This window comes from Crassostrea angulata, chromosome 2 (genome assembly GCF_025612915.1).
Source record: "Crassostrea angulata isolate pt1a10 chromosome 2, ASM2561291v2, whole genome shotgun sequence".
In the NCBI taxonomy this organism is placed as follows: Eukaryota; Metazoa; Mollusca; class Bivalvia; order Ostreida; family Ostreidae; genus Magallana; species Magallana angulata.
Window position 1 is genome coordinate 32,207,334 of NC_069112.1, and position 144,179 is coordinate 32,351,512.

The 144,179-nt window shown below is 33.2% G+C and overlaps 6 protein-coding genes, 2 long non-coding RNA genes and 1 pseudogene across 9 annotated transcripts; 7 read left to right on the top strand and 2 right to left on the bottom strand.

Annotated features, from left to right (window-relative positions):
• The first annotated feature begins 5,503 nt into the window (after positions 1-5,503).
• LOC128174203 (uncharacterized) lies at positions 5,504-6,778 on the top strand. Its single transcript, XM_052839814.1, has 2 exons — positions 5,504-5,582; positions 6,363-6,778. The coding sequence occupies exons 1-2, from the start codon at positions 5,504-5,506 to the stop codon at positions 6,776-6,778; spliced, it is 495 nt and encodes a 164-aa protein (XP_052695774.1).
• A 3,873-nt stretch (positions 6,779-10,651) lies between these two features.
• Positions 10,652-43,941, top strand: LOC128173246 (uncharacterized). Its single transcript, XM_052838965.1, has 4 exons — positions 10,652-10,715; positions 11,174-11,245; positions 11,780-11,881; positions 43,732-43,941. Exons 1-4 carry the CDS (start codon positions 10,701-10,703, stop codon positions 43,939-43,941), a joined length of 399 nt encoding a protein of 132 aa, XP_052694925.1. The 5' UTR covers positions 10,652-10,700.
• Positions 32,265-40,410, bottom strand: LOC128173247 (uncharacterized). Its single transcript, XR_008242455.1, has 3 exons — positions 40,104-40,410; positions 37,380-37,533; positions 32,265-32,701 (listed from the first exon to the last, which is right to left on the bottom strand). It is a non-coding gene; the product is annotated as an uncharacterized LOC128173247 (long non-coding RNA).
• Positions 43,942-45,176: 1,235 nt separating the features above from the next.
• LOC128173766 (uncharacterized) lies at positions 45,177-47,097 on the top strand. Its single transcript, XM_052839434.1, has 3 exons — positions 45,177-45,307; positions 45,544-45,740; positions 45,929-47,097. Exons 2-3 carry the CDS (start codon positions 45,716-45,718, stop codon positions 46,981-46,983), a joined length of 1,080 nt encoding a protein of 359 aa, XP_052695394.1. The 5' UTR covers positions 45,177-45,307; positions 45,544-45,715; the 3' UTR covers positions 46,984-47,097.
• Positions 47,098-49,032: 1,935 nt separating this feature from the next.
• On the top strand, positions 49,033-94,330 carry LOC128170406 (uncharacterized). The gene is made up of 4 exons (XM_052836181.1): positions 49,033-49,113; positions 68,654-68,843; positions 93,142-93,258; positions 94,269-94,330. The coding sequence occupies exons 1-4, from the start codon at positions 49,033-49,035 to the stop codon at positions 94,328-94,330; spliced, it is 450 nt and encodes a 149-aa protein (XP_052692141.1).
• On the bottom strand, positions 51,940-58,216 carry LOC128170401 (uncharacterized; annotated as a pseudogene).
• Positions 79,554-82,486, top strand: LOC128170402 (uncharacterized). The gene is made up of 3 exons (XM_052836175.1): positions 79,554-80,440; positions 80,666-81,217; positions 81,350-82,486. The coding sequence occupies exons 1-3, from the start codon at positions 79,661-79,663 to the stop codon at positions 82,058-82,060; spliced, it is 2,043 nt and encodes a 680-aa protein (XP_052692135.1). The 5' UTR covers positions 79,554-79,660; the 3' UTR covers positions 82,061-82,486.
• Positions 94,331-115,508: 21,178 nt separating the features above from the next.
• Positions 115,509-117,324, top strand: LOC128170407 (uncharacterized). 2 transcript variants are annotated; one of them, XR_008241827.1, is made up of 4 exons: positions 115,509-116,275; positions 116,521-116,595; positions 116,868-117,002; positions 117,123-117,324. It is a non-coding gene; the product is annotated as an uncharacterized LOC128170407 (long non-coding RNA). The 2 variants fall into 2 exon arrangements; XR_008241826.1 differs by lacking the exon at positions 115,509-116,275 and having other exon boundaries at positions 116,282-116,595; positions 117,123-117,317.
• Positions 117,325-127,266: 9,942 nt separating this feature from the next.
• On the top strand, positions 127,267-139,223 carry LOC128174204 (uncharacterized). Its single transcript, XM_052839815.1, has 3 exons — positions 127,267-127,270; positions 127,598-130,158; positions 139,038-139,223. Exons 1-3 carry the CDS (start codon positions 127,267-127,269, stop codon positions 139,221-139,223), a joined length of 2,751 nt encoding a protein of 916 aa, XP_052695775.1.
• The last annotated feature ends 4,956 nt before the right edge of the window (positions 139,224-144,179 follow it).

Sequence of the window (144,179 nt, forward strand, 5' to 3'; positions counted from 1 at the left end):
ATATATTAACCTTTGTAACCTTTTATGCCATGTATGAATAAACGTATTATGAGTAAGTGATGCCTCATACTAGGTGGGGGACTCCGAGACCCAGGACTCGGAGACTCAAATCCTGCGTCCAGACTCATTTACGGTTTTGTTACTTTATTTAGGAATAAAATATTAATCTTAATTTTGAACACTATATATTCACTCATGATCGTCGTAAATGGGCCGAACTAGTAAGAACTGTCCATCATAAGTAAAATGTTATATATACCCATGTAATATGATGTTGAACAGATTCTGAGACTCTTTGCTTTGGACAGCTTTTAATTGTTGTAATTTTAACTATACGATCACGATTGTTAATAAACTATTGGTGAAAGAAGTACTGGACTTCGTAGTTTGAGTAGCATCTCCAGGAGATAACAAAGTCTGAAGGCTTACATGAACTTTCTCGGTGCCGTAACCAGGATTGAGCGAAGTTCAAAACAGAATAAGGTAAGAACCATTTCTATATGTCTCTTATAGCTATCTCGAAGTAAACAACTTTGTCTAAGCAACCAAAATGGCGACAGGTGACGGGTTTGACAAAAAAGAATTTAAAAATCAAATGGAGCAATTAGAAAAACAAAGCGGGGTGGGGTCAGAACAAAGAAAATAAAGGGCAAGAAACAGGTCAAAAGTCCCGAGAAAAAGAACAGATTAAACAAAATACTTTTGAAACATATGATGCTAGGTCGTATGAAATTCGTGAACCTCGACACCGAGTTCCAAATCAGGATGATGATAAAGATTTTTTGATTGGTCAAGTTAAAGCTATAACAGCCGTACTCTCAGTGCCCCTATCTTCTGTGATAACTCCTTTTGAAGGAGATGCTCAAAAATTTAAACAGTGGATAAAAGAAGTTTAAAAGTTCAGTGTTCTGTATGGGAAACAAGGTCATGAGATCCCCATGCTTGCATACATAACGAGTAAGGGTTTAGTTGGGGATTATTTTAAAGGTATTTAGATGAAACGGATGCGTCTGAAGAAATCCCATCTTGGAACGATCTTAAGGAATCCCTTAAAAATAGATTTGCTGAAATAACAGATCCCCAACATGCGTTAGCAGTAATGCGTAGGACTCAACACAACAAATTTCAAATGAAAGTGTTCAGTTGTTCGCCGAGAGACTACTGCAAATCGCAGAAGACGCCTACAGTAATGACAGACTAAAAGATTCTTTGGTACAACAACAGTTAGTAGATATCTTTTGTGACGGGTTGACATTCGACTACCTCAGGATGAAAATTTTGCGACAAAACCCTAAAGATTTAGAATCCACAATTCAAATAGCAATGCGAGAACAAAACCTGAGACAGAGGCTAGCGATAGGAGGGTCAAACATGACAGAATTTGTACAAAGTAATGACAACAGACGAACTCTTTCAAATGTTGATACTACTCGTCCCTTATTAAAGGATAGAGCATATAATCTTACCTCTGTAGTAACAGGGCATGTAGAACCAATGGAAATTGACCATGCGCGTAATAGTAGGTAATTTAAATGCAAACAGACGGGTCATAGGGCTCGATTTTGTACTCAAAATGAACCCCAAGTCAGGTCCCGTCCTCAAATGAATAAACGACCCAGTCAAAACAAACCCGTCCATAATATAGAGCAGAAACCCCGTTCGCCTGTGAAATGTTGGAATTGTGGTAAAGTAGGTCATGTGCGTGCAGATTGTTGGAACTCACATATATATCAAAGAGCGCAGCAAAATCGGGACAGATCATCAAATCGTCAAGGCCGAACATATGAATCTAGCGACCAAGTAAATCGGGGATCGTCTCAAAATTTCAAATCTCGCTCTTATTTTGACAAACAAAAACAGGAAAACTAAGACGTTCTTCCTTCGTTGAAGCCCGAAGAAAGAACTTTAAACAAAGACCTAAATATGAAATTAATTTTACTAACAACCCCAGTAGCTGTTTATAAAAAGTAGGAAAAAGTAAATTTAGAGCTTTGGTAGATACAGGTGCAGCCGTATCTCTAATTAGTAAGAACATGTATGATAATCTATTTCCCCGCCCAAAGTTGTTTAATTATGACATCCCCTCCTTACAAGCAGCAAATGGCAATTCTTTAATTGCGATAGGGTATGTAAATATTTCCTTTAAGATTTCAGGATTAACTTTAGACCACAAACTTTATGTGACAAAGGGGCTCAACCGAAACATGATTCTCGGTCGTGATTGGCTCAGGAAAAACAATGTTCGTTTATACTTTGATCTTGGACTCATGCGTATTGATGGTAAAGTATACGCGGAACTTAAAGAAGATTTACACATCTCAACTATTGTAAGAACACCTAAGAAACGTATTATGAGACCAAGCATGGTGACTGTATTCTATGGAAAAATAAATAACAATTTTCCTCTGGAAAAAAGTGACTTGGTTGAAGTGAACAGCATTGACAATAACTGCATTATGGAAGACCCAGGACTATATTTAAAAGACTCCGTTTGTATAGTTCGAAAAGATAAGAAAGTTCCAATGATCTTTGTTAACCAAACTAACAAAAATTATAAAATTCCAAGAGGCTACATAGTAGGACGAACTACTGCATTAAAACAGAAGGAAATCTCAGAAATACAGACTACCCAAGAGACAAAAGAAGAAATTGATGTACCTAAAAGATTTGAACACTCAATCAAAGACAGTGATCTTAGAGTGTCTGATACTGTTAAAATGAAGATAGAAACTGGAGATCACCACCCAATAAAGAACAGACCCTGCCGTGTACCTCTAAATAAAAGACAGATAATTGACAACGCCATACTGGAAATGATGGACGCAAAAATTATTGAGAGATCACAATCGCCTTGGTCATTTCCCTTAGTAGTGGTGAGAAAAAGGACGGATCAGACCGGATGTGCGTTGACTGTAGAAGTTTGAATAAGATAGTGAAACCAGTATCATTCCCGCTACCGTTGATTGATTACATCCTATGTTTACTAGGTAAGGCAAAATATTTCACTAAACTAGACTTAAAGAGTGGATATTGGCAAGTGGAATTAGAAGATTCAAGTAAAGAAAAAACGGCCTTTGCATGTCACAAATGACTATTCCAATTCAACCGGATGCCATTTGGGTTGAGTAATGCACCGGCAGTCTTTCAAGAGCTGATGAACATAGTTCTTCAAGGACAAGAGGAGTTTGCCATCGCATACCTGGATGACATTCTTGTATTCTCAGAGACACCAGAAGATCATCTTCGTCATATTCAAGACGTTTTCAATCGCCTAAGAAAGCATGGACTAAAAATGAAGCTAAAGAAATGTAGTTTCTTCAAGGAACAGACTGAATATCTTGGTTTCATCATTGATGAACATGGCGTTACACCTGATTCAAAGAAAGTCGAAGCTATAAGAAAGTTACCAGCGCCAACTACAGTCCGAGAAGTTCGTGGCTTTATAGGTATGTGTAGTTATTACAGGAGATTCATACCGAACTTCTCTAAGATTGCAGAACCATTGATTGACTTAACCAGAAAATATGCAAGGTTCAAATGGACACCATGTTGCCAAAAAGCGTTTGACTTTATTAAAGAAAGTTTAACGGCAGTGCCTTTTCTAGCATATCCAGATACTAATAAGCCGTACATCCTGTACACCGATGCCAGCGACAATTGTATTGGAGCGTGCCTTACTCAAAAGACAGAGGAGGAAGAAGATAAGCCAATATATTACATATCCCACAAGCTGAGTAAAACTCAAGAAAAGTGGTCAACCATAGAAAGGAGGCATTTGCAATCCATTACGCCCTTCAGAAGTTAGACCATTATTTACACGGTGCTCAGTTTACTATAAGAACAGACCATAAACCGCTCAAGTATATCTTAGAATCTCCAATGCCAAATAAGAAAATTCGACTATGGGCGTTAAGTATTGCATGATATAACTTTAAGGTAGAGTACATAGAAGGAAAATTTAACTGCTGTGCAGATCTCTTACCCAGATTACCGACAGTCAACCTCGAGTGTGAAGAGGAAGAACAATCAGAGCATGATGAACCAGATGTTAAAGACAATTTCTTTGAAGTGAACGTACTTAACTCCAATGCCTTTTCGCATAAGAGATTGGCCAGATGGGAAGTTAAGCAACACAACGAATTGGTCAAACCCTTTATTGATCTACCAGAAGAAATCAACATCAAAGAAAGTCAACAACACGATGGGCAGATCAAGAACTGAAGAATCGGTTAAATAAAAGGACAGCAACGGCAACCGAAGAAAAGAAGTTTCTGGAAATTGATGGTTTAATGTACTATCTTTCAGATGGAGACTCAGAAGGCCCAAGACTTCGCCTGTATGTACCACGTGAGTTAGAACTTTTTATGAAATTAATGAAACCACAGTATGCCAAACGAAGAGCAAATAAGAAAAATCAACTTCCACTTCAAGAGACAGATATACCACCTTTTCCAATAGCTAAAGTAGGGCTTGATCTATCAGGACCATATCCAACATCCTTGTCGGAAAACAAGTACATAGTTTCTTTTATTGATATTTACTCTGGTTGGCCAGAAGCTTTCCCGTTCCTGATAAGTCAGCTGACAACATAGTACATCTTATCTTAGAAGAAATATATCCAAGATATGGGTGTCCTCTTCAAATCCTCACAGACAACGGAACAGAAAATGTGAACAAGAAAGTGGAAGAAACCTTGAAAGAATTGAATATCAACCATATCAAAACATCTTTTTACAGCCCTCAAGGTAATGGTAAAGTAGAAAGATTTCATAGAACTCTACATGACGTGATGGCTAAGAAAACAACAGACAACGCTCAAACATGGGATATTCATCTTAATCAGACGTTGGCAGCCATTCATTTCCATCCTAACGATTCGTCAAAGTTTTCTCCATATTACCTTATGTACAACAGAGATGTAGTATTACCTCTTGATACGTTGATGAAACCTCGAAGGAGATATGCGGGAGAAGATCGCCACAAGATCGCCCTTCAAGAACAACATAAAGCTTTCCTGCTAGTACATCGTAATATGAAGGAAGCCAAGAAGAAACAGAAAGCTCAGGCCAATAAGAAAAGCAAAGATGAAAATTTTCAGGTAGGTGACCCTGTCTACCTTAAGAACAACAGAAGACAAAATAAGTTAGATAAAAAGTGGCTAATATATTATCGAATCATTGAACAGAAAGGGCCATTTAGTTTCGTGGTGAGAGATCAATTGACTGGATAACCGGTAACCACCAAATGCCACGCACGACAATTAAGACTGGCAGACATTTCGCACTGGCCCCTTTCATCAACTGCTAAAGATGGTGGAAGAACTCTAAGAAAAACTAACTATGTAGTGCCACCAGAAGATGAATCGTCGTCAGAAAATGAAGACATGCAACCAGAACCATTGGAAAGAGCAATACAGTCCAAACAAAGGGAAAGAGAAGGATCTTCAGACGAAGAGGATATTCCCCTAGCAGAACTTTAAAGACGTATAAGAGCTAAGAAGATCATGGATGGTCAGCAGTATAAACACGAGAATGATCAGACCGTAGATTCAGAATCGGATGAGACCCATGAGTCAAAACAATGTAATGAAAATAGTGGTCAAGACTATGAAATACCCTTAGATAACCCAAATGTACCTTTAGATGAAAATATGGAAATAGATGAAATAGTCCCTAAAGTAGGTCGAGGCTTCAAACCAAGTCCTTAACCGCGTAAACTAATCCCTAAGCAAACAAAGGCATACTGAGGAGTGTTTGGCTATTATGAAGCAATTACTCAATTTAGTAAGATAAATAAGTTAAATTTATCGTATATTGTAGATGTAAATAATCTTGAATAAGCTTAGCTTTGTAAATATTGCACGCTTTTAAAAAGGTAGGACAGGATGACCCCCTGTGACATAAAAACATGTATTGAGATACGCCGACTAGCAAACGCAGACTCAGCACCTCGGTTATTTGTTTGTATATACGGAGTTGGAGAGATTTAACATATACTCAAAATAAATGTCACAGCGAAGTAAGAAACTATTTTTTGAACGTGTGATTTTTGTAAGTGATTTACGATTTATGATAAAAACAATCAAATTTTGCAAACGACATCTGGAGTATGGGACAAGGTTGCTCAGGTTTTCATGGTTTAATGTCTTAAGACTAAAGATATCTAAATTTCACCTATGAATGCACTAATGGCGGAATTGCCAGTAATTAATTTGCAACCTATGAAATCTTTGTCTTGGCAGGGAAGCCCCTGGTTTTATGTGTGTTTAACTTTGGCAGTAACAATAACGATAGTACTTTGTATTAAGAAATGCAAAACTATTAAAAAGTTGGGTGGTATATGCTGTGTTGGTTGCTGGACAGGTTGTCGAAATAGGGGTAGTGACGGAGAAAATAAAGGTTTTTCCAAAGACACTGTATTTTGTTCAGTGAATCCAGAGAAATGGACCTCTAGTGACATTATTGAACTTGAACCAATCCCGAAAGACACTAGGATCCAAGAGAAACCCCGACGGAGCGGAAGACTCGAAACTCGCAAATTGACTAGTAACACAGGGGCAATTTCGACCAAACTAGAACAACAATTACTTGAAGAGGAGAAAAATGAAGAATCTCCATGGACCAAATATTTCAGACCGGACCCAGAGCTGGCACGTAAATACCTGGAAGAGAAGGCTGCGATGTCTACGCAACAGAGGAACGCAGGAGACGCTCCGCGAGAAGTCGCCTCGCCATCCGCGCCGACCCTCTATCAACGGGTGCCGATGATGGATGAATAATTAAGCTACAGCCGCGAAGAAGTTGTGTATTCCTTATGAAAGGATTGTGAAAGTTAGTGAAAATTAAAAATGTGAATTGTGTAAAGGTAGAAATGTGCGTTATCTTGTGCTAATATAAATCTTGTATTTGGTGATTCACTCTGGAAATCTTCAGGAAGAAACAGTTGGACTCCTGAACCTATGACGCTAACCTCACCCCTAAGAAGGAAGAGATATTTTGTGAACTTACACGCATGCCTTGACTTTGTATATATATGTGACATTAAGCTTAACCATACTTAGTATTACTTTGATGATGAATTACGATTATATTTAACTACGGTCATTTCATCTTGGTCATTATTATTGTCATACTTTATTCATTATTGTTTTTCTTGATTGTAATGCGATATAATCAAGCTATATGATTTTATGTACATGTATACATCCTGGTAATATATTTGTTTTTGTAGATGAATGATGTGCCAAGCCGGATGTGGAAACATGTCACTTGTTATTATCTTTTAACATATATGTTCTGACTGGTATGTCACTAGGAAGTTCATCTGATCAAGGGTAGATCAAGGACGCTTTCCTATTCCGGGCGCCAGGCATGCGAAATCTCCATTCAGGATATTTTTTTCGTTTGGGGGACGTATGTAAACAGATAGCCATGCTATGACCTTGAATTGCTAGTATTACATAATGGTCACTATGATAATAATGTGTACCAAGGTACTGCGCACTGAATGGTGTTAATAATAATTAACAGAATGAACTCTGTGACTCTTGTAGCAATGCGTAGTATTCCTAAATGATGTTATGAAACCAGGAGCATAATACAGGCATAATAATATCCAAATTGAGAGTTTAACAACAAGTGACATATTTGGCGATTCTGTGTCTGCAACGATAGCTCTGGTACTCTATATTGAGTGATGTATTGTGTATTCTATATATTAACCTTTGTAACCTTTTATGCCGTGTATGAATAAACGTATTATGAGTAAGTGATGCCTCTTACTAGGTGGAGGACTCCGAGACCCAGGACTCGGAGACTCAAATCCTGCATCCTGACTCTTTGATTGGCAGTTTTGACGGGTTTTGTTACTTTATTCAGGAATGAAATATCAATCTTAATTTTGAACACTATATATTCACTCATAATCGTCGTAAATGGGCCGAACTAGTAAGAGCTGTCCATCATAAGTAAAATGTTATATATACCCATGTAAAATGATGTTGAACAGATTCTGAGACTCTTTGCTTTGGACAGCTTTTAATTGTTGTAATTTTAACTATACGATCACGATTGTTAATAAACTATTGGTGAAAGGAGTACTGGACTTCGTAGTTTGAGTAGCATCTCCAGGAGATAACAAAGTCTGAAGGCTTACAATTTGAACATTTCATTAAACGTAGCAATTTGAAAAGTGTATGACCTTTTTGTACTTAAACTAGATAAGTTCTATATTAATGTACCTCCCCAGATGACATGCCAGACAACATGCTTTTATCCCCTATAACTAGTTTTTATGCATGTGTTATCACTGTTAGTTGACAGGTCCTAAAATATGTGTAGATTTCATGATTTTTGTTCCCATTTTTGACTCCTTGTTCTATTTTTAGTAACATGCCTTTTATTCATGAACTATGCCAACCATGACAAAAACATATGTGGCAAATTTTATGGCATAATAATACTTTGTTTTCCCTTGGACTGAAATGTCACATTTTCATTGGTTTAAACATAGCACGTGATTGCCTCATATATCTCTATATTTGTTCTGTGAGAATTAATATTAGGCAATATGGCCGTCATTGGTCAACGCTTCGCTTACTCATTTCGACATTTCATAGTATTTAATACATAAACCGCATGCCGTAAGTTCTTAAAGTATTAGGAGTAGTCGCCCTTTGAAATTCTTTAAAATTAGAGTAGTTGCCCTTAGAATATTGACGTCACATTGTTTTGTCTGGAGCAGAACAAAATGGCAGCGTCGAAATTTGCTCAAATAGGGAGAAAACATTTAAAATTGAATAGCAACAAAACATTGTAGGTAAACATGGGTGAAGCAAAGATTTTTAAAGAGCATTGAAAGGTGAGATTGAAAATTTTGAAGAGTTTGATTTTAAATGAGTTAAATTGGACGAGATGTTAGGCATCTTGTACATGGCTGTGCCATGATCATCGCTTTTTGTGAATAAATATGTCACTTAATAGTCCTCGGGAAAACAAAACACTTATTAGGTTAGTTACTGACTCACTACGGAAACATATTGGGTTGATCAATCTCATAGACGGCTCGGCTTCGCCTCGCCATCTATGAGATTGATCAACCCAATATATTTCCGTAGTGAGTCAGTAACTAACCTTATAAGTAATAATGTTGCACACCAAAATTGATATCGATACATCAGGTATGCTTGTGGACTGTTTTGCATGACTTTCTCTGAGAGGCTCACTTAAAAGAGATGTACTTAAATATCTAACCTACTAATGAGCAGCCATCTTCCACAAATATTACATGTACAAATCAATAAATAAATCCTCCTATCTTCTTCAAATGCTAAACAAATAATGCTAGAACAGAAAAAACTTCCTTTCAACAGAATCACCTTACCAGAATTACTGCCCAATCACTACCCAAATACATGTATAAACTCAGGGCAAGTTTCAAAAGTTAAAAATACCATATTATACTGAAATTCAGAAGTAATGAAACAAACATATTTATTAACAAATTAATTGATTAAAACACATATATAACATTAATAAAATTTTGTAACACCTTCTAACTACATTAATCTAAAATGATCAAAATAATTGTTTATGAAATACTTTTATTTTCAATGATCTGCTTATTATGACGTCATATTGATTAGCATATATTTTAATAGGTGATAATTAAGAGTTGTACATGTTTAACTCACTTAAAACAGACGGACGTAAGGACATACAAGCAAAACTTGAGATACGAATTATAATATAGACTCTTAAGTACAGCTATTTGTAAGAACCAGGCAGAAACATAGATCACCGATTCATGATAGTTAATTTGTTTGTAAAAATTGGTACAAACACATTGACATACATCTATATGAATATTTTTTCTTAAATATAATTTGATTCTGTGCACTGGTTTAAAAAAAATGAACTCAACGAACACCATAGTTGCTGAATCAGTCTATAGTCTCTATTGTATATTGGTTACACATTTAAGGTTTGTTTCTAAAAATCCTACATTTTCCAGGTATATGGAAAACAAAATTTTGTTTAATTGATTATGCAGAATTTATATCAACTGAAAATTCCATGGGTTATTCAAACTATGAATATATATTACGATTAGAAATTATGCAATTTCATCAAAATCTAGTTATCTCCCTTTGTCGCTCTTCAGTGTTAGAGTTGAAAAGGGTACAGTTATGCTCTTCTGTGTGTAGAAGGTCATGGAAGGTGAGGATTATGCAGGAAAGAAAATGTAGTTTTATTTGAAATTAATTAATATATTGAACATGTAGATTAATATATTTCATATTAGGGGAATATTAGAATCCATGGAAAGTTGCATATATCATGTAAATGGATAGATTTTCCAAACATGTTAAAGGATAGATTTCAGAATTAACATAGACACTAAAACCGATCTTAATCAATGTATAAAATTTTTATTTTATAACATTTTATACATGTAGTAGGTTATATGGAGATAAAAAGAAAATTGTTATATTGATTTAAATAGGGAGCGCCTATGACTAAGTGCGAAATGCCACAATTAATATATCACTCATGTATCTTTATTGAATGCCTTTCAAAAAATTCTATTAAATTAACTCAAGACACAATAAAGAAAAATATTTTAGCTTCTGTCTTTTATGTATAATTTAAAATACATTTTTAGGCTTGTGCAGTAAATGTAGAAAAAATGTAACCCAGGAAATGAAATGGTGCGAGGTAAGAAATAATTTTTATGTTTTATTTTAAAACACATAAAATAATGAATTGAATGCTGTTAAATAACTGATACATGTATGATATACATGATTGAATAAGGGAATAGATGAGCACACACGCACACACATACAAACTTATTTCTGTATGCTATTTTAATTAAAGTACATACTACCTAGTATATAAAACTCTAAAAATAATTTAGCTGCATTTTTAGCAAAATGTATTTAACTGTTTGATCATGTCTATAGTCAATATAATTATGATATTGACCTTATCGGAATCGCACGCCATACACAAATTAAACTAAAACAATCGGGATCGCCAGTTGTAAAATAAAGAATTTATATCGCTGCATGGTCAAGTAAAAGTTCAGATGCATTTGTTTCTCATTTTAGTTATTATTTTGGAGTAACAAACTATTTTGTCAAGCTAAATTTTAATATATGACATAATTTCAGTGCTGTAAAGATGCATCTTTTGCTCAAATTTGCAAAATTACCTCGGATGATACCCCTGAAGCAACCTCACAGGTAATGTTATCATTTTGTCTCTCACTAGTCTTCAAACAGTTTTATTTTATGCACTAATTTCATGTGCTTATAAAATATGAAGCTAATTGTAATAAAATCCTCAAGATAGTTGTGTGTACAATTTGTCAGAAACCTTCTGAAGTTTGGTTTAATGATGCATAAAATTCAAAGTGCAGTAAATCGATCAACTCTCAAATTCGGACAAAGTCAGATGATTTTGTTTTCAAATGATTTTGTTTTGTTTATACATGTCCATGCCACATGCACATTGTACATATGTTTCTTCTTTTACCTGTTATAAACCTTTTTTTATTTTACTTTGAATATTTCTGAATTTATCTCTTTGAAAAGAGATGAATATTGCTTGGGTAATTTGACAAAATATTATAAATTGTTTGGAGAGTTGATTGGGATGAACAATTATTTACAGAAATACTGTAATGAGCAAAGAATTGGTCCAAATAGTTTTCAAAATTTTAAAATAAAACCTGCATGAGTTTGATCTTTTACTTATGAACATATATACATTTTCAGCAGTCCAGGAACCTCCAATCAAGGACAGAGAATTATGCTGAACAGTGCCATTCAGAGACAGAGAATTCCGCTAAACAGTGCCATTCAGAGATTTTGTCACAGGTATTTGCTTTGATACTTGATTCCCTAAAATTTTGTATATCCTCCTAGCCGGCACCCAATAGGGATCAGTCTGTCTGTCCATCCATTCATCTGTCTTTCTGGTATCACTTATCTGGGGCATATTTTCTCTCCCCTTGGCCCAATCTGGCAAATACTTCACAGACAAAGTGTCTTCTGGTAAAGGTTGACTTGTGTAGTGACCTTGAATCAAGTTTGTATATCAACCTTGAGTTACTAGCAGACCTTTATTTGTCAAAATCCTTGTCTTGTCTTTGCTCTCTCTCTCTCTCTCTTTCTCTCTCTCTCTCTCTCTCTCTCTTTTCTCTCTCTCTCTTTGACCCAATCAATCTCAGACTAGACAAGAAGACTGCCAGTAGGTATTGGCTGTGAGGTGAGCATGAATCAAGTGTATTCATTGCCCATAGAGTACTTGTTTAATTAAGGGATGTGCAATGATCTTGACCCAAATTTAGTAGAGGTTAAGGCCAAAGCAGAATCCCCTGTAACACTTTCGTAAAAACAGGGCATATCAATGATGTCTAGTCGTGTTTCATATGTAAAGTTGTCTTAAAACTGTCCTGTAAAAATTGAAGACTGGACACACACACACACACACACACACACACACACACACACACACACACACACACACACATGCATTACCGACCATTCGAGGACTATGACACCCCACCTTCCTCCGAGGACCATACTTTCTAATTGAGCTATTGTTTCAAGATTCGGTACTTTAATAGGATATGGCTCTAGTTACACTATGGGAGGTTGCAGCATGCAGTATTTAGGTAATTAAAGCATGGTATTTTCACTATGCTTTAGAGGACGTTCCGGTTTCGTGGGAGTACGTTGTGTTAACTTGAGAGGACGGTGTGTTAACTTGAGAGGACGCTGTGTTAGCCTTGAGAGGACGTTGTGTTAACTTGAGAGGACGATGTGTTAGCTTTGAGAGGACGGTGTGTTAGCCTTGAGAGGACGTTGTGTTAACTTGGGAGGACGGTGTGTTAGCCATGAGAGGACGGTGTGTTAGCCATGATCATGAGAGGACGGTGTGTGTTTTAACCATGAGAGGACGTTGTATTTATCTCCCACAAAGCAATCAAAGTTTTTACTTTTGATCAATCTTACTATGTACTGTAAAAACGTGCGACATGTGTTCGCAATGATTTATTATTTTTCATGCACAATCGGGAGGTGGTATCAAAATGCGTAGGTAATATCCTGAAGTAGAAGGCACTTTTATTATTTCCTGAGAATTTTTTTAATAAAGATTGAATATACCTTAAAATGAACTAAACATATGAATGTAACCAATTATGGAAAACATAAGCTATGAAGGACAACAGTTCTAGAAATAAACTTAATAAATTTCTAAACTTTAAACAGAAAATATTCTTAAAATTACTTGTTTTAGGGGTTATTTTCCTATCAAAAAACAGTGTCGACAACAGTCGTCAATTTCAATTTTTTTCATAAAATCTTTGCAATGCATGTAGTCTATATTGTTTGATAAGAAATTCCTCTGAAATTGGTGTTGGAACTGAGCTCATTACATCAAAATTAGCATTTAGGATGCATGTCATATGCTAAATGTCATATGCAAAAAAAGCTTACATCATGAGATTTAACAATTCAGTGTATTTGATTTTAGAAAAGGAAAACCTCCAGCATACTAGAAACCGATATGCTAAATGGAGTGGTGTTTTTTTTGTATGTTACTAGTACTTGTTGTATTCATGACTACATGCCAATGTATAATAGTGGATAGTAAATAGATATTCCCCTAAAAAAACTCGATAGAGAAGTATTTCTCTCTGAAAACTGGCCCCAAAAAAGTAATCCCCGGAATAAATTGCACAAGAATTGTATTTTCCTTAAGTAAATCCAAACAAATGATTTTTATTTTTAAACTTTCCAAAAAAAAAAAAGACAAAAGATATTCATATCCTATGAACAAAGAGGATGTTGCAGAAAATACTGCTAAATTAATCGAGAGTATGGGAGTATGGTGTTCCAATAGAGCCACTTTAAAACTTCGTTGTGTTAGCCGTGAGATGACAATTTGCAGTAACCTTTAGACGTTTTATCACATCCTTTATATTCTGCTTAAACGATAAAATAGCTACTATTTTCACAATACTTTTAGTACATCATTTTTAGACGCATGACGTTAAAATAAGAAAGTAAAATTGGTAAGTAAAATATGGTAATAACGAACGGTGTTCAAAATCAAATGTCCAAAGGAAAAAATACAAAACAGGAGCAGAGCAAACAAAAATCTCTTCAAAAATTAAAGAGAGGATCAGGTGGTGATAACGAACAGTGTTCAAATTCAGAAGTCCAAAGGAAAATTACAAAACAGGAGCAGAGCGAAAACGGGCCTCTATAAGAAATTAAGAGATATGATCAGTTGCCATGGAGGAGTGAGCATCCTCTGCTGACCGGTCACACCCGCCGTGTGCTCTTTGTGGTAATCGGGAAAACGAAAAAACCCGTAGACAATTCGGTGATTAATAATGGTCTTACAATACGTATTTTAAAAAACCCTCAGTCAGCATTCGAACTAGCGGAAGTATTTTATCAAATTGTTTGTAAGTAGCTAACCTCGTTTTAGAAATTGTTCATAAGTAGAGCATGCCCTTGCGTATTGAATCAAATGAGAGACAAAAATTCCATATGCTTTTTTTCTTTCTATCTCTCGTATATAACTCTTTTGCAAATTATCATATATTTTTTTTTGCACCAATACCATATATATGTGAAATTTAAAAAAGCTTCAATAAAATGTTTCAAAAAAGCAAGTAAGCAAACTCCATATGCAGGTGATAAAGGTATATTGCTACGTAACTAAGGTAAGTTAACGATAGAATAATTGATGCATCATGTTTCTCATAGAGAATTGTTGTTATGTTATTATTAACGTCTTTATCTGGTAAAATATTTAAATATGAAATAGATGACTCAGACTGAATCCGGCAAAGTATAAATTGATCTGACAACCTAGTGTCTGGCTAGAGAAAGAGAATAAAGAGACAGACGGACAAAAAGGTTTCATGCAAAGCAACTTGAAATCGTAATTCTTCCCCGTTATCTTTTCTCTGACGGCCCAGATACAATATATTCATCACGTACATTGTCGACTTACACTGCGACACAACAATGTTACTGTCACTGCCAAATTATTTCTTGATTCAACCTATTGATATGTTGTTAGCTTTTATTAATGATTGATGAATATAAATTCACAAGTACAAGATAAATTACTACAACTGAAATAAATGATGAGTGACAACAAATGAATATACATGCATGTATCTCTGATTCACAAAAAATGGGTGCATCTTATTCAAGATATTTAAATGATACGTATATAAGGTCAGATAATCAAAATAATACAAGAGAACGTGATAAAACGTATTAACTAGACCGCATATTTAGATGGGGATAGGAGTGGCATGAACCCCTTCCCCCGCTTTTTAAGAGAGAGAGAGAGAGAGAGAGAGAGAGAGAGAGAGAGAGAGAGAGAGAGAGAGAGAGAGAGACCTTTCGATGCAATATTTAGCTACAGTGGCCAATGTTTCATCTTTTATCTTTCATGGTTTTTTTGTCCTTAATTGAATTATAGCTTATAATAGATGAATATTAAAATAATAACTTTCCTCCCTAACTACTAGTTACAATAAAAAATGTTTAATTTTCAATAATAAAAACAACAAGAGCAAAGCTCGGTGCTCGTTGGTAATGGAAGACTCTAATAAGCGTGCGCTATTTAAGAATTTGAAAGAAAAAATGGGACTATTCGTATAGAATCAAAATAAAATCAATGTAATCTTATCAAATACATACAGTACCGATCAGACCCAACCTTACAAAAAGTAAACCCCATCTAAACCCTGGGTTTACTTTCTGGGTTTACTAGAGTGGAACCAGAGTAAACCCAGAGTAAACCCCAAGTAAACCCAGAGTGGACACAGAGAGTAAACCCCGATCAGAAGAATACCCCGAAAGCAGACGCTACATGTGTATTCGGAATATACAAGGGACAGGAATTACAGGCAGTAGGATGATAAGATAAAATACATGTCTGCTTCACACTTAAGTGCGTATAGTTGACTCCAAAAGCAATTTTCGAGTAAACCCAAAGTAAACCCCGAGTAAACCCAAATTTTCAAAAAGTAAACCCAAAGTACACCCAGAAAGTAAACCTGGGTTTAGTTGGGGTTTACTCTGGTGTTAGGTTGGGTCTGATCGGTACTGTATATAAGTCAGTGTAAAAAAGTACATGTACAATGTAGATGTATTCTAGTTCATTGTTGTATCAATTAAAAATGTTTTTACACCCAAGAATTCAGACACGTAGCAGAAGGGAAGGGGGGGGGGGGGGTATGGGGGACTGCCCCCCCCTCCCACTTTTTCTCGCAGCAGACACATTTCTTAAGTTACATATATAAAATTGAATTAAAGTGGTGTGCCCCCCACCCCCACTTTTTGGGGTAGCATATAGAAAAAAAAGAGAATATAAGGACATCAAGAGTGAAAATGAAGGTAAAGGAATACAAAGTACCGCCCCCCCCCCCCCCCCAAAAAAAAAAAAAAAAAAACTACGCAACCCCCCCCCCCTCCCTCCAACGAATTAAGATTATCAAGATTTTGAGATTCGAGAATTTGCTTCTTCTTTTTTTCTTGTCAAGGTTTTTTTGATGAGGAGAAATCTTAGTATAGATTATTCTTATGATAGCTTTGGTTTTTGCAAAGTTTGACATGATGGACTTAACTTTTTCCTAAGATATTTCTAAGCGTATAAACTTTCTTAAGAATAATCTTAGCCTGCCTGACGGTCTTTTTTACAATTGACGACTACATTTGCAATTTGTGTGCAATTCTTTTTCTGCGATCGTGGGGGCAATATAAGAGTGTGTCATCTTAGGCGTTTACTCAATATAAGGTATGAGAATATTTACAATTATTTTACGAAGAAGCTCTCGTAAACATTAAAGAAAGACAAGGATGATGTCCTGTGGACGATTGCTCGAACACCGTCAATTGTACATACGATGATCAATAACCAGTGGTATGGAAATCACAGGGCTTCCTAAACCTAAGGTGGTATGGGACATCTGTCGATATTAATGTGGATTAAAGTACATTATGATTGAAATACTTTCACCGGTTTAGAATTTTTATATTTTACAATACCTAACCAAAAATACCTTTAAAAATATTTTGAAAGGTAAAAATTGTAAAACCCACAGTTGGATTCGAACTCATGACTTATAGAATCATAGTAAATCCTCTAACTCACTGCGCTACGCACTTAGATGACAAAATTGGTAAAGAAACTACTTATATAACTGCACTAAATTTTATTGTTTATTTCGATAAACAATACGTCACAACATGGAAGTGTCCCATACCACCTTAATTGAAAATGCCAAAGTGTCTTTAACATTGTACTGTACTCTTCCGGCACGGTCATCGCAGACCGATAAGGTAAAAACAAAGAAATTATATTCACAGTACGAATAACGGCTTACGAATCTTATATTAGAATGTGTATTAATTACAGGTATAAATAAACAAATCTGTCGAATGTCGAATAGCCAGCACTAGTATTACATGCGCGGTTCCAGAGGGGGTGGGGGGGGGGGGTGGGGGGGGGTGGGGGGGGGGGGGTCGCCCACCCCCCCCCCCACCCCGAAAAAAAAATCTTGAACCGCACAGAGGCGAAGACTTCAGTGCGAAGTTGCGAAGGAGAAGACGCGATAGTAGTATTGCTCCTTTGCCTTTGCAACTTCGCACTCTCGCCTTCGCATCTTCTCGCTTCGCCGTCGCATCTTCGTACTTTCGCGCCTTCGCCTTCGTACTTTCTCTTTCGACTCTTCGCACTCTACCATTTCGTCCCAGAGGCAAAAGTGTAAGTTCGAAGTGGCCCCATCGGAACATCATTAAAAAAAACCACACCTATTTAAACAAGCCGATAAAAAAACGTACGGTGTCGTGAGAAAAAAGGAACCATTCAATTTACTAGTTAAGATTCCAATTGAATTTTAACTGTTTGACAAAACAAGCTTACTTGTCTTATAATACGGATGCGAAGTGTGAAGCTATAAAATAAAAGTCTACAAATTATAGTACGCATCCATTTAATATTTTTGAAACATATATTTCAACTTAAAAGCTTCACGTCGTCATTGATGGTCAATGGAGAAACTGGTCGCTAACCTCTTTATATTAATGTATTTAATAGAATGGTTTCGTTTTGTAAATGCAAAGGCGAAAATGCGAGGGTGCGAAGGCGAATAAACGAACTATTATAAGGGTATTATCGCTCTTTCGCATCTTCGCAATTTCGCCTTCGCCTTTCAAGTTTGTGGAGCCCTCAATCGTGCGGGTCCAGATTTTTTTTTCTAGAAGAGTGTTAGGGGGGGGGGGGGGGGCGAATGATTATTGTATTTGCCGCGGTTGGGAGGGGGGTCCGAGGCATATTCTTGGTAATTTTAATTTGCGAAATTAATAATATTGAAATTTCCAGAGAGAGGGAGGGGGGTCGGGATCCCTCTTATCCATAAAATTTCGTGCATGAGCAAGGAATTCGAATGTCGTATAATGAAGTTCAATGTTACTGTGTTTGAACCACAGTATTGATTTAAGGTAAGAAGACAGCTGATAAGTGATAGAAATCTTGAAATCACTACCTTTTATAAGGAGAATATAATGATTAGACGTAGCCAACACTGGTAAACAAAAAAAACCCGCATTACCCAGTAAAATATTAATGAACATCCATTGAAAGCACGTGTGCTTATTATGATAATATGCATGCGTACCAATAACAAATTCATCGGCAAGCCTCGGGTGAGTACGGTATCCATACCATCACTGATGGTCAATGGAAAAACTGGTTGTTAACCTTTTTATATTAATATATTGACTAGAATGGTTCGTTTTTGGGATTAACTAAAGACGGCTCAAGGAAATTTAATTGTAAATGTTCATATACTATATAAACACGTGTGCACACTGTAGTTCGTATACTACAGTTAACCTGTGGTTGTACTTGATATGTACACATGCAGTCAGAGGACCCTGTGTTTGTACTTGAGCTGTACACATGCAGTCCGAGGACCCTGTGTTTGTACTTGAGCTGTACACATGCAGTCCGAGGACCCTGTGTTTGTACTTGAGCTGTACACATGCAGTCCGAGGACCCTGTGTTTGTACTTGAGCTGTACACATGCAGTCCGAGGACCATGCATGTGTTTGTACTTGACCTTTATACATGCAGTTTGTGTTTGTACTTAAATTGTATACATGCAGTCAGAGGACCCTGTGTTTGTACTTGATCTGTATTCACATGCAACCAGAAAAGAACTCGATGTTGAATGTATATACCATATAGATAAGTATTCAAAACTAATATAATTTTATTTAAAATTGGTAAGTAGATAAAAACAACAATAAAAACGCGTTTTGGTACAAATTTATACATATTGCAGTAATAACACTACCAACTACCACCAACCACCAAAATATTTAAATAAATCTCATTTTATATAAATGCTGATTTCCTGGTGATCATGATAATTTGGTTAATTCCATATCAGGTTCTTTTTTCAAAGCCCCAAAAACGGTATTCGATGTGGCTACTTTGATCTTCGCATTTTCGCCTACAGGGCGTAGATCTATGCGAGAGTGCGAAGTTGTGAAGGCGAAAGTGCGAAGTTGCAAAGGCGAGGAGTGAAGGTACGAAAATGCGACGGCGAAGCGCGAAGATGCGAAGGCGAAAGTGCGAGCTTGCAAACGCGAAGAAGCGAACTACTTTCGCTCCTTCGCACTTTCAAGTTTGTGGAGCTCTCTAATCGCAGATCCAGATTTTGTTGTAGGAGAGGGTGGGGGGTCCCGAATGATTACTGTATTTGCCGCAGGGGGGCGGGGGGGGGGGGGTGTCCGAGGCATATTCTTGGTAATTTTACTTTGTGAAATTATTAATATTGAAATTTCCAGAGGGGTGTTGGGGGGGGGGGGGGGGGGGTCTTCCCCATCAAAATCCGTGCATGAACAAGGAATTCGAATGTCGTATACTAAAATTCAATGCTACTGTGTTTGAACCACTGTATTGATTTAAGGTAAGCAGACAGCTGATAAGTGACAGGAATCTGGAAGTGCATATGTACACATTATGGCGAGCATTACCTATTATGTAGAGTACATAATGATTAGACGTAGCCAACACTGGTAAACACAAAAAAAAATCCAATGCCCCAATAAAATATTAATCAACATCCATAGTAAGCACATGTGCTTACTATGATAATATGCATGCGTACCAATATCAAATGTATCGGCAAACCTCGGGCGAGTATGGTATCCACGCCGTCATTGATGGTCAATGGAGAAACTGGTCGCTAACCTCTTTATAAATGTATTTACTAGAATGCACACATCTGTAAACATGCAGTCAGAGGACCCTGTGTTTGTACTTGAGCTGTACACATGCAGTCCGAGGACCCTGTGTTTGTACTTGAGCTGTACACATGCAGTCCGAGGACCATGCATGTGTTTGTACTTGAGCTTTACACATGCAGTTTGTGTTTGTACTTGAATTGTATACATGCAGTCAGAGGACCCTGTGTTTGTACTTGAGCTGTCCACATGCAGTCCGAGGACCATGCATGTGTTTGTACTTGAGCTTTACACATGCAGTTTGTGTTTGTACTTGAATTGTATACATGCAGTCAGAGGACCCTGTGTTTGTACTTGAGCTGTATACACATGCAACCAGAAAAGAACTCGATGTTGAATGTATATACCATTTAGATGAGTATTCAAAACTAATATAATTTTATTTAAAATTGGTAAGTAGATAAAAACAACAATAAAAACGCGTTTTGGTACAAATTTATACATATTGCAGTAATAACACTACCAACTACCACCAACCACCAAAATATTTAAATAAATCTCATTTTATATAAATGCTGATTTCCTGGTGATCATGATAATTTGGTTAATTCCATATCAGGTTCTTTTTTCAAAGCCCCAAAAACGGTATTCGATGAGGCTACTTTGACCTTCGCATTTTCGCTTACAGGGCGTAGATCTATGCGAGAGTGCAAAGTTGTGAAGGCGAAAGTGCGAAGTTGCAAAGGCGAAGGAGTGAAGGTACGAAAATGCGACGGCGAAGCGCGAAGATGCGAAGGCGAAAGTGCGAGCTTGCAAACGCGAAGAAGCCAACTACTTTCGTTCCTTCGCACTTTCAAGTTTGTGGAGCTCTCTATCCTGCAGATCCAGATTTTGTTGTAGGAGAGGGTGGGGGGTCCCGAATGATTACTGTATTTGCCGCGGGGGGGGGGGGGGGGGGGGGTCCGAGGCATATTCTTGGTAATTTTACTTTGTGAAATTATTAATATTGAAATTTCCAGAGAAGTGTTGGGGGAGGGAGGGGGGTCTTCCCCATCAAAATCCGTGCATGAACAAGGAATTCGAATGTCGTATACTAAAATTGAATGTTACTGTGTTTGAACCACTGTATTGATTTAAGGTAAGCAGACAGCTGATAAGTGATAGAAATCTTGAAGTGCATATGTACACATTATGGCGAGCATTACCTATTATGTAGAGTACATAATGATTAGACGTAGCCAGCACTGGTAAACACAAAAAAAAATCCAATGCCCCAATAAAATATTAATGAACATCCATAGTAAGCACATGTGCTTACTATGATAATATGCATGTGTACCAATATCAAATGTATCGGCAAACCTCGGGCGAGTACGGTATCCACGCCGTCATTGATGGTCAATGGAGAAACTGGTCGCTAACCTCTTTATAAATGTATTTACTAGAATGCACACATCTGTAAACATGCAGTCAGAGGACCCTGTGTTTGTACTTGAGCTGTACACATGCAGTCCGAGGACCCTGTGTTTGTACTTGAGCTGTACACATGCAGTCCGAGGACCATGCATGTGTTTGTACTTGAGCTTTACACATGCAGTTTGTGTTTGTACTTGAATTGTACACATGCAGTCAGAGGACCCTGTGTTTGTACTTGAGCTGTATACACATGCAACCAGAAAAGAACTCGATGTTGAATGTATATACCATTTAGATGAGTATTCAAAATTAATCCAATTTTATTTAAAATTGGTAACAATAAAAACGCGTTTTGGTACAAATTTATACATATTGCAGTAATAACACTACCAACTACCACCAACCACCAAAATATTTAAATAAATCTCATTTTATATAAATGCTGATTTCCTGGTGATCATGATAATTTGGTTAATTCCATATCAGGTTCTTTTTTCAAAGCCCCAAAAACGGTATTCGATGTGGCTACTTTGACCTTCGCATTTTCGCTTACAGGGCGTAGATCTATGCGAGAGTGCAAAGTTGTGAAGGCGAAAGTGCGAAGTTGCAAAGGCGAAGGAGTGAAGGTACGAAAATGCGACGGCGAAGCGCGAAGATGCGAAGGCGAAAGTGCGAGCTTGCAAACGCGAAGAAGCGAACTACTTTCGCTCCTTCGCACTTTCAAGTTTGTGGAGCTCTCTATCCTGCAGATCCAGATTTTGTTGTAGGAGAGGGTGGGGGGTCCCGAATGATAACTGTTTTTGCCGCAGGGGGGGCGTGTCCGAGGCATATTCTTGGTAATTTTACTTTGTGAAATTATTAATATTGAAATTTCTAGAGGAGTGTTGGGGGAGGGAGGGGAGTCTTCCCCATCAAAATCCGTGCATGAACAAGGAATTCGAATGTCGTATACTAAAATTGAATGTTACTGTGTTTGAACCACTGTATTGATTTAAGGTAAGCAGACAGCTGATAAGTGACAGGAATCTGGAAGTGCATATGTACACATTATGGCGAGCATTACCTATTATGTAGAGTACATAATGATTAGACGTAGCCAGCACTGGTAAACACAAAAAAAAATCCAATGCCCCAATAAAATATTAATGAACATCCATAGTAAGCACATGTGCTTACTATGATAATATGTATGCGTACCAATATCAAATGTATCGGCAAACCTCGGGCGAGTACGGTATCCACGCCGTCATTGATGGTCAATGGAGAAACTGGTCGCTAACCTCTTTATAAATGTATTTACTAGAATGGTTTCATTGTTGGGCTTAACTAAACCCTGTCACACCAGGCTGCGTCCCCACGGCGTTGTTAAATTCATGGAATCGCCGTAGGATCGCAAGGATAATTCAGAAATAATGTACAGTTTTATTTGAAAATTTTACAACTGGAGAAGTCACGGCGTCCTGACGGCGACCTAGGCGGTCTTACGGAGCTCCCACGGCGTATAACTGCGTTTCACGGAGTTCTACTTGGCGATTAACTGCGCTCTCGCTGAGTCTCCGCCGAGCGCTCATGACGTGCTAGGAGTTTTTACCGCGCGTCCACGGCGTGCTCTGTGCGCTGACTGCGCTCACAAGACGTTCTTTACTTCTTGGTAGGTTAATATTAATTTGTACAATTGTATGGGAAACAAATAAGAATTTACAACTAGTATATAAATGATTTAAAAATTGTTGTGATTTTATGATAAGGTACATTGTAATTGAAACATAGTTACTTCTAAACAATTTGTGAAGGACTAGGATTAAACTCTTAGTAGTCAGGTCTACAAAAAAGATCCGTTATTAGTTGTTAGAAAACATTGAAAAGATGTGAAAACATCAAAACCAAATGGCGTGAATTCCATCTACGTCCATCGATTGGTCTTGGAATATTAGCAAATGCTGCTTTTTACATAGTCATCTACATCCAGTTTGATAATTATTACATCCCTTGCTATTGTACAACAACCATTTTTCGAGTTTTCGTGGTCCTGATGACAACGCACTGGAAACGCCGTGGGAGCCCAGTATAAACGCAGAAAAAACGTCACGAGAGCGCTATGAACCAGCAACAGCTCTTTGGGGTCGCTGAGTGAACGCAGCCAAATGGAAAACAACTTGTTCAAACGCTTTAGATGCGCAGTGAGAGCGCATTGAGAGCGCGATAGAGACGCAGTGAGATCCCAAAGGACTCCGTTAGGTCTCCGTGCAAGAGCAATTAACTTATCACTGCGTCTACACTGCGATTAGCTGCGTTCCTTGAGCGCACCGACGGAGCTCTCGTGGCGCTGTTGGAGATCTTACGGCGCTGTCACGGCGACCTCACTACGCTTTTACGGCATGTTTAGAACGCCGAGCCACGGCGCGTATTTTGTGCATGTTCAAAGTGCGCGCCGTCGCATGGCGTTCTTAAATGATCAAGGCGATCCCACCGCGACGGACGAAGATGTAGTTATGTTGTTACAGCGCTGAAGAAGACTCTACTGCGTTTACCTTGGCGTTTTACATTATTTAAGGACGCAGCGGGATCGCCGTGAGAACGCAGCTCCGGTGTGACAGGGGTTTGAAGACGGCTCAGGAAAATAAAATTGTAAATGTACATGTACTAAAAAAATACTTGTGCACAGTGTAGTTCGTATACTACAGTTAATCTGTGGTGATCAGTACACATGCAATCCGAGGACCTAGTGTTTGTACTTGATTTGTACACATGCAGTCCGAGGACTCTGTGTTTGTACTTGATCTGTACACATGCAGTCCGAGGACTCAGTGTTTGTACTTGATCTGTACACATGCAGTCCGAGGACTCTGTGTTTGTACTTGAATTGTATACATGCAGTCAGAGGACCCTGTGGTTGTATTTGATCTGTATATGTATATGCATTCAGAGACCCTGTATTTGTACAATTACAATTTTCAGACCTACTGTGGTTTCATCAATATTCGTTGAATACCAATTTTCGTGGATTTCGTTGTTAAGCTGCTCCACAAAATTAAATGTTCATTGAAGTGCAATTTCTATTAACATGTTGTATTGATAGGTTCATTGGCCACGAATTTACGTATCCTTGAAACTGTGATTTTTACTATATCCACGAAAATTGATACCCCTGAATATTAATGAAACCACAGCATATATTTACATTTTCCAGTGTCTTTGCTTGTGATAACACTACGTACCGATTTTGTACTATATAACCCATAATACAAATGACGCCAAATTGAGGCACCAGCGGGGTTTGCTTATTTATATTTTTACAATGTATATTTAATCGTACGATGGCATAAAACTATATAAATATAAGTAATAAGGAATCATTCTTTTAATATTATGAGGTGATAATTTCGGTTGGGGCGTGATCAAATCTATCATAAAGCCCTTCGGGCTTTATTGGATTTGATCACGCCCCGACCAAAATTATCACCTCATAATACTCAAAGAATGATTCCAAGTTTAATAATATTCCTTATATATTTTCGAGAAAAAAAACTCCTAACTATTCGTAAGAAAATCAAAGGTGGAATAACACATCATAACAAAATGGCTGACCTCTGAACGAAAGGATATTTCGTTTTATTAAAAGGATTTTATCGACGGCAACATGTAAGTTATCCAATAGCCGAATATATAAAATGTCGGACTTAAGATGAAGATAAGTGATAAATGTCCGTACATCACGAGTTCGAATCCTTCTGGGGCTTTTGTTGTTAACTTGCATGTACTTACTGAATTTTTTAGATATTCAATTTGTATCCCTAAACTGTAAATATTTCGCTTATTTGACATATGTACAGTTTATTCATCATTATATCTTTCATAATCAAATAATTCACTGTTTATTTGAATGACTTTTTCCATGTGGGTTATTCGACCTTATCTATGCTAAATTTTCTCATATTTGCAAGCGTAAATCGTCTTTTATCTTACATACTCGTTGAAAGTTTTCATTGCGTTCGTTAATGCTAAAATTCGTAGTAATCGCACAACCATTGTATATTTTGAAATATACATGCATGGTCTGGCAGATCGAGATTACAAATGAAAATTCGCTATAATACAAATACAATAATGAAATTACAGGCGTCGTTTAGATGAGTTATTGAATGGGCTTTCTTCTGCTATTACATGTACAGTATCATATTCCTACATGTACAGTACATGTACCTATTTCAACTCTACATTTAACTTCGGGTGTCCACGTTTTCTTTCGGGGGGTAGGGAGTAGGGGTACAACATACGTATGTTTAATATTCACAGGTTCACTGAATATTTAACACTGAGAAAACTTTAGATCAGCTTGTCCTTTGGTTGTAAATATATGTACATTTTCAGTAAGGGGGAACCTGTTGTTGTACTTAATATGTATACATTCAGTCAAAGGACTCTGTCTTTCTACTTGATCTGTAAACATACAGTCAGAGGACCCTGTTGTTGTACTTGACCAGTCTGTACATTTGCTGTCAGAGGACCCTGTGTTTGTACTTGAGCTGTACACATGCTATCAGAGGACCCTGTGTTTGTACTTGAGCTGTACACATGCTGTCATAGGACCCTGTGTTTGTACTTGAGCTGTACACATGCTGTCAGAGGACCCTGTGTTTGTACTTGAGTTATATAAATGCAGTCAAAGGACCCTGTGCTTGTACTTGATCTGTAAACACATGCAATCAGAAGAGTACTCGATGTTTGCATATACATGCCATTTAGATGAATATTCAAATTACAAGTTATAATTAAGAAGGCTTAATAGTCAGCAAATTACCAATCGCATATACATGTACCTTAAAAGTTGGATTAATTATATTAGACAGAAGCCATGATGACTTTACATTGTTTATACAGTACCGATCAGGCCCAACCTAACAGAAAGTAAACCCCAACTAAACCCTGGGTTTACGTACTAGAGTGGACCCAGAGTAAACCCAAGGAAACCCAGAGAGTAAACCCGGTCAGAGGTATACCTCTGAAAGCAGACGCTAAATGTGTATTCGAAATATACATAGGGCAGGAATAACAGACAGTAGGATAGTAAGATAAAAGACAGGTCTGCTTCACACTTCAGTGCGTAGTTGACCTCAAAAGCAATTTCCAAGTAAACCCAAAGTAACCCCAGAGTGGACCCAAGTTTTCAAAAAGAAAACCCAGAGTAAACCCCAAAAGTTAACCCGGTGTTAGGTTGGGTCTGATTGATACTATAGAGCTCCTTCTAAAGAAGATTAATAGAGTCCAAAAATGGCCATGACCATCGAACCCTCTTAAATGTTCTCCCACAATCCAACCCCTTAAGGCTATTTTTTATTAGTTGTTTTTCAAGACCTTTTTTTTTAATAGGTCTGTAGATCAAAAAACATAAACATTAAAGACACATTTTGATACAAATTTATACATATTGTAGTATTTTTTTAAATTTTGGTCAGTCGTTCTTGAAAAACAACTAATAAAAAAGTGGCCCAATATACAATGAAAATGAACCTTGTTATTAGATTACATGCTTTTATTCTCTGTAACAAATTCATTCTTAAACAAAATTTAAATGATTTCAAATAAATATATTTCAGACATGTTCATTTTTAGAAGCTAAATTAATTATGATAATTTCTATGTACATGTAGTACTGTGGAATCATTTTTATTTGTGGGGGTCAATGTCCGTTGGTTACCAAACTGTTCCTAGTTCATGGGGAGGTAATTTCTTCAGTAGCAAGTTCTATTTTATCAATAGATACTAAATATTTGCTTGTGTATACATTCAAGGGGATGTAAATTTGTGTGCAAGCCAGTTACTCACGAAAGCCATGAACATTGGTCCCCCACAACCACGATGATTCCACAATATAATATGTACTGACTACATACAAAAATAAACATTCACATGCAATTTTAAATTCAGCTTTGATAAAATTTCCCAAAATTAAATTAAGTTATATGTATGGACTGAAAACTTATCATTCCAATTTATCAAGCATGCAGTTATTATAAATTGCACGAAAGTGTTCAACTTCAAGTTGCATCTAGTATGGGCCATGGTGATTCTTTTCCATTTGTATTCCATTCATATCTTTGGTATTATGTCCAACTCTTTTCTTGAGATTTCCTAAAAAGAAATATTACAAACATTTAAACATAGTATTTTTACATCAACTTTAAAACAATAACTAGTAACAAATACATGTAACTATTAAAAAATAAAATTCTAGTTTTAGTCAATGTACAAATAAAAGGCCGTGTAGGGGTAAAAAAAAAAGAAGAGTATTTAACATTTGTACATGCAACTGAACTCAGGTTTTCAGTGTAATTTTGAGATTGGCTAAACATTGAGTATAATTGACACATTTTCTTACATGTAATTATATGTAAATACATGTAAGATCGATGTATGTATACATACATGTAGTTGTATCCCAAACAGCAGAATTGTAGATGGTGACATTATAAATTCTGGGATTCGGAAACTAACACAAAGTAGGAAACCTGACAGATGTTATCTTTTTAATCAATTTACTGTAGATTCCTACATGTAATTAAACACAAGGAATTGATATTCGCATAAAATGACACGAGAAGCACCCAAAGCGGATTTTAAAACCTCACTATTATTTTCTGAGAGTTTTGAACTATAAGAAATTAGGATAGAAGTTATTTTGCACTAGCTATTAAATACACAACTGCAATATCATGGAATTACATGTAAGTACTTGCATAAAATAAGAGGGGTTTGCACTAATAAGGAATCAACGGTATATATTTGAAAATACAACTAGATACAAGGTTTATTTTGAAATATTAACCGACTAAAAAAATTTTCCGATACAAGTTTTTACCAGTATACAAAATATCAGTTCTAGAATCAAATTAAGAACAATATAAAAGAAAGAATATAGAATGGTATTATATTGTACATGTATGTAATTGTATCATATTTGATACACAATACTAGCTTTATGTATAATTTGATACAATATTGTATGATATCATATGATATCATATCATGTGACATAGTAATTCATTATATATTGTTATACTTTCATGTTAAATACTGAAATCTGATTGGTTAAGACGCAGTTCATAATATTTTCTAGTACCCTCAGCGTTAGCAACGCACTTAGCAACGGGTAACATTAAAAATTGTTACATGCGCGAAAATTATGCGCGTACGGTTCGCTGTAGAATTCACGTTATTCCTATATGCAAGCAGTAAAATTTTCTTAAAAATTAAGACATTCAGTATAACAAAATAAATAGTGCCTGTTTGGGAGGATAACAGTTGAAATTGACACCCCTCAAAAACCATTGTCAACCTCCGCTTAGCGTCGGCTGACAATGGTTTTCTCGGGGTGTCAATTTCAACTGTTACCCTCCCAAACAGGCACTATTTATATAATACAATATCAAATTATAAAATACTGTATCATATCTGATACAATAGCGGGTTTCGAACTCTTGCCACTAAAAGCATTGTGTCTTGAAGCCCAAGGCGTTACTGTTATGCTACAGCATCCGATGATGCATCTGACGGTATTTATATATATAAAACGTAGAAACTTACGATTGACATCAAGCAATTGAAATTATTAATCTTTCCAAAAACATCTCATTATTGACGATAATTTTATAAGTTATACAAGTTTTGATAAACTTTTGAATAAATGGATTAAACAATTTCGAAAGAAATTCAACATGAGAATCACAAAAATGCTTTTTGGAATGACGCTTGATAAAGAATGTACAAGAACAAAATTCATTGAGATTTTGTCTGCTAAACATTTCGAGTTTTCACGGTAAGGTGAAACGTTTCTCGTTTCGTAATTAAAAAGAACATAATCCTTTGTTGATTTTTTTAAATTGTACAACAACTTGTTGATTAAATAATCGATGAATTTGAAATCAATTGATTAATTTGAAAGAACAAACGCTAGCTTTTCCGGTGATTATTTTTGGGACAGGACAACACTCAAACATCACAGCTACTTGTAGCAAAGCACGTCAGTATATACAACACTTGGCATAATAATTAATAACAATAGTGTTGTGTTGTGCATGTAACTATGTCTAATTATTATGCCTTCTGTCAGTTTGTCACTATGTATTCAATACTCATCTATTTTCGCATAGTATCAAAGGATTTATATAGCGTAAGCATACTATGCCGAAATAGAGCACGGCGAATATTTTCAACGAAAATCTGTCAAGCGCCGACAGCGGGATTCGAACTCACGACGCTAAAATCATTGAATCTAGCATGAAGCCCAACGCGTTACCGCTACGCTAAATTAGCCGTTATTTTGACTACCGGTATTTAGGTATATAAAACGTAGATATGTACGACTGACATCAAGCAATTAAAATTATTCATTTTTCCAAAAAAAACTTCATTATTGACGGTAATTTTAAAGTTAAAGTTTCCTATAAACTTTTGAACAAATTGATTGAACATTTTTCAAAGAAATTCTACATGAGAATCACAAAAACGCTTTTTTAAATGACGCTTGATAAAGAATGTTCAAGAAAAAAAATTCACTGAGATTTCGTCTGCTAAACATTTTGAGTTTTCTCGGTAAGGCCAAACGTCTCTATTTCTTGAAAAGAACATAAATCTTTGTTGACTTTTTATTGTACAACAACTTGTTGATTAAATAAACAATCAAATCAATTGATTACACGTAATTTGAAAAACAACAACAAACGCTTGCTTTTCCGGTGATTATTTTAAGGGACTTGTCAACACTCGAACGTCAGAGCTACTTATAGCAAAGCACGTCAGTATATTTAACAGTTGGCATAATAATAACAATAGTGTTGTGTTGTGCATGTACTATGCCTAAATAGTAGTCAGGGTTTGATACATAGTGCACTCGCCTCCGGCTCGTGCACCATGTATCAAACCCTGACTACTATTTAGGCATAGTACATGCACAACAAAACACTATTATATAAATAGTACCCTAGTCAGGGTTTGATACATAGTGCACTCGCCTCCGGCTCGTGCACTATGTAACAAACCCTGTCAGACTACTATTTAGGCATAGTACATGCACAACACAACACTATTATATAAATATTGTATCATATCATACAATACTATACATAACGATATCATGATACAATATCATATCATAATGTATTAACATTTGATACAATATCATATTGTATCATATTACTTTTTACAATATAATAAATAATATAATATTGTATCATATAAAAAAATAGTGTATCATATCATACAATACTATATCATAGGAATCATGCTATATCATTTAACAGAAAACACATCCATCAAGCAGTTTGAGTGAGGTAGGAGCTTTTTTAAGCATCTTTGATAATGGAGATCAGGCTCTGAAGTTACCTCTGTGATTCATTTATATTATAGCTAAATCAACTATGCAAGCTATAACATGTATCTATAACTAAAACATGTGACCTGTTCCAAAAACTAAACTTCATCTCACATCTAAAACCTATGGCTCAGATTCAGCATTCAAACCTGTCAGGTGAATCAGCATCATAAGACACATCATCGATACAATTTTGGTGAAGTTAGGACCAGTAATAATAAATTACAAAGATATATTTTGTCAGCATCCTTGATAATAGAGATAAGGCTGCTTCCTCTGCGATACATTTATATTTATTTAATAGTTAAATCAACTATGCAAGCTATTATCTATAAAACATGTGATCTGTTCCAAAAACTAAACCTCATCCTGCATCTAAAACCTATATATATGGCTCAGATTCAGCATTTAAGGCTGTCAGGTGCATCAGTATCATAAGACCCATCATCCATATGATTTAAGTTTGGTGAAGTTAGGAGCAGTAATAACTAAGATAAAATCATCAGAGGGCACCTGATCCAAAAACTTTAACCAGCTATTAAAAATTAATCTCCTCCAGCATCCAAAACTAAGGCTCAGATTCAGCATTCAAGCCTGTCAGATGCATCAGTATTACATGTATAAGACACACCATCCATACAAGTTTGGTGAAGTTAGAACCAGTAGTAACTTAGAAATGGCTATCAAAGGGCACCTGCACCAAAGACTTACACCTGCTCTACAAATCTTAACCTCATCCAGCATCTGAAACCTTAGTAATGGCTCAGATTCAGCATTCAAGCCTGTCTGGTGCATCAATGTAGCTCAGTGGTTAAACATTTTAAAGTACATGTATCTGCAGGCTTGTGAACTGCAGATTGTGACTTTTGTTCATATTTACTGAATTAGGTAATCAAAATTTTTAAATCATAATTTTTCATCAAGTATATTACATATTTTTTTGCCCATTTGTCAATCTTAGACTAATATCAGGGGTAGAAACTTCTTAAATATACAACTTGCAAATAATTGCGTGTACCAAAAATGAACCTGTATGAATTTGCTACGTACTTTTTAGATTAAATCTTAATAAATTAATGTAACGTTACCAATTAAGCAAGCTAGCTACCTTGATCAATTTAACTAAAATGGCATATTAAACACGTTAAAATATATATATAAAATACGTACCTCATCAGTTGATGTCTAATCCAATATCAGTCGCATGTTGCCATATTATTGATAAATTGTTTCACACTATTGATGAATCTTGACACTGTATGATTCTTAAATCTGTATCAAATTTGCATCCTAATCAATGCATTTTTGTGTATATATATATTCAACTTTTTGAACACACTGAATATCATCCACACTTTTAACTGGTGAAATGGCTTTTTAGTTCTTTTATTGGAATCATTTTCTTGATCCTTCAGCATGTAATTTTTTTAGTCAGTTTCCTTAATTTAAAAAATCCACATCAACAAGAAAAGGTTGGTTACAAGGATTCCATGATACTCTGTCAATTATACTTCTTCCATCATCAGGTCATGATGAAATTCACCTCCCATCACACAGCTATAGATATGGTCCTATCGTCATATCCCCCAGAAAACAAATAGACTGGTCTGCTTATGTTCCTAAAAAATAAATTGAAAAGTGTTTTTTTTAATACTCGGTATCTAGATAATAAAATTACAATTATATTACTTTATATGAATGATCTCCAACAAAAAGCAATATGTATAGGCAGTACTGTGAGTATGCCCTGGATCAAGTGTTTATATATTCATGTGTCATGCATCACAAGAATAAACATATGCTACTCAATAACTGTAAAATAGTTTCTTTGCTATCTGCCCAATGTGAAAAGTCATAGAAACCATTCACTGGCAGCATTTGATTTCCCTCATTTTTAATCTCAGAACACCTCTGTTGTAAACCCAGTTGCTATGTTAAATTCAAAGTCTGTTGATTGACTCTAATTTGTTTACCATCAAGAAAATCTGCATCACCGACAAATAAAGTTTTCTTTGGTACAATGTATAACAAGATATCTACAGTATTTACCGACTATATTCAGACAATAGCGAGTTAATATTGTCCCCCTTGACAGAACTTATTTCCCATGGCTTCACCTCAGGATATAGTTACTGTCTCAAGAGACAATAAACTTTTTTACCTTAATTTTCATTGCAAGTAAATGCAGTCACACTTCGTTATCTCTAACTAGATGGGACTGTTTAAAAACTTTGAGATATCCGAGTATTCGAGATATCGAGGGTAACACACTTAAAAAAAATAAGTGGTTGTGATTTACAAATCACTTCGACATATCCATAATTGTATTTGAGATATCAGTGTTCGAGATATCGAAGTTCAACTGTAGGTATATTTTATCTAAACGATTTATTGCTTTCTTTGGTGCTTCATTCTGGCTATGAAGGTATCTAGCGTTGCAGAAAAAAAAATACATGTTAAGGCAAGTTGTGTTTTTTATCAGCAATGCTAGGCTGTACCTGCAACATATCTTTTTACAATCCTATCCTGTCTTATCCTATCCTGTACAGTTTATCAATCCTATTGTATCGTTCGTATATATAACCTTCTACCGTGCGTTAATCCTAGTATCCTATCGTGTGTTAATCTTATCAGGTTTATATATTGTTCAATTCTAACAGTTTTTCCATTTATTCGATCGCGTTAAACCTTTGGTACCATTTTACATGCAAGTACTTTACTTTGAAGTTACAAGTCGTTCAGTGCACCGTATACGATAAGTTATCAAACAATTAATATACAATATACAATCCAGCATTATATCATACTAATTTCAAAATTCTTTAGACTAAAATAAAATAAAATATTACATGTAAATCACATTTTAAGCAATGGAAATGAAAGATTAATGTTAGCAATCAAAGTTCTTAGGAACAAGGTAACATATTTACCTATAGGTTGAATATATTAAATCGTACGCAGTGTATAACTGATCAGTAAGCATTAACTTGTATGTAATACAATTCGATCGTTATTTGATGCATTCTTTTTACAAAAAGAAGGTACTTATAAACGATTTTATACTTATCTAAAACAAGAGTTTCATTTTAAGGTTCTAAGATCGTCAGCCTCAAAGTATTTTTTTCATATCATAACAATGATATTTTTCTATCAACCTTTATAAATGAAATAAAATGAATTTTTAGATGGTGTCCATGCATTTTACAAAGTTATTGCAAATTTGCCTAGTATGATGGATATAATAAAATAAAGAAAAAAGTTGAGCTCAAAAAAAAGTACTGGTGCATCAGTGGCATGCATGTACATGTATATTAGTGGAAGTGCTCCGTGGATCCACTACGCCATGAAGCATTTAGTTGTGTGACTAATGGTTATACTAGCCCACTAGTTGAATACTAATTAACATTGTGTGTAAAAAAAGTCAGATTTATGGTACAAATAAAAGAAATCCGGATAATTTAAAAGAGTTATCGAACATATTGCTGAGGATCGGAGGTTGTTTACTTAAATAAACCTGCTATTTTCCATGTGATTTGATGTCGAGATGAGATATGTTTGCGGTGATTGGCTGGGGTGTTTGGTAATGAAAACAATGTTACCAATATTGATAAATTATTGATCATTTAAGCTCATATTTTTCCTTAATAAATTTTAACTTGTTATGTTTGTATATTCTATAAATGACGCAGCTAGGATTAACAACTCAATAAATGTAAATAAAATTCTGTACAGTAATTATAAGGTATATTGTGAAGAGCATTTGAAGCAATTATGAACATCATTAATTTTATCTTTTTCTATCATGAATCAATCCAATCGTATCATGCGAGTATATACTGTTCTACCGTGCATTATAATCCTATTCAGAATCTATTATGCGTGAATACTATCCGTCTGTTAATCTTGTAAAAAATAACGTTGCGGGTATTGTATCCACATGACTCAGCACCAAAGAAAACATTTTATTGTTTAGAAATAGCATCCAACTGAGATCATCTGATTTGATATCGGACATGATATACTGTTTAAATCACATGAACGTCTTATATAATTACGTACCTTTTTTGTAATCATTTTATATTTATTTTAATGATTCCTTTACAATATCTGCACAAAATACAGAGTTAGATGAAAAATGAGTAACACAGAAAAATGAAAATACCAAATGCTAGTTATAACTATGGAATTTTTATAATAACAAATAGAATTTAAAGACCTTTATGACTATCAGTAGTATAAATTGGATAATTTAATCCTGAAACAAGGTTAGCTTTTTAAATAGCTAAGAAAGTCAGCCAGCGGAATTTTTATTTTTTAGGTCCAATGAGAATACACAATCTATTAAAATACAAGATAAATAGTTTCCAGAACAATAATAATATGCGGGTTCACTTTTAGTTTGCACCTTTATTTTTATATGGCTGTACATGTAGGTGAGGAGATAAACGTGTAGTGGTGAAAATGCAATGTATGACTGCGCACCTACTTAATGCTTAAAGTTGTCACATTGCAAACATAGCTCTATGAATTTCATGGTCTCGTCGCAAACCACTACCAATATATTTACTTTCCAATCTCACTAAGAGGTCGGGAAATATACGGTACACGGAGTCTGGACTGTGGCTGCAGACAATTCCCATTGGCAGTCTTCCGATGCGCAATTTGACCTAGAAACTGACCAGTTTCATAACTTCTTCGAATTTCAGTAACACGAACTGTCTATATAATTCCTTCCCAGAATACCAATTTAAGCAAGCGCAATTGAAGTTTCATCCTAACTTAATTAGTCAGCCTGCGGGCTGACTAATAATAACAATTGGGTCATTGACTAAGATAATTTAAATATCTCTCTCTTCTCTCTCTCTCTGCTGCTACCCTCCCAAACAGGCTCTATATAATGTTCATTTATCATTTTATAGGGATCAAGGCATTTGCCATTATAAAAATCTTTAGTTACAGTTGTATTATATAAACCTTTCAGCTAGGTACAATTAGTTCGCCAATTTATTTGTTACCAATGAAACAAGATTTTATATAAAAAGGTTGAAATAAGGAATGCTATATATGTATATAAATGTATATATGTCAGAGGTGTTAAGTATGGACAACATCATTAGACAATGTTGCTTTAGAATATGTTTACTTTCTTTAATTAAAAAAAATGATATTGGAATTTCATATTTTCTGCATTGGATAATCAAGTGACCAGTTGAGTGTGTTACCAGTAAATACAGCTTTAATAGCTCATAAGTTTGTTTTAAAAAAGAAACTTTATATGTTTTGGGCTGCTCATTCATCTTTGTGGAATTTATTAGGTAATATACATTCAACATGATTCAAATATAAATTTTGTATTTTCATTCAATAACTGAATAATTATATTTTTTAAAACAATGATAATACCAGTTATGTAAAAAATTTATATGTGACGGAAGATATCAAAGATGACGTTGTAAATTGCTAGTAAACAGAAATCCACGGACCTGGACCTGGCCAGATCACGCTCGGACGATCACTGCAATCAAACTTCATGGGTGCGATTGCTTCAAACTTGATTGACAAGCGGCATTATTTTGAAGTTTGTACAGGTAAAAAAGGGAGCGTTTGTAAAATGTTCGGCCTTTAAGTGACCAGCCGACTGAGTCTAGTGAGCAGCTGACATAATTAATCATTGACTCTTGCCAAGAAGGAAAATCTGACAGTATTTTAAAACAAGTACTGGCGTGCGACCAGTTCTCGTCGAGTACCATTTCTCGCCAGTACATTGTGATGTCATTTTTCGTCTATAATTTTATGTGTTGATAAAATGACGTCACAATGTACTGGCGAGAAATGGTACTCGGCGAGAACTGGTCACACGCCAGTATATGTATAAATTGCCTCACCCATGTTCAACAGCTGTTCAACATGTTCAAAGCATAAAAAATCATGTTTTATACACAGACATCTTCTATCAAATATGATTTAGGTCTAAACTATTAAGCCTTGAGGTTGAGATATGCTAACCTGTTTATGGATAAAGTTAATTCATGATTGGAAAATGTTTAAATTCATTCTGTTTACCGGTATTTCTTAATTTCACATTTACCAAAACCTGCAATTACATTACTCATAGATCAAGCATGTGTAGAAGTTCGTCTTGCACAGTTCAACATGGAATATATTATATTAACTGTTATTCCCTAGTAAAAAATGCAGGAACTTAACAGCTGATTAACAAATATCATAGTATCAAGTATGTGTAACAGCTGAATATTGTAATCTGACCGAGTCTGACCTACTTACCGTGAGTCTTACGTTGCGAATGTAAACATGGCACCCGTCCTCCATCCCTAAATAATACACGAAAGTTCTTCATGATTTTCACTTTTAAAATAACCAGAAGCCACAGTAACTTGTGATGCTATGGTCAACTGACAGTTTTCTCTCCCGCTGGACAGTGGCGGCGTTTCTGACGAAAAAAAAATTAATTCGTACTAGGGATGTTTCCGATATGTAAACAAACATGGGGATTGATATAATAATCAACTCGCCATTAATTCACAATATATATCTTGAAATTTACATAGATGTAAATCTTTTACTTAATATCATTATGTTAAAACGAATGTTTGTTAAAAGATTCGCGAAAATTCGGGCTGACAAACTATCGAGCCATGCACGGACCCTGCATTTTTCCACAATCAGGGGTGTAAGAGATTTTTTTTTGTGCAGTGGGAGTAAAAGAGTAAAATTCAATTAAAATGCAGAAATTTCCAGAGGTAGAGGGGGGACCCCTGATTCACTGTAGATCCGCGACGCACATGAATGATAGCCACAGTTTACAACTACAATAGGCTAAATTTTAAATAAATAAATGAATATAAATATATCTACATGTATTAAAAAATATTGTGAAATTAGTTTGTGATATTAGTAAATTAAACGGTTCCGTTTTCTAAACATTCCCATGATGCATTTTGGTTTGTGTTTTCATTTGCCCAAAAAGAAATTAATTTTTTTACTTTGAATGTTTCTAACTTTGAAAGGAGACCGACTCTGCTGGTGTAAATAGGAGAAAGTGCATAACTTTCTAAGATAATTGGTTTGTATGGAAAATTATTTGATACTGTAAAAACCAAAAAAATGGACAAAGCAGCTTTAAGGATTTTATATGACCAATATTTCTTTGAGATGCGTTAGAATTCATGATACTAACTAAAGTTTAAAAAAACACATGTTTTTCACTATAATTGATAAATTCTATAGTTTCTGAAAACAAATAAATATTAATGCCTTTATATTAATTAATAATGATATTAAAATAAATGAACATGTTTGTATATTATTTTCTGGTACAATATCAGTCACAGTATGATAGTGTTTTATTATTTATTTATTCAGGGGGGAGGGGCAGGAGGGTAGATGTCAGATCTTTTGTTAAATAATCCAGTTAATATTCTGTTTCTAACTCTGTTTTATCTTTGCTGTTTCGTTTTTAACACAAATTAACAGTTATCAGGGTTTGATACATTAGAATTTGTTTAAAAAATAATTACATTTTGAAATCGGCGTTTAATATGTAACCGAAATCATGGCTTGATATATGTTTATATAACTAGGATTTGTGAGCTCTCTATCACTTTATAATCCGACGAGTGAATCAATTTTTTGCTGGCTATGAAAACTCCTCAAAGAAGTATTCTAAACATCAAAATATGAAAATATTTGGCTAATGTAATGACCATGCCCTTCAAACAGCACATTTTCTCTCGTTTTGTAACTGAAATTATGGAATTAGTGTTTTGTAATTAAAAAAATAAAGAAATACTTTGTATGGTATATACTAATCTAATCGAATAAAGAATTTGAACTGGATAAAAAGATTTTAAACGATAGACTAAGCACAATGAAACTATAGATCAATATAATCATAGAGAGTATGTAGGTTTCAAAACATTTCATTTGGATTTGTTTACGTTCGCGGGGTGTTAAGGAAGCATATGGGCAATTTAGCGTCTTATTTTGACTGTTATATTCAAAATCGTGAAATTTAATGATTATTTTGAATAAGATCAAACACTTAGTATTATCCTTTAAAATAGATGTCAGTGCAATAAAATGGGTTGTACATAACTGCCACATTGGTGCATTATCACGTGACAACTATAAATAGCTTACGTATATTCCTTAACATAAAATGAGATCGAACAACACTACCCCGCGGTTTCAAAAATAAAATAAACATAACAAGTGAAAGCAAAACATCTTAGTTTAATCAAAACCCCTGCTAGAATTCTATGTTCTTCCTTATTAAAAAGGTATTTATCCGGTTCTCGAAAAACCTTCCCAACTTTTTTATAGTTTGCACGGAAAACGGCAAATTGCATGAACACAACACACAACATGGGATTCTAGCTATTTTCAATTTAAGCATTGATCAAACTAACGATACGTATAAAATTTCAAGTTCAATATATACGGGGTAGTGTTGTTCTAGTCGGATTTTTATATCGTAAACAACGACAGAGGAAAGCCTGGCCGAGAAATAAAAGCAAATTTACATACCTTTTAGCGAATGATTGATAAAACTAACATCTCCCCAAGTATTCTTATGTTCAATTCTCAATAAATCACACCACAATACTTTATTAGAGTTCTTAGATTTGTTATATTTTGAATATGTTTACAATGTTTTTCGATCAAATTCACACGACATTCAACTTTTAGTCATGACGTCATCAATGTGTAAATCTACGTAATACAAACTAATTTCTGGAAAAAAAATTGTCTTCAGTATTTTTTATTTGTTTTTGATCTCCGTTTCGTTGCTTAGATATTTAAATATGTACATAATAACTAAGATTTGTGATTTCACGGAATTACATGTAACTCAGATTCCATATGCTTCCTTAACACCCCCGCGTTTGAATTACAACTAAACATGTATAAGAATATTCTAACTATTGTTAATTATCACTTTCGCTTCTTAAACCATTGATAAAACAATCTATATTATATAAAAATATTGTAAATACTTACTACGACCTCCAGAGATCTTGATTGATCATCACTTCCGCCGCCGAGATGCGCGCGCATCGAAAACAACAAGTGTGTGTTATGGCGTCCGATAAAACTGTGTGACCGGGAAACGCACATTCACATTTTACCGACCTTCTGAGGACTTTCACCAAATTTCACCACATGATATATTTCGTCATTTTGAGTTGATTGGGACAGAATCTTTCCGAGGACCCGAAAAAAGTCCTCGGGAGAAATTTACGTCCTCGGAGTAAAGGTGTTTTTATACACTCGCGTCCTCGGAGCATCGGTAAAACCAACACACACACACACACACACACACACACACACACACACACACACACACACACACACACACACACACACACACATATATATATATATATATATATATATATATATATATATATATATATATATATAAAGGATTTGTAAATTGTGTGATATTTTATATGATTTATCCAGTGAGTTAAAATGGTGTTAATACTTACTAGACTTGTCAAGCAAATAAATTATATCAATTAATGCAAAATCACACAATTATCATGATTTTAAAAGCTTTATATTTTCATATGGCTTGATTACACCTCTTGCAACAACTTGCATGTAGAATGTTGTTGTTAAAGACAAATGTATAGATGTGCATGTGATGTGATAATATTTCGGAACTTGTGCTTCTTTAATAAATCATGTGCAATGTTTATACATTACCACTTACCACACATTCATTTTGTGTACAATAAATGTCAATTAATGTGAGAGAGTGGGGTATGTGAGCTTGGCCACTTTTTAGCTCACCTGAGCTGAAAGCTCAAGTGAGCTAGCTTTTCTGATCATTTTTAGTCCAGCGTCCATTTGTCTGTTTGTCTGTACTTAACTTTTTTTCATTTTTGACTTCATCTCCAGAACCACTATTTAAGATCAATTCTTTGTAAGAATCAAAAATTTATAAAAGGGTCTGGCCACGCATAGTCACCAATTTTCCTTATATTTCATACATGGACACATCTAGGTGTAAAACGTTAAAAACCACTAAAAGTTGGTTGCTAGGGGTAACCGTTGCCATAGTAATCGAGGCTAAAGATGGAAAAATAGCAAAACTTACCTACTTAGAAGCCTTATTGGAAGGTTTTGCCCTCTAATGTAAACTATCAAAGACACAAATCAGCCTTCCTCCTATTTTCAATTATTTAATTGTATCAAAAAATTGATGGAGAAACCAATGCTTTAAAAATGTTACCACGGAAACCGTTAGGAATTTTTGAAATCAGTTTTCTGCGGGTTTTTAATAAGCCAAATGGGAAACTGTTCAATTTTTACATCCATATCATTGTCCATGCTATATATATATTATTATGAAAATTGACATCCGTTGCTATGGCAACAAGGCCAAAACATAGCAAAAACTGAGAAATTGAAGATGATTTTAATATGCTTTAATTCCCGATTTTAGAAAATTTTTACAATTGTTTTAGTTGGAATTTTTAAAAATATATCTAGTTTTTGTTATATACCACAAAAAGCTTTGTTATGCAAAAGAGAAGTGTTGTTGCTATGGAAAATTAAGTTGTGTAAAAAATCACATAGAAATACTTACTTTTCGAAAAGTCCATAGCAACGGCAGTTATTTTAGAAAATTTCAGATTTTTATCAAGTGTCATTAAAGTTAAGGATTTACTTTATTTTTCTCATCATTTGATTTTATATATTTATTCATTATAAGTGAATAATATCCAATCAAGGATGACTAAAAATATTATGATTTTCCTTATTTTTCAGCTTGTTACCATAGCAACAGTTCCCATTTTTCATATATATATTTTTAATTGCACAATCATAATAGTGCTTACCAAAAAATCTGAGATTTGCACTTTTTATTCATGAATAAATGAAGAAAACAGATTTAAAAATTTCTGTTTAGTAACCATGGAAACGCTCTAAAAATACGCGTTTCTCATGAATTTTTTTCTTTCTTTTAAAAAATGACAACTTTTTTAAATAATATATTCTACCCTGGAAACCCCAAGTTCTGCACATTACTCACAATATGTTCTCAAATGAGCATTAAAATGCCATTTTTACATCTTTATCCTCGGTTACCATGGCAACGGGACCACATAGCAACAAACAAATGGTGTTAGGCTTTTTTACTCACCAAAGTCTATCAAATTGTCAAGTATGAAGAAAATCCGTGACTATGCGTGGCCACCGAATTCTGATTCTTACATAGAATTGATCTTGAATTTGTTAAAATGAAGGGCCACTTCATTAAAGGGGAGATAATTAAAAATCATTGAAAATGTGTTGGTATTTTTTAAAAATCTTCTCAAAAACCATTTGGCCAAAAAAGGTGAAACTTGTGTGGAAGCATCCTCAGGTAGTGTAGATTCAAACTAGTTCAAATCATGATTTACTAGGGTAGGGTGGGGCCACAATAGGGATGTTGAATTTTTACATAGGAATGTAGAAGGAAAAGGTAGGGTAGATTCAAGTTGGTTCAAATCGTGATCCCTGTGGGTAGGGTGGGGCCACAATGAGGGGGGGGGGTCAAATTTTTACATAGGAATATATAGGGGACAATTTGAAAAAATCATCTTTTAACACAATTTGTCTTGAAAAGCTCTAATTTTAGTCAGTTCAGATAGTGTAGATTAAAATTTGTCAAAATCATGATTTTCATATAATATGATAAAGGTGGTCTCATAAATGTGATACCTCGTCTCGGTGAGCTTTGTAATCTGTGATTACCTATGTTTTAAAATTGTTTTGACTCTGGCCCCTGAACAATTCTTGGGCCTCGCAAGGGGTTCAAGGTTTGATGTAGGTTTATAATCCATAAATAAACAATTGTTTAAGTCTGATCATATTCGAGAACTGCAAAGCTCAATATCTGATATGACTGTAAATTTTGTAAAAAATCATGTAGTAGTGAGTGGGAACGGAACCTTAGCATAATGTTTCAATAATTTTCAAACATCCCTTGCATATTTATTTTTTTAACCGGGTTTTCCAACGGAAAAATCCAGTTATTAAAAGTGAAAATGGCGGGTGGGTGGGCGCCTGCCAAAAGGGGGTACCCTCATTGTATGGATAAATCCTCCTACAGTTTTCAAGATAGGAAGTTGTTCTTTTGCAGATCAATTGTACATATATCAGAGGTGTGCATATTGCTAGGAGTTTGATTTCCGATAATTGATGAAAAAAAATACCAGCTTTTGAACTTAGTCATTTTTTTTGCACAATATTGCATATAGGGTACCCTCATTGTACAGATAACTCCTCCTACAGTTCTCAAGATAGGACGTTGTTCTTTTGCAGATCAATTGTACATATATTAGAGGTGTGCATATTGCTGGGATTTTGATTTCCAATAATTTATGAAAAAATACCATCTTAGTCATTTTTTGGCAAAATATTGCATATAGGGCACTCCATTTCACTGGATATGAGTTGACTTGGATTATGGATACAGTTCACATAAAAGAAAACCCGGTTTGCTGTCACATTTACAGCTTTTCCCTCGTATTTAGTTGTACAGCTTCTAAACCCCAACCTCCCTCAAACTCTTTTTTTTAAATTCACTTGATGGAAAATTGTTTCTAGTGATCATTTCAATTTTTTTTCACAGACAGATGAATCGACAACATACAGTACAGGTACTTTGTCACAAGAATCTAGCTGGAGCACTTCCTTAGAACGACAAATACACCTCACTAATGGAATAGAAAATCTGAACAACACCTTGATGTCTCTTAGTGGTGGCCATGTAAGCCCAATAAAGTTTCAGCTGAAAACTCCATTGAGGGAGGTCCAGTCTAGCACTAGAATATATATTTAAAAAGGAAGGCCAAGGAGCTAGTGCATACAGTTCTCAATCATTTGGCTCCAGGACAATCCAGTGATATGTTCCAGTTACGTTATGAAGACAACTGTTGTGAGGATACAGAACAAAGTGATAAAACAGAACTAAAAATCACTGATACAATTCTTCAACTCTATTGTGAAGCTGAGAACAATGCTCTCAAACGTCAGCTTCTGTCCCTGCTGTCCTTGCCGAATGCACATAGTAAATCGAAACTTCAGATAGTTATTCCAGGACTTACAAAGTGGGTAATTGATCAAAGTCGAGCACATGCTGCATCTCATGTAGCAGGTTCTTTACCAGGACCAGTGGAACCAGGATACCGGCATCGCATGAACAAAGAAAAGTTGGAGCATGCTTTATCTTTTTTCTTGGATCCAAAATTTCATCAAATTTGTTCATATGGAACAAAAGATTTGCATTGTGACAATGAACAGACTGTCACCATACCTCAAGTAGTGAGAACAACATGCCCCTCCTCTCTCCTACAAATGTACAAGTCATACTGCTCTGAAACAGGTTTTGTTCCTTTGTCAGATTCTACTCTGTACAAAATTCTGTCTACATGCTCTGCAAGTAAGAGAACCAACTTAACAGGTCTGGACAACATTGCCTCTGATGGTGCTGCAGATGACCATATTAAAATGTGTGACCAATTAAAAGGATTAGGATCTGAAACAAATACAGTTGCCAGTCTCATCACTGCCTTAAAATCCGTAAAGATGTACCTCAAGTCAGAATATAAATTTTGCGTGGGACTATCTAGTGGATGCCAAGATCATTGTTTGAAGTTTGCTTTGAGTCACCCAACCAACCAATGTGCCGTTGTAGGAAGAGTGTGATCATTCCCATGAAGAAATTTGTGGAAAATGCAAGATCCTCAATGAAATAAACAGTGCCTTGTTTAATGAAATCCAAAATATCAGAAGTGAGTAATTTTTTTTGGCAGAGCAATATTTCAATTTTTTTTTAGCAATTATTTAGAATTAGAGCTTAGCTATTTTACATTTGCAGCAAAGCACTTCATTTAAGATGTATTTTAACATTCCCAGTTTTTGTTCACAGCATCTGACGTAGCAAAAGAGTTAACATTAACAGCAGAGAAAGCTCTTGAGAAAATATCAGATTGGAAAGCCCACATACTAAGGACTCAGAACCAAGACGAAGGTAGATATAGAGCATTAGAAGAGCTGCAGCCACACCAACGTCTGATTATTATGGACTGGGCATTGAAGTTCCTTCCTGCACTTTATAGAGAAAAGCAGTCAGATTTTTTGGACACAAAGGCATGAGCTGGCATGTTTCTGTTGCTATATTTAGAGCAGAAGATGGATCTTTGAAGGTACCTATTAAGATTTTATTCAGACATTGTCACACATTTTTAATAAATCAATGATAAAAAGTTTGAGAACTCTATATACACATGATATACATAAGACATTGACTAATTAGACGCATTTGAATGAGATGGAATTAGATTGTCTTTTAATTTGATAGAGAGAAAACAATCTATAGTAGTACAGCATTGATTATACATGTATAGGTATGAAAATAATAAATCTAGCTTTGCATTTATAGCACAAGACATTCAATCACATTTTTGGAGCAGTGAGGCAAGATTGGTTTGCTGTTGCATCAGCCATCGAGCACATCCTAAAGAGTATACGAGTACAAATGCCTGGAATTGAAGAAGTTTTTTTTACGAAGTGACAATGCAGGTTGCTATCACTGTGGGTGCCTGTGGCTGAGCATGCATGTAATAAGTGAAAGAACAGGTGAGATTTCAATTGCCTGAAATGATTTTTCTTTATTGTTATATTAAGGTATAAAAGAAAACCATGATATTTTTTGGTGTTTTATTCTTAACCAACATTGGTTTATGATTGCATCGTAGATTTTTTGGGGCAGATTTTGTGCATGAAAGTAATGTTTATAAGGTTTTAATTGAATAACTTTTTTTCAGGTATCAGCATTGTACGCTATGACTTCAGTGAACCTCAGGCAGGAAAAAGTTATTGCGATGCCAAAATTGCCCATATGCGATCGAAATTAAGGACGTTTGTTTCATCTGGAGAAAATGTAACAACACCATTTGACATGAAGGAGGCAATAATGGATGGAAGTGGTGTAGCAGGATGTCAATGTGCAGTTGTGGAAGTTGACAGGAAAAACCAGACAATGACTAGTCATTGCATCAAGGGAATCACCAACATTAATAATCTTGCCTTTGAAGGAGATGATATCATTGCCTGGCACAGTTTTAGTATTGGTATTGGTATCAAGAAAAAAAGAGATGTCTTGAAAAGTGAGCAGCTTGACACAGGACTCATCATACTGTCTGACTTTGAAGAACCATGTAAAAACTATGGTGTGATCTCTCATATAACAAAAAACTGTTCAGTTACACCAACCAGTATTTTCCACTGTTCCGAATTGGGCTGTAATCAGCAGTTTTCCTCATACCAAATACTTCAAGAGCATATTCTTCTGGATAGACATGTTCAAGAGAAAACATCAACTTATGATGCTCTACGACATCATTGGTCCAAGTTGTGTAATTCTAATTTCTTCATTTCTAAACGGCTGGTGCAAATAGGCAGAGATCACCATACCCTTGTGAAGAATTCATCAGTAGAGAAGCTTCAACAAGGATGGGCACTGAAAAAAAAAACAAGGAAATTTGCACGCTCCTCTTCCAAAGTTAAAGATTTTCTCCATAGAGTTTTTCAAGAGGGCGAAGAATCAGGAAGGAAAGCAATTCCTGTTGAAGTATATCAACGTATGAAATCATTGCGAAACAGCACTGGAGAGAAGTTTTTCAATCCCGATGAATGGCTGCAGCCTTCTCCGATTAACTCCTTTTTTTCAAGACTTTCTCTGAATGCAAAAGCAAGGAATATCAAGGATGAACCAGAAGAAGATGACCATCTGCGAGAAATTCTGCAGTCAATATATGAGGAAGAAGAAAGAGACAGCATCAGAAATGCCATGACCTTAGAACTTGACAGTCCAATATGATTGTTTAAACTTGTACATGTAGAAATATTGGTGCTGTCTTTCAATGATAGTTGGTTTGTTTAGATAATGTATGTATGTACGGTACATCAAACATGCATGGAGTCATAAATGATATGTGGCAAAACCTGAAGTACTTTTATATGTATTCTTTCAGCTTCTGTGGTTGTCATGGTAATAACAGTTGTGATAATGCATAGATATATAAAAAGTAGGTTTCAAAAGAAAGGCAATATTCATGTGGGTTATTTTTTGTATTAATTTTTATCAATTTTAAAGAATTCAAATGAAAAAAAAGCTGAACTTTAATTTGCTCACAGTCATAATTACTAGCTAATACTAAATAGACTCTTTGTGATTTTGAAATATTCCATCTTAACATATTAGCACAGCACTTTACTTTGATTTATATATAGATATACACGTGAAAAGTCATTTCTGCTTTAACTCTTTCTGTAGTCATTATGCTGCCATGGTAACAGAAAATTACAATTTATCTAAATTTTGAATGGTAAGGATCGGCATTCTCAATTCTGTATATTTGAAATTAATGAATGTTTCGTTTAATATCTCAGTTTGATCTTTTAAATATTTGACAACATTTTATTTTAGTCAAATACAGATTGTGGTGATATTTTTTGTTGCTAAGGTAAAATTCCAAATGCTTTAATTCAAGTTTAAGATATGCATTTTCCTTGCTACATATATATATATGCTCAAATTTTTTTTAACTTGTGCGGCGAACTGAAAATATGCTCCCAAAATGTAACAATTTAAGTTGTATTTTTTAAGGCCATTTTTTGGATATTTCGTTGCCATAGTAACAGTTTAATAGGTAATAAGTCACCAGTTTTATCTATATTTTGTCATTTTTAGGATGTGTACTTTCTATCTTATATGCTCTATTTCTTTTTAAACTTGTATTTATTGTTAGCAGTACATTTGTATGTCCACAAAATGTAACAATTTTTGTTTTTTTGAAATTTTATTGACATGGTTACCAAATGCTTTTTAAAAACCCATCAGATTCATCTAAAGTTTAAAATGTTCAAGGTGTGTAATTTCTATTTTAGGTATTACGATTTCTTTGACAAGTGTTATTTTTCCACAATATCTTTCAATATGGTGATAGGTAGTGTATATGTCAAAATTTGAATTTTCATGTAGTTTCATCACCATGGTAACACATTATGTATTTAAAAACCCATGAATTTTATCTTAAAAGTGTTTTGTAAGGGATATGTACTTTTTATCCTCTGTGCTCAAAATTTTGGCACATGTGGCATTTTTACGTATTATGCCCTTGAAAATGTTTGATTCTGAGGAAAAACCTTAATGACGATTTCTTTAAAAACAACATGTTTTGAACTTATTTTTACCATTTGTTGGAAAGGTAGCATAATATTGTTATTGTGATTAACAGTGAATATATTGGGCCATTTTTCCAGAAACAAAAATAAAATTTGTATAGTTTTGTTTAAAAAAAAATTTCTAATTGCCTAAAGTAAGAGATAAACTCAAAATAGTATGTGTAGGTGTTTGCTGTTCTGGTACATTTAGATGGTGCCACGTTACCATGGCAACAAAGGTTGAACGAAAAAGTCATAATCTCCAATGATCTTCAGTTGGTCCATCAAACTTCATATGAAAATTTCATAGAAATCTGTGTTGGTCATGAATCACCCCCTGCCTGGTTCTTACAGATAGCTGTACTTAAACACTCGATTCCGGTAAAATACATTGATTACCTTCTCCCTGTTTATAACTTAAGATCGTTTAAGATCAATACACCTAGCTGTATTAAAATGTATTTAGTTAGTGCATGTATTGCAATACAGGTAACACTCGAGAAGAGAAGAACCAGTTTTCGATTCAAAATTTTCAATGCACCATTGATTTATTGTTAAATGTTTACGAATCATTCTGAAAAGGCTTCCAAAGACAGCCCAAACTATTTAAAAATCATTACATGGCTCGGTTTTGGGTGTTCAGAAAGAAAAACTTCATATTTGGAAACGTGTTGAAATGAAACTCTGTCTATTGAAAAACAACATGGAACTGTCTACAGGTTATCGTCTTTTGCTTTTCGGAATGATATCGCTTCTATCCTCTTGTTTACTTCTCTACGAGTGTGTAAGTAAAATAATTCTCCTATTCAAGTTGAAATGATATATTTAATTTGTACAGAAGTTAAAACTGTAATGCGCAGATGCATGATGAATGATTATTAGAAAGGAAGTGGGGATCCGATGAATAATTATGTTGGCTAAAGGAGGGGGTTTACGGCTTATTTCAATTAACACTGTTTTGTGAATTTTTGAATTAAATAAGTTTGAAATTCACGACAGAAGTCCGTCGTTTCCATTATACAACTGCGCATGTATCGAAAATGATTTATAATTAATCATTTAATATATGCTTAGTTTGAACATATTTTATGTACGAAATTGCAGCAGACGTAATTGCTGAGTTTTGTCATGTTCATAAGATCTACAGACATTAAGAGTCATTCTCTGTAAAAACCAAAGAATCCAAGGATGCCGTTCAAACAAATACTTCCAAAATGCAAAATTTTTTTTACAGGGAGTGTACTCAAGTGTCTGATGGTAAAATTCGACTTAGTTTATTTTTTGGGGTGGCCGTTGCCATGGCAACCAGAACTGACCAATAAATAGTCAATTTGACAGAATCTATTTTCTGAAATATAGCATTTTTAACTCCCATATTTAATTTTAATACAAATTGTGATTATCTTTTAAATTAGATGAAATGTTTTGAAAATTCCCCAAAACTAAGAATAGTTAAGAAATTTTTTCATTACCTCGAGTATAAAGAGCAAATTGAAGTTTAAAAATGTCGAATTTCGTGGTTTTTCAAAATGTAGAAAATACCCAATTTTACAACAATTTCAGTTCAATATATCTAGATATTCCAAGATAGGTTTTCAAAAAGACTTGCATGTTGTTAATGATTATACTTTTACCTTTCATATCATATAGATTTTAAAAGTGTGTATTTTTGTAAACAAGGGATATGCCAGAATGAAAATGACCCAAAATTCCGAATTTTCTCTGATACAAATTTTGAAATTCTACCATAGGTGGCTTATTTGTTGTGTTTATTTCATCTTTGGGAGCAAAACATTTACATTTATTTTTATTTGATAATGAAAATGAAATTGTATCATGTATTGGGTTGATAACTGCAAAAAGTGGTTACCATGGCAACCATTCTAAGAAATCATGATTTTTTAAAAATCATTTTTTCAAAGTACACAAACTATATTTGTAACTGGGTAGTTGTGTCAAACAGCAATTTGAAATAGACCTGCCTATTTCATTGCTGCCACTCATCCATGGCTCTTTGAAATCAACAAGATTTGTCTGGCTTTTGAGTTAGGACTTATGCAATCGGTGCATATTTTGCTTGAAACAAGTGTCATTTTTTACTTGCTTTAACGCAAGAAATAGATAGTAAGTCCAACATCATGTTAAAATGGTTTTATGTAAAGTATCCTATATATTTATTGAGAGCTGTTCCTAGCGTGTGATAAGTTGGCCTTGCCCTGATGATTAAACCTTTGCTTGAGTAATGTAAAATATCAGCTATTGACATCCTGTATAATAAGGTCATGATCATCTCAAAACTTAAGAAAATAAGCAAACAATTACAACATGTAAATTGTTAGAAGAATTTTACTGTTGACTTTTTTTTTTACCACAATAGCAAATGCAAATCACATTACATGTGATGTTAATCAATCATTTCAACTATTTGGCTACTATAATCATTCTTAAACCTAAAGATTCCAATCATAACTGCATAAAATCTTGAATTTCAAATATCACCAACATATAAAGCTGCATGTACATTGGGTTTATACAAGTATACAATGCCCAAAAAAGTCTTTTGACAATTTTTTTTAGTTTTATGATCTCTAATGACGATACATGTATGGTTGAAATCTGTTTAAAAGAAGCAAAATTAAATCTATATATAAACACACATTAAAACCCTCCCCATTAACATTTACATTAACATATTTACTGCAGAAGCAAGCTCAGATTTTGCAGCAGGCCAAGTTTACGAGTATATTTCAACTACGCCAGTGACTTGCGATGTTACGAGTATGTTTCACCTGCGCCAGAGGATCGCATCCTGTTCTGCAAAATCACGTTATGCTCTACATTTTAACATATTAAAAATTTTAAAATGCAATACACCTTTGCTTAAATGGTATTAAACTAACTCCATTCACATTTTGCTTAAACAAAGGGGATAAACATTTTTTAATGGATTCTAGAAAGCCATAGTTAATGTCAAGGGGTCAAACCATGCAACATTCGGGCTGATATGAGTGCAATAATAAAACATAAACATGTTAATTACAACGTGAACCACATGTTCACTTTTGATAGCAAACTGACTGCAAAAATTGATAAATGAAGTGTTTTAAGTATGAATAACATCAAGTATTTATCCTATAAATAAATACATAATAATTCCCAGTTCTATTTACTTCTTACATGTACAATAAAGCATAACTAATTACCTATGAACAGAAATATACAATCATGTAATTGTAGAACAATAAAAGCATACCAATATATACTACATGTGACTATTCAAAATTCATCACATATTATCCCAGCGTACATTTCCTATTAAAAAGAATCAACAATATGAATACAACAATAGCAATGCTGATTATGTCTAGTGAATTATTCATCAATAATATTTGCTCTTATTTTACTTATTTCTGTTTCCTTCTTGGCTTCCCAATTTTCAGCTTCAGCCATCTTGTTTTTCTTGCTCATTCTTGAGAAAAAGGAAGTTATTTGCTGCATGGACAGTATCTCATCGTATGAAAAACGCCTTGTACCATCTGCCCTTCTTTCATACATCATGGATTCAGAGAGAATAAAAGGGTCTTCTTTCTTTCCTGTCTGAAGTCCGACGTTAAATTTTTGGACTAAAAAATCTCTCTGATTTTCATTAAATCTCCTTGAGCGTCTCTCATCTTTCAAAGCCCAGCCAGAGTTTAATTCACTATCTGCTGCTTGTGTCTCTGTGTCTTCAGCCAACATAACTTCAGATTCAGATTCTCTGAATGAGATATTTTTGTTACATACTTTCTTTTTGTAAGATCTGCTATGGAACTTGAACTTAGTTCCAATTCAAGGTTACACTTTTCAAAAAGAAGATGGTTCGATAAATCCTCACTTGAGCCAAAAGCTGCAACGCATCCCTCATTTGGGCAATGGAAGGTCTTTTCAGTTTCTGTAGTTGTGTTGACTTTTATCATATGGAAACCAATGTCCTCTGGTTGCTCCAAAATGGTCAATGGCAGGTGCTCCATACTTGGAATGCCAATGGCAGTATTTGGGATCAATAAACCTACAAATTTTATAGTTGAATCCAAGTATAATGATTGTCAGGAATTTTTTTTACACAGATGTGGTTTGTTGTCATAATGTTTTACTGTTTTAAGATAATGAACTTTCAATGATGTTTACATTTGCAGGGTTTTTTTTCCCTCTAAATAACTAAAATGTTGATTTGAATGACATTTTTGTGTACACAAATGCATAAAATGTTCATGTACATGTATCTCAAAAATCAATGTAAAAAAATTCTTGCTTTTAAACATAACTGTACTTATTCAAACAGCTTACTTACCTGTACCAACACCATATGCTTTCCAAACACGTATGCCTTCTTCCTCAAATACAAAGTTTGAATAGGAGCTGATGGCAGGAATTGGCTTGAAGGATGTCTTTTGTGAAGCAACTTCTGAAACACTAACCCTGTACTTCACATTTTTTGCAGTTTTCTCGATTGCCTAAATCAAAAAGATAAATCAATTTGAATTTATGATTTTCTATTTCTTTCTTAAAAGCGATAGTGCATCTGTGTTTCTCTAAAAAAAACCTCTTATCTCCCCTTGTGCTGCACATATTGTTAAAGATAAAACAGTATAAGGATTTTCAGCAAACAAACATTTTTTTTTTATTTTTTTTTAGTTTAGAAATGATAAAAATGATCTAAATACCATACCTCTTTCATTGAATGTGCTGTTAGAACATCATGTCCTTGGTTAACAAAGCGTCGGATAGCTGACTTTAGAGTCGCTCCAGTTCTGTCGCATGGCCCTTTTCCATTCTGTGCCTCACAGAAGTTGAAGGATCTAACCAGGCCATGTGATTTGAGGAGGGCCATCATCTCTGTCGACTTGTAGCAACCAGCATTGTCTGACCAGACATGGAAAGAGGATATTGATGCATCAATTGACTGAATGTTTTCCATAACATTAATGATGATGGCTGCAGTAGTTATGCTGTCCTGTGATACCTGGCTCTGAAAGATGTGGACAAAGCCTAGGCTCTCAATACAAGTTTCTGTCTTGTGGAATGCCATTGTGATGTGCCATGGTAAACCACGCTTCCCAAACCAATCACTTTGGTCTTCTCTATACTTTCGTGGGAGGTATTTCATGGACCAGTCACAGATCAAAAGCACTTCATTATGTTGCATCGTGTCAAAGAGATCAGATTTTGCTGCGTCCTGGTTTCTGCATCGAATGAGATGACGTTTCAAATTTGTGATACTTTGCGTAGCATTTTGGAGTTTGAACTGCAAGTCCCGAAGTGAATCAGTCAGTCCATGGTTGCACGAACACTGGATAGTCTTCATTAAAGAAGAGATCGCATCCTTCATTTGTTCACACGTCACGCAAACTAGATCATGGTGATGTTGGCAAGTGACAGCAAATTCGGGATGAAGTGGATCACTGAGGGCAAAGGTCTGACAATGATCTGCTACCTTGCTGTCTGGGGAGATGTGTACCTAAAGCAAAAAACAAAAAATCATCTATATGAAGCTAACCTCCACTGTGCAAAAACATAGAACTACAGACTTTGGTATAGGTCGATATGTATCAATAAGGGCCCACACTTTTGTAGGAGTTTAAAAATAATGCATATTTTGTGATGTCATCTCAACCAAAGCATATTTTAAAGTCAAGGGCATCCTACCACCATGTACACAAATATGTTTTCTGTCTATCTAAAGTTCCAAAGATTAACTCCTGAGTCTATTTACATTCTGTGTTCTGACAAACCAACATGTGCTGAACTATGTAATTTCAAATTGATTGGCCCTTGTTTTGTTTTACAGTGATTTACAGAATACTGGTAGAGTTTTCAATAGCTTGTCAGATTGCTCAACAGGGTCAGCAAGGTTTATATGTAGTCATGTGATTACTCAGGTATGACATCAATACGTTTTAAGTGAGTTATATCTAGTAATCTTTTGCTTACTTGAAAATTCTATCAGTCTTCTGTAATTCGCTGTTATAAGTCAGAAATACAAACATACATTCATTCAAACATACCTTGAAATCTGCACGAAGATACTGTTTACACTGGAGAAAGAGGGCAGAGAAGTCTTTTTTCTCCTGTTGGTTTAAAACTTGAAACTTCAGGAGTTCCTCCAAAGCTTCCAAAATGGTGCGGAATGCACGACCTCCCTCAGCAATGAAGTAGTCAATACCCTCGAGACTGGTTCTTATTTGCGCTCCACACTCAGACAGGATCCAATACATTGTACTGTCACCTGGTAAAATGTCCAAAACATATTAAGTAATTTTTGTAGTAAACATATGATACATATATATTTTCTTTTATATACTAGTTGCCTACATTTAATAAGATTCTTATCTAAAGCACTAGTACAATTATATTAATTACTTGGGTAACAGCTTACTTAATCAGTATCTGAAATTTGTATTTTAACTTACCAAGAGGAGAAATGTTATTTTCAGAGCAGTAGGCTTTATACTGTTGAATAACATCACTGGATCCCATGCAACGAATCACGTTTGGCATTTCATATACTGTTCCGTCTGACAATTTAATCTTTCTTTCTCCATATGGTAGATCTCGAATAACATGAGGAGAAGTAATGAAATCCAGAAAACTGTCCAACTTCACTGGATCCATTCTTTTTCTTGTAGAAGTTGTACCTACAGGAAGACCAGGGCCAACATTCTTTGCATGATTCTTAGCAGCATAGTACTTTGATTCTGTTATGTTTGGTAAAAGGGATTTTGCTTCTTTGAATGATAAAGTTTGCGTAAAAAAAGAGAGAATTTGCCGTCTGTGATGCCATGTTTCTGAAGTTTGATATGCATGAACGAGTGGTCCAAATGTTCCTTCAGGTATGATACTGGGTGTCATTTTTTGATTTTCTTCAGACACTAGAAGATTCTTCACCACTTCTTCAACATTCTTTGGGAAAATTATGGTGATCAATTTTGTCAAGATGTTTCTAAATCGTTTGGTGTAGTAAGATTTAGCTGACTTAGAGTAAGAGTCCCACTGGTATCTTCCATCATCTGAGAATTCTCTTTCACCAATTATCTTAAGATACTCATTCAGGTGCTGAATGTCATGGCTAAATGTAAAACTCTGGTTCGAGTTCTGTAAAAAATAACATATATTTTAGATTTAAATAATACATGTACGCTATTATAAAACAAAGTCTTAATTTTAAATGAAACCATCTGACTTGTGTACTTGTTTATTTTTTATTTGCCCGAACATTACTTGTAGGTGTTTAGACTCTATTAAAAGCAATGTCAAAGCCGTAATACAATTATCTCCTCCTCAACATCAGAGGCAAATTCTAATATGGGGCGAAATGACCTCATACCAATTGACTTGTGTACTTGTTATTTTTGATTTGCCAGAACATTACTCATAGGTACTTAGGCTCTATCAAAAGAGATGTTAAAACTTAGATTTCAAATTGATACATATTGATATATCAAATGATTAGATTCATTTAACACTTACTTTGACTGTTCCCATATTTTACTTATTGTCATATATTTCATGTAAATATATGTCTCTCTATTGTACTTACTTGAGAGAGGCATTCCATGCTACTTTCACAAGATGTCTGAGAAAGGCTACATGTACTTTCAGTATTTTCACAAGAAGTTTGAGTACTAATTGTATCTTCGGTAACCTGAAAATCATTACCAAGATATTGTAAATATTCCATATCATAAATTTTTGTAACATAAGCATTTTAGAAAGGTTTAAAAAACCTCAGTACAACTGATACTTAGGAAAAGTGATACATATGTACATGTAGAATGGAATTGTATATAGTGTAAATGTGTCAAAATATATAGATGACAATTCAAATTCACTGAATAATTAACATATTTCTTTTAAAAGTGATGTTTCATATAAAAATTATATCAAATGAATGAACATCAATGCTATTTATACCACACACTGGTACACTTTACTTTTTGAGAATACTTACTGTAATGCTAGGTGGTTCCCTTGTTTCTGAGAGGTAAGACCCTTCCGTCTCAGTGGAAGTAGCTTGCTGCAGTTGCTATAAATTCAAAAACAGAATCAAATTTCAAATTGGTAGTTAAAATATGACACAAGAATAATAATACTTATATGTGTATTGGATCTCTCATGATTTGTGATGGTATGTAATTTTTATCCAACTTCTCCGGCCTTTTGGGCAGAGCTCAGAAAAACGCCTCGAATGCATTGAAATTACTGGATGTTAGAATTTTATATCATATACTTATAGAAAACATACCCTTTTCCGCCCTGTGTGATATAAACCGTAAATATGCCTACCTGTGTGATATAAACACTGGAAGTGATGTATAAGATTTACAGGGTATATCACACCACTTTCCAGCGATCTTAGGAAGATTACATTAGGCCAAAAAAAAAATGTGTGTTTCCAGTTTCCCAACCGACCTTATTTTTTCATGAGCCTTCCCTAACACTTTTTATTCTAAATCCAGATTACCAACCGTAATTGGTTTAAACAATTGAGTCTTTACAAATCAGAGTTCAAAAAATGCTTGTAACAATTCAATAGAAAACACCACTTATCAAAACGTTTTAAAGATTTTTATGTCAGATTGACAGCATGGATGAAAGTTATCCTTGATTATTTTAGCTAAATTATCAATGCATAAATAGTTTCATACGGCAGTGATGTGTTATAAATAATTATAAAGATGTACAAGAAAAAAGCAGAGGCAAAGTTTTTTTTATTTTATTTCTGGGTGTGGAGACTGCAGAGATCGTAAGTCTTTGAATAGGCCCAACAATCATTCACATTAATATGCAAACGGTGTGACCGTTGGACCGAGCACAGATTTTACAGGGTGCAGTTTGATTTTTGTAGAACAAAATTTATTTGAAACACATACAGTAGGTTCCGCTTGGTTGCCTACTCAAATCGTTAGCCAAAGTTTAACTAAACGTTGCGTGCTCAGTCTACATTTTGACGTCATGTTTTAGATGTAAAACGTACACGTTTTGTCGTCAGAAATAGCCGAAGAGAATTACGTTATTCCGAACTTTATTTTCTTTTTTTTCTTTCATTGTTTATCAATTTAATTCATATAAATGCCGCGGTAATAAAATTCAATACTTTATTCAGTATCGAAATACATTCAAGGTGTTTTTCCGAGCTCCGCCCGGAGGCTTGAGAAGTTGTGATTGGGTTCAGTGGAATTCAAAATAAAGATTGCTACTGAACCTTGTCTTTGTCTGATGTTGAACACTCCATGTAATGATCCTCTTCATTCTCATGTTCCTCTCTTATTTTCTTAAGACACATGGTACAGCATGCTACATGAACAATAAATTCAAAATAATTCAAAGCCTTTTAATTTATGTTGACAGATTGCCAAAATGGGTCTTTTTATATAAATCATTATTTTATTACCTAATAAATTTTGGAGAATCCTTTATGATCATACAATTCAAGTTAATCAAAGATATGTTAACATTAATTTTGATTTAAAAACTTTTTAAAATTAGCATTCTATTAAAATATGTGACAGAAACCATTATTATTTGCATGTACATGACATGTGTAATGAACACAAGTTTAGTCTTTTTTATCAATATATTTAAATAAGAACTAATAATCTATAAAAGATACTTACGTGTATTCACAGGTAGTGTTATACCAGCATGACTAATCAAATGGATGATATCACTCTCCTTTAATCCCCTGCTTGCAATTTTTATATGCGTACGAATAGGAAGAGATCTAAGTCCATCTTCTCTGGTGTTGTCTATGTGAGGGTGGGAGCTTAGCAAACTTGGGATTTGACACAGCTTCCTTCTTGATCGTTTTGTATTTGATTTCAAATAAAAGTTAAAATGGCTCGTGCATATTTGATAGTTGTTGTTTAGCGAATGCAACACAAGGTTTTAGGCCTACTTCAGATAAAATAATACAAACATGATCCGAGCTGAAATTCACGAGATGCTGTATTTCTTCAGAGCAGTCTAATTCACATCTCCCAACAAAGCTGCATTGCATGTTGGTTACTTTCTTTTGAAGTTATCAATGTAAGGTCATAAAAATACTGTAAACTGGTATAAAACTAGTCAAAACCAAAGGTTTGTATAAATATACTCCAGACGACATGCTTACAAATCGGACTGTTTTTACCTTCTTTCACTGTAGTCACTAGAGAGTTTTACAAAGGGCGATAACTCTTTTAGCCAAAACCAAGATTTTCAGATTTTTATATGCATTTCTTTTTCTTAATACACAAAACACATCTCCAAAACTAAAATAAATAATAAATACAGTATGTTTATCTTTAAATTATTGCTAAAATTTTATAAACTTATCTTGGGATTTTTCATAAAATGACACCGAATTGTTGATTGTTTAGTCTGTTTGCTATAGGTTAACCCTGAAATGAATATTTGGGCCATAACCCCTATGATGTGTCTCAGCCAAATTTTTTTTTATGCAAAATAAATCTCATATACACTTTTAATTTTCCATATAAGTTTTATTAAATTTGGTGACATTCATTTGAACCCAATCTGGGGTTCTTACAGAGAATGGCTCTTAAGCATAGTAAAAAAAAATAATGAGAACAATAACAGAAGAAACGTTTATTCTTACAAAGGTCAGGTGTGCATCCAACAAAAGATGTTGAGAAACACGAAATCTAAATCTTGAATGTTGATTTAAATGCTATTTTTGTTTCAACCGTCCTTATGTAGTTTTGATTATTTCTGTTAAATGTATGTATCTCATTTTTGTAGTTTTGCTCAAAATTACTCAACAGTATGATAAAGACAATAAAAATTGATCAATTTTTTAATCGATGTGGGTTGTTTATTTAATGTGCATTTTTCAATACATGTTTAATGCTTTGATTATTGCCCATGTTCAAAGGCGTTTAAATATCTCTTAAACAAACTTTTATCCTCCTTTGGTATTATGAACATTGAATAGGGAACGAACTTTTCTAAAACTTTAAATAAAGATATTTGTATTGTATGAGAAAAATACACTCTTCACTTCCCATGCATTTTTATGCTTCATTGTCAGGTTTTGGCCAGTCTGGCACCTGTTTATTTGCTTACGTCAACCACATTTACACAGAATTTAAATATCGTATACAATTTCATTGAATTTATAGTGAACAAAATCCATACGTCATTGATTTCTTTAATTGAATGTTAAGCCTTGGTCTATATTCAAAATACATAACGTTAGCGACAGCATATATGAATAAAAACAGCAATCAAAAGTTACCACGCTTGTAATATTAGCCCTTTTCACGGTATGTGCAAATAAATTTTCCTAAAGCGCTAGCGCACGTTTTTCAATTTGTATGCACACACCGTTGCAGTTATGAGACCACATCTTAAAAAAAAAATGTTTCAATGCTTAAATGGATGCTTGATATAGGCTGGTTATAAAATTATGCAAAACTAACTCGACCGAACAAAGGATTGAATGAACTATCGAAATAAATGTACTTAACGACGAAAGAGAGATGAATGTTAACAACTGTCAGAGTTCTTGTATAAAAAAGTGTTAAATTCACATTGTTTTACAAAAACTTCTTGTCGTTGTTTGTAGAATAAATCCTTGCATTCCGTTAGAAAAAGTTACAAAACGAAAAAAACGTACAATCACGTACGAACACGCACGGTAAACCAATTTTCCTGACACACGCACGATCCCGCGCGTTACACGAACGATCACTCACGTTACACGAACTATTTAACACGATTGGCTTGTCAACAATAACGTTGTTACCACTGTACTTTTATAACATAGAACAAAATCCAATAAGGTTGTATTAACAGACGATAAAATTCGTTGGTTGTTATTTACTGTATTGAAATTTTCTTTTTTCACCAACGAATTAATTGATCGCTTGATACCTAACTTTTTTAAAGAAGAGATATTTGCAAACGTTTTCTAAGATATTACGTCTTATTATATAAAAAAACGTACTTATTTGAAATTTTTGTGAAATTTCCATCTGTTTCAGTTTTTTCTTTCATTAAAGGAAATTGCAGTATATTTCATCACGCTGAGTTTCGACATGTTCATTAGATCTTCGTACATTGTTATAAAGTGACCTTATGTTCAGCAATGCAAACAGTTTGTGATCTGTATTGTCTAAATAGAAAAATAACTAGACTCTTGTTTCAAAAGCAACAAAAATGTCTTCCGTTTTGTAAGACATTGATTTTCTCACATAGAAAAAATAGTGGATATGATAATCATTGTGAATGAAATGACGTTACTTCCATGTAAAACAACAAAAATGAAAAAAAAATTGAAATTCTTTCTGTGATAACCGGAAGTATTGCCGAATCAAACCAATTGCAAACATATTAAAAATTTGTACAATCACAAGTCAATCTTTCATCAAAGTTTTGTTGTTCATTTTTCTGCAAAATCTAAGACCTCGTTGAAACAATATTCTTTGTCTCGGGCCAGGAAACGGACGAACGGGGGTGATTAATAAAAATCTTCAATGAAATGTCTATCATTGATAAAAGCTTTGTGTCTCAATTAATTACAGTGACTAAAATCTCGCGGGCATCAAATTTGTAAAAAGGAAAGCTACCTTGTAATATTTGAGTTATTTCATCGGAAGAAGAATTTGTTTGTTTATTTAACATTGTATTGATAACATATAGGATGAAATACTGATATTATCATTCCATGTGAAATATATAAAATAAGAAAAAATAATTTTGAAGTGCTTCCGGTGACGACCGGAAGTTACAACGAATCCAACAAAAGAGTGCAAACACAAGTACATACATAGGTCTGTCATCCCACAAAGTTTGATTGTTTAAGTCATTACTGTTTTTTTAGATCTTGAGTCAAAGTTTTTGTTTTGGGACAGGAAACAGAAAATAGAAGTGCTCGAAGAAAAAGAAAATTAGTATTTTTAATCAATAGACAACAGGACTTTATTGTCCATCAATTCATGAACAATCCCCCCCCCCCCAAAAAAAAAAAACAAAAAACAAAAAAACTAGTTTAACTTCTTGACAACTTGATTTGTTTCAATTCTTCCGGTGTGGACAGGAAGTGACGGTTGAGAAAATGAAAGCAGTTAAACACTATTTTAATCTTCTATCGAATGTCTATCATTTATTTAAGTTTTATGTATTTACCATTTATAGTATCTTAAATCTTGAGGTTCAATCATTTGTTTTAAAATGGCCACCAGAGATATTTGAGATATCTCACCGGAAGTAAAATTTTTCTGTTTATTAAATATCAGATAGATGACATATATAAGGATTTATACATACATTTTAATTTAGTGTGAAATAAATTACATGAGTAAAAAAATTTGTTTTGAAGTGATTCCGGAGACGACCGGAAGTTGCGACGAACAAAATTTAAAAGTTTAAACACATCTACAGCTATAGATTTATCTTTCCTCAAAGTTAGAATGTTCGAGTGTTAAACAGAGATTTCGTTGTCGAAAGATTTTTGTCGCAGAAAAGGAAACGGACGACAGGAGATGAATTTTTAAAAAAATGAGAGAAAAAAAATCACCTAGAGATATTATCATTGTTTATCACCCCTGACAATTTCAAAAAAATCCTCAATGTTTGGTTGTTTACGTCTCTGCCAAATCTGCCATCTCGTTGAAACAATATTTTTCGTCTTGGACCGGAAGCGGACGAACAGAAGTGATTAATAAAAACAAAACCTATCATTTTTCTACATTTGCCTAGCGTATTTATGTTTATTAGGCTAAAAGAAACACCAAAGAAAGTCGGTTAAACTTGTTAAAACATGATTCGTTTGAACCCTTCCTTTGAGAACCGGAAATGACGGTTAACAAAAAAACCATGTGAAAGATATTTTCAATCAAATGTCTATCATACATTAAAGCTTCGTGTCTCATTTACTTAGGGGGACTAAAATCTCTCGGGCATCAAATTTATGAAAAGGAAAGCTAGCAAGAGATATTTGAGATATCTCACCGGAAGTAACATTAATTTTTATTAAACATTGTATAGATGACAAATCTAAGATGTTATACTGATATATTCATTTCATGTAAAAAAAAAAAAAGGTAAAATAAGAAAGAAATAATTTTTGAAGACCTTCCGATGATGACCGAAAGTTACGACGAATTAAACAAAATAATGTAAACTCATACACATACATAGGTCCATCATCACACAAAGTTTAGTTGTTCAAGTTATTACCGGTTTTGAGATCTTGAGAAGTCAAAGTTTTACGTCTCGAGAAAGGAAACGGACAAACGGAAGTGTTCAATGAAAATGAAAGTTAGTATTTCCTAAATATTAGACAACAAGACTATATTGCCTATCGATTTTTCTAACATTATCAAAGAAAAACAGTTTAACTCATAAACAACCTGATTATGTTTTATTCTTATCTTATCATTGATAAAAGCTTTGTGTCTCAATCAATTACAGTGACTAAAATCTCGCGGGCATCAAATTTGTAAAAAGGAAAGCTACCTTGTAATATTTGAGTTATTTCATCGGAAGAAGAATTTGTTTGTTTATTTAACATTGTATTGATAACATATAGGATGAAATACTGATATTATCATTCCATGTGAAATAAATAAAATAAGAAAAAATAATTTTGAAGTGCTTCCGGTGACGACCGGAAGTTACAACGAATCCAACAAAAGAGTGCAAACACAAGTACATACATAGGTCTGTCATCCCACAAAGTTTGATTGTTTAAGTCATTACTGTTTTTTTAGATCTTGAGTCAAAGTTTTCGTTTTGGGACAGGAAACAGAAAATAGAAGTGCTCGAAGAAAAAGAAAATTAGTATTTTTAATCAATAGACATCAGGACTTTATTGTCCATCAATTTATGAACAATCCCCCCCCCCCAAAAAAAAAACAACAAAAAACAAAAAACCCCAAAAAACTAGTTTAACTTCTTGACAACTTGATTTGTTTCAATTCTTCCGGTGTGGACAGGAAGTGACGGTTGACAAAATGAAAGCAGTTAAACACTATTTTAATCTTCTATCGAATGTCTATCATTTATTTAAGTTTTATGTATTTACCATTTATAGTATCTTAAATCTTGAGGTTCAATCATTTGTTCTAAAATGGCCACCAGAGATATTTGAGATATCTCACCGGAAGTAAAAATTTTCTGGTTATTAAATATCAGATAGATGACATATATAAGGATTTATACATACATTTTAATTTAGTGTGAAATAAATTACATGAGTAAAAAAATTTGTTTTGAAGTGATTCCGGAGACGACCGGAAGTTGCGACGAACAAAATTTAAAAGTTTAAACACATCTACAGCTATAGATTTATCTTTCCTCAAAGTTAGAATGTTCGAGTGTTAAACAGAGATTTCGTTGTCGAAAGATTTTTGTCGCAGAAAAGGAAACGGACGACAGGAGATGAATTTTTAAAAAAATGAGAGAAAAAAAATCACCTAGAGATATTATCATTGTTTATCACCCCTGACAATTTCAAAAAAATCCTCAATGTTTGGTTGTTTACGTCTCTGCCAAATCTGCCATCTCGTTGAAACAATATTTTTCGTCTTGGACCGGAAGCGGACGAACAAAAGTGATTAATAAAAACAGAACCTATCATTTGTCTACATTTGCCTAGCGTATTTATGTTTATTAGGCTAAAAGAAACACCAAAGAAAGTCGGTTAAACTTGTTAAAACATGATTCGTTTGAACCCTTCCTTTGAGAACCGGAAGTGACGGTTAACAAAAAAACCATGTGAAAGATAATTTCAATCAAATGTCTATCATACATTAAAGCTTCGTGTCTTATTTACTTAGGGGGACTAAAATCTCGCGGGCATCAACTTTATGAAAAGGAAAGCTAGCAAGAGATATTTGAGATATCTCACCGGAAGTAACATTAATTTTTATTAAACATTGTATAGACGACAAATCTAAGATTTTATACTGATATATTCATTTCATGTAAAAAAAAAAAAGGTAAAATAAGAAAGAAATAATTTTTGAAGACCTTCCGATGATGACCGGAAGTTACGACGAATTAAACAAAATAATGTAAACTCATACACATACATAGGTCCATCATCACACAAAGTTTAGTTGTTCAAGTTATTTCCGGTTTTAAGATCTTGAGAAATCAAGGTTTTACGTCTCGAGACAGGAAACAGACAAACGGAAGTGTTCAATGAAAATGAAAGTTAGTATTTCCTAAATATTAGACAACAAGACTTTATTGCCCATCGATTTTTCTAACATTATCAAAGAAAAACAGTTTAACTCATAAACAACCTGATTATGTTGTATTCTTCTATTGTAAACTGGAAGTAACGGTTGACAAAATGAAAATTAACACATCTTCTATCAAATGCCTGTAATCTATGTAAGTTTGTGTCTTGGTCACTTACAGTTTCTGAGAACTCACTGTTACAACAGACTACCTGATATATTTGAGATCAAAGTCTGGATTCTCACGTCTTTATCGTTTTTTGAGATCCTGATGTCCCTAGCATTTTGTCGCGGGACAGGAAACAGACGACAGGAAATAATTTAAAAAAACGAACAAAACGCCTCAAGATATTATCATTCTCTATCAGACCAGAAAACTTGAAGAAAATCTATCCAGCTATCTCTAAGAAATGTTGTGGACAAAAAAAAATATGAAAAAAACAAAACAAAAACATTACAATCACTAGAAGGTCTTCTGTTGGAAACGGAAGACATTAATAACAAACATTACAATCACTATAAGGTCTTCTGTTGGAAACGGAGGACATTAATAACAAACATTACAATCACTATAAGGACTTCCGTTGGAAACTGAAGACTTTAATAATAAACATTACAATCACTATTAGGTCGTCCGTTGGAAACGGAAGACCTTAATAATACCATTTAACCTCATACAATAAAAAAAGGAATCACCAAATGGTTTGCATCAAACAAAATATGTAAAGAAACACGAAATCTTAATCTGCATGTTGATTTAATTTTTACCATGCTTTAAGCAATTGTGGCAAATTATTTCAATAAAAATCATATTTTTCAAATGTTGTTCAAAATAAACTCAGCAATATGATAAAGAAGATGAAAGAACAATGTCCGGTTTTATGCATTTTTTGCCACCAAAATTTAAGTTTTATGAAGTGCTTTAAAAATAATTTGAAAGATAGAAAGAATCATATTAAAAACTAGATCTCGTTACGAGTAACGAGTAGGTCTTCCGTCCGATTTTGTTTTCATATGATACGATGAAATATCAATATTCTCTGCCAAATCTGCGATCTTGGTGAATCTAGGTTTTTTGTTTCGAGACCGGAAACGGACGAACAATAGAGGTTTATGAAAATAAAAACTGTTTTTTTTTTATACATTTGTTAGTGTACACCACTGTTAATAATAAAAGATGAAACACCAAAGATAATCAGTTAAACTTGTGAAAAAATGAATTGTTTGAACTCTTCTGGTGAGTACCGGAAGTGACGGTTGACAAAAGAAAACCCGTTAAACACATCTTCAATCGGTTGTCTATCATTTATAAAAGTGTCTCAATCACTTACAGTGACTAAAATCTCGCTGGTATCAATTTTGTGAAAAGGCTAGGTACCTAAGATATTTGATATAACTGACCGGAAATAGAATATCTTTGCTTATTTAACATATATAAGATCGTGTAATCATATACCGGTATTCAGTCCATGTAAAACAAAATAGAGAAAAAATATTTTAAGTACATCCGGTGACGAGCGGAAGTGACGACAATTCAAACAAAAAATGTAAACACGGATACATACTTAGGGCTATCATCCCCGAAGTTTGGTTGTTCAAGTCATCACCGTTTTTGAAATCTTGTGGAGTCATTGTTTTTTGGGTTTTTTTGTGTCTCTTGACAGGAAACGGACAAACGGAAATGCTCAGTGAAAAAGTAAGTATTTTATGAGCATTAGACACTTGTACTTTATTGTTTATCAATTTTACTAAAATTGTCAAAGAAAAACAGTGAAACTTTCAAACAGCTTGATTTGTTCGAACCCTTCCGGTGAGAACCGGAAGGGACGGTTGACAAAATGAAAACGATTAAACGCATTTTCTATCGAATGTCTATTATCTATAAAGTTTCGTGTAATGATCACTTGACTTTCTGAGACCTCGTGCGTAAAACATTTATAAAAAAAAAACGCTCTCTGAGATATTTGAGATATCTCACCGGAAGTCGAGTTTTTTGTTTTCATTTAACATCGGATACATCACATATAAGGATTATTACGTATATCTCAATTTCATATGAAACAAATTTAATGCAAAAAAAAAAATATTTTTGAAGTGCTTCCGGTGACGACCGGAAGTTATGACGGACAAAACAAAATGATTGAAAGACATCTACGACTATAGGTCTATAATCCTACAAAGTGTGAATGCTCAAGTCCTTATCATTTTTTAAGATCTGAATGTTACAAGCTTTTTGTCGTGGGACAGGAAACGGACGACAGGAAATGAACTTTGAAAAACTGAACAATGGATCCTCCAGATATATTTTATTTCTATCACTCCTAAAAATTTCAAGAAAATCTATCGAGCCATCTCTGAGAAATCGTGTGTACAAAGAATGGGAACAAAATTCGTGCCCAACTTTTGAACCATAGTGAGCTCTTTAGAACGGCGCCAATGGCGTAAAACAAAAACAATAGGCACAACTTCAGGCTATGGTCTACCAATCCTGAAAATTTCATATTCATATCTCTGATAGTTTTTGAGATGAAGCGTGCACAAAATGGGTCGAAAAATAGACAAAATCAGCAATAAATCAAGACCGGAAGTGACAACGGCAAAAATATTAAAATCAAAATAAACTCAGAGCACTTCCTATCATCTGTGAAAAAATGGTGTAAATCGGTTGGATAATTTCCGAGAAATCGCGTGCACAAAATTTGTGGAAAAAAAAATAATAATAAGAAACTGTACGAAAACTATAAGGTCTTCCGTAGGAAACGGAAGACCTTAATAAGGGTGCAAAAGGTTATCACCATGGTGACGTCATAATGTAGAAATGACCTCATGAAGATTGCCTAATTTTGATACATTGATGTTTTTTTACGAACTATGGGTGTTTTCCGATGGTTTTTCGACGGGGAAACATCGAGTGCAGGCTTGCTAAAACACCATTTTTTAGTATAATGTTTTTAATTATCTGGAGAAAAACATATGTTAAAATCTTAATTGAGCAGACCTGCGCTCTATACTTCCGAATGCAAAATATAAAGCAAAAATGAAAATATTTTTATTTATTTACAAATTGCGGGAATCAGGCTATTTAGTTGACGTTATAGATAAATAGCAAATAAGCAATGGTGATTTAAATCAAGATTAAAGTGATATGCATCCATTGCACAATGATTTATGAAGATTTGATTTGTATACGACACTATTTAATAATTGTTTAAAATTGGGGGCAAATATTTGACCATACCGCACTGAGTCCTTTTACTTAAAAAAACGATGTGAAATATTTATTCAGGGCTTTCTTAAGTCAGGGTGCATTTTCAATTACATGTTCAATGCTTTTAATTATTGCTTATGTTCAGGGGTTTTGAAACTCTTTTAATCAAACTTTTACCCTTTTTTTAGAAATCAAAAATTCAATTAAGAACGTACTTTTCGTAAAAGTAAATTTTAACGTGGATTTTTGTCATATATAAGACAAATACACCCTTAAATGTGAAACTATCCATATATGTGTGTGCTGCGTTGTAAAGTTTTTAATTGTTGGCCAGTCTGACACCGGTTTATTTAGCTTATAATAATTCGGTTTTGCGTCAACCCAATTATCAGATGTGGGTTTTAATGCAAAACATGTATATATGTTTAATGCATACAATAACATACGCTTTTTTTGCTTGTTATTTTTATTTTTTATTCAAGCGTGGGTAAAGTAATCATGATATCTAGGTTCCGTTTAAAAACAATTTAAAGAGGAGGTCAAAAGCAAGTATGTTTAATGCAGTTCATGAAAAAAAAACCGTAGACATTCTAGATAGATTTAATTATTTAACAGTCGACAAACTCCACGATCTATTACTTATTTCTTCATATTGTATTTAAAATGACAGTTTAAAACATGATTTTCAATTGTGTTTATAAGCCTCGATACACCCTATCGATACACATTCTCAAACAAAGCTTTTTTGTATAAGAAACAACATTGGAAGAATTTATATCTTAAATTTCATAAAGCAGTAGACTCTTTTCGTTAACTATATAATGACATGGATCTTGTGGCCCTTACCAAAAATTTATTATAGTTTGTGTTTAATATTTCTTTTTTAGAAAAAGTTAGACGATTATGAGTTTCCAGTTTACTCAACAAAATCCTGCCCAAGAAATCAAACAGAGTGGAACGAAAGGTCGTCTGCTATCAACTGTACAAAGGATAATGGATACTTGTGTTTACCAAACGAAAACATCACGGAATTGTTAGAGTTCTGTTATTATTTTCCTTTCGTATTAATACAAGAAGGTAACTACTACGAACAATAATACAACAGCAACAGTTGTATATAGAGTGTGTTATACACTGACATATTTATAGAGTAAAACTTTATTTTGAGCGAGTCACTTGAATCAAAACTATGAAGTAAGACAAATCAAATCAAAACTATGAAGTACAAGTTAATACGGTAAATCTAAGAAGTGAATGATTGTTCTGCCATTAAGGTAATGTACAAGGGTTGATTCAAAAGTAATGTCACACCGCACTTCTCGTCTACATTGTATTACATAAAATGATTTATAGGGGTTTGCCTAATCAAAATCCTAATTTGAATTAGACATTTTATCAAATTGTGTTTAATATTTACAAAGGTTTAAATGTTAATACCATTATATGTACATGATGTCGCCGCGAATTAACTTAACATCTTTTAAATGTTTTCATTTAGAGTAAAATACTTAGATTAATAACTAAAACGCTCCAAGCAATACAACATTTTAAAAACAGATATAGCATTAAATATTTCGAACTCTTTAAAAAAAAAATAAGGAAAGATTACCAATCATTTCAGTAAACAACGCGGTGTTGTTTTGTCTCTACTTCAAGGAATTAAAAACATAATATACGAAAAGTGGTACGGAATATTTTTTGCTAGATATAACCAGAGAATGTGTTGGAATAATATTTCAAACTGAAAATGTAAGACTGTTAACAGAGTACCTTCCAAGAGCTTATAACGTTTTATAAAAAAAGCTTGTACATAGGCAATTTCGCCACATATGATTCTCATATGTATTGCCTTTCATATGATAATCATATGTGTATCATATGCATATCGAATCATATGAGTATCATATGTGGCAGATCATATGAGAATCATATAAACACTCATATGTGGATCATATGAAGCAATATACATATGATTCACATATGAAAATTCCTTCAAATGATGGTCATATGTATAACACAAGTGTAATCATATGAGAATCATAGGAAAGAAACCTGTTAATAATTTCATAATATGTTTTAGTGTTTATAAAATTATTTTTTATTTGCATATTATTAATATAATCAAATTTGAACAACATTTTTTAATGTTTACAAATCCTGCAACGTTGTATAATCAGTATTTAGGTTTAATTTACAATAATGTCACAGCTACATGTATGCATGTAGTACATGTGTGTTGGCAGACATGCGTGGTAAAAAAATTAGTTTTAAAATATATGTTTTCGTATACACATTTATCCTTTTTGAAACGAAGAAGTAACCATGAGAAAATCATTAATTCGTCCAAAAAAATAAATAAATCTCATTCCGGGAATTGAACCGGAATCGGTTTAGAATTTGTTTTGTCATTTACGTCACATTTTACGTCACCAGAAGCAGAAGATGGGATGAGAGCAATTTTTAAAGCAGGTAAGATTATCATTATCCTATCCTAAATCATTAACTTAAAGTTTATTTTGCACAACAGATTTATTTAATCTGATCGTCATAAATTTCCTATTCACTCACCGTACCGATACTTATATATGTATGTGAGAATATCGATACACACGTTGGGCCATAGGCGTACTATTGTATCACAAACATAAGGAAACATTATTAATTAACTAAGAGGGCCAATCTGATGTGCAATTCATATCTTTGATAGATATATGTTACAGTTATCAGTTTATCTGTTAAACTTCGTTAAATAAACAAACATTAAAAGTGAAAGTAGAGAAAAAAAGATCAACTAACTATAAGGGAAAATTCGGGTTAAAATGACGCAGTGCTACATCAACGAAAATTTTTATTCATGTCATCGCTTCAACTGCCTGTAACCTTCTCTGAAATGCTGTAATTGATGCAATAATTATATGTTAAATAACGAAATGTCAAATTCAATTCGAATTTTCCCGTTGAGCCACAGACAATTATAGAGTTGTTTGTGTTTAACACTTTATGTTTGTTTTAAAAGAAAACAAAGCAGAGAAAATCAGCAGTAACAAAGTCCAATTAAAGACGCACACAACACAGTAGGCGATTGTTATGGACAGGAAAAAAGCAAAACTCACAGGATTAAATGATAATGTGTAGGATGAAATGATTGATCAACAGAAATCATCCTAACTCATGCAGATATTGTATACCGGTAGTCAGGTAAATATTCTGCTATGTAAATATGCTATGTATTGCAAGTAAATTCATTGATTGATATTTTCCTTTTATGTATTTATACATCTTATTTATAACTTGCATTTCTGACCAATGCAAAATGCAAAACATCCACAGTGTCAGTAAAAATATTCAGTATAATATATAAAATTGACAACAATTTTACTATTTTTTGTTAATATGAAAATGGTCACTCGGTGACTCTTTATGATATACTTATTGTTGGACTTATTGAAAAGTTTATTTTTTAGGGTTTTTGATTGCTGAGTGCTCACCAGAAAGCATGTTTCAACTGAGTCAAACTGCACACAAAGATATATACACAAATTCTGGGTTTCAAAGGATTTCAAAGGTAGCATATTTGTCAACTTTATGATAACTGTAAATTGCATTACAAGTTCATAACATGTCATTCATTGTAATTTAAAGCACTACCTGTATTTTAAAAAAACAAGTAACATTGTATCATTTTTAACGTGAATACTTTGAGATGTTTTGAAAATATCATGTGTGTTGATTTTTTAAATTTACTTTTAATTTAATAATAGTTATGTACCACTATGTTCAGTAATTGTTCAATTATTTATTTTAGTAAATTGTTGAAAAAGGGTCATGTGCACTACAATCTTAAGCTTAAAAGTGACTTGATTATTCTGAGGGATTCATTGGTCCATACTTTTGATTAAGGTAAGTATTATATGGCTGCTATCAAAAAAAAATGTTTTTTCATTCAGTTCCAAATAAATTCAAGAGTTATTGAGAGATTCAAGATCATGAGCATATGCAAAGGTCATTAAAAATAAACTAATGAAGTCTACAGTTTTTAAAATATTTTTTCATCCCTTTGAAGGGACCATATATTCTAAAGAAAATTTAGTCTGGAACCAAGGAGATACTGAAGAATTACAAAGAGATACTTATTCTAAGAAGATTCTGGCCATTACTTCATTTCATGGCCATGGACAGCAAGCAGATAAACAAGAGAACAGGACTAAAAACATAAAATTCTCCAGTTTAGCTCAGAGATTTCTAAACAAGCGCTGGACATTGCTTTTACTCAATTTTCAGCTTTGTTATATACACTTTAATGATTTTTGGTATATTTACTCATGATATGACCTCATTGGTATACATGACAGTACTTATACATTTATGAAATCAAATGTCCAATAATTTGTATTCTTAAGTAGAATATATGTATCGACAAATGCTAATAACTTGTTTTTCTATATTCTTTGAACAATTTAATTATATGCACTGTGTAAAATAAGCTATTTCTTTGTATGGAAAACAAGACATTTTAGGGATAGATCTGTAGAATAATATGCTTGTGCATACAAACTTTAGAAATATATTGATAAATTTTATCTAAAGCAGAAATACCTTATTTTCAGTGTGCACAAGTGTATATTTTCCTTTTGATAAATATGAAAAAAAAAACCACATATGTATGTAACATATGATTTACATATGATGCCCCTTTCATATGATTCTCATATGAAAATAACTTCCAACACACATGAAAGTTTCATATGTTAATCATATGAAAGGGCTATCATATGTGAATCATATGTGGATCATATGATTTATTACATATGATTCACATATGATGCCCTTTTTTATGATCTCATATGAAACAAATCATATGATCCACATATGATTCATATATGTGAATCAATTACCCTCAGCGTTAGCAACACACTTAGCAACGGGTAACACAAGACATTGTTACATGCGTGTAAATTATGCGCGTACGGTTTGTCATATAATTAACGTCATTCCTATAGAAGTCAGTTATGCGTGTGAAGTAATGCGAATAAATAAAGCGTCTATAAAAGCGTGCGCACAAGTGTGATTGATTGAAGAAAAAAACCGACAACTTTGACGAGGGAGAAACATGCAAATGTGGAAGAGTCCCCAAAAGCAAAATTGTTGGACGAAAAAGACCCTGTTAGTAATAAACGTACTATTAAGAGGTCTGTTAATGTTCCTGATTGAAAAAAAGAGGAAGCGGGTAATTCGAAGGTCTATCCAAGCAAGAACACAATGAAAATCTGCGCCATTTTTATGTTTCCATTAGGACAAAAAAGAAACGAACCTCAAAGTAAGTTCATTGAACAACATTCAATATGGTCTTTCTAAGTATTTAAAAGACACTTGCAAAATTGGCATTCATGGTTCAGAATTCAACGATTCAAAGGAAGTTTACAAGGCAACCCTCACGGACATATGGGTTTCGGATCCGTGGATCATAAACCAGCCAGCCAGACCTAAATAAACTGTTTAATTCTTAGAGCATTGTATTCAATTTAAACATACCTTGTGGATTACAAAACAACGTATGGTTTGATCTAATGTTCTACCAATGCAGACGAGGTCGGGAGAACCTTCGGAGAATAACAAAAGATACGTTTGGAAGAGACTATGTGTCGCAGGGAATTGAAGAAGCTGACAAAAATCACAGGGATTATTTACTACATTTTGTAAAAGAAAGAATAATTATATGATTAATTGTTAGGGTATTAAAACACATGTAATGTATAATGATTGTTAATACTTATATTTCAGATCCAAAGCAGCACCCAATGAACCAATTTGAGAAAGAGAAATGTATTTACAGCCGCAATTAGGAAGCATGTGCGCCGTGAATTGTTTTTAGAAGGTATTTGTTAAAGCTTCAAACTAAATTAGGTGCACTGTGACAGCGTCCGCTAGAGGCTTTTTTTTTTTTTTTTAGAAAAAAGTACTACATAGTTCTGCAGATCTCCATTTAGAAAACAAACACTCTAGCTTGCCTAATGTCTGAAATTTTCACGAAAGCCAAGTTGTCTCGCATTCAATTCGTGCAACAGCTATAACAGCTATGAATGACACAGTGATAGAGGCAAGACACATTATGCGTGCTTCGGGACACAAAAATGAACCATTACTTAGAAATTTTGCATGTCGACTGAACGAGCCAAAGAAAAGACAAATATCAGGTTGCCTAAGCTTTGCTATAGGAACTGTAATTAAGATTCCTACCGAATCCCATATCGATCAAGAAAATTCATTTTCAAGCCTAACACAGAAGAATTTTGATGCAATTTTATGACTCAACATTGGACGAAAACTTGTCCTCATCAAGCAGTTTTGTTGTATAGCAGCAACAAGAAGTCACTGTTTTGAAAGGTTAGACTTCGAACATGAAGTCACTATTAGTTTGTCCATGTTTGAATAAATGCACTGTTAATTTCAATTTTTACACTAAAATATGAACTCCAAAATGAAGTGAACTCGTTTCATAATTTCACTTTAGTGTTGAACGTTTTGTATTATTGTTGAACTGTAAAAATTATTATTTACAAAATAATCAAAATGTGAAATTGTTGAAGTTTATTGCCAATAAATTATTTAAAAAATTAAATGCAGTAAGGATTTTCTAGAAATTAGGACATTTAGTATAATAAAATAAAAAGTATCTGTTTGGGAGGATAGCAGTTGACACCCCGAGAACACCACTGTCAACCGACGCGAATTTCAACTGTTTCCTTTCAGTCGGTTCACTAATGACTTTTTGAAGAACCACTGATAACTTATCACACACCAAATACAAGAAATTCAATGTACTACATATGTACTATATCAAATATAAAAAAGAGTTTTGATATATGAACAAAGTATATAAAAAATTTAATTGAGCATCATTGCCAATTGCAATTCTTTGTTAAGAACTCAAATAAAGAGGTTCGTTCCTCTGTTTTTGGTAGCCATTTTGGGTCACCTCTGTTCTTGAAATTATGCATCATACATTGATTTTACTCATTAATGCATATTTTATAATGCCAATTAAACTATATTAAATAAAATAGTAAAGGAAAAACTACATATTTAGAGAGTTTAGTATGGGACTATATTTTGTTGCGGAAGTTATTTGAGAAGAAAATGAACATTTTTCTTAACTCAGTTGTTTTAGAGTACTGTCAATTTAGCTTCCTTTTTTTCAATCCAAACAAAATTTCCAAATAGTTCGTGCATTAGAATATCTTCATTTTGTTACGAAAAACATACTTTTACAATTTTTCAATATTTCATAAGCAATTTCGCCACATATGATTCTGATATGAAGTGCTTTTCATGTAAGAATCATATCGAAATCATATAAGAATGATATCAATATTGATTCCCTTACATAAATGAATTGTTTACGGAAAATTTGCTTACCAGAAAACTTTAGAACTTGTTTGCCGATCATTGCCAGTAGTAGCAAACTTCTGGTTAACCTCTTTTATTTTGCCAGAAGTTTACCAGACACCCAATTATGTTTGCAGCTTCTTAGCCAGTAGTGGCAAACTTTTGGAAACCTACTAAAAATTTGCCAGAAGTTTACCACAAACTTTTCTGAGCTTGCCAAAGCTTTACCCGAAATAAGACTTATACAATTTTACACATTTAGCACAAACTTAGACTATGAATTGCTTTTATAATGTTGTATAGAGAAAAAATAAATCTTATTAATATTTTCGGATTTAAGTTATTCTTAGATAGTCTCAATTAAAATTCATATTATTACGAATATAAGATCAACTTTAATCGCATTATGTTTCAATACATAAAAGGCAGACTCCCCCCCCCCCCCTACAGACCCCACGTATTACTTGAACACCAACCTGTCTGTTCTTTTGTTATGCTATATTCTTTTTTCCTACGTTCAAATATCAGTCAACTTAGACTTGATTATCTAAACAGCTGGATGTTGAATCATGAAGATTGAATTTTTCGTATGCTGTTCAGTGTTTGTGTCTACTTTTACTTCTGTTTCAATGTAAAGATATGCGCGCGCTGATTGGTCGATAAATAACTAGCTGCCAATTTTCACATTCGATGCTTCCATGTTGTCTGCCATCACTGAGACGGTAAAATAAATAAAAATAAGAGATGAAGCTGTGCACAAGGTAAAACGAAACATTGTCAATGCAGTGATTACTTTTGGAAAATACATGGCTAAACAGAGGACGAATATAAGTGAATGCATCGAGTCTCAACACCCAAGGCCACTGCACCATCTGCATGATCATGAGAACGTTGTTGAAAAAGTAAGTGAAGTAATGAAAATATATTTGTTGATTGGCAGTTCAAACAGTTATAGGACTAAAAAAAGAAAAACTGTGATGATTTATAATAAGTTTAACAGTTTAAGACCGTCCCTATGACAATGCCGGGTGTCGATTCAAGCAAAACGCTCGTTATATGACATCGTAGTGATGCATGATAATTTAAATTCAAAATTTATTTTAACAACGTCAAATTTATGAAGCTATTATTACATAGTGTATATACATTTTAGTTGATTTACATTTCCATTACTTTAATAAAAGAATTTATGTTCTAGTCACATAGTCAGAGTAATAGTAGTGCAAATTTGTAGATTTTTATAAATTAATAGATTGAGTAGGTATATGATAGGCTAACTTGTTTTTTTTAGAAACTGCTTTAAATTTGAAAACAATTGTGCTTGTATGAAATTCATTTATCTTCCAAATAGGTCTGCCCTGGTGACTGGGTTTGAAAAGACATAAAGAAAACCAGGCATGAACAACTAACTCGCTGATTTTATGATGCAAACCCCCCAAAAAGACAGTGAAGACAGTCTTTTGTTAGACTACGTGTAAGAGCATATAACAGTGCTCAAGTCTGACCATATCATTGTGGACATTATTGTGATATTCGGCTATTTGTGTGATATTGTTTTTATGTGAAATTAAATCGGAGAGCACAGTTGACTGTCATAAAGAAGACATCCATCGAGAATGCCTTAACAAATGCCGTGATTAATTGTAATATGACCAGTGATCGTGTAGGGCTTAATTGTGAACTATATGGTTTGAACTTTGCTCATTGTGAACTTTCTCCAAGTCCGTCTCTGCATGTTGTGATCAAACTGCATTCAAGTTTATCTATCTGCAGCAACAAATCATCACCGATCGGTTGAATACTATTTGTCAAATTTCATTATCGTTTGTTCATCATTTTTGTGTTTATTTTTAAATTTATAAAATATGTAAAATGTAAAGTTAATTATTTTAACTTGTGTCCTTTATCTCTAATTTTGCTTCAACTGTTTAAGTTAAACATCTTTGATTATCACCAGTAAAAGTCATTTGTTATTTGATTGAAAAGCATTACATGTACATGTATTAGTTATTTAGTAACTCATTATTAAATGATAATCAGTGTTTATTAATTGTTATTCTTATGTTGTAATATCTTAAAGTTGCTCTGTTTATCTGTTATTTCGTGGGAAAGAACAAGGGACGGTATTGGCCGAAATCGGCCGAGAAATTCAACGATTTTTTAACTTAGGTATTTTATTAAAATATTTGATCATGTGCAAGAACTAGGATCAGAGCTAATATCGACTTGGCTGAAAATGACGTAATAAGTAATCGTGACGTCACAAAACAACGCGAAACACCGGCTTCTAAGCGAAATGTCGTTTATTTTAACGTAATATCGATATATTTTGATTAAATCTACCATTTTCACATGCATTAACCGCTTTTATATTTTTAATGTAATTTCATCATATTCAAATATCACTCCACGCTTAATTTCGTGGCGGTTAATGTGTGTGAAAATACTCAATTTTTTAAAAACAATTAATCCGGAATTAGATACGCAACGTTTTTATTCGTGATTTTACACAATATTTACGTTGGAAACGTTTGCTCAAACAGCCGTGGATGTGAAAGCTCACAACGCTTATAGATGCTGATATCCATTATGTGATTAAGGTAAGATAAAAAGATGGAATTTGTAGAATACTAGTATTTCATTTCTGAGCATTGTATAGTTTATAAAATTTTCAATTAAATAAATACACCTACCAGTGATAGGTCTAACGCTACACAGTGCGCTCTCAACTCTTCTCTTCATGAACACGTACTCCGTGTTTATATAAACGGTTTAAATCGTTAGCATCACACAGGCAATTCCTTAAAATGTAGATATTATCATCTATTGTGTATGAGTGTATGTTTACTGTTAACAATAAAGCAAATATTTTAGAGCTATTTAATAAATAGACAAATTACATGCATCATTCAGCCATCAATGCTGTAAGTGCAAAAAACTGAATATATAGATAAGGTTCAGGCGCGGAACTAGAAGTGGGTCGAGGGACTGGACCCTCCCCACCCCCTGAAAAATTCAAACTAATTAAATTTACAAATTACCAATAAAGGTCCCCCCAACACACACCCCATCAAACTCTATTATCACTCTAAACCTTAGGAAAAAATTGGATTTACGCATGAAACTGTAAATCCTTATTAGCTTTATCAGGGATTAAAAGGTTTAATAAAATGAAGCGACATGTGCACACGCATTTGTTCTTCAATAACAGGATAGAGGGACTTAATAGACTTAGAAGACAGAGTAAACTACGAAAAGCAAAACATTCAGCACGAGATAGTTCGTGCTAATCTTGTTAAATCATTTTTCTCAAATGCAAAGTGAAGAAGTTTATTCTGAATAAAAAGAATTCTATGTTATACCAGGAATACCGATGGATTACACGAAGCCTTTAATAGGGTGTACAAAATCATCGATAATGCGTCTATCATTTCAATAACAAACGATCCAAGCTATAAACACTAATCAGGATGTGTTATTTTTATTCACTTTTGTTTTAAAATCATCAAAATCACGACAGATTTCTTATGATTCATTGTATGAAAAAGGGCTGCTGAAATATGTTAGGGATATTGTACTTTACATTTAATTTAGTACATAGATTAAGTGAGAGAGAGAGAGAGAGAGAGAGAGAGAGAGAGAGAGAGAGAGAGAGAGAGAGAGAGAGAGAGAGAGAGAGAGAATGAGAGAGAGAGAGAGAGAGAGAGAGAGTATGAGAGAGAGTATGAGAGAGAGTATAGAAATGATTAATTCCGACATAAACATATAACGTAAAATTCGCGAATACTTTTGTCATACCGCTGTATACATATATATTTACTGGTTTTATTTGTGTTTTCATATATAGTAAGTGTAATTCACCTGAAATTTATAATGGTAATTTTTTGTATAACAGTTTGTATACATTATAATATTTAAACATATTCATTTCAATCTAAGCGCCTCTTTTTCATGCGTGTCTATAATCCATCTACATTCAAAGGCGTCGGAACCGTGGGAGCTAGGGGGGGGGGGGGCTTATTCCCCTCCCCCCCCCCCCACACTTTTTTTGCAAAGTTAGACCTAACCATTAGGCACATAGCATCAGAGAGGGTTCAGCCCCCCCCCCCCCCCCCCCCACACACACACACACTTTTTGTCGCAGTAAACAGAATTGTTCCTAAATTTACATTGAAAAGATTAAAATATTGAGAAGTTGGAGTCATAGGTATACTCCCCCCCCCCCCCCCCCCACCCACGGAGTAGGAATTTCATGATTTGGAAAATTTTTGGTAGGTAACAATTTTTGTGGAACTATAGTAAACTCCCCCTCCCCCCTCCACGAATTAGGATTTTCATGACTTTGCGCTTGTTAAGATTTCTGAGGATTAGTCTAATTAGTCTATCCCCCCCCCCCACTTTCAATTTGCTTCCGACGCCAGTGACCTTTGAACCATTGTTAGGTAGAGCATTAATAGTCTAAATATTTCTCTTTAAAATTTATGCATTTTTATTCAAGGTTCTAAACCATGTCATCCAAACTTAGACCATACTCCTGTGTAACCTGTAGTAAGCGCGTAAAGACTAGTGAACGAAGACCGCTTTCTGGAAATAAAGCTCTTCGAAAATTTCTGTCCAAACGATTTGTGACTGACTTGAATGAAAGTGACGTAGTTTGTAATAAATGCAGGCAACTGTTTTACTATTCTCTGAAACAAGAATCCCAATACCCGGGACTCAATCCTAATTCTGACAAAGAAAATGTTGCCCCACTGGAAATACGTACGACACTTCCTATTCCGTCTACTGGATATCGACATGATGCTTGTGCAGTTTGTGAAAAGAAACCACGCAAACTTGTTGTCATTCCTGAACAGTCACGACTTGAGATGTTTGTACAACTTGGTGTGTTCATGAAAGAAGGTTCAAGATGTTGTCCTACTCATATTCATGGCGGGCATATGACCTCAGAGGCGTTAAATCAAGGCGTGTCGGATAGAATTAGAAAATCAACGTCTTTCAGTGTTGAAGGCATGAACCATCTCCTCGACAGTATCAGAAATTATGCAAAAAGAAATGCTTCTATTCGTCTGGATTTTGACAGCGAGGCCTCACTAACGTCAGAGGATTATCATAATCTTACAGGATTGACCCGAACCCAGTTTGATGATCTTATGGCTAATGTTTTGGAAATAAAGTCTTCAAAATCTAGAAGCATCCGCACTTGTGTTGCGATTTTGCTGATGAAATTGAGATGTGCCTTGGACAACAAGATGCTGGCTACCCTTTTTAATATGAAAAAATGGCAGGTGCGTTAATACATGTAATAATGTTCTTATTGATCATAAGTGGATTTGAGGAGGGGGGGGGGGGGTATTTTGGACTTGATAATCCCCCCTATAAACTTAATATATATATATATATATATATATATATATATATATATATATATATATATATATATATATATATATATATATAGTCTCCAAATGAAAAAGACAACTTTTGATATGTATATTTTGTTGTTTTTATAGGTACGCAGAGCCGTTTCTTCAGCCAGACGCTCCCTTATGAGTGACTTTGTACCACATAATTTAGGTTTCGGACATATTTCCCGCGAGGACGTCATAGCCAAGCATACAAGGCCACTAGCACAGGAACTGTTTTCATCTGGTCTGGTGAACTCTATCCCAGCGTTGCTTGTTTTAGACGGGACGTACATATACATCCAGAAGTCCACCAATTTCAGCTTCTCCAGACGTTCCTTTAGCTTACATAAGCACAGGCCGCTTGTGAAACCCATGATGGTTGTCACAACATCTGGCTATATTGTGTCCGTCCAAGGTCCATATCTGTCTGACTCCAAAAACAACGACGCCGGTATCCTCAACCATATGATTAAGAAAAATGCGGAAGAAATGAGGAGCTGGTTAAATGATGGTGACACGTTTATTGTTGATCGTGGCTTCAGGGACAGTGCTGATGTTTTATCTGATATTGGTATCCGGATGGAGATGCCATGTTTCCTTAGAGGTACAAAGCAACACACAACCGAGGAATCGAACAGTTCCAGGTTGATAACCAAGGTAGAATTTTTAATTGATTCAAAACATAAATATGTAAAATTAATTTGGTTCAAATTCATTATTGAATTATATGCGTTGTATATTCTGTGTATGTAAATGATGCATGATAATTTTGTTCATAATCTTTAAAAGGTGCGCTGGGTGGTGGAGTCAGCAAACGGCAGAATTAAGCGGTGGAAGTACCTTGACAGGACTGTGTCTAATACACAAATACCGTTCATAGGGGATTATGTCCGCATTGCCGCCGCTCTCTCTAACAAATACTGTCCTCCGTTAAGTTCTGGAGCAGCTGAAGATGATCAAGCAATTGCATCCAAAATGCTTTATCTGTCACAAAAAGGAAACGAGCTTCGAGAATTAGTGGAAAATGAGGGCTGGGACAGAAGATCTTCTCTGTGGAAAGCGATGGATGCCGATGATGTAGCCACCGACTTCCCCATTCTAACTGAAGAGGAAATCCGCAACATCACATTAGGAACTTACCAAGTTAAGATGGCTAAGGCCTACTCACACGAACATTTACAGGAAGATGGCGCATATGACATTCTCATAGCAGAAGATGTACAAAATATCATCGGCGCAAAGATTCAAAGTCGCCACGTTTCGGCCAAGAAATATCAGTGTTGGATACACCACCGTGAAGGAGCGATTCTTTCCTGCAAGGCAGGGTCCCGTGTAGTCGGATGCTGCGCGCATATTACAAGTGTTCTGTGGTACCTTGCATATGCACGGCACCAGTCCACACCGGTGAAAGGAGTTCGTAACTGGGCGGACCACCTGGATGATGCAGCCCGTGTTGTTGATGAGTCAGACAGTGGATCAGAGAGTCCGACGGAGGAATAAATGTTGAATGCCCTTTAAAATTGTTCTTATTAAAATCAGTGTTAATCCTATTATCTTGATAAACGTGAATTGGTTTAAAGTTTTCCACTGCTATCATTAAATGTTCTCCCTTTTTCCTTATCTCTCATGTTTTGTTATGTATATGAAATGAAAATGAACACATGAATATAGTTGACAAACAATATCAAACTGAATAATTATAATGATACAGTAGTTTTACCGGTAACGTTTATTTGCCAGTATCAAATAATTTGTAGAAAAATTACTGGAGAAAAATTGGGAGTTTTGTTTTAATGCCTACTAGGTAATTATAAGACGTAAATGAATAGTCTATCCGTGTGTGGAAATATTTAACATTGCACGATTATTTACCACATTTTTTTGACAGATTTTTTTACCACAGATTTGAGATGCAGAGAAAACGAAAGTGTGAAAACAAGACTTAGTAAGCTTAATTAAAAAAAAATCAATCGCAACTTCTCGGGCCTTTCCGGCAGGCTCGGAAAAACACCTCGAATGTATCAACATTACCGGATGTTAGAATTTTATACAAAATGGAGTCGATTCTCATTAAAATAAGTATCGGCTAGAAATCCTTATAAGTCGCTTCTGTGTTATATTTTAGGGTAAATCATTTACTTTAATGAAGTCTAGCTTACATCTCAACAGATCGTAAAATGTGTTGTATTTATATCAAGTTTTATAAAAAGGGCGTTGTCATGGACGCCTATGTAATACATTCGAGGTGTTTTTCCAAGCCTGCCGGAAAGGCCCGAGAAGTTGCGATTGAAGTTTGATACCACAATTTTGAAGAACAAAGAAACATGATTTAAACAACAAATTAAAACATTTCCGACTATAATAGTCGTATGTAGACGAAACCGCCTACTGATTTGTTACAGGTTAAAAAGACTGTAGTGGGTTTTTTTTCTAATGAAAAAAATTAAAGTATCTGATGTAAATACATTCAATATGTCTCGGTAGTAAAAGATAAACATATATTTTTGCAATAGATGAAATATTCTAACTGGAATATACGAAAAAAATTATGTATACAATAAGTAAATGAGAGAATTCGAAAGAGAGAGAGGGGGGGGGGGGGGCGTAAATAATCTAACTTTTGTTACTTGAATACGAGCGTTTTATGGTGCAGCATAAACTTTCATGTATAAACAAGTCGACTTTTTCATTCTCCCTGGACATCAAGAATAATTATTCTAAATAGCGATAGAATTAACTTAAAAAAATTGTACGCACTATCATTTATTTTTGGATGATTGACGGTTATATAACGGAAATGAGATGCGTAATTGACGTCGTGTCATATAGAACGAACGTCAAACCTAACGTAATGAATTCTTAACACCGCCTTTTAGCACTAAATCCGTGTTGTTAAACATGATCAGATATAAACAAGTTATATATCATTAGAAAGAGAAAATTCTCAACTATGACTCGTATAAACCTCATTGTCTTTCAAGATTCGGCCAAATTCCGTCAATAACGTCCCTTGTTCTTTGCCACAAACAGTTTGCCATAAGCTAATTTGCATACGAATTCTGAACTTGCCGCAAATTTGCGGCAACTGTTTGTCGCAAATTTGCAGCAAACTCTCCACAAATTTTCAGCTACTGTTTGCCAGAGGCCTTATATTATGGTAAGGGTTCATATACGAATTATATAATCCCTATCAAATAATTCTGATATGATTTGAATTATATGATAACTACTTCACATGAGAATTATATCATAATAAAATCATATCAAAATTATGTAAGATTCATATCATAATTATATGATTGTGATTTACATCAAAATATTTCCAAGGAAATTGTAGAAAAATCATTTAAGATACCTTCGAATTAATTGCGGCATGATGATTATTGGTTTGATATGACAATTTGTTTGAAATTATAAGATAATTGAATGTTTAATGAGTGGATTTCTATTGCTTTTAAGTAAAATAGGTAAATAGTGTATACATTTTAATTACTTTCCTCTATTTTTGTTTAATGAAAAAAAATCACTATTGATAAAGGCATATAGTATAGAAATATATTTTTTACGAATTATTTAATCAACTTAAGCCACGTGTTTACAATTCCGGAATGAAACCTGAATCGGCTTCGATTTTGTCGTTCACATGTATACGTCATATTTTTACGTCACAAACGCAGAAGATATCAGAAACTGCAGGATGATCTCAGATAATAGGTAAGAATATACCAGTCCTATTTCTTTTTCATTTACGAGCAATTAATTAACTCAACTGACGGTAGATTGCAAATTGATCTGCACATGCTATAGAACTGTTGCTGTGTTTTCCAAGAAAATTCGAGTAGATCGACGATCGAAATCATTCATCATTTATATTTATAAAAACTACTATATTCCTTCTCTGGAGAGAGTTGGAGTATTTATGACACGTATGAGGAAATTCAGTTACAACATTTAATGCAACGATAAACAATTTTATAATTAAAATTTAGACCTGCGTGTTAAATTATAGGTCTATCTCCAAAGAGACAGCTCTGTGCAGCTATAGCTAAATAAATTGGATTCAGATAGAAACACACTTTTGTAAAACAATCACCAACGCAAAATATATATCAATTAATGGAAGATCAAGCGATTTCTGAGCACTAAAAACTTTCAATGTGAAAGTAGCCGAAATCTAAAGCAAAGCTTGATGTGAAGCAACGAGTAGGCCTTCCTCTCAGCTGTTGAAGATCAACAGGGAATGACTCACTGAGTATCTCATGTGGCATGTCAAGCATAAAATTATGTATAACTATATCATTGACATTATTTATGTTATTTATTTACAATTTAAAAATTAATTTACTTTACAAACAGATAAAATATGTATAATGTAAATATGTTTATTGTTTATTTTTCTTCTTTAACAAGGTAACTCAAGACAAGTACTAGTATTTTTTGGAAATGACCAGTCAGTCACACAAGTGAGTGTTATTTTATTACAATTTAATTAAAACAAGTTATTCATAATTTTCTCACATCTTCAAAATAGTAGCATGACATTTATTTCTATTAAACCTTAAGTAATATTGTAGTATAAATGTCAGTATTTTCAAAAAGTATAAATGTATTTAAACTATGTTTATGTTCATCACTTTATTGTGTATTAAATATTTTTCAGCAAATTGCTATTATAGTACGGTACACAAGCTTAGTACTAAGATTTGTCTGGATGTAGTCCGAAGATGTATGACTATAATTTCAAAATCCTGGCATTCTCCTCACGTTTATAGAAAGATTGCGTCCTGCACTGAATCTGGTATGATACTTATATGACATCATGAAAATTATTTTAAAATTTAATTGTATTGTTAATACTTAATATTTAAAATTTCCAGATTCCTAAGAATGATATTAAGAGCATGTCTACGAGAAAACCATGCAAAATGTGGTGGGAGCAAGGTTCTCTGATCAACTTTATATTTTGTGTGTAACAGTGTGCATCTTTTTGAAATAATTTGCCCCATTTTTTTTTATGTGGTCAGTCTTAACTTGGTTCTGCAGCACTGTTACTAAAAATAGCATTTTGACCCTTTTAAAAATAAAAGTTTGCATAAGTCATCAAATTATTGTTAAGAATTTTGAGTTTAGCTTAAATATAAATTCAAAAAGTCATTTAGAGTTAACACTTACAAGATACACTTGTGAAAATCATTTTGTGAGAATTCCCAAATATTCCTTTTGTTAAGTGCAGATAGGTCACATATCTGGCATGTTTCCAACTTTTTGTAAAATTGTAAAAATATACATTTTTTTAATGCTTGAAAGTCAGAAAGTGGCACTTTAAATTCACTAAATCTGTTTCTAGTTACAAAAGGACATTTATCTTTACAATCTATCAAAAATCTGCCTTTGGACTCTCAATAATATTGCAAATATATTGTCTTAAAGTTGGACATTTTTCTACTTTTAAAACTCTCCAGAGTCTGTAGTTTAGCGTTAGCTTTACATTGTCACATGTATAGATGGGGAAAAAACGACATATTTGCAGGCAAACAATATTTTACTGAACTGAAGGGTTGCGTCAACACATTTCAGGTTTTATTTTTTATCGATGCCATTAAAACACGAGAAATCATGGGAAAATGGGAATTTGATAATACATGTAAGCTAAAGTGGACTTACCTATTTTGAAAAATCTTATATATCTCACTATTAATGAAAGAAAAAGTAAGAAGCTTACACACCCACCACACCCCATTATATGCCAGTGCTACACAATACACATTAAGACAGGCGGAGTACCCATTAGATACAAGAATGAATAATAACAGGGGAAAAACTACAAAACTCAAATTACTGAAACACTTAAAGCCGGGCTCTTTTGGTGTGTAATTTTACATATTGTTTACTACAGATTGACAATCTCTTTGCTCTCTCTCTCTCTCTCTCTCTCTCTCTCTCTCTCTCTCTCTCTCTCTCTCTCTGCTAATTCATAAACATAGTGATACATTATTGATCTTTTCATTTTTTTTATACTTGAACTAGTGATCTTTTAATTCAGGAAGTAGGACCAAACTTCAACCCCCCCCCCCCCCCAAAAAAAACCCCAAAACAAAACCAACCAAAAAAACCCAAAAACAAGGAAACAAAAAAACAAAACCAAAAAGATAACCTCCATGGAAAAAAAATGATAAAGCATTAAACAGTTGAATTTTACAGACGAGTTTTAAAAATGTGGAAGTGGTGTGGAACCTATTCCCAATGAATTAAATTATCATAGAATAAGGTATATTTGGTAATTATTTTTGTCCGACAGTATAACGGATTGAACTTTTATTGTTTGAAGGGTGGAGGGACCCAATATCAAACCTGAAAAATTGTTAATAAAAATATAATACATCATAAATTACGCTTAAAATTTGTAAATATCAGCATAATATCAGCGAAATATAATATAGAGACACATTTTATTAGCATTTCTTTTTTTCAATTTTTTTAATTACAAGACAATAAGAGAGTGTAAAAAATTTGACTTTTTTATTAGACTGCTACATAATTCTGTGACCAGGTCTTCTTATGATGGGTTATGATTAAATAACATCCCAAATAACAATCCCACAAAAACAAGTTATGATGTCTTTATTAATATTTGGGATAGCTTTTTTATAGTTTATGTTTATATTTCTATGCGGTTTTTGCAGGTTGAGATCCCCGGTGGAAAGGGTAACCTAACACTTCCTTTTTTCCTTTACCACTATATTTTAATTTTAAGAAAAGGCACAAACTTTAATTTTTTCCAAGAGGTGATAAACTGCTAATAGAGAGGTAGGGAGTAGAGCTCTTTATTTATTTCAGATGTACTTACTGTGTTACATTCTCAAGAACTAAAAAACCCTGGCCCCCTCTCTGTCATTTCAAGATTCCATGAATATTTTAACTTAAATTAAAAAAAAAAAAATCATAAAAAATATGTAAAGAGAAGGATCGAAGAATTGAACTATAGCTTACATTATAAATTCTTCCATCGGGCGGATCAAAACAATAATGATATGATTTAATTATGATTTTAAAATTTATATGCGAATCACATTGAAAAGGGGGGCAATTACTCACTTTTACAATTATTTGTTTGCTTAAGAAATTCAAACAGTCAAAATAAAGGCTTATAGGAGTCTAACCTTAATATTTGCAGGTGGTTTATAGATGGCCAGTGAAATATACGCGTACAAAAACGTGATGTCTATTGCAACAGACTCCGATGATAACGATGAAAAATTGCGCGAGGCATTCCTAGTGAATTCCTAATGATTTCAACATAGAACAAATAATCTTACCGTGACCAGTCTACGCTCAGGTCAAACCGGGTCCGTAGGACATCTGTCATTTTAACGATATATCATTCTATCTATTTTCAACATACCCCAATATTTACATTCCAAATATTTTTTGCATGCAAAGTGTTTGAAAAGACACTGCAGCTATAAGACTGTAACACACACAGGGTACTCAAAGGTTAGAATGACCAATTTTATTATGACGTCACAAACGTTGAACGCTGTGAAATGCAACGTCACAAGTGAGAATCAAAGTGCATGCTTGTGGCTGTTACAGTGGCTCTTCCATTAATTTGAACTTACCCTTAGGATAAAACAGATATTTTGACATATAAAGCACATTTGCAGGCAAGGCAAGAAGTTACAAAAATGTAAATATAAGCATTAAATCATTATTTTTTGAAAGATATAGTCTCATTACTGCAGCGGTGGTTGCATACAAATTTTCATAACGCGCTAGGGCGCGTTTTGAAAATTTGTATGCACACGCCGCTGCAGTTATAAGACTATATCTTTCAAAAAATAATGATTCAATGCTTAATTATAAATTAAATCTTTGTAAGAAATCAGTTCTCGTTTTTGTGGATTTTTTCAAATATAATATGATAATCTGTGAATGAGATTATCTTGGAACATTTCCCTTTCATCTATTTTAATTGCACTTCTATCACAGGTTTGTATATTTTGATTAAAAATCGTCCAAATGTGCTGCTTAAATATATCAGGACAGAAAATAGCAGTTTATAGACTAGATACAAGTCTCCATCAAACTTCAATATGTGATATAGTGAATAACACTAACAAGATGGGGCAATTTTTGTGCAATTAAAATCATTCAATATTAAAATATATATTTACAACACTCACAGCATTTCTCAGTTCTTTGTCTAAACTTGAACTTGTATAGCTTTGTCAACATTCTGACTAGTTTACCTTCTCTGCAGAAGAGCGCAACAGGGGAGACAATTCCAACAGTAGTAATGAAATGTAAATGTAATGAATAACAGTTCTTTGAGAAACAATGATAACAACTATCTTTTTTAATTAAAAGCAATGTAAGGTGGGTTTTTTTCATGTTTAATTACATATATTGACTTCAGTGGATTAAAATCGCTTGTAAAATAAAATTTTAAAATCCCACAAATTTTTAATTTATTTGAAAATGGGATGTTTTTGTTATTTTATTACTTTTTAGTCCTTGAGAGTCCAAAGATGGATCTTATATATTTGTAATAATGTATCAGACAGTTTCTTATTAACCCAAAATGCCCCATTTTCACAGAAATTCTTTCTGAAAAATTGACAAAAATAAACAATTATCATTTCTTGGCATCCTGCCAACATTTACACCATAAGGACTTCATGGTGTAAATAGAAATATGAAAACAAATATGCAACGATTAAAGGATTGAACTTCTTCTTTAAGAATATAAACTTATTTTTTTCAAATATTGTTTATACATTTTGTAATTTATTACTGAATTTGACAATTTTTCTCTTAACTTTTCTGGATTTTAGAAGCTAATTAACCAGAATGCAATACTGGCCGTTACTATAAATAGAAACATCCAGTGCAAAAACAAACATCATATATCTGACTCTAGATGGGTATCCTTTAAATCTATGATAAAATTATGTTCATTCTTGAGACTTGCTGCATATCATTGAGACTTTCCATATTTGCATGGTTTTCTCTTAGACATGTTCATAAAACTTTTAAAAGTTCATTTAATAGTTAACAACACATGAATGATTTTGCTTTTTTACATTTTGATTCTTAAAGCTATGATGTTCCTTGTCAGGATAAAATCCAAACTTGTCTTGCTCTTTGGTTAACACATCAGAAAGGGAGAAGTGGATGGAAAAACTTGAAGGGCTAAATAAACTTGGGGTAATACTTTACTTTGTCAAATTGATACTGATGTTGGACATTTAATCTCTCTCTCTCTCTCTCTCTCTCTCTCTCTCTCTCTCTCTCTCTCTCTCTCTCTCTCTCTCCCAAAGCTTGCCAATGAAATGATTTAGCAATTATTATTACATGGGAAATAGATGTGTATCAGGAGGGGATGTTCATGTTTCATTTGCAACACATTGTCACCAAATCTAGTGAATAACATTGACATATCGTCGCATACAGGAGCAACCTGTGTAGTATAGCATTGTGCTTATTTACAAATCATAAAACTGATATCTTAATTTCTCTGTGTCAAAAAATCTTTCTTTTTCAGAAAACTAATGAAGCACCAAAGAACAAGAAGAATAGAAATATATGTTATCATATGCAGGAATTAAATTTATTTTAATTCTGAGAATTGTTGTATTTTTTAGCTATTATTTTAGATTAACTCAAGTGGCGTGGAAAGGAAAACGAATAACATTTCTCAAAATCAATTGATGGGAGGTTAAACCAGCAAGTTGAGGAGTATCAACAAATGAAAAAAGGCATTTATTTTACATGTGAAATATGTGGATAGCATACATTCTAAGTATCTTATTTACTACTGAGGTTTAACATGTGTCAAATATGAGGCATATTTTGCGTTGCAAAGCTATAATATGCACACATTCATGTATTATATTCATATGATTCTCATATCATGTCAGAATTACATTATTGTCATTTATAACATACATAGTAATGAATACAGGACTTTTGCACATGTGATACAGATGGCATCACAAAATCCGTATCGGCCTCCGGAGCTGATACAGGTTATCAGCCCTCCAGGGCTGATAGGATCCGTATCACACCCCTTACGGAACTCCTCTGCCTTTTTACGCTTCGGCATTTTTGCATAATTACAGACGAAAAAAAAAACATTTGTCAGTTGCAGTCGACATTTTAAGTGCAGTTGAAAACTTCAAATGCTAGCAAATGTTTTAAAGCAGTCAACTTTTAAAACCTGATAAAATTCCGTTCTGTAGCTTCATGTTTGTTAAAACAAGAAGAACTGATATTTTTATCAAATACATGTACATGTCCAGACTTTTTTCAAATAATATGAATAATCAATTTGTTCAAGTTGATGGTTTTTAAAAAAAAAAAATTACTAAGTATGTTATAAATATAATAATAGATACCCTTTTCCATATCACAGCTTGTATTAGCCCTCGACCAATATCATCCCTCGGGCTGATATTGGAGTCTCGGGCTGATACAAGCTGTGATATGGAAAAGGGTATGAATAATTCTCTATATAAGAATTATATAATCATTATATAAGCGATCATATAATTTTGATATTATGCCCTTATCATATAATTTGCATATCATAATTTTATGATTCTCATTAGATACCTATGATATGATTCTGACATGATGCCATTTTTTATCATCTCATATGCAATTATATAAGAATAATATCATTTTGATATGGGAATGATATGTGGCGAAAGCCCCTGTAGTCCATCGACATATGTTGGAAATTTAACTTATACTGTGGTTTCATCAATATTCGTTGAATACCAATTTTCACAGATTTCGTTATCAAGTTGACCTATGAAATTTAATGTTAATTGAAGTGCAATTTCTATTAGCATTTTGTATTGATAGGTTCATTGGCTACGAATTTATGTGTCCTTGAAACTGTGATTTTCACTTTATTCACGAAAATTTATACCCTTGAATATTAATGAAACCACAGTATTTCAAAAAAGTTTAAGAAATATGAATCCCAATTGTTGCCTAAAACTAGTTTATTTCATGCCTTATCTCAAATTTTACATAATAAACCCATGTTTTTGGTTTTATTTTCTGAATTTGTAGGATTTTTCTGACAAGTGTATCAAAATTTGCGAAAAAGTTTGAGACTTTTTAATAATTCCATTAAATATCGAATCGTTAATGGATAAAGCGGTTTTTTTTAGTGCAAAAAGGTCAAAATATCAATTAGATGAAGAATTCAACATTTTTCTTTAAGATAATTTTAATCTTAATTATTTCAAATAGTATAAATTTGTATTTGAGGCCATGGTTTATTCTGATATAAAATATAGAGGGAAGAACGGTTATTTATGTGCAATCTGCACTTTCAGTGCAGTGAGGACATATCAGTACACCGTAGCGTCGAATAAAGCATATAGACCACAACATTTTGTTTTGGATTTTGGTTAAGCTATGTGTGTAGATTTAAAAAAAAATACTTAAGAAAAAAACTTAAAGACTTTTGATAGCAGGATCAAACGTCCTAAAGAAGCTTTAAAATAACGCCAAGAATCAAGAAACTACGTCATCTTTCCTCAACTTATTCTCTGTAAAATATATCATCTTTAGAAATAATTAAAACAACGCATTAACTTTTTTCAGATATGAATTAGCATACGTATATACCTGTATTTCAATGTACAATTTTGTGTTACTTTACACTGATTTTTTTTAAACGATTTTGTTTGCATCTGATATTTCTCGTACATAATGGATTGATTTTAAATGAATGAAAAGAAAGTCAATTTCTAAAAATGTCTTTCATCAGAATTTGTCAAATGTTCACGGCTTGTTTTATCAATAAAATGCTTTAAATATATATTGATGAATTTATGTAGTTTGGGAAACAAATAAAAGTATAAAAATTGTAAAAACAAAGTTGTGACTTATTTTCGGTATAGTTTAACGTTAGCATTATCATACTGATTTTTTTCTATATAAAATGTGTTTTATTTAGAGGCACATATCTGACTAAGTTCTTCGATAATTATTTTTACTAGTAGTTGAAGGTGGCCGACTTTAACTACTAATGCGCATGCTTTTGCGCATTTATGTAAAATGCATTAGTATCTTTTAGAAATAGTCTTTATATCGATTATAAAGTTAAACTCATTTAACATTTTTTTTTTAAACAAAATATAATTTCCTCGTGATTATATTCCTAAATGTTAAACACAAACACACACATAGTAATTTATCTGTTTTTCATGATATGCTCTATGTTGTATTTACATATGGGCCGTGTTAAATCTTTAATCTATAATGTCTAGTTACTCACTTTACATGACTTTAAGATACAAAGTTAACTTTAAATAAAAAAAATCGAAATTTAAAAAAAAAAAATAATAAAAAAAAAAAAAACAAAAAAAAAAAACAACAACAAAAAAAACAACAACAAAAAACAACAAATAAAAAAAAAAAAAACAAAAAAAACAAAAAAAGAAAAAAAAAACGACAAATATGTAATATATGCAAGCATGCCGCATGTCTATCATACATTTTTGTTCATTACTTTTTATTTAATATGTTTGGTTATTAATTTCAAATCCATTATATTTCAGATATTTGTTTATATTTGAGCAAGCGCTACACCTACTTCGCTGTGGATTCATACAGCTGCATTGGTTTTCTATACGGATGTCCCAATTCTTCCTATGTCTCATCTAAACTGTTTGAACGTAGGTATCAAATAATGCGACCTACATGTATATGGTTTATAAAATGAGTAAAACCAAAACAACACTGTACGGCGTTTCTTTTATTTCAAAATGTTAGATAAACCACAGATTCTTAAACAATGAATTTCCAATCAGAATTACCCTTACTAGTTGATTTTTTAATCTAATCAAAATGTCATTGTCTGCTTTGAAGTTGTCCCTTTTTAAATTTTCATTTTTTTTTTAGAATACGTTGGTTAATTTTAAAAAAAACTTTATACAAAGTAACATTGAATGAAGGGAATTCAAGATTATTGAAATAAAAAAAAAGATAAACGGAAATAAATTAGAAGTATTATAAACGTTTTGGCTTTTCTTCCTTTTTTTCTGCTTAAAAAAAACAATTAGCCAGAAAGGCTGGCGTGTGTAGCAGCAGCACCAAGTACTGTAGATTAAAGTTTGTTCAAATCATAATCCTTGGGGGTAGAGTGGGCTACAATTAAAGGTAGATTTTTACTAAGGAATAAATAGAGAAAATCATTAAAATCTTCATCTCAAAAACTAAAACAACAAAAAGGGTTCAATGTTTAGCAAAAAAATACATGGTTTAAATGTTTTTAAAAAACAAGATCTACTTTACTTTGTACAAACATTTGTTTTTGATACTTTAAAGGTAACTTTAAGTTTTGTTGCAACATGTATTTAAAAAACTGCATTACCGTCTGTCTGTCTGTCTGTCTGTCTGTCTCTCTCTCTCTCTCTCTCTCTCTGCTTTAAAGGAATATGCTTAAATAACTAAAATAGGTCAATCGAGGTGATGGTAATATTGAAGACATGTGTATATGAATTTCAGTGTATGATTAGTCACCCTAGTTTTCGAGATTAAAGCATTATATATTATATTATTTACGTAAATATGACGTTTCCTTTACTTTAGTCAGATTTAAGTTTCAGTTTTCATTGAACCTCTTTTGATTATTTATGTAGAGGCTGCAATATAATGCGGATGCAAATTTTCATTTCTCTTATAGATCCACACTGCACATCTATTGGATATAGATGTTTCCTCGCTGAACCATCTTGTCAGAGGTAAGACTCAGTAAAAAAAATGTCACTGCACTTAGGTTCATTTTTTTGGACCGATCCCGATTTTTTAAAAAAATAATTTATTCATTAATGGAAAACAAGCACACTCATAACGATATCCACAAATGTACACTAAAAACAACCCCCAAAACACACGCATACATTACGAATATTTATGAGCAACATATGTTTATATTCTCAATCAGTCATTACCCGTCTCAGACGAATAGAATAATAATGGAAAGAAAAAGAAGTAATAATTTTAAAATTAAATATAAGGAAAACAAGAAGCGATTGACAAAAATTTATTCAAAGTCAAATCTTTTTTTTAACTACCCGATTGTTTTTCAAAATTGTGCGCATTGAAACTGTAACTTGGTTTAACATTAAATTTTACCTTTAGATGGCCAACATTGTAATCAGTTTTCAAGACAAGAAAAGAAGTATTGCATGATAGATAAGATAATACAATTATTTTTTGTTATGACAAGTTAATGAAAGTTCACTTTATATAGTATTTACCACATTTAATGAAAAATGACAATAACAAACAGTCAACTCTCTCAAAAATACTTAAAACGAAATACAACTTCAAAGCAGAGCAACACGGACCTCTAAAAAGATAGGGGTAGGAGCAGGTGCCTAGGAGGTGTGAGCATCCCCTGCTGACTGGTCACACCCGCCGTGTGCTCTTTATGGTAATCAAAAAAAACGCGGAAAAGTCCTTAAACAATTAAGTAATTTGTTATGGTCTAAAAATTTGTAAGAAAAACGTCAGTCAGCGTGCGGCCCAGTGGAAAATTATATTAGCTGACAAGGTCGTTTTATCGATCATAGAACTTACGAAAAGTTGACTTCAAACGACTGTTATCAAACCCTTTTGATTGACTTTCTGTAATTATAGAATCTCAAAATGTTTCTTTTACATGCGATGAGTGTACAATATATAATGTCCTTGTTGTTACAAAAATAACACAATTAAATATTGTTTGTTATTGTTTTAATTGTCAACTGCAAAATTCTCTCCTGTAACAGACACATAATTACCAATTTATTCAAGCTTTGAATGCATTCAAATAATGTGTTTGGGAATGGTATTTACAAATGTATGTACTGATAAATGGCAGAGCCCAAAGCATTCCTTAAGGCATGTCTTCTTCCTGAGAAGTGCTTTTTTTACTTCAGGAAAAAGAAAACAAGTTGGGTGAATATGTACTAACAACGCTAGGGCGTTGTAATAAGGAAGTCGAATGTTGCGATTAAACTTATTCAGCACATAATTCTTGTAGACATGTTCAAAGATTGATCGGCCTTTTGGAATAGCAACTTAATCTACAGGACCTTCGCAATTAGAAAAAAAATGCGTATACATAATACTTTAACAGCTGTTAGATAACTACATCTTGTTAATTTTTCTCTATCACCTGTAACAATTACCTATAAACGTCTTCTATTGCGATTTTGTTGTAGATTTTAAGTAGTTTTCTACACATTTCATCACTCAAACGTTTTTGTCTTTCTGTTAATAAATGAGATATTGCATTAATCTTTTAGAGGCCATGGTGTTTCTTTAAAATTGTAAATACTGTCCACGATGAAATGCCTAAGAAATTTGCTATTTGTTTAATGGTTAATCGATCGTCATTAGTGATGATATCTGTTTTTGGTAAGTTTTGCATCCGTTGAAGCCGTACGAGGTGCTCCAGGATATTGCTTATCATTAAGGTCTGCTTTGTTATTTTTCCTAACTTGCTGTCCCATCTGTAAACATGTCTGAAAAAACACACACATGTTTCCATACACATCACACAGTTCTTTGAAAATTTCTTTCGAGCCTTTACTTAGTCTGACACATGCTTTTATGTGGCCTCTTATTTCAGTCTTATTGGATGATGACCTACCTGTCATATTTTCATATACTGTCTAGAGTAGGGGTTATCTATCTCGAAGAAGAATTAGATTATGAGAAGTCGTTAGATAAACGGTCATAAATAGAATATGAACCAAATCATAGGTGGAAATAAATTCAAAGGTCAATCGAACCCTGCATTTTATGGAATCTGATTATTGACATTTTTTATTGAACGTCCCTCGTAATATGAATTTTATTGATTCCTTCGTCCACTACGCTACTTGGAAACCCTATGATACTTAGCTATAAGAATCGAGGGTTAAATTTTAAATGTAACAACAAAACAGAAAGTTCAGTGATTGCATCTTAAAACAACCAAAAAGAATGTACCCCTTATAGTGTCTTCTATTTATTTGTACATGTAGCAGTTGGGACAGCGTTCTTTCTTCATTCAATATATTGTAAATGATTTTGTGCATTTTTGGGAAAGTAACACAAGTTAAAAACGAGGTATATATTTTTTTCATCAGAAGTTTTATTAAAAGATTACAATTTAAAAAAAGAGCGGTTGTTAGCTATCGTATTGCATCACATATATATCCTTGAGTTTTTGTTTGTGTTTAAATATACATTAATCCTCATCAAAAAAAATTAAAAAACTACCTCTTACCTCTTTTTTATACCAGGTTTTGTTTGCATTATTGGAATAATTCCACATTATTGTCAGAACTCACGAACTCACTGAAAGCAGTGTAACGGAGAGAAATCCCGCGGGGATTCGACGATAATACTACACTACACATTTTTAACATGTGAACAAAAAAACTAAAAAATGTATAAGCACCGGATCGAAAATTTTGTAGTTTTTATATATTATTTAGTTTTTAGTTTAGTGCTAGTTTTGTAGATGTTTTTCTTCTTTCATATGTAGTTTTTATTTTGTTGTCCCGAAAATTTGACAATATTTTACTTTATTGTTTGTGTCGTTGGTTATTTTTAGTGCTTTTTTAATCTCATCTGATAACCGTGTATCTTTTGATCCGACACTATAGATAACGAGTGTTGTTGGTTTGTTACTTCTTCTTATATATATATATATATATATATATATATATATATATATATATATATATATATATATATATATATATATATATATATATATATTGTTTCTCTCCGATTTTAAATAGTTTAACGTCAACAACCTATCCTCTTCAACCCACTCAATCAAAAAACAACAATATTTCCATTTTCTTTGGAACAACTGTTGTTCTTCAAGAAACTACACAACATACAAGATTAAAAAACAACACCGCCTGGGTTTTATTTGGAACAACAGTTGGAGTATTCATCATCTGTTTGATCTGTTTCGTGTTTTTAAATCATAGAAAAGGTAAGACAAGTTGTGATATCTTTTTGTATAACAATTTTATTGATGTGAAATAACATGTTTTGTATCAAACACAGGATGAACTTCTGCCATTTAGTCAACTGATAGTTGACCGAAAAGTCTGGAAAGGTGACCGAATGACGTAGCTATGGCATACAATCACCTTTCAGTTATATTTCAGTCACCTTTCAGTTGATTGAATGGCTGAGGTTCATCCCGTGAAATAATTGGAGATAGTGCCCTTTAATGTCAATTTTTAAATTATCTGTGGTCCCTTATTCACCAAACGTTCCAAGATGGTACATCTTAAGGTGAATTAATATTAGGTATGTAAACGAGTACTTGACTATCGCTTGGACACATCGGTCATCGACTAGAATTTTCTTCGTCAATTACACGTTATAAAGTGAAAAGAATTTAAAAAATATTATTTATATTTTTTTTAACGCGGCAGTTTTTTGGTTAGGAATGTTAAAAAAAATAGTTTTCTTTTCTCGACATGTTTGATCTGTTAAATACACTTTTTTATATCGATGTCTTTGGTGTATTTTTAAAGCGGCCAAAAATTGATATCTTTTGAGATGTGCATATACTTGTAAACAATATGTGTTTCTTCTAATCAGTTATCATTGGATTAGATATTTGCATAATCAAAAATTTGATCATAATAATAATGATCTCAAAGCGTTAGTGATTATAATCACATTTACTCTTTAATCTGAAAATTTACTAGACACGGACAATTATTTAATTGACATCGAACAGGTCACAATTGATTGCTTAAGATGATATTGAGCTCAATCATGTGTAATCTTTAAAAAGAAAAAAAGAAAAAAAAACATGTTAATAAAGTACTTTTCGATTTATTTCAAATCAAATACATTAAGTTTATATCATCATATTTTTTTCTATTTTTTGTAGTTTATGATATCAAAATATATGTAGGAGTTGCATTATTTGATTGGAATAGGACGCAATATTTTAAATATATCATCGAGTACTGTCGCTCTACTAAAGCCTCCAATTAATTGACTAAGCTAACCGAGTAAAATTGACTTTATATATAGGTAAATCCAGAAAAAAGTCACAATGGTCGGATAAAATATAGAAAACTTTAATGAATAAAAACACAAAGTCCTCCGAGTAAAACATCGTTTTTATTCATTTAAGTTCAGCTTCAGAGGCGGTAGGTGATCGAAATCTTGATTATCCACACGATTTGGCGGGTTACAGATGTTATGGTCTATGGGCTTGTTACATATTGGAGTAAATATTGAACATCCAGCTGTTTTCTAGTCTAATTTAAAGCGCTTCTACTAGTTCTTGCTAGAAGGTAAACCATTTAGCTTGATCGTTAGAGTGTTGGCTGCGTAGCAAGCAGAGGCACGTACAGCAGAGTAAATGTCACTTTGTATATTTTTTAATGCGGTCCCCTGAATTGACAGTCACGTGACATGCCTTAATAAAAAGAAAAATTGAATTTAGATCAGTGCAACTTATTAAACGACATAAAAACGCATTTTTTGTTTGTTATTTAGGATATAGAATCTGCAAAAGAATCGATGATGGTGAAACTATTTACGAACAGGAACTTTCGGTACTTTGTTCACAGACACACCAAGACGTAAATAATTTGTGCTTAGACGGTAAGGGATCAATATTTAAAATTTCTGCAGATAGAGTTCAGAACGGCCACATAATTGTCGATAAGTTATCAAAAGAAACATTTATTAAGCAGCTAGTCTATGCTACTTTTTTCAATAAATAATTTTTAATAAAGTTATAGTTTAAAGACGTTACAAAAAGAAAACCAAAAATGACAGTTCAAAATGGGTTTTAATCACTGGTCAAAACCACATGGTTGACATATTTCTTTCTTTGTTTTTACATTTCAACATCAAGCAACTACTTACAGTAGTTTAAATATGTTTGAAAGAAAACAGAACTTGGTGCTTTTAGTGAGCACAGTGTATGATCAAATGAGTAAAATTGAGACGACACCAACAAATTGAATTGGTAAAGACGCATACTTTTTAAGCATTCAAAGGATTGATATTGTTGTAAAAGTTCATGTAAGACTTTTCATTCAATTATCAGAGATATTCAAACTTGGTATTGTTAATTCACACAAAATCATATTTTTTCCGTATTTTTCTCTATTTTAAATTTCTGACACATTTGTCTACAGGAATCTTTTACGCTGATGGTGGATCCCGTTTGCCGTTTGGTATATTAATTGGTGAAATAGCTTTGAAATTTCCACCAGAAAAAGTAAACCTACTAAAGACGGTACTTAAAAGTAAGACTTTAATGTTTATCAATTGTCCATGCATACAAATGTTATACTATGAGACTGTCACTCTAAACAGTCATTTCATAAAGAATAAGGAATCATTCTTTGATTATTATGAGGTGATGGTTTTGGTCGGGGCGTTTTCAAATCCAATAAATCTCGAATGGCTGAAAAATGTAGATATATGCTTATCGTTTAAAATCTTATGTAATGCTATGGAATACTTCTGTAAAAAATGTTTTCTATGCAATGCTATGATATTTGTATGTTATGAAATGAGCAATTGAATAATAGCTTAAAGAGACACGACTGGAGCTGAACATTTTTAAATTTTATTTATCAATTTTTAACATCTAGAGCGGTTGATATGGGTATTGTTAATGCTACATCAAAATTAAAAAGTCAGATTACGATTTACAAGCAAGATACAGAATTTGAAATTCTTCCTTTTGCAAACAAAGCTCAAATCTTGTTGTTAATATATCTTTTGTATTAGTATAGGTTTCAGTTGAATGGAGCTTTCTTTTGTTGGTAATATTAGTTATGAACACATTGAATCGGTGTATCGTGCTTGCATCAGTCATTTTGAAAGAAAAAGTGATATCCTTACTTAACATTATTTGTAAACAAATATAAGACTCAAGCTTTTTTTATTTGACAATAAATTTTAATCTCTGTATCTCACTTGTAACTTGACATCTTACATTCAAATTTTGGTTAAGCATTTAAAATACACAAGTAAGCCATTTTATACATAAGATAACTATATATATTGATCTCAAATTGTGTCGAAGTCCCTTTGATGATACATATTGTGTAGTTCACGCTTTTTAAAACCGTAAATGATAAAGAACGCTAGCTGTACCGACCCAGTTTATAGAATTATGAATTATGTAGCTTATAAATCTATTCATGAAGAATAATTAAAGAAAAAGGCAAACACGTACATTTTTCGCTTGTTTTAATATAGGTTCAATTGAAATTGAAGACGACTCGGCTTTGGACAATGCGAGGTCTGCAGAAGATGTCTTCGATCTTCTTTTAAAAAAAAAGATCTTAACTCCGAAAGACGTTATCCCAATGCAATATTTACTTAAAGCGACTAAATGTGTCGAACTTGAAAATGCATGCATTGCATATGCAAAAAAACAAAAGGCGCGTTATTTTTATGAAATTCCAGCAGGTAAGGTATTATATTGTTCATAAACTGATAGAAAGGAATTTATAATAATATTACTTACTATTTGTTAACCTTTAAAAAGGAACTAACTCACAAAATTTTGGTAACGATTTAATCAATATAATAAGCTAGGAGGATTGTCCAACAATAGCGCAAAACACATAACTTAAGATCTATTAATTGCAATTGCATGTGACGTCTTTGTTTTCTTCAATGACTCTTTGGCAAACAATAGAAAAAAGTAAAAACTATACTTTATTTATTTCGTGAGAAAATGCATAATTAGTAACATCAATTTTTGCCAGGGGTGCAATGTGCGACGTCGAAAATGTTCTGTATATAATTTGTTGCTGAACCTTCCCATTTTTTATAGAAATTATAGAAATTCCAACGGAAGACCTTATTGTTTTCGTACTGTTTCTTATTAAAGTCTTCCGTTTCCAACGGAAGACCTTATTGTTTTCGTACTGTTTATTATTATTATTTTTTCCCCAAATTTTGTGCACGCGATTTCTCAAAAACTACTCAACCGATCTCGGTAATTTTTTCACAGATGATGGGACATTATCTGAATTTTATATGTTTTTGTTCTTTTTGTCTTCGTCACTTCCGGTCCGGATTTACAGTCGATTTTGTAATTTTTTACGACCTAGTTAAAAAATAATAAGATTTTATTTATGACATGAGTCAAGTAAAAGTGCAATCTGTACCATAAAAGGATTGTAAAATGTAATGAGAGATGATGTACTTTACATTGTAAATATGTATGCAACTCATCTTAAAGCCATCCTATTAATACACTGTACTGCCCACTTAAAGTAAATACTTACTCTAAACAAGAGCACATAACTGGCAAGAGTCATTTGTTTAATAAATGGTATGTGTTATTATTTGCTTGTTGTTTGTAACAACCACAGTTACTCCAATAATACCGAATTTTAATTTATTGTATCCCTAAAACCCTGTAAAATACAAATCTTGGTGTGGAAAATGTGGACTGAAATTTGTATTTTGCAACAGAATGATAAGAGAAAAAGATTATGCTGACTATTTCAGAGTCACATTATACTAACAAAGAAATGGCTAGATGTTGAGTTGTGTTTTATGCTTACTGCCTATATTTTATTCCCGAAACATACGTTTTACTTGATTATATTTAACAAATAATTTTTATTTTTGTTTCAAGTATATTTAGCTTTTAGAAAACCAGTACATGTAGCATTTAAAGAGACAATAAATACCTTTATATCTACATTTACAAATATGCTTCCTTATATAAATCTATAGAAAAGCGAAAACATTAAATGACCGCACGCGCTTATCGCTTGACGGTTGCTTTATTGTAAACATTAAAAACAGAATTATTTTAATAATTCTGAACGGTTTGCTTTTTTCAAACGTGTATACGCTTGATACGTATTCGTCAGGCATACATTTATACACTTTACTACTTTTGATTTTTTTTTCATATATTCAGTTTAAGTTTCAGAAACTTAAACGCTTTGTTGCTTTTTATATTAGAATATGTGTATTCCCTTTTTTTAATAGTTAAAGAACACCACAGCTCATTTTGCGCAGTTTTCCAGTAGCTTATATTTATTTTCTTACAAAATTAAAAGTATGAACTTTGCAAAATTACGCTTTGTAAACTCTAAAGATTTATCGCTAAAATGAATAATTTTATTCGGCCTATACATTTAATATTGTTAGCCAAACATTTTAGCGAGTCTCTCAGCAAGAGGATGAAAAGACTATAAATTTTGGGAGATTTGGCTAAAAATAATTTAATAAGATGGAGAAAAAACACAAGTGGGGTCTACATTGTATCTTCCAAAAGATAATATAAATAGCCCTTTTGGCCCCAAGATATTTGAAATCTTGCTTGTTTTCAAGTTATCTGTAATATAGTTTACGAGTGTCTTGGCTCCTCATTTAAGGGGCCAGCCCCTTTTTCTTGAGTTCAATCGAAAGTTCTCACGAATACTAACATTTTTTGTTCTTACACCCATCTAAAATTGTTGTTCATTTTTGAGATACAAATGATTGAATATTTTAGGGGCCAGCCCTATAGATCCTTAATGGGGACAGACTTTGGAGTTTTGATTAGTGGAATTGATTAGAATCATCAATGCAAACATTTTCTTTTCTACATTGCCTAACAAAATATGTCTCCTTCTCTAGATATATTGCATCAAAGTTTAAGTACTTTGGCCCCTTAAAATCCCTAATTACGTCATAAATGGGTGTGAAAATGATTTTACCTGATAAATATTGCTACAATCAACAACTTTGCTTCTATATTGCATTACAAAATTTTGATCGTTTTTAAGTTATTTGCAATAGAGTTTACGAGTGTCTTGGCCCCTAATTTAAGGGGCCAGCCCCTTTTTCCTGATTTTGTTGGAAAGAACGTTTAATTATCTACTATTTTTGTTATATATGTCTTAACAAAATATCAACTGATAAAAAGATACAGATGAAAACGTATGAAGAATTTGAATGAAAATTCGTACCCAATTTTCGTGCCTAGGCGAGCTCCAAAAAATGGCGCCACTGGCGTAAAACAAAATAATAGTGCACAACTTCAGACTATAGACTACCTATCCTGAAAATTTCATAGTCATATCTCTGATAGTTTCTGAGATCAGCTCTGCACAAAATAGGTCGTAAAAATGTACAAAATGGCCGATAAATCGGTACCGGAAGTGCCGACAGGAAAAATCTCAAAAACGTATGAAGTTTACATCAAGACTCATCTTCTCCGAAAAAATGGTCGAAATCGGTCGAATAGTTTTCGAGAAATCTCGTGCACAAAATTTGTGGAAAAAAAAAAATAATAATAATAACTAGATCTCGTTACGAGTAACGAGTAGGTCTTCCGTCCGATTTTGTTTTCATATGATACGATGAAATATCGATATTCTCTGCCAAATCTGCGATCTTGGTGAATCTAGGTTTTTTGTCTCGAGACCGAAAACGGACGAACAAAAGAGGTTTATGAAAATAAAAGCTAGGGTTTTTTATACATATGTTTAGTGTACACTACTGTTAATCATAGCAGATGAAACACCAAAGATAATCAGTTAAACTTGTGAAAAAAATGAATTGTTTGAACTCTTCTGGTGAGTACCGGAAGTGACGGTTGACAAAAGAAAACCCGTTAAATATATCTTCAATCGATTGTCTATCATTTATAAAAGTTTGTGTCTCAATCACTTACAGTGACTAAAATCTCGCTGGTATCAATTTTGTAAAAAAGGCTAAGTACCAAAGATATTTGAAATCTTGCTTGTTTTCAAGTTATCTGTAATATAGTTTACGAGTGTCTTGGCTTCTCATTTAAGGGGCCAGCCCCTTTTTCTTGAGTTCAATCGACAGTTCTCACGAATACTAACTTTTTTGTTCTTACACCCATCTAAAATTGTTGTTCATTTTTGAGATACAAATGATTGAATATTTTAGGGGCCAGCCCTATAGATCCTTAATGGGGACAGACTTTGGAGTTTTGATTAGTGGAATTGATTAGAATCATCAATGCAAACATTTTCTTTTCTACATTACCTAACAAAATATGTCTCCTTCTCTAGATATATTGCATCAAAGTTTAAGTACTTTGGCCCCTTAAAATCCCTAATTACGTCATAAATGGGTGTGAAAATGATTTTACCTGATAAATATTGCTACAATCAACAACTTTGCTTCTATATTGCATTACAAAATTTTGATCGTTTTTAAGTTATTTGCAATAGAGTTTACGAGTGTCTTGGCCCCTAATTTAAGGGGCCAGCCCCTTTTTCTTGATTTTGTTGGAAAGAACGTTTAATTATCTACTATATTTGCTATATATGTCTTAACAAAATATCAACTGATAAAAAGATACAGATGAAAACGTATGAAGAATTTGAATGAAAATTCGTACCCAATTTTCGTGCCTAGGCGAGCTCCAAAAAATGGCGCCACTGGCGTAAAACAAAATAATAGTGCACAACTTCAGACTATAGACTACCTATCCTGAAAATTTCATAGTCATATCTCTGATAGTTTCTGAGATCAGCTCTGCACAAAATAGGTCGTAAAAATGTACAAAATGGCCGATAAATCGGTACCGGAAGTGCCGACAGGAAAAATCTCAAAAACGTATGAAGTTTACATCAAGACTCATCTTCTCTGAAAAAATGGTCGAAATCGGTCGAATAGTTTTTGAGAAATCTCGTGCACAAAATTTGTGGAAAAAAATAATAATAATAATAATAACTAGATACGATCTCGTTACGAGTAACGAGTAGGTCTTCCGTTCAATTTTTTAAACGATTCGATTAAAATATCAATGAAATTTCAGAATTCTCCCTCAACCACTTCCTTTTAGATAATGTATACGGTTGTCAATATCATTTAAAATACTTAACAAAGAGTTTTGCTTCTTAACATACAGCACATTAAAGATTTAAGATTTTAGTCCACTAAAATCTCTAAATACGTTATCAATGGGTTTGGAAATGAGTTTTACAAACTGATATTGCTGCGATCAACAACTTTGTTTTTATAATGCATTACAAAATCTTGATCATTTTTAACGTATGAATAATAGAGTTTATGAGTCTATTGGCCCCTAATTTAAGGGGCCAGCCCCTTTTTCTTGATTTTATACGAAAGGTCTCATGAATACTAACATTTTTGGTTCTTACATCCATCTAAAATTGATGATCACTTTTGAGATACAAATGATTGAATATTTTAGGGGCCAGCCCTCTAGATCCTTAATGGGGACAGAAATTCGTGTTTTGATAAGTGGAATCAATTTAAATCATTTAATCAAACATTTTCTCTTCTTTGATGTCTAACAAAATATGTATACTTCTCAAGTTATTTTTCGTCAAAGTTTAAGTACTTTTGCCCTTAAAGATCCCTAATTACGTAATAAATGGGCATGGCAATGATTTTTTCAAATAGATATTGGTACGATCAACAACTTTGCTTCTATAATGCATTACAAAATCTTCATCGTTTTTAAGTTATTTGTAATAGAGTTAACGAGTGCCTTGGCCCCTAGAAAAAGGGGCCAGCCCCTTTTTCTTGATTTCTTTGAAAAGGTCTTGAGAATACAAACATTTTTTGTTCTTACATCCATGTAAAATTGTTGATCATTTTTGAGATACAAATGATTGAATATTTTAGGGGCCAGCCCTTTAGATCCTTAATGGGGACAGAAATTCGTGTTTTGATAAGTGAAATTAATTTAAATCATTTATTCAAGCATTTTCTCTTCTATGATGTCTAACAAAATATGTATACTTCTCTAGTTATTTTTCGTCAAAGTTAAAGTACTTTGGCCCCTAAAAATCCCTTATTACGTAATAAATGGGCGTGGCAATGGTTTTTCTAATAGATATTGGTACGATCAACAACTTTGCTTCTATAATGCATTACAAAATCTTTATCGTTTTTAAGTTATTTTTAATAGAGTTTACGAGTGCCTTGGCCCCTAAAAAAAGGGGACAGCCCCTTTTTCTTGATTTTGTTGGAAAGAACTTATGATTATCTACCACTTTTGTTATATATGTTTTAACAAAATATCAACTGATAAAAAGATACAGATCAAAACGTGTGAAAATTTTGAATGAAAATTTGTACTCAAATTTCGAGCCCAGGCGAGCTCCAAGAAATGGCGCCACTGGCGTAAAAATACATAATAGTGCACAACTTCAGACTAAAGACTAAATATACTGAAAATTTCATAGTCATATCTCTGATAGTTTCTGAGATCAGCTCTGCACAAAATGGGTCGTCAAAAATTACAAAATGGTCGATAAATCGGTACCGGAAGTGACTACGAAAAAATTAAGAAAAATGTATGAAGTTTACATCATGTCCCATCTTCTATGAAAAAATGATTAAAATCGGTCGAATAGTTTTCGAGAAATCACGTGCACAAAATTTGTGGAAAAAATAATAATAATAACTAGATACGACCTCGTTACGAGTAACGAGTAGGTCTTCCGTCCGATTTTTTTTTTTTTTTAGATAAAATGATACCATGAGATATCGATACAATTTCAAAATTACCCCCCCCCCCAAAAAAAAAAAAACATTTGAAGATAAAGAATAAAAACCCTAATTACGTCATACATGGGCCTGACGATGACTCTTTCAAACCGATAATGTAGAGATCAACAACTTAGATTTTTATAATGCATAACAAAATATTTATCGTTTTCAAGTTATTCGTAATAGAATTTACGAGTCTCTTGGTCCCTAATTAAAGGGGCCAGCCCCTTTTTCTTGATTTTATTGGATAGAACTTTTGATTCTCTACTACTTTTGTTCTATATGTCTTGTCAAAATATCAACTGATAAAAAGATACTGATCAAAACATATGGAAATTTTGATTCGAAATCTGTACCCCATTTTTGTGCCTAAGCGAGCTCCAAGGAATAGCGCCACTGGTGCAAACAACTAAATAGTGCACAACTTCAAACCATGCTCTACCTATCCTGAAAACTTCAAAGTCATATCTCTTATAGTTTCTGAGATCAACTCTGCACAAAATTGGTCGTAAAAAATTACAAAATCGACCGTAAATCCGGACCGGAAGTGACGACGACAAAAAATTCAAAAACATATAAAATTCAGATAATTTCCCATCATCTGTGAAAAAATTGTTCAGATCGGTTGAGTAGTTTTCGAGAAATCGCGTGCACAAAATTTGGAAAAAAAAATAATAATAAACAGTACGAAAACAATAAGGTCTTCCGTTGGAAACGGAAGACCTTAATAAGGTAAAATATTGAAATCACGCGTTCTTCGTTTTCTCGCACAGTTTAAAAGTGAAGCTTTCCATATTTCATCTATATAATGATTAACGTTATGGGCAGACCTAGAAAGGGTCTTGGGAATAAAACTGCCAAAAATTAAGGGTTTTAGAGGGGGCTAACCCCCCCCCCCCCCAAAAAAAAAAAAAAAATTAAAATAATTTTAAAAAAAATTGTAACTTTTATACTATTCATCTGATTTTTAAAATCTTTTCGGTTTATTGTACAGAGGAGAGAATACAATTTAAAAAAAATGTGGTCCGGGGGTTACTTTTTGACACCTTTTAGGAGTTAAAGGCGACTAAAAATGACTATTGAATCTTCAGCTGCCGTGTATGGCTTGATCTGTAGGGGAAAAATTTGAAACTCCCGATCCTTTCACTCAATTTTAAATAAAAACTCATGTAAATGTACATCGGACCTCATTCTTATTGTCGGCCAAATCTTAAGCAGAATGAACAATTGATAATTAAAATCCTGAAATCAAACAGCGCGTATTGATTGTACGGGGAATCAAAATGTACACAGTGCACGGGATGTAAGCAAACGTATAACTATTCAGATGCATGTATATTTTTTGTATTTTGTTAAATCAGAAAAGATATGCATTATTTCTGAATGTTGAAACTGTGAAAATTTATTTTATACTGAATAAATTTACATGTTACGTGTTTCGTCATTTCTTCATTTATCAAGCATAATTATATCAATCCCATTAAATTCAAACAGTAGATTATCCTTGTAAACGACGTGAAAAAAACTTTTAAAGCAGAAATACATGTGCAGAATGCATAACTAATTGTTTATCGACATCCTTGCGTTGGTGTAAACTGAACCCGCGATTTCTACTTTCGGTTTGCTTTCCGATCGCAGCTTTTGAAACTGACATGTTCCCCACTGTTCAATCAATTACTAACATTATTTAGACCTGACCTTTCTATTTATGTCCTTACCGTGGCATTAACACACTCTCACGTCCATGAATTAAGTGGTTTTGATTGCACTCTCTGCATGGTCAATGAAATTCGTACGCACGAACCCAAAGGTGCGTTCCAATCCCACCTCAGACAACATTATTCAACTTATTGTCTACCACTCTTAAACGCCATGCACATAGCGATTTTTGTAGAAGATTGTGCAGGATTTGGTATCACTAGATACGACCTCGTTACGAGTAACGAGTAGGTCTTCCGTCCGATTTTTTTTTTTTTTAGATAAAATGATACCATGAGATATCGATACAATTTCAAAATTACCCCCCCCCCCCCAAAAAAAAAAACATTTGAAGATAAAGAATAAAAACCCTAATTACGTCATACATGGGCCTGACGATGACTCTTTCAAACCGATAATGTAGAGATCAACAACTTAGATTTTTATAATGCATAACAAAATATTTATCGTTTTCAAGTTATTCGTAATAGAATTTACGAGTCTCTTGGTCCCTAATTAAAGGGGCCAGCCCCTTTTTCTTGATTTTATTGGATAGAACTTTTGATTCTCTACTACTTTTGTTCTATATGTCTTGTCAAAATATCAACTGATAAAAAGATACTGATCAAAACATATGGAAATTTTGATTCGAAATCTGTACCCCATTTTTGTGCCTAAGCGAGCTCCAAGGAATAGCGCCACTGGTGCCAAACAACTAAATAGTGCACAACTTCAAACCATGCTCTACCTATCCTGAAAACTTCAAAGTCATATCTCTTATAGTTTCTGAGATCAACTCTGCACAAAATTGGTCGTAAAAAATTACAAAATCGACCGTAAATCCGGACCGGAAGTGACGACGACAAAAAATTCAAAAACATATAAAATTCAGATAATTTCCCATCATCTGTGAAAAAATTGTTCAGATCGGTTGAGTAGTTTTCGAGAAATCGCGTGCACAAAATTTGGAAAAAAAAAATAATAACTAGATACGATCTCGTTACGAGTAACGAGTAGGTCTTCCGTTCAATTCTGAAACGATACGATTAAATGTCAATGAAATTTCAGATAACCACACCATTTCAGATATTGTATACGATCGTCAATATCCTCTTAAATGCTTAACAAAGTGTTTTGCTTTTTCACAAACAGTACATTAAAGATTTAAGATTTTAGTCCCCTAAAATCCCTAATTACGTCATCAATGGGTTTGGAAATGAGTTTTACAAACTGATAATGTAACGATCAACAACTTTGTTTCTATAATGCATTACAAAATTTTGATCGTTTTTAAGGTATGTGTAATAGAGTTTAAGAGTGTCTTGGCCCCTAATTTAAGGGACCAGCCCTTTTTTCTTGAGTTCATTCGAAAGGTCTCACAAATACTAACATTTTTTGTTCTTACACTTATATAGAATTGTTATTCATTTTTTAGATACAAATGATTGAATATTTTAGGGGCCAGCCCTCTAGATCCGTAATGGGGACAGAAATTCGTGTTTTGATATGTGGAATCGATTTAAATCATAAATTCAAACATTTTCTCTTCTATGATGTCTAACAAAATATTTCTACTTCTTTAGTTATATTGCGTCAAAGTTAAAGTATTTAGGCCCCTAAAAATACCTAATTACGTAATAAATGGGCGTGGCAATAATTTTTTCTAATCGATATTGGTACGATCAACAACTTTGCCTCTATTAAGCATAACAAAATCTTTATCGTTTTTAAGTTATTTGTAATAGAGTTTAAGAGTGCCCTGGCCCCTAATTTAAGGGGCCAGCCCCTTTTTCTTGATTTCTTTGAAAAGGTCTTAAGAATACTAACATTTTTTGTCCTTACACCTATTTAAAATTGTTGATCATTTTTGAGATACAAATGTTTGAATATTTTAGGTGCCAGCCCTGTAGATCCCTAATGGGGACAGATATTGGTATTTTGTTAAATGGAATGGATTTAAATGACAAAAACTGCAAACATTTTCTCTTTTATGATGTCTAACAAAATATTGCTACTTCTCTAGATAGATTGCGTCAAAGTTTAAGTACTTTGGCCCCTAAAAATCCCTAATTACGTAATAAAGGGGCGTGGCATTGATTTTTTCTGATAGATATTGTTACGATCAACAACTTTGCTTCTAAAACGCATTGAAAAATCTTTATCATTTTTAAGTTATTTGTATTAGAGTTTACGAGTGTCTTGGCCCCTAATTTAAGGGGCCAGTCCCAATTTTCTTAAATTCAATCGAAAGGTCTCACAAATTCTAACACTTTTTGCTCTTACGTCTATCTAAAATTGTTTATTATTTTTTAGATACGAATGATTGAATATTTTAGGGGCCAGCCCTCTAGATCCTTAATGGGGACATACATCAGTGTTTTGATTGATGGAATCGATTAGAATCATCAACGCAAGCATTTTCTCTTCTACAAAGCTTAACAAAATATCTCTCCTTCTCTAGATATATTGCGTCAAAGTTTCAGTACTTTGGCCCCTAAAAATCCCTAGTTACGTAAAAAATGGGCGTGGTCATGATTTTTCCTGATAGATATTGTTACGGTCAACAACTTTGCTTCAATAATGCATTACAAAATCTTAATCGTTTTTAAGTTATTTGTATTAGAGTTTATAAGTGTCTTGGCCTCTAAATAAAGGGGCCAGCCCCTTTTTCTTGATTTTGTTGGAAAGAACTTTTGATTATCTACCACTTTTGTTATATATGTCTTCACAAAATATTAACTGATAAAAAGTTACAGATCAAAATGTATGAAAAATTTGATGCAAAATTCGTATCCAATTTTCGAGCCTAGGCGAGCTCAAAGAAATTGCGCCACTGGCGCAACAAAACTACGTTCTGCACATCTTCAAACTATGGTCTACCTATCCTGAAAATTTCATATTTATATCTCTTATAGTCTCTGAGCTTATGTCTGCACAAAATAGGTCGTAAAAACTGACGAAATCGGCCGTAAATCGGAACCGGAAGTGACGATTTCAAAATTTCAAAAAACTTCTAGAATTATGACCACTGGCAATCATCTGTGAAAAAATGGTCGAAATCGGCCGAATAGTTTTCGAGATATCGCGTGCACAAAATTTGTGGAAAAAAATAATAATAATAACTAGAGCAAAGCTCGTTGCAAAGCAACGAGTGGGTTTTCCGCTAATGTCAAAAGCAACGCTAGAAGTACGTCTAAGAAGCAGAGTTCTTAATCTAGTAACAAAGAAACCTAAGTACAAAAAGAAAAAAAAATCGAATGATTCTTGGTACAACTTAACATGATCCGAATGTTTTTAAGTATGACTTAACCAAAAACCCTTAACCATTTCAAGAACGACTTAACTAAAAAACCAATGTGTTTAAGTACGACTTAACAAATTTGACTTCATTTTAGGTACAAGCTTACTTTACCTTGAACTAACATCTTTTTTCTTAACCCAGAATGCAAAATTAAAATTTATGTAAAAAATCAATTTTGTTTAAAACATAATTCTGAGCAACTTTTCCTCTTCACTGCTTTTCAAAAGGTTGACCTTTCGTACTGTGTGCTCGTTGCGTCATTAATTGTCAGAAACTTATCGATGTTAAGTTTACTTTACTGTACTTCTGTGAATATTTTCTATGTAAAATTACTATGAACCAGACAACATTGAAATGGTGAACATTTCAAAGGGCCCCACTTATGTTATTTCAGAGAATTCTGCTTTGACCTTGACCTATAACTTGAAATTTTTCCAGCTGGCATAGAACTTTTAATTCAATTTCATTCCCCCTAACATACATGCATTTTTGTTCAATCTGACCAAGATTAAGCATATTTGGAAAATAATCTACTATTTAAAACTAATTTTAAAAAGATCTGCTATGACCTTCACATTGACAGACTTGGTTCAAGGTCACTGCACGCCATTAACCAATAAACTCTGTAAAGGTAAAATATTAGCCAAATAGGGGCTAAAAGGAGAGTATATCTATGCTCTTAAAATATGGATTTTTGTGTGATCTGATATGACCTTGACTCTTCATCTACAAATATCATTCGAGGTCATTGCATATATTTTGAACAAAGGCATCATGTGGGTAAAGTATGAAGCTGAATGGAGCAAAGGGAGAGAAGATATACTCCGGACAAGGATTTTTAAAAATATAATTATGATATGACCTTCACAGTTTCTTTTCACTGAAAATAGGTTCAAGGTCACTACACACCCTTTCACCCTTTACTCAAAAGCTCTGCTTATGTGAAGTCTGAGCCAAATAGGGGTTAGTAGAAATTATATATGCTCTCAAAAAAGGATTTTTGCATGATCCGATATGATCTTCACTTGTTACCTAGAAATTTCATGCAAGGTCACTGCACATCGTTTAACCATAGAGACACTCTGTGAGTATTAGCCAGATTGGACCAAAGGGAAAAAAGATATGCCCCAGACAAGGATTTTATATATATAATTCTGCTATGACCTTAACCTTATACCTAAAAACATGGTTCAAGGTCACTGCACATCCTTCAACCAAAGGAACCCTGTGGATGAGGTATGAGCCAGATTGGGCCAAGGGGAGAGAAGCTATGCTACTGTCAAGCCATCTCGGATGGACAGACCGACAAATTGATCACTAGAAGGCGCCCGCATAAACATGCCTTTTTATCTAAAATAGTATCCATGCTATCTGCCCATGGTGAATAGTCATCAAAACCATTCATTAGCAGAATTTGATTTCCCTCCTTTTTAAGGTGGTATGGGACATCTGTCGATATTAATGTGGATTAAAGTACTATATAATTGAAAACTTTTCACCGGTTTAGAATTTTCAAATTTTACAATATTTAACCAAAAAATAGCTTTTAAAAATATTTGAAAAGGTAAAAATTGTAAAAACCCCAGCGGGATTCGAACTCATGACTTATAGGTTCCTAGTAAACCCTCTAACCCACTGTGCTAAGGAGTTAGGTGACCATTTTTGAGAAGAAACTACATGTACTTATATAATTACACTTTATTTTATTGTTTATTTCAATAAACAATACGTCACAACATGGAAGTGTCCCATATCACCTTAAACTCGGAACACCTCTGATCTAATAAGATCGCCACATTAAATACAAAGTTTGATTTAACTCTAATTTGTTTATCATCAATAAATTCTGCATCGCTGACAAATAAAGTTTTCTTCTGTATAATGAAATACCAATTAACTGACTATTCGGACAATAGCAAGTTTATTGTCCCATTCAACAGCTACTATTTCCCTTGGCTTTGCCTCATTAAATATTTGCTGTCTTGGGGGACAATAAACTTGCTATTGTCCTCATACCCAGTAAATACTAAATAGGCATATAATATCCTATCCACCTACATTTCATGTTATATAACCTCCCGTTTGTAACCTTCAATTTCACTGTAAAGTCAACATATCTGTCATAGCCGCAAGTTTCACAATTTATTTCTGCTTCTCATGTACTTAAAATTAGGGGCCTTAATATTGCTTACCAATTCCAACAAGAGACATCCCTCTAACTATTGGTAATCATTAAAATTCATTTCATGAATCTACGCAACAATGATAAACCTTCAAGTACAGTCACTCTCAATTTTACAAAAATATTGACGGTACTTTATCCGAAACTGTTCCTTGTATCTTTAACTTCCCATACAAAAAAAAGTTACACTTAGTCATAACTTTTCTGTAACTAAAGTGTAACTTTTATGTACCTAAGATTTAGGCACATAAAAGTTAAAACTTTTTTGTACCTAGATTGGACTTAAACTTTTTGCCCTATAACTAAAATGTACCTACATGGAACTTAGAAATTTCTTAGTATAACTAAAATGTACCTACATTGAACTTAGAAACTTTTCAGTATAACTAAAATGTACCTACATTGAACTTAGAAACTTTTCAGTATAACTGAAATGTACCTACATTGAACTTAGAAAATGTTCAGTATAACTGAAATGTACCTACATTGAACTTAGAAACTTTTCAGTATAACTAAAATGTACCTACATTGAACTTAGTCAATTTGTGAATGTGTTTGGACTTTGTCATTTTTACACTAAAAATTTAAGAGAATCTTATCCAAGAGGTTCAAGTCTAAAGTAGACTTTTATCACAATAAATCTAAAAACTAATATAAAATATCGTTATATCTTTGTTTTTTTTTTTATAAAAATCACGATAAGTGGGGGGGGGGGGGGGTAGATGTAGGTTGATCACACACTGGGTAGTAAAATCACTAAGATTTGTTTGAAAACAATGACATAACCATTATAACGGGAATCCAGTCCATCAATTGCAACACAAACACCTGTCCCAAATTTTATTGTTTTTATAAGGCAGAAACAGGAAATCACTTTCCGCCTGAACGCACACACATCCCAGATTAACAGTAAAGGGTGTCTAAAGAGGTCATGCTTAGTCCGTGCTGTGATGACACTGATGTTTGTTTAAGATAAAAAGTTGATGTGTGTGTTTTGACCAGCAGACATTTTTTATTTTGCTCCTGCAAGCATTATTTTGTTATCGGTCTCTTGAACATCATTAGACATATTACGATTTCGTTTAAACACTGTTAAATACTAAGGGGTAGCATCAACTTTATATTATCACTGAAAATTTTTCCAACTTTTCATGGCCTACCCCATGAAGAAAGAAATAGAGCAGATTTCTAGAAATTGATTCAGAATTTTCCCACGACATCGAATGCATGCGAAGAAAGGGGGGGGGGGGGCTGGGGAGGGGTGGTAGCATTGTTTGTTATTATGAGATGGGTTCATCATATTTATTCACATATTTCATTAATAGACATGCTGTTAACAAAGAACAGTACTGCTATTTCCATCTGTATGTTTTCCCAGTACAAGCCTATCTCTCATCGTAATTTATAACAGCACATAGCTATAAGGACTGTGTTTTAAACTTTGGGAAACATGTTTTATTTAAATAAGGTGTTATAATTTTTGGTTTTACATATTCATCAATTGTAAAAATTGCATTGGTATTTAAATTGATTTAATTTTTAAAATTCCCTCAAATTATTCAAAATGGCGGCTCTTGAGACCGGAAATGCCGAGTTTTGATGATCGGTTAATAAACTAACAGGTTGTAAGGAAAGAAAATATTACTAAAATTTGTTTCAATTAAATGCAGAATTCTTAAGATAATATTAAGTAAATAATATTGTTTTTTAACCAAAATAAATTTTAAAGATTTATCCCGGTATTAATCGTGGCTGTATCGTGATTGGCCAAAATTTCAAACTTTGACTTTCGTGAATTCTGATTGGACAATTGCCATTCCGCCATCAAATTTTGAAATGGGCAAAGAAGACAGGAGTTGTTGTGAAGATTTTCCTGATTTTTTCAAGAAATATGCAGAATCACAGCGTGTTGTATGTAGTAATGAAACTGCAAGCAGTGGTTTCATAAAGATAGACATGCTTAAGACCTGGATGATATGGCTTTAGTTGTGGAAGACCATTTCCATTCAGGGTAAGTCTGATGTACAAACAAGTCATTTTAAATAATTCATTTGTGTTTGCTTATCTCAATTTCTATATTATTGCTTTGCACTTAGAAATGAATTACATTTGGAATATTTCTAGAATTCTAATAAGAAGTGCATGATTTTATCATCTATATCAAAGTCTATGCAGCCATGTATATCTAGTGATGTACATTCTATATGTAATCAAATTATGGCCGACTCTTTTAAAAAGAGTATCATTGTATTGCAGAAAAAATCCCAACCAAGTCCAGCTAGCAGACTGTACACCAGATTGAAGATACATCATTAATACAAGATGAAAAAAGTAAGTGTGTGTGTTTATTAAGTAAAGATATACAGATTTTAAATTTTTAACCATATATTATGTATATCTTTTAGTAAATGAATTATTGTAAATCTGAGAATATAATGGCAACTGCATGCTGTATCAATGTTGACTTTTTTTTAGAGGGGGGGGGGGGGTACTAGGTCAACAGAGAATTGAAAAGTTTTACTGATATTTAATAATAATTTATGCTACATATATTGAAAATTGTCAAACAGTATCATGTTTTAAATATTATTGCCTTCTTTTAGATTAATGGAGGACGAGGATAATACTATGAAAGAGATTATATGCAAGAGCAACCGTTCCCATAGAAATACATGCAGCCATGTAAACAGAAACCAGTTTTCACCTGCCAGGTGCTGGTCACATATATATTCAACTTGGTATGCTATATAATTTTCTGTTTTAAGTATAAGGTAGTTGTCAAGGATTTTAACAGTTACAATGAAAGTACATGTAGTAAGAAATTGCCATAATGAAACATTCTTTTTTATACATTTTAGGAAGTTCAACAGATTCAAGAAACAGATCCAGTTGTTTGCTGATAAATTACTGCAGGTCATTGGTATCATCTAGAACCAGGACTGTTTTAAAAATCATACTAGTATGTTTGGAACAAAATCATGCTAGTATATGTTAGGAATTTAACCTAAAACATGCTTTAATTATGAAGGTTTTGGTCAAATTTTGGTTTACAAAATAATGTTTTTCAAACTTCCTATTCAAATTTAGCAAGAACATTAGACACACATGTAATCCCAAATGCTTTTATGTTAGATTATTGCTTTATTTAAAAAACTTGCATATAGGGTCTGTAATGATTTGAGATAATTATGTAAACAATAAAATGCTTTTTTGGTGACATATGCGGGATATGAATGTAGCGACATTGCAGAAAAAATACATTACCCGCATTAGCGAGTTATGTAAATTTGTTCTGCAATCATTGCTCCCTTCATTACCTGCATGAATCGTCAAAGAAGGTTATATTGTTTATATTTACATCTTTCTTTTAACAAATTAATAAATTGTTTGTAAAGAGTAAGTTAAATTTACTATATTATTTTTAATGTGCATCAGTACATTAGCTAAAAGAAACAGCCAAATTGTCTTCAATGGGAATGTGAGTCTGCATTGATATCCTGATTATTTCAATGATTTTTCTAAGGTCATTATAGGTTTCGACCAATCGTTAAACAAGGCGTTAACTATAAGTTTCCATAAGAAATGGAGGAAAGCATACTCATTAGATGTAAATATAATTCAGTAAACATATTGATTAACATAAACATTGACTTGTGTTCTTCTGCTCACATGAACAGATATGATTTTAAATTCCTATTCAAGAGCAAAAACAATTTGATGAAAAGTTCATGTCAACATTAGGGACTTTTTTTTCATCAGTATAACACCTGTACATGTACCTGGGGTTTTTTTTTATCTGAAGTTTATGATACAGATAGATATTTTTTGCCTACATCTGTAATTTTTCTGTGTAACTTTTCTGTACCTAAATGATAACTTTTTTGTACCTACATCTATAACTTTTCTGTACCTAAACAATAACTTTTCTGTAACTTTATGTATAACTTTTCTGTACCTAAATGATAACTTTTCTGTAACTATATGTATAACTTTTCTGTACCTACATCTATAACTTTTCTGTACCTAAATGATAACTTTTCTGTAACTATATGTATAACTTTTCTGTACCTACATCTATAACTTTTCTGTACCTAAATGATAACTTTTCTGTAACTATATGTATAACTTTTCTGTAACTATATGTATAACTTTTCTGTACCTACGTCTATGACTTTTCTGTACCTAAATGATAACTTTTCTGTAACTATACGTATAACTTTTCTGTACCTAAATGATAACTTTTCTGTAACTATATGTATAACTTTTCTGTACCTACATCTATAACTTTTCTGTACCTAAATGATAACTTTTCTATACCTATATGTATAACTTTTTTGTACCTAAATGATAACTTTTCTGTAACTTAAATTTGTAACTTTTTTGTACCTAAATGATAACTTTATTATAACTTTTTGATAACTTTTTTATACCTATTTATTTTTATGAAAAAAATAAATTGTCAATAGTTACACTCTAGTTATGACTTTTTTGTACTTAAGCAAAAAGTTACAATATAGGTATAACTTTTTGATGCTAATTTGGAACCATAATTGATCAGATGGTTCCAAATTGTGCTAACTTAGTTATGACTTTTTTGTAACTTTTTTAAGGGCTCATAGGTATAACTTTTTAGTGCTTTTTTTTTGTATGGGTTAGTACACTAACATTTTTATGAAAAGACGGTTTGTCTTAGAATAAGAAAGCTAATGCAATTCTGAGAAAAAGAATACCACATATTGCCAATTCCATTGAGGTTTAATAAAAATATGGCCATTTAAGTGAACCCACCATTTCCAATTTCCTTTAGTAAACACAGATTTACAGGGTTCTCCATAGTAAAACATCTTTATCTGACCTTTTAGAGGTCAACTTTTGTTCAACCACCTTTAAAAAGAAACCTTATTCAATACAACATATGCCTACATGATATAATCATGATAAAAGCTTCACATCACTTAGAAATACCCTTACATGTATACCCCCCACCCCCCAATCTTTTGATTTTCATAAAAAGTCATGGTTTGAAATGTTTTACCTAATTTTATGAAACATGTGGCAATTTCCTTGAATCATTTCTCACACATATTTGAAAACAATCATCAATGATTCTAAAATGTGATCTTTATTTGTTTATTGTATGATTTGTACCATTTTAATTAACAAATAGACAGCTGTCCTGCTTGTGATTTCTTGTTTTCATGAAAAAAGTAAGCTAACAATCATATTTAGAGAATATCTAATCTATTCTGATTTCTAGTCTTCTTCTAACCATGCTAAAACAGTAAGTTACAACCTACAAGTTAGACATCTGCCTTAAATTAGAATTAAATTCAAACACACCCAGGTAGCTGGAGACAGAGTTGATTTCAATGAAAAATGTTCAAATTTGACATGTTTTTCTACTTTTTTATGCATATATACCTTAGAAAGGTAGAAATAGGTTGTTTCTTGTTCATTTCAAAAGTAATTATCATAGCAGATGTTATTTCAAAGTCAAATGTACATTTACATATCCTACATGTAATCTTAATGCAGACAATTAAATAGAGGTGGGTGGGGGGTTTCAATTATGTAAACACATCTAAATATCTTTATGAAATAAAAAATAAAGGAAACATAATTGTATACTTTTATTGAAAAAAAAATTTTCACAGCAATTATGAATTTCTTTAAACAGCCTTAATTTTGTTTTCATAATTTCTTATCAAACACAAACCACAACATGGCATGATGCTTTCTTCAAGTTCCATTATTGTTCATGCATTATCGGATTTAATTTGAATTACCAGTAAATAGTCTGTAGAACACAAGGAATATGCATGTGGATAGAGGTGACAGGTTAATCTCAGGAGCTGACCCACAAGAATCAACAGGTACCGGTAAAAGCCATGTGGTAACAAGAGTCTGTTTTGAGCTGAAATAAATAAAAAAAAATAATTAGCTGTGTACTAGTAATAGCTGTGTTTACATTAACATATGCATAGTATTTCTGTAAAAAATACATTGACCATGCAGTGTAATAAGTATGACATATCCCAATACATGACATAACATTTAGGCAGTACAAGATCAAAAATTTGCATATCGAGTCATAATGTAATATTAAACAATTTTCATAGGTATAAACACTTATCAAATTGAGAAAGAGAGAGAGTTTGAGAGAGAGAGAGAGTTTATTACCATACTTGTAGTGCAACAGTCAATATTTCAATTTGTAAATTACAAACGAATATTACCCACCGAACAGCGTCAAAGTACATGTACTGGTATTAGCTTCTGGTATACCATTTTTTTATCAATTCTACTGTGTATTTTTTGTTTGCAAATAAATTTAGCGAGGGTTTTTGTTTATTTTCTTATAAATTACATGTTTTAAAAACAATACTACGTGTAATAAGCATAAAACATGTATGAGTAAACTTAATGAAGAATTTTTAATAGATTATTTTTCAAAGAATGTGGTACATTACATGTATGTCAATCTTTAAAAAACTAGCGTATATTTCGTGCGCCATAAATTGCAAGTTTTTTGTAAATATCATTTACTTGCATGATAGGTATATATGGTCTAACCAAAATTTTCTTCATAAAGCTACAGCTGTATGTACCACATATATGTTTTGTCACAAGTATACATTTTAAAAAAAAATACCCAAATTACAACAGTTTAAATAAACTCAACTCATTCTCTGATAAGTTCATTGTGTTTTGTGCGTGCATATCTTATTTGTCTGCTGCAACAGCAGCCAATCAGCGGTAAGCTGAATCCACAAAAAGAAAGTTTGTGTTTTAGGAGCGGGTAAATTGTTTATGCGACACTGTCAAGAAAACCACACCAAATAATAACAAGAAACATAAATATTCACTTAAATGTATTATGTTGTAAAGTAAAGGTTTTTAACACTTATTGCATCTTGCAAAACATGTGATGACCTTAATCATCTGTCATATATCTGATATACATGTATATGTAAAAGATGGGAGAAATAACGACGGAACAAAGTGGGATTCGAACCTGGCCCTCTGAATCTCTAGTCAAGTGCTCTACCAACTGAGCTACATGTATCTGGCACCGGTATTCAAACCAGTCTGACCGTCACATTCCTCCCCCTTAAATGATCTTCACCCTCGAAAATCATCTCTGGCAGGATCGAGTTAACCTGTTAGTTCCAGGGGTTGGTCACAACACCAATATTGTAACAGGATGGGAGAAATAATGAAGGGATTTGAACCTGGGCCCCCTGAATCTCTAGTCAGGTGCTCTACCAACTGAGCTATCTGGCACTGGTATTCAAACCGGTCTGATCGTCACATATATAAAGAATTATTTTAAACAATGTTGTTCAATTAAAAATAACACTCGCAACCTTCAGTTTTTGTCTGTAATTAATCAATATTGGCGTGCGATCAGTTCTCGCCGAGTACCATTTCTCACCAGTGCATTGTTACGTCATTTTATCAACACATAAAATTATATACAAAAATATGATGTAACAGTGCACCAGTGAGAAATGGTCCTCGGCGAGAACTGCTCGCACGCCAGTACTGCCAGTAGTCAGATTAAAAAAAGAGAATAAAAAATTACATTTAAATCATTAACAAGGACAATTTAAGTACACATCATAACTGCTAAACAAGAAAAATTATGTGAACTGGTAGAATGGTAGGCATAGTTCTAACTTGTAACCTACATGTACAAGTACATGTACCGGGTACCCGTTGGTCTGCTATACCTCTTTAATGATACAATGATCGGCATCATAAAGATATTAAAGTCATGTTTTAACTCTGAAGTCTGAAGTATACAATTTTATTTACTTGAAGTTATGTCTACAGGGTATTCATGACTACATTTGGAGTCCTCTGCACAAGAATATATGATATGTTTCTAATTAGACCCTGCTTTGAATTTTGAGTTGAAAATTCACAATCTGTTATTTTTAATTATAAATAGATAAATTCAGTTACCCTTTCCAGTCCCCCATGAACCTCGAGCGAGTCTAAACACCCATGAAACATGTAAAAATTACACGTTAGTAAACAAACACCCACACCATAACAAAAACATCTAACAGTGTGCACGTACTTACATGTACATCTATACTATATACTAAATTTTAACCAGTTAACAAGAAACTTTAAAAGGAGTAAAAGCCTCACCTTCTTCAGTAACATCCACATAAATCACACACTTTAATGTCCATCTTTTCTCCTTTATTACTCGTAGCTTATCAACGGCTGATCGTCGACAGAAGTGTGGCTGTCAGAATTTCCTCGTAAACGATTCACACGAGAAAAATATCCTCCTTAAACAAATATGTAGTATTGTTCCCTGTGCATGTTCATATGTTTCACAGCAAATTGAAAATGCATGTGTACACCGAAAGAATACACAACTTCTCTTCTGCATTACGGCTCTCTCTTTTCTACAATGCCGTTCGTTACTATTTACATTCCGCGCGCGCGCGCGGGGGTCACAAACAGGGGCGCCCCGACAAATAGTTGCACATAGAACGTTTAAATAATGTGTGTTCATTGAATTCATAAATGATATAGATGAAAAAAATGAAATTGAATCACAACAATTTATCTAAGACGCAACACAACGTAATGCAGTAAATGCCTGGGCCTTAATGTGGCATTTGTTCGCTTGTGTGTCTATGTAGACATATTAACTCGTTCATGTACGATTCTCACATATTTGTTTTATGAAATTTGAAAAAAAATATAGGACAGAACTTGTTTAATTTGATACCAAATGACATTATTTAATATATTAACAATAACTAAATTAATTTTTTTTTCATAAAATGATAACGATTTTTGCTATCAGAAAAATACGTGTATGAGCTGCTGACCCCTAATTATAGGGGCCAGCCCTTTTTTCTTAATTTTAAATGAAAGCTCTCGTTATTCTAAACAACTTTTGTTCTATATGTTTTAACAAAATATTTTTAGTTTAAAGGTTATAATACAAAAAGCAACAAAATTTCAGCCCCGAAAAAATCTTAAACTTTGGCGACAAATAGCTCAAAAACTAACAAAGAAATTACCAAAATTTTCATGCCAGCAAAATTATAAAATGTTACCGACAATTTCGCCAAATTTCATGCATCTATCATCTGTAGTTCCCGAGATCAACTCTGGACAAAAGACCCCCCAATTTTCAATTAAAGGGCAATAACTCATAACCGGAAGTGAATTTTAAAAATTTGAAAAAAACGTCTAGAGATATTAATATCATCTACGTACCCTGAAAGTTTCATAGCAATCAGACAAAAAATCTTCGAGAAATCTCGTGCACAAAATTTGCGGGAAAAAAAAAAAATAATAATAAGAAACAGTAGAATAACAGAAGGGTTTTCCGTTGAAAAACGGAAAACCCTAATAATAAGAAACAGTACGAAAACAATAAGGTCTTCCGTTGGAAACGGAAGACCTTAATAAACAGTACGAAAACAATAAGGTCTTCCGTTGGAAACGGAAGACCTTAATAAGGTAAAATATTGAAATCACGCGTTCTTCGTTTTCTCGCACAGTTTAAAAGTGAAGCTTTCCATATTTCATCTATATAATGATTAACGTTATGCGCAGACCTAGAAAGGGTCTTGGGAATAAAACTGCCAAAAATTAAGGGTTTTAGAGGGGGCTAACCCCCCCCCCAAAAAAAAAAAAAAAATTAAAATAATTTTAAAAAAAATTGTAACTTTTATACTATTCATCTGATTTTTAAAATCTTTTCGGTTTATTGTACAGAGGAGAGAATACAATTTAAAAAAAATGTGGTCCGGGGGTTACTTTTTGACACCTTTTAGGAGTTAAAGGCGACTAAAAATGACTATTGAATCTTCAGCTGCCGTGTATGGCTTGATCTGTAGGGGAAAAATTTGAAACTCCCGATCCTTTCACTCAATTTTAAATAAAAACTCATGTAAATGTACATCGGACCTCATTCTTATTGTCGGCCAAATCTTAAGCAGAATGAACAATTGATAATTAAAATCCTGAAATCAAACAGCGCGTATTGATTGTACGGGGAATCAAAATGTACACAGTGCACGGGATGTAAGCAAACGTATAACTATTCAGATGCATGTATATTTTTTGTATTTTGTTAAATCAGAAAAGATATGCATTATTTCTGAATGTTGAAACTGTGAAAATTTATTTTATACTGAATAAATTTACATGTTACGTGTTTCGTCATTTCTTCATTTATCAAGCATAATTATATCAATCCCATTTAATTCAAACAGTAGATTATCCTTGTAAACGACGTGAAAAAAACTTTTAAAGCAGAAATACATGTGCAGAATGCATAACTAATTGTTTATCGACATCCTTGCGTTGGTGTAAACTGAACCCGCGATTTCTACTTTCGGTTTGCTTTCCGATCGCAGCTTTTGAAACTGACATGTTCCCCACTGTTCAATCAATTACTAACATTATTTAGACCTGACCTTTCTATTTATGTCCTTACCGTGGCATTAACACACTCTCACGTCCATGAATTAAGTGGTTTTGATTGCACTCTCTGCATGGTCAATGAAATTCGTACGCACGAACCCAAAGGTGCGTTCCAATCCCACCTCAGACAACATTATTCAACTTATTGTCTACCACTCTTAAACGCCATGCACATAGCGATTTTTGTAGAAGATTGTGCAGGATTTGGTATCACTAGATACGACCTCGTTACGAGTAACGAGTAGGTCTTCCGTCCGATTTTTTTTTTTTTTTAGATAAAATGATACCATGAGATATCGATACAATTTCAAAATTACCCCCCCCCCCAAAAAAAAAAAACATTTGAAGATAAAGAATAAAAACCCTAATTACGTCATACATGGGCCTGACGATGACTCTTTCAAACCGATAATGTAGAGATCAACAACTTAGATTTTTATAATGCATAACAAAATATTTATCGTTTTCAAGTTATTCGTAATAGAATTTACGAGTCTCTTGGTCCCTAATTAAAGGGGCCAGCCCCTTTTTCTTGATTTTATTGGATAGAACTTTTGATTCTCTACTACTTTTGTTCTATATGTCTTGTCAAAATATCAACTGATAAAAAGATACTGATCAAAACATATGGAAATTTTGATTCGAAATCTGTACCCCATTTTTGTGCCTAAGCGAGCTCCAAGGAATAGCGCCACTGGTGCAAAACAACTAAATAGTGCACAACTTCAAACCATGCTCTACCTATCCTGAAAACTTCAAAGTCATATCTCTTATAGTTTCTGAGATCAACTCTGCACAAAATTGGTCGTAAAAAATTACAAAATCGACCGTAAATCCGGACCGGAAGTGACGACGACAAAAAATTCAAAAACATATAAAATTCAGATAATTTCCCATCATCTGTGAAAAAATTGTTCAGATCGGTTGAGTAGTTTTCGAGAAATCGCGTGCACAAAATTTGGAAAAAAAAAATAATAATAAACAGTACGAAAACAATAAGGTCTTCCGTTGGAAACGGAAGACCTTAATAAGAAATCGTACGAAAACTATAAGGTCTTCCGTTGGAAACGGAAGACCTTAATAAGAAGAAATCGTACGAAAACTATAAGGTCTTCCGTTGGAAACGGAAGACCTTAATAATTCTTCCTTTGTCATCAATACATCATTCTATTGTAAAAGTAGATCCTTCGAGCATTACAAATTTCCTTCTTCATCTGGTGCTTGATTTGAAATAACGCTCTCAGGACGTCACAAGTGTAGACACTTCTAAACATTAAGAGTTTAGGAATCACCTTGTCCCTCCGCCCGCCTGTCTGTATGTGCAAAATTCGAATCCGGTCTATTTCTTTCTTATTGAGAAAAAATTGGAAGTTCTTTCTTCACACATATATAATTTGTCATTATCCTTTGCATGACGTTTATTTCTATAAAATTAACTCTTATTCCACTTACAACTGGAGCCATTCAAAATCACGTGATGTAAATAAGATTATAAATTCTGAATTGATATGATGTTAATTTTGAATCTCAGAACATCTTGCGCACACAATGGCGAGTTAATTATTGCAGTAAATAGTATATTCTGTTAAAACAGAAATATCCGAGATGAGGAATATTAGCTGCAATGTCTCTTAAGATATCAATTAAATAAAAATGTGGTTTTTTTATATAGGTTTACCGAATGTCGAAGTAAACATATTATATTTTCTTTTCATAGAAAATGGATACCAGAATGTTCGTTTTCACGTTGATACACATTTACAACGTTTTTGCAAAGAAGATGAAACAAGACTTAGACAAACAGTTGCTAATATAGTTGGTTGTGAGATTGGAGAAGTTTCTGTAAATGGATATCTTCCCTCATCCAGTTTGTTTGTAGTTTTGTCAATTAAATTTATATATGTACATCGACTTTTACCTTTAAACCAACACGACAAAGACGAGCTTAGCAAACTGAACATCGACTTTTTAAAGGTTGGCCCAATAATCCACCACGTAGAGCGTTCAAAAGGTGACCCTTGGTTTCATTTTAAATCAAATAATTGTTGTTGATCATTTTGCTAGGAAAGCCAAAAAAGTGTACAAGTATTTTTTTTCAAATACAATCAAAAGTTTCACTGCATAATTTAATTCTGAAGGTTTTACAGAAAACATTTTAATTTGTTATAAATAAAGAAAAGGAATGATGTTTGTTGTATATTTACGTTTGTGAACGGAACATGATGCTTCAATCAATCAAAAAATTTATTAGTCTTTATAATTTACACTTTTAACAAGATTTTGTTTCGGATAGCTACTTTTTGTGGATTTCTACAATATTTTCTTTAAAATGTGGTTATATAGAATATGTTATTTTTAATAAACAGCTCCTACGCTTAGAAACGCAGAAAAAATCGACTGTCCACAACCTCAAATAAGAATTGTAATATCCAGTGAATCATCACTGAAGGACCGGTCAGAAAATGATGGTAAGGTTTTTTTGCACTCTATAAATAAGGAATTTTCTTTTATTGGATCAGTTAAAAATCAAATCAGATGGGTACAATATATGGCATATATTTGCTCAAGCCATGTCATAAATTTAAAACAGTAATCACATACAGAATAACGAAAGATGTCTACTTCGCTTAATTTTTTACGGAATATACACTGTTATCATAAATGTAGTATTATATCACTTCTCTTTGGAGTATTGAAACTGTTATTTACATTGACATGGTAAGGTTGAGTAAAATAAGATAACTTATACAATGTTTGAAAGCGATTTCAAGTTTATTGAAATTGAAGCGTTCTTCGAGATATGTAAAATACCATTTACGAAGCAATTATGTTAAACAATGCGGTTATTTCTTAGTTTTATCTACAGAATTTTCACTTAATCAAGTCACCCTTAAGCAATGGCAAGAGGACAACAAATTGTTTGTGGAAAGAAATGCGAGTAAAGAAGTTGAACGACTATTGGATAGTCAGAACATGGTAATTGTGACAGGTCACCCAGGATCTGGGAAATCTGAAATCGTGCATCACGTTGCTCTTAAACTTAGAAAACAAGGTTGGAATGTGAAAGTCATTCACACTGTGAGGGTGATGATACAAATTATAAATTCATTCACACGTGGTCTAAATGATAAAACCATTTTTGTACTAAATGATCCAATTGGCAAAGATTCATTTGATGAAATAGAATATACTATATGGAGAAAATATGAGGAATCTTTAAAGGTTTGTTTAAAGAAAATCAAACTTCTTATGTCGTGCAGAAAATATATTTTGAGTGATGATAAAGTAAAGGGACTTTTAAAAAATGAATCAACAATAGTAGATATAACCTGCAATCAATTTAAATTGAGTTATGAAGAAAAAGAAAAAATATGGAGAAAGCACGCTCTTGACGAAGATGTATCTAAAGAGGAATTAAAGCAAATTGTCCAAACAGAAACGTATTTTCCTTTATTATGCAAACTATATGTTCACCATAAAATCAATAAAAAGGAAAAACTAAGATTTTTCAAAGCACCAGTAGAGCTTTTTGAAGAGGAATTACGAAATTTCAGAGAATCATGCAAAGAAAAATACTGTGCTTTAATTCTCCTTGTATTGTTTAACAATAAATTTTGCGTTGAAGATATAAGGGGGTCCGTGATATCAAGAAACAAGTATGAATTTGCTTTAGAAGTGTGTGAAATGAAGAAAGACACATCAACTTATGAAATTATTAACGCTTTTGAAGCTCTACAAGGATCTTTTGTCAAGAAAATTGGCGATACGTATCATTTTTATCACGACCTTATTATGGGAGTTACCGGCCTTGTGTTTGGAAAAGACTATCCTTTTCAAATAATACATTATGCAGATATTGGTTTTCTAAAACAAAAAGTTAAATTAAGTCATCACGACACGAGAGATCGATTCACTATATATTTAAGTGACAAATACATTTATGCTCTTGGGGGAAGACTTTTTAATGGTATTTTAGGAGAACATTTACTAGATATTGTACTCAACCCCTGTTTAAAGGACGCAAGAGTGATTGACGTTTTTATCAAGGAATTGGAACGCCATCCAGAAAAACTGAAAATGCTGCTTGAAAAGAAAAGGCTTCAAATTGATAATCAAGAAATGAATCAGCCGATCAGTCATTGGTTTTGGTCTAAACTTGCATTTGTGAGTTTAAAAGACAAAATATCGCCTCTTTGTGCTATTATCATATTTTGCGATACACGGTTATCCTTATATTGTCTAAAATCCCTTCAACAAATGCCAAACTATCTTATAGGCAATTCTGTTTTTTCTTCTATATGCTGCAATGGCTCAAAATATATGTTTGCTATGCTCAGAAAACATCTTGCTAGAAAATCATTGACAGAGAAATGGAAGTTTTTTTATCCAATACACATTGCATCCGTATTTAAAAATAACGAAATACTGCGTGAACTGCTTCAGATGGGTGCCGATGTGAATCTCAAGACTGCCAATGAAAATTACTGGACTCCATTAACGCTAGCAGCAGCTAGAAACAATACTGAAGAAAACGAAGAAACTGACATTAAAAAATCTCTTCAGTTAAGGCGCCATGACACGGTACAACTTTTATTAAGTAACAGCGCATGTATCAATTTATGTAACGGAGACGGGGCAAGTCCTCTTTATATAGCTTGTGAAGCTGGGCATGAAGACCTCGTTAAACTCTTTCTATACAGTGAAGCAGACATTAACTTACGCATGAAAAGTGGAGCCAGTCCTCTTTACATTGCTTGTCAAGAGGGACACGGTATAATTGTTACCCTTTTACTGAAACAGGGAGCAGTCCTTAATTTAAGAACAAAAGATGGACCTAGTCCTCTCTCTATAGCTTGCAAAAAGGGATACACTGAGGTTGTTCAACAATTAGTGCATTATGGAGCTAACATTAATGTTTGTAATAAATATGGAGCCAGTCCTCTCTTTCAAGCTTGTCAGCAAGGACAAGAAGGCATTGTTCAGCTTTTACTCAGTTATGGAGCAGATATTAATTTAAGTAATGAATATAAAGCAAGCCCTCTCTTAACAGCTTGTTTACACGGACATGTTAGCATTGTACAACTTTTACTAGAAAATGGAGCAGATGTCAATTTGTGTAACAAATACGGAGCCAGTCCTCTCTATGTAGCTTGTAAACATGGACAAAATAGCATTGTACAACTTCTCATTACTTATGGAGCAGATATCAATTTATGTATGAAAAACAAAGATAGTCCTTTCCATATATCTTGTAAAAATGGATATGATAAAATTGTTGAACTTCTGATGAGTAATGGCGCACTTATCAATTCATGTAATGAAAACGGACACAGTCCTCTCCATATTGCTTGTCAACATGGACATAATACAATTGTACAACTTCTACTGCATAATGGAGTAGATATTAATTTATGTAACGCGAACAAAGTCAGTTCTCTCGATATTGCTTGTCAACGCGGATATGATGACATTGTTCAACTTCTAAGGAATCATGAATCATGCATGTAGTAAATGACAAACCAGTACCTTTTTCTACAGAGTAATATAGCAGACATTGATTAGTAAACGTATGATAAAATCAGTCTTATATTTAGTGGATAAAAATGTTTTTCACTATGTGGCCAAAAGGATTTCAACAAACATGGCGAACGTCATCACATCTTTGCTTGCTTCGAATTTTATTTTTATTCCTGACGCGTAACGAAGTATATTCAGGGCATAATATCAGGGTGTGAACTAAATGGGTAATAAATAATTAAAAGGAACCATTACTGGTTCCCAGAGGCAGACAATATCCAGTATGGGAGCTAATATAAACAATATCGAAAAAAAGGAGAACTTTCAAGTGCTGTAAAGGAACGAATCGCAATGTTGAATTAAAAGGGATTAAACAAAATAAATGAATTTTTGGGAATACACCGGAGAACAGTTGAAAACATTATGAAGAATTTTTTTTTAAAAGGAAAGTGATGAAAACGATTCCCAAAGTAGTAATCCACGAGTGACAGATTTGAGGGGTGATCGGAAACTTTATTGAATTCTTAAAACGAATCGTAGGTAATCTTTACAAGATAAAACTTTCACATTTAATAGAAAAGAAGGAAGTTTGTCCAAGGGCACTGTGAGGCGACGACTACACGAGGAAGGCTATAAGCGTATAAGCATAGCATAACCACGCTGAATTCTTAGGTGTCGATGGAAAAGACATTGGAAATTTGAACCGTGGCAGAAAGTACTTTTTCAAAGACGAACTACACGAAGTAATTGGGAAAATAACTTCGTTAGTTTAACAAGAAAAAAACGTCTGGGAAGTGGAAGTCCTACTGTCTTAACCAACGCAAGGGGATAAGCCGGTTGCCAGGATAAAAGAATAAAACCAGTACTTGCAAATATACTAGTATACTATCAACATTGAAAACTAATCTTGACTGTCAGCCATGATTTTTTACTTCCTACAATTACAACAATTGTGTCTAGATATGTATTGAGACTTTGTATCTAAAGCCAATATGGCGAATGGTTTATTTTCTAAAGCAGCATGAGCTTCAATATTCCTATCGAAAGTGTTTACTGTAACATTTTTAACAACTACGTATACGAGAAATAAGAAATTGTTTGAATACCTTTGTTAGTATTACATGTATTACTTGTATTTCTGTATTAAACGTCCTCATAACAGCAAAATTACATTAGTGAAGGCCTGTACGAATATTGGTTATTTATGTTCGTTAGTCCATTTTCTTCTGGTAAAAATTATTTCAAAAAATTTAATGCAGCTCATATTCTTTAAAAGTTTTTGAATTTTTTTAATTAAGGTGTTTAAAAAACAGTTGAATCATAATATATATATATATATATATATATATATATATATATATATATATATATATATATATATATATATATATATATATATATATATATATATATATATGTTGTATTTTTTTTGTTTTAGATTTAAATTATAACTGATTGTAGTGCTTAATTTAATGTGTTCAGTAAGCAAAGAGTATGCAATATACATAGATTTAGAATCAGTGTATTTTAAAGTTTTTCTATGTAATTATAATGTTAAAATCAAATTTTTAGGTCGCCTAAGTAAACTCAGGAGACCTATTGCTATCTGTTTTGGTCCGTCGTCATGCGTCGTGCGTAACAATTTACATTTTTAACTTCTTCTTAAAAACTACAAGGCTGATTGTTACCATTTTTGGTGTGAGGCATCTCTATGGTAAGAGGAATTTAAATTGCTCTACCACTCCCCAGAGCGCCACATGTGGGGCCAAATATGCCAAAAAAGCAAATCAAAAATCTTCTTCTCTACTCCCACACATGTAAGAAAAACACTGGTTGCATAGTTATGCTGTCCATTAAGCCCTCTACCAAAATTGTGAAATTCATGGCCCCTGGGTCAGGGGTTCTGGCTCTAGGGTGGGGCCAATATGGTCATATAGAAAAATGTATTAAATCTTAGAAAATCTTCTTCTCTACTCCCATATATATTTGTTAAAAACTAAATGCATTATTAGGATGTCCATGAAGCCCTCTACCACGATTGTGAAATTCATGACCCCTGGGCCCGGGGTTCAGGCTCAAGGGTTGGACCAATATTGCCATTTAGTTAAAATGTATTAAATCTAAGAAAATCGTCTTCTCTACTTCCATATATATTTGTTAAAAACTAAATGCATTATTATGATGTCCATGAGGCCCTCTATCAAAATTGTGAAATTCATGACCCAGGGTCAGGGATTTAGGGTTAATTTATTACAATTTTATTATAGGCTTAAACATTTGTGACATTAAATTCATTAATCAATGGTTATTTTCATAATTTCATCATTTATTTTAGATGTTACATATTTTAATATATTTGTGAACATTTCCTCCTGATAAATAAAGAATTCAACGTTTAATACATGTAGATCCTATTCTTTTCAAGTCACTCTTGATAAATAATTTTATTAATAAAAGATATATTTTAATCGGTTTCCCGACTGGAAGAAAACTTCACTATTTCAAATTTAATTTAACAGATTGATAATATTTAAAGCACATTGGGTCTGTTAAAAAATCATTTCAAGATGACTTTAAAAAGATATATTTAAACGGATTATATCAAATAAATTATATTTGATATAATGAATAATGCATGAAAAACAAAGGATTACAAATATTTATGAAATATGTTGATAGATTCTTTAAGACTTGCGTAACAAAGGTACGCATACAAACATGTCCAGAAAACAACACTAATTTAAAAAGAAGAATTTGAGAAAAAAAACAAGGCATAAAAAGGAATGTAAACTTACACAGTTAAAGTATATTGCCAGGAAGATCAGGAAGATCAGGAAAACTTGAACAAAATAGACATGCAAGCCCCTAAATGCCATTCTTTTATACTGTGAGGTATGACCGTAAATATTACTTACAAACATCGAAATGGTCCAATATATTAACATTTAGTATAATAAGATAGTTCGTGTACATTAAGACCATGTTAGATTTATGTTGCAGTTTGGACATAGGTAATAAACAGAAATTCTTTAAATACCGGTATTAAACGTTAATGATACATGTAATATCATTTACTAGTTTGGACGTATAAATGCACGGCATAATTTGTGAGACACTTTTCGCCTGTGATATTTCCTATATTAAGCCTAATTTAAAGTAACAATTATCTTTCAGATAAAATTCTATCATTTTCAAAACAATCTGCTTCATTTGCGCAGCCACCAGTGTTAAAATTCCATAATTAGGCTTGAGTGATAAAAGTAATCAAATATTATATAGCAAAACATAGGTCAGTACATTTACAAATAACTAAATGAAGCTTTAAAGCGGCATGGTCACGAGTTTGGTAAAAAAAAATATTTCTCTCATTTAAATGTTCGCAATGCTTCAGTAAGGCATTTTAAAACAGACAACCAGAATTTGAGCGTCATATGTTGAGTTATAAGCAAGTTACAGAGCTTACAACTCTTTTTATGTAAACAAACCCTTTGTTAACATTTTGAATGTCAAACAAACAAAAATATTTAGACCTAAAATGAATGTGCTAAATATTGGGAACTGTTTAATTATATTTAAAATGAATATTAAGATATAGATTTTTACTGGTATTTTAAACCTATGTAAACACTCTATGAAACAAAGGTATTGTTATGAAGCATCATTGAAAGAATTTTTATCTTGAATTTCATAAACCTGTAGGCACCTTGCATTTACTAGAGCTTGACCTTAAGGTAAAATTGACTGGTTTAATGTCCATCATTTTATTTTTTTCAGTATTTTAACAATACAATTAAAATTTTAACAGTATGTGTTCAGACAATTCAATTTTGTTAAACATTCACCTTTACAATGTTTATCCAGGAGTCACAATTTCTACCAAACTTGGACTTTAGTTAGTATTGAATCGAATTCCATCCGTATATTTGCAACTCACAACTAATGTCAAAGCATTTTTACATTAAGTGAATAGTTCAAATTTGATTTTAAAAAGGGTACTTACATGTAGTAGCCTTGAGTCATTTTAGGTTCAAAGAACGGTTCCTCAGAGAGGATAATAACCTTAAAGCAAATTACATGATAAAAGTTGTGAACTAACCGCAAAAACAAAGCAAATGAGAAATCAAGTTGTCTACAGTTTTTCGTAAGGAAAGGTTTGGGCATGTAATAAACTAGAGACTGTGATACCAGATTTATCTGTTGGTAGTTATTACATGTATCTTATAGCATTGGAAACATTACACAAGTGGTAGTCTTACATTTCTATTTCATGAACGCCAATTTCAGTAGGGTATTTGACATGACAAAAATTTTGCGTTTAAAGATGACTAATCATACATGTCACGCTTTATTGTTGTATGCATCCGTTTTTTAAGATGCCAATTCATGCGTGTCAGCTTGTGAGCTACAGCTGGTTATCTTAAACAGGTTGCCCTCACTTCCTGCAGGGCCTTTTTGAATTTCTTAAATTAAATATTTGGTCAACTCTTGTCAGATGAGACTCACGTACCTGTGACCACGTGACAAGGCATACTATATTAAGTTATTTGTTTCTTTTTTTTATATGATCTATTTTTTTTGTTTTAATTGTGGAAAGGAGGGGGTGGTATTAAAATACACATCCCAGAAACAGATCTAAAATACATTTAGAAAGGATAAATCGCAATCAATTTTTATTTCTTTTGATAAAAATATTTTTTTAAATGAATTTTTATGAACATTAGTTTATTTTGTTCAGATATCCATACATGTAAATGTCAACTGTTGCCTATCCTTGTCCACTTCTTTTAAAGCTGCGCTGAGGTCAAAAGATGCAAGGCTAAAAAATACATACGGATTATCAATATTTAAAAATGAATAAATTAACACATTTATTTAAGAATTACTTCTGATCTCTTATCAATGAGACGAGGAGTTGTTAAAAATAAACGTATGTGAAAAAAAATTACATATGTACCGCAATTAAATCTTACAAGTATTTCCTAGAAAAAATCCACATAAGCCAATCAAAGATATAGTTTATTGTCATTTTTGTAAAATTCACAATTTGATGAACCTCTTTTTCGACAAATAAATAATTATTAACTAAAAACTAAACTAAACGTATGTTGAATATAAACTAAACAATCAAGATAAGTGACCAACTGCCAGAGCTTTGATATAACTTTTAATGATTAATCATACATTCACAAATATGGAACTTTATACAAAAAAAAACTAACGAATTTAACAATAAACATGCAAACAGAAACAGCTAAAGACTAAATGCTGTCACTGGACAGTAATAGCTGCACCAAGCGTTTGCCCCTAAATAACACTGTTTTGTACCAGTTTAATTAAAAATGAATGCCACATGCAAGTTCCGGTAATACATTTAACAATTATAATTTTCGTAACTGAAGGATGAGATCCCTTCCTATAATTATGATAATACAAATGAGCAGCACTTTATGTGCAATTTGGGGTTGAACTGTTTGCATATAAAGTTAAGTAATTTTAAGTTAATCAATAATATTAATATTTCATATCATGGAAAGCATAATTGTCTATATATTTATTACAAACAAAATTAGTTTATTCCCCCTCCCCGCGGCGGTTGCCGGCTTTAAATTTGCTTCCGTGTGTCTACATGTATATCATCGTGTGCACGGATTTAGAGAAGAGGTGGGAGTGAGGGGCCCATAACCTCCCCCGCCCCCATGAAAATTAATTTGTATAAATAGTAAAATAACCAAAAATACACCTTGGACCCCAATGCTCTAACAGACATGTAAACGCTCTAACCCATTGCGCTTCAATGTTAGGTAACATTATTTTGGGGGAAAATATCATATTTATACTTTATCAATAATAATAACCTTTATTTATCCAGGAATACACGATTAGCTGTAGCTAGTTTACATCTTGGTCCTGCATTAAAACATATTTCACAGGATGAATCTCTGCCATTCAGTCAACTGAATGATAACTGAATTGTCTGGAAAGGCGACTGAATGGCACACATATGACATTCAGTCACATTTCAGTTACCTTTCAGTCACCTTTCAATTGACTGAATGGCAGAGATTCATCCTGTGTTTACCATCCTACATATCATAATGATAAAATTATCATCTAAATATAAACACACATATTTATAGGATATACAAGCACATTACTGTCTTAGTACATGGTAATATACATGTTACTGTTACAATATGTATTAAATAGTGAGGTTTAAAAGGACTATAATAGTTAAATAATAGCTCTATTGAGATACTCCCTAAGTTACAAAGATTTAGAATTACTTACTGAAGTAGAGTTTCGGACATTTTGAGAACTTCTGTTCCAAAAGAAATGCCGACTATAGGAACGTCTGTAATTTTCTGTTTTGGGACGTGGTAAATATAAAAGGTTTGACATAAAATCATTTGATCTGGTTGGACAACAATTAACATCATCTTGTTTATCGAAACACAGAAAGATAAGCAGGCATTTGGTTGTGTAAAAACTTGTATAAAAAGATCATTTGTTTAAACATAAAATAATCCTTAATTTGCATCCATGCTAAACAAGTAAAAAAAAAACTAATAGGAGTAAAGATATCACGTACATTTAACAATATTCTGGCGGCCCTATTTTGCAGTTTGAACAATTTCTTTAAATACAGTTGGTTGTTTACATTGTGGAAACACAATGCTATTAAAAACCTTCTGTGATGCATTTGGAGGCATACAATAGCTCACACTCCTATGTAGACACCTTCATATGAATGGAAAAAATGAATGATGAGTTGCGTCACCTACGTACAGATTAACAATACTTACAACTGAAGCATTTAACCTTACCATTTTTAAATTCTTTACCGGTGTTATATAATGCCTTTTCCCCTGGCAATCTTTCCCCCGGAAAAATGGCTACATGGAGTTTTTCCCCCACGGAAAGCTGACTTTATCGCGGGTTTCCCCCCTTTTTATAGCCAGATTACCCCCATGGAAAACCTACTATATAGTGGAGTTTCCCCCTGTTTTACATTCTGGTCATGTTTATGGCTGACCATTCGAGGCAATAATTTGCTATACCTGATATGATATTGATTTATCATTATGATGGATAATTATGGCATTTTTTAATACATTGAATAAAATACATGATTTTTTCACCCCTGATATGAACAAAGGTACGGGACTTTATAACATTCATGCGTCATTATCATTTATTTCACCTTTTGTCACATCTTTTTGTAACACCTTTTACACAGATTTCTCAATACGTCGAATCTTTTTCATCTAGTCGATGTTTACCTACAGTTTTGACTTCGACGTAATGAACACCTCAGAATACGGTTTGGAACTTTAATTTTCCCATGTATTTTTATTTATGTATAAGCTCATCCCATGAAAAATACCGTTAGAATTGACGGTCTTAAAGAAGGCGTCTTCTCGTTATCATACTTCTTATCATAAGAAATTTATGAAATTTTGACACAGTCAAACGGATTATATTACCAAATGATTCTATCAGTTTAATCAAATTTGACCTTTTTGTTTTCGCATAAAGGTCAAGTCAAGGTCTCTACCTTTATCCTCAACGTAAATGATGATTAAACTAAGTGTAGCTCTTTATAGTTCTGTAGACATTTGTTTAAGATTTGAAGATTTTATTCTTCAATGAAATTATAGAATATCAGATTGTCAATCAGCTTTTACTACTAAATTAGAATAAATATTTATACTAAAATTGATATTGCTTAGTCCGGGTTTCGTCTAATTTACTTAAATTTTGAAGAAATTTTGACTACTTTTGTATGCTTCCAATGGTAAAATATTTCTGATTTTTATGCATAACAAAAACTTTATATAAAGATATAAATTGACAGAAAAGCTAATATATTGACCATTTGATAAGAGAGAAAAACTGATTTTAGTGATTTTTTCACACAAATCAATGTATAGAATGGGTGAAAAAACTTATAAAAATGTAATTTGATAGGCAAATCATATTTTGAAAACATATTCTGAAACCCAAGTATCTTATCAATAGTTCTTATCAGTAAAAAAATCCAACATTAATATTATGTTTTTTAATGCTAAAACAGACTCATTAATCTGCAGCAATTCTAAATTACAAAGCATTGATATTTTCCAACGCCAATATTACACCAAAAATATAGTCCTTGTTAGATTCTAAACATTGAATACTGTTTCTATGCCAAGTTGTATGATAATAAAAAAGAAAGAAAAATATACTATTTTAATTTCCTTTCATATTGATTTAATGAACAATTAATCAAATTTACGTTTGACAAGAGGAAAACCAGAAAAGACTCCTTCCCTATCAACAATAATATATATATATATTTTTTTTAATATCAAACGACAAACAGGGTGCAATGATACTGTAACGTACCGAGCTACTTGTACTGCCAGGGGAAGGGTTCGTGCCTGGTCTTTTCCAGGGTTTTCGGTGTACACTAACAAAGTCTTATAATATAATGATTTTCTATTGATTGTCAAAAATGATTGGTATAGCCTAACCTTACTTAGGTTAATAATTAACAAGGAATTTCAGAGAATCTAGAATATTTACAAACAAAACAAGGGGTATGAAAAAATATATAATTGACACTGTGTGTGATGTACTGGTGCTGCCTTGTTCAGGTCGGACAGTACACACCCACAGTGACAATCCACTGAGGTCAACCACTCAGCTAAAATGACTGACCGTCCTCAGATTACCGCATATACTGTAGGCTGCCTTATTCAGGACGGACAGTATATGTGGTAACCCTTCAACCACTGTGCACACTGTAGGCTGCCTTATTCAGGACGGAGAGTGAGCACAACGGCCTGGACGACAGTCTGATCAGCCACCAGAGAAAGGAACCATGGCTAGCCTCTCCGAGGAAAGCCTACTGTGAAAGACTGACAAGCCAAAATGACTGCATTGCCTACAGTACCAAGAGGACAATCTCTCTTTGGCCTATCAAAAACACTTAACACCGTTATGAACGGGCAAGCTCTGTATTGACACAATACCTTTTATTAAATTTCACCAACTTCCTCTCTCTGCGGCTGATTTCCAGCTAAGCAGCCGACAGCTGATTCACTGTCGTATTTATACCCTTGTATCACGTGACATAAACAAAGGAACTAAAAGAAAAACCCGGTCCGGGCCGAACCTCAAATATCCGGAATTATTACAATACGTTGAGAAACTGAAATGTTTTACTTCGATTGATGGGGTTCTAAATCATGGGTTAGGTTTATTATAATTGATTATGTATTAAAAGCATGTGTAAAATTAGTATTTACAATTTTGTTTTTAAAGTTACGGATATTCATATTCATATTTTTAAGCACATTTTTACGAAACGGGAGGTTTTATGATGTAAGCATTTTTTTAAAAAATGAAATGACCTCAAAACCAAAACAAAGTCGATATCTTTGTTAGTTACTTTGGAAAATGTGAAATGAAGCCTGAACTAACCTTATGTATTCATTCACTAGTTGCTAATTTTTCTGCTCTTTAGTTTGCAATGTGATTTATAGATATACAACGTTGAAAAGGGTGCCATATTAAACAAGACAAACGATTCACTTACTTAAAAATATTATGTACCATTTTATTTCTCATTTAACGAGGGTAATTACAGCGAATTACAGAATTCCGGTAGAGTTTTCAATAGCTTGCTAGATTGATCAATATGGTATTTAATTTGGTCAGAAAGGAATCACATCAAGTCTAGGTCATGTGATTACTCAGGTATGACAGCAATAGCGAGTTAATCTAGTAAACATTTTCATATTTTGAGCTTGTTTTGTCTCTTACTGTTATCCTACATTACTGGTTTAAAAGTTTGAACTAATAAGCAGGCACAGCACAAACATACTATTAGTGCTGTTTGTTGCACCAGGAATCGGGGAAACAAAATGTCTTATGCTTTTTTGCAGGAAAAAAATATCTCCTTTTTAAGGTTATGCTTTTCTCTTTTGTTTGTTTCTTCAGAAATGTCTTTTAAATAACATTATTTGAAAAACAAAATTCAAATTACAATTGATGCTCTATATAATCCAGTGCTGTCTAGATGAACAATCTTTTAAAAAGTCTATGGATAGAAAAAAAGTGTTCTAGAGGTTTCTTTGTGCAAAATGAATGGATTGAGTGCAAAATTACAATTTACACTTAGGACCTAGATTTAAACTTGAATTGATACCTTGCTGACCAAATTGAAAACCCTTTTGAGCAATCTAACAAGCTGTTAAAAACTCTTCCGGTATTCTGTAAATCGCTGCACAACCCCCCCCCCCCCCAAAAAAAAAAAACTAACACATCTTTTGCGATGAGCTGACTTAGTTTTTTGCGTGGACCCTGAGGTCCACGCAGAAAATATATAAGCGAGGTTAAACCGGATGCTATGGGGAAAATTCAGCCTGCGCATGAGCTAGCCTGGTTCCTATGCGTAATGGGTTGCTCAGGGAACCAGGCTAGCACACCTTTATCTGAATCGGGATTCCATACCATATGCACATAAAAGTTCAAAGGCGCTGTAATTGTAAAGTTGTCGGTAAACATTACAGAAAGAAAGTATTCCTTTTAAAGAAATGATCGGCATGTGATAAACTGTCAGTATTATGAAATAAGGTAATGTTAAGCCGAAACTACAGCATGCATCAAATAGCATAATTTATAATGTTTTGTTGTTTTCCGAATACACATGTAGCTTAACGAAGGCGAGGCTATAGTACTCCCCGATTAAAATTACTTAGGCATTTAAGTTTGCTTGAATAATTATGTGACTCTATATAATAGATGATTGAATAATTATGTCACTGTATAAAAGTTTCTCAAGAAAGTTGCATCAAAATATGAAATTGGTTTACACATTTATAGTATTGCTGTCACTGCATAACGTAGTTACATGTCACAAAGTAGTGTGAAGCTCAATGTGTGCGCAAAAAGTAGAATTCACCGAATGCCTGATACTTTATATGCAATCTTCATTAATATAGATCATAATTATTTTAGAAGTATGAACCCTTTGCATTCTGAGATTAAAAGTCAACTATGCATATATATACGTAGAACTATTTTAACAAGAGCTTGGACTTTGGGTAGTTGTGTCAAACAGCAATGTGACGTAGGCCTGTCTATTTCATTGCTGGCCACTCAGCTATGGCTCTTTGAAATCAACAAGATCTGTCTGGCTTTTGAGCTTAGGCTACGCATTCGGTGTATATTTCGCCTTAATCTAGTGTCATTTTTAACTTGTTTTGACGCAAGAAATAGATTGTTACTTCCTACTGAAAGTCCAAGGCCTTCTTAAAATGGTTCTAATACAACATACAAATTTAGTGAAAGCAGGGGTCTAGAGTCGGTGGAATCTGTGATAATTTTAAGGCTTTCACGTTTTCGTTGGAAACACATGCAAATGGTCCACGTATTGCAGTCCTTTTTTAAAGGACAGCAACTTGTTTTAATATAAGCTTGTTCTTCTTGTCAATAAACAAGTAAAAAAGCCATACATAAAAATGAGCTTAGGTTGGTTATTTATTTTTGTTTTTCAGTTGCTACTTTTATGAATAAAAGTTCATTGATTTATTTATCTCGTTATCTATTATACCATTAGTCATCATATGAACTTATTTAATTCTTTGAAGAATAATTAATTTACTCGCGTACCTTTTTAAAATATTTTTGTTCGTAAATTAAAAAAAAGAGTGGAATTAAACGTAATTTTCAATAATTTTGATAAAGAAATATATGAGTGCATGTGTAGTTTTAAATGATGTTTTTACTTTTAAATGACTGTAAAAATATGTTCATGTGGTTATCTATAGTATTTGAGACATGGGGCCCTAAGAATACACTATTCTTTGTAATTGGATTTCAAACATCGGGGTCGGAAACAAAGAAAGCCCTTACTCTGGGTGCTAGAATTTTCAGTGTTATCTACTAGTGGTATACCACTACCACTGTGACAATATAGTTAAGTTGTCATCTCTAGAACTTGAGATTCGGTGCTCCACTTATATAACATTATACAATCATTATAGAACATTATACAATCATTATAACGGGATTATACATGTTAACATGGGGTCCTGAAACATCGAAGGCCCCTACCCTGAGGGCTGAAATTTTTAGAGTCATCTACAAGTGGTAAACCAATGCCACTGTGAATATATGGTGATATGGTCATCTCTAGTTTATGAGATATTGGACCCTAAATAAAATGAACTATAATCATTATAATAAGATTTTAATCATCGGGCTCTGAAACACCGCAAACAAAATTTCTCTAAAACAGATTTTTAGCCTAGATAAAATTTGCACAAACAGACAAGCAGCCTGATAGATTTATAAATAAAATTCTTAAAACATTTTCACTTACAATTTCAGATCACAGAATTATGCATATAAGTGTAAATCTTGTAAAACCAAGTACTTTTTCAATCAATACCTTAATTAAGTTCTATATGTAATTCGATTACACACATGTTCAATTTTCAGCATTGTCTATAAAAATAATAAATTGGCACAAACAAAACTTAACCTGTACAAATGATTGCAGATATATGTAACCTGGGGGTGTAGAAACAGTGATTTTAATCCGTATTGAATTTCCATAAATATGTTTTTATAAAATCTAAAAAAAAAAAGTGAGGGAGAAACTCCTCTCCTCTATGGGGAAAACCTACTATAAAGGAGCTCCTATATGCTATTATATAGTAGTTATTTTGGAGGGGGTACTATGGGGGAAAGAAGCAGCATTTTAATTTATTTGGGATTTCATATGGGCCATGAAGGAATCCATAATTGCAGAAAACTACATAACCAGCTAACGTGGATAATGTAGGTTTTGCAATGCTCGCTGCTTTAATACTTCCATGAAACAACAGAAAGTACCTCCTTTTATGTATGATTACTTCTTAGGTACCATGTTTTAAATATATAATATAGCATATTTGATGCTATTTGCATTAAACAGTTCATTATCAAGCCATATAAAAAAAAGTGTCAAAGAATTTTGAATGATTTTTAAATGAGACAAAACGTATTTACCAACATAGCAAGTGACACACAGTTTATAGAGTTGTCAAAGAACACCTGCTCTAAACACCTTATCAAGCTACAAACACCATTACCTCTTTCAGGATCTGAATCCCACGGCTAAGATTCTGCATCTAAGTCGTTGAAGTCCATAAGTAGGTCCAGATGTATCGCCCGAGCAAGTTTAGTTGAGAAAGAACAATTAATAACTAGTAGACTAATTGTTCTCGAACAATTAAAGGTCTTTCCACCTTAATATTTTAATAAGTTGCTCGATTGCTCAATAAGGTATACAAAAAATATCATACCTACAATACAAATTGGAAAACCACAAACCCATAAGTGATTTTAAAAGTTGTTTTTTTTATTTCAAGCCATTTCTTTTAGAATTCCATGTTATTTATCGTAAACATCTATTAAACTACTTTTCTGAATTGTTTTTGCACTTACTCTGTACAAAACTGAGCCAAGTGAATATTCTTTACACAAGCATATACAGAGAAAACCTAATAATAGAAGAACGTGTTCTAGAGGCTAGTTATCTTTATACGATATAAATGGGTTGACTGTAAAAACAACTTCCACTTGAGTAACCACATGACGTGATGTGATACCTGGCTGACCCAACTGAATACCTAATGGCGCAATCCAGCAAGCTACTGAAACCCTTACTATAATTCTGTATTTCAAACAATATGAAAATTCATAAATTTACAGATTTACAAATGACCTTGACCTTTGACCATTATTACAGTTTGTTCGGCCAAAGTAGACGCCTCCATCCCAAGTGGTCCGAAGTCTCTATCATAGATAGTAAAAACGTTGGAAGTGGTTTTATCGAAGTTTCAATACTTTCAAGGGCAATAACTGCTAGAAGGGGGCCTCAGATCCTTCCGGTATGA

Coding starts and splice junctions, on each gene's coding strand:
- LOC128173246 (XM_052838965.1), top strand. Junction 11,246..11,779: donor CCCCTGAAGCAACCTCACAG/GTAATGTTATCA, acceptor ATACATTTTCAG/CAGTCCAGGAACCTCCAATC. Junction 11,882..43,731: donor ATTCAGAGATTTTGTCACAG/GTATTTGCTTTG, acceptor TTTTTTTCACAG/ACAGATGAATCGACAACATA.
- LOC128170406 (XM_052836181.1), top strand. CDS start 49,033: ATGGAACTGTCTACAGGTTATCGTCTTTTGCTTTTCGGAATGATATCG. Junction 49,114..68,653: donor GTTTACTTCTCTACGAGTGT/GTAAGTAAAATA, acceptor TTTCTTTTTTAG/AAAAAGTTAGACGATTATGA. Junction 68,844..93,141: donor TTTCGTATTAATACAAGAAG/GTAACTACTACG, acceptor ATTATATTTCAG/ATATTTGTTTATATTTGAGC.
- LOC128174204 (XM_052839815.1), top strand. Junction 130,159..139,037: donor ATTTATGTAACGCGAACAAA/GTCAGTTCTCTC, acceptor TGCACACTGTAG/GCTGCCTTATTCAGGACGGA.
- LOC128173766 (XM_052839434.1), top strand. CDS start 45,716: ATGCATGTAATAAGTGAAAGAACAG. Junction 45,741..45,928: donor TGTAATAAGTGAAAGAACAG/GTGAGATTTCAA, acceptor ACTTTTTTTCAG/GTATCAGCATTGTACGCTAT.
- LOC128170402 (XM_052836175.1), top strand. CDS start 79,661: ATGTCATCCAAACTTAGACCATACTCCTGTGTAACCTGTAGTAAGCGC. Junction 80,441..80,665: donor TTAATATGAAAAAATGGCAG/GTGCGTTAATAC, acceptor TTGTTTTTATAG/GTACGCAGAGCCGTTTCTTC. Junction 81,218..81,349: donor GTTCCAGGTTGATAACCAAG/GTAGAATTTTTA, acceptor AATCTTTAAAAG/GTGCGCTGGGTGGTGGAGTC.
- LOC128174203 (XM_052839814.1), top strand. CDS start 5,504: ATGGATGGTCAGCAGTATAAACACGAGAATGATCAGACCGTAGATTCA. Junction 5,583..6,362: donor GACCCATGAGTCAAAACAAT/GTAATGAAAATA, acceptor GTTGCTGGACAG/GTTGTCGAAATAGGGGTAGT.